The sequence below is a fragment of the Copidosoma floridanum genome, unplaced genomic scaffold (genome assembly GCF_036245765.1).
Source record: "Copidosoma floridanum isolate Cflo_tuat_1 unplaced genomic scaffold, Cflo_Japanese_pri ptg000021l, whole genome shotgun sequence".
NCBI lineage: Eukaryota > Metazoa > Arthropoda > Insecta > Hymenoptera > Encyrtidae > Copidosoma > Copidosoma floridanum.
This window is the reverse complement of record NW_028321898.1, coordinates 9,402,946-9,547,124: the sequence shown is the minus strand read 5'-3', so window position 1 is coordinate 9,547,124 and position 144,179 is coordinate 9,402,946. Positions and strand designations below refer to the sequence as shown.

Sequence of the window (144,179 nt, the reverse complement as noted above, 5' to 3'; positions counted from 1 at the left end):
TTTTCCTACGAAATGAGATGTTACAGTTATTAGTATACATAATATTTTCAAGCATATTAGAAAACCAAAAAAAATTATTGTTAAGACTTTAATGATGTTTAAATTATGAGAAGAAAGTATAACAAGTTTAATATTTACTTTTGAAAAATGCTCTAATTAACACATGCAATCAAATTTAGGCATCACAATTTGGACTTCTCGTATTCTACTTAGATTTAGAACGCTGCAAGTTCTTTTTACTATTTTTTTAACACGACAAGCTGTTACTACACTGACCGGTGAGTTTATAAATTTAGTCTTTCCAAAATAAAAACTGAGAGCCCGTAACGCTGAAGAATCTGAAGTAACATTGTGAGGTATTGGACTATTGACTCTGAAGGTAGTAAATTAAAATAAAACTATTTTATACGTGGGATAAATGCAGTAGCAAACTTTACTACTTATTAGGTATGATACAATATGAAGTTTTCAATGATTTTATGAGAGTCTCTCACGATTTTTTTTTTGTTGAAAGGCTGTAAAGCTATCCCACAGTGCCTTGCATTTTCATTTAATTTTTAGATCATGGATATTACAAAAAAAATGGTAATAATTATAAATTCATTATAAGTGTTTATCTATTTTGGGCCTAACGATATGCTGGATTTCGTAAAATGACCCTTGTATGATATTATTTATGTCATACTGTCAAAGAAATAGTGCAACATAATAGTGTAAAATATAAACTTAGTAGTTAATGTTATACATTGGCACCACAGTGAACTTAGTAAGCTCGCTAGCGTGGGGCAATCACGTAACTTAATGGTTTGTGCAATGGTATACAATCGTGGATGACTAAATTATTAAATTACAATATGAAATATAAGAAATTGTAAACGAAAAAGTTAGAAACTAAGTTTTTATGCTAAGAATAACTTCAAATACTAGAAATAAATTTCCACAGCCGTTTAATTGATGTACTACTCTATTACTTTTAGTTTTTTCTTTTATGGTTAATATGACTTAATCTCAAGGTTACAGTTTCAAAGGTGTTGGTCTATACTTGAAGATACCTTAGTCCATCTATAATTAACTTCATGTAACATTATTCGTAAGGAGCAATATAAATGTTATGCTTACTAATAGGATACTAGAATACGTAGGATGTAAAAAATATTGTTTGGAAAGAGTTTTTTATAAAGTAGTACTTTTTACCGAATGTTTTATTGGATTTATAGACATTTTTGATTAATAGATATTGATATGATTCTTTTATAACTATTTAGATATTATACAGATGGATACGGGACGTATTAGAAAGTAACGTTTAAAAACCTATTATTATCTTTTATATGACTTTGCTAATTAAAAAAAGGGTTTTAAAAATATAATCATGTGGTTTGTTAAGACTTTGAACGATTGCTTGCAAAAGTAAGTTATGTTTACAGGGTAAAACTGTCATGGTCTCTCACTTTGTAAGTATAGAAAATTAAGTTAAATTGATGTATGATATAACTCATGTAACTAAATTTAACTTTTGAAGAACTCTGTTCTTACCGCTAATAACTTTGTATGTTGTGTATACATTATTAACACTGTACTGAAAAAAATTAAGATCAATTTTTATCTTCTGTAGTGGATATTATTTATAAAGATGAATACTATCTATAAAACTTCTAAGCAGTGTTTAACGAGCTGCAACTAAATTTCTTGTTACTTAAAATCATAACTTCTTTATCATGATAAAAAAAAATTCATTATCAATGACAAAATTTTTTTTTTTTAGAACAAAGTTCTTTATGTTGCGTTACTCGGGGGGCCGGAATTTCAAAACCGACAGATTTTTTTTTTGGAAACGAAAGTGGTTTCACCCAAAGTCTCTGCCTTTCAAGTTTCCCCCCTTACCCCGTTCCCCCTACTGTTCTCCAGACACTTCCCCTCTCCCTACTGTATATGTATATCTGCCAACCGTGCCGTGTTACTCTTCTGCACACCTTTACCCACCATTCCCCCTCACACTCCCAAGCAATTAATTTTTTAACAAATTTTAATTTTATTGTCCCACAATAATTTTTATTTCACTTTGAATTTTTTCTTTTACAATTCAAAAAAAAAAAAAAAAAAAAAAAAAAAACATTTTCCACTATAGAGATTTGAACCCTCGACCTCCTGCACATGAGTCCAGTACCTTACCTACTCTGCTACGAGCGCTGCCGACTAGGGAAACTCGGTTTCTTGTACTTATCGTGCGATTCGTAACTGTAATATTCCATTTTTATTTGCATTCACTGATACTACATTTAATTCATGATAAATTGTAAATCTGTGTTTAAAAAAAAAAAAAAAAAAATTTAATTAGCATAAATATGGTTATGTAAATTAAACATAATAAGGTGCGTTATTACGCATTAAATATTTGTATTTTATGCATTTAATGCATAAAATACCGACCGATCTTTATTAAACCTGATGTTATTTTTGGCATTACAGTAATGCTTATAATTACTGTTAGAAATAAATTAGTTAATAAATAAATAATTAAAATAAACATATACAATAGGGTTGCACAACGTATCAATGGTTCTTAAGATTTTTAATTTAATTAACTAATTATGTTACAATGTCACATAATTATATAAATTAAAAAAAAAAAAAAAAGGGAGTGAAAAAAAAAAATTAAATATGAAAATAAGAAAGAAATTTAATAAAGGAAAAAAAAGAAAATGAAAAAAAATGTAATAAAATAAATTATGAAAAAAAAAAAAACAAGAAATAAAAAAAAAATAAAACAAGAAATCAAGAAAAAAAAAATGAACAAATAAAAAAAAAAACAACAAACCAGAGGGGATAAATGGGTCATGGGACCCACGGTAAGAACGAAGTTCTTTAAACATGAGATGAGTATAGACACAATTTTCCAGGTAACAAGGGGGTCGCCAGACCCACAGGAAGAATGAAGCTCTGTAAACGTTAGTACTGCATTCATGTTGTTTACTTAAACAAACACTTAAAAAACGAATAAAAAAAAAAAAAAAAAAGTATTTTACTACTCACGATGGTTGAACTTCGTGAGAAAGTCGTGCATAAATACAGTACTCACGAAGTTAAACCATCGTGAGTAGTAAAATACTTTTTTTTTTTTTTTTTTATTCGTTTTTTAAGTGTTTGTTTTAGTAAACAACATGAATGCAGTACTAACGTTTACAGAGCTTCATTCTTCCTGTGAATCTGGCGACCCCCTTGTTACCTGAGAAATTGTGTCTATAATCATCTCATGTTTAAAGAACTTCGTTCTTACCGTGGGTCCCATGACCCATTTATCCCCCCTGGTTTGTTGTTTAATTATTAATACATTGTTTTAAAAAAAACATGATAGGTCATATCATATGGTCGATTAAAAGCAGGAGATTAAACACACATAGTAAAGGTGCTAAGAAAGGTCGTGTCGAAGGGGAGGAAGGGGGGCACTAAAGAGATTATGGCGGGGTCAAGGAAAATTATAACGGCTGTATATAAATAAGTGAACTTATTATTTGGTCTGTGTTATAAACCTTATTATCTACTGTTATGATCTGTGGATCCTTATTACGACCGTAAATGTTAAAAATAAAAGTTCTTACAATGTTTAATTAGATTTATTACCCTATGTTATTAAATGATAAATTTTATTTATAGGTCTATGTACAACTATGTTATCGTCATAAAGTGCTCGGGGAGGCTCTTCTTGTAACAGTTTTTTAAGAGATCGACGTGGTTTGACGAGACGTCAGACATTGAAAAATAAAGAATGATGCTTTTTTTCACCAAGTCTATTTGTACTAATTTCATCACCAATAATATTCAAATAAGACGTCCAATGACAGTTAGTAAGTAATTCAAAAGAACGTTCAATAGTGGTACTATCATATTTTGTATTTATTAAAAAACAAAACAACGTTTCAGCCGTTTGGACAATGTTTCGGCTTCCATCAGGTACAAAAATCTATTGGTGACAAAAATTCTTTACTATACGAATTTTGGTAAAATACAATAAACGCAAATAAATTTAAGTGTATAACATACCTCTTACTCTTACGAAAGAAATGTATAATCGTAATGTAGTCAGAGTCTCAAGTTCAGTTGCTTTCATACCCTGCACATATACATATGACATAATGCACGCAAGTAATTCAATCAAATGAGAATCGCAAGCAGTTCCTTGTGAGATGCACATAAAGTTCATGTTTTCCTCATACTATAAATGAAAGGGGGTTCTCAAATCATGTATATCAAGTTAGTCCCCTTTTCTAATTGACTTAACGAGAGACTTATAACAACTTTTTAAATTCTCTGTATTTTGATGTCTATTTATGTTATTATTAAAGTAATAGTTATTTAACATTTCAGAAAAAGGCGCTTTTTGTAATTTTGTTCAATGTCTAAGATTTTTACTTTATTAAAATTGAAGTTATGAGTAAATTCAATGCTACGTTGTGGTAGTACAAATGTATCTTTTTGTTTCTCTATATCTCTTTTGTGTTCTGCCATTCTTCATTTTACAGCTCTCGATGTTTGACCGACATAACAGCAGTTGCAATTAATACATAGTATGTGATAAGCGACAATATTTTTATTGAGTGGCTTAGTTACATCTTTTCCAAGAGAAAAGACTGAATTCAATATATTGTTTAAACTGTATTCTAGACCAATGTGAAGCTTATTGTAATAACATTTAATAGGACTGTGCAAGTTAGGAGTATACGGTAATGATAAGATGAGCTTCTAATTATTATAATTTTTATTGCGGTTGTCAATCACATTCATGATTTTGAAGTTATTTTTTCTTTTATTTAAAAATTTATAAGGATAGTTATCAGTTAGTAAATATTTATTGATAAATTTTAAATTATCATTGTGGAATCGCGTGTCTGCTAATTCAATGGAAAAGTCTACTAGTACGTAAATAATACCTATTTTATGTTGTATTGGATAGTGGGAGAGAAAATTCAAGTATCAGCCTGAGTGTGTGGATTTTTACTACCAATTAGTTAATACTATGTTATTTTGTTGGATGATAATTTTCAAATCTAAAAAACTAATGCTGTTTTTATTTCATGTCCGAACAGTAAATTGTAACTCAGGACAATGGCTATTTTAAATTTTTTTTATATAGTTGATATATTTAGTAGGTCCACATATGAAAATAACATCCACATAGAGACAAAATATGTCAAGGAAGCAACCCTAAAAAACACTTGGTCATCGATTATTATGAAACATTGATCAAACGAATGTCGATACCAATACAAAAGATGCTTTCAAAGGATAATGTTAAATTCTCATTTCTATTATTTGTATGAATGTTTTAATATTTTATTTACTTTTAATTAAAAAATTAATTACTCGGACACTTTTTAATAAAATTTTAAGAAAATCTTATCTGAGTTACTTAAAGTCATAAAATTTTTAAATGAATTAAGCAAAATTAAAGAATCTATGTAATTACACATTTATTTATAATTAAATAAACAATTGAACTTTCTACAATAATCTTATGCTTTGATTTTTTTGATTTTGGGCTTAAAATGTTCCTTCGACCTTTAGCTAAATATGTACATGGGTAATTCTGACGTAACTTGCTGAGATCGACTTAAAAATTAATTAAAAAGAAGTTGGTTAAAAAACATTTTTTTCATGGTATTTTTACTGTGCACGATATCAGTAACAAACATCTGAAGGGATGGAACTACAAGATTAACTTGACAAAAGTTATACGAAATTTAATAAGAGTCAGTTTTCATTGATTTTTGAATAATTGAATCTCTTTCTAACATGTGTAGCTAAGCTCCTTCAACAGTTTGAGTATTCTTACTGGGCTTCAGTAAGAGCTGTGGTCAAGACCTATCGATAAAAAAAAAATTTTGTTTGATACTGTGCCTCCATTTACTGTTTAATTAGAGCGTGAATGTCGCTAATAATGTGATTTTGGCTGAAATTTAGTATTTTTTATACAATTACTATAACTCTTTATTCAGTGGCATAAAATTTAAAAATTTTTGTAGTCATCATGACTACTACGTTAATTCTTTCATTTAAGCCCAGATTAAGCCACCTAATGGAGGGCGCTACTTGGCTACCAACGTTAAAAGTAGCACCACCGTTTTTGCATTTATGTAGCGAAAAGAGGATAGTTGGACGAAATCCCGAGATATATGTCTTGTTTTTTAGCCCAATGGTGATGGTAAAAAAGTTTGATTGAGATTGATTGCTCTAAAACGAAAAAAATCGGCACTTGGAGGTATGGTGCGGTTGGAATGGAAGAGTTTGGAATGGAATTTTCAAAGTTTATAGTGCTTGTACGACTCATACTTTATCTACTAGCCTTAAATGCAATAAAAACTGTGGTTTGTGTACTTACACACATTCATCGAGTGGTTGTTCCATGGGGGTTGGAATGGAATAAAATATTTGTACGCACGAAATACGCAAATAGAAGAGCTTGGCTATTCAAGACGTAATAACTTCTGGTACTACTGTCATAAGGATTTTCTAATTTTAGCCCTATACTTTGAAAAGTATTAATGGGTTAGCATTTCTAATCTCAAAAAGTTACTAGTTTCAACTGATTTTTGTTAAAACCGTTATTATGGTGCAAATATACGGACAAAATGTATGCAGTGAAAACTCACTCGACTTTGTCAATTTTGGAAGGGGCTAAGATACAAATCCTATCCCCAATAGCTGAAGTATATAATGTTTACACATTCAAGTGTCAGGTAGGCCTTATTTTTTACCAGTGAAAGTTTTTATACTTGAAATTGAGTTGTGGACATCGGTTGGAATGGAAAATTCGACTCTTGAAATGATCGATTATCTCAATGAAAAAATCAATATATCGGTATGAGATAATATGTCGAGTAAAGTTGACAAAATTTAACATAATTTATGGTTTTTAAAGTTTTGGATTTTATTATGGCATGCAAGTGCGTGTACCTGACACAATCTAAACAAATTGTGGCAGAATCACCTACATATGAAACAACTTAACTCCTTGATATTTTCTGTATATCACCATCAATTGTCTTCGATTTAAATTCACTCTACGCTTAAGCTTCTGAGCGATTCTACGAACACTGAGGAACATATTCACGTCTTTTTAGGTACACGTGTGATTGTAACTTTTTTATTTTCAGAATATATATTTTACAAACTATATTATCTAAATCTACAGGATAATAATTTCAAAACTCTCGCGTATTTTTGACAGTTTTAGCATTTGCAAAACTGAGGGCCAATTGACTTTCATTTAAATCATAATCTGACTGTAAATAAAAGCTGAAACTTATTTTTTTGAAAAAATTTTCAGGCCATCGTATAATATTCCCGCGTTCGTTATGTGTCTGTCATTGACACGTAGCAAGGTCGCTTGATAAGCATACCTTCTTACGCTTCTGCCCACACCATCACACCCACCTTTACCGTGTGACATTGCAAAAAAGTTCCATTCTACGTCGAGTCCAAAATTACTACGGTGACAAATCAGATTTATAAAGTTGTTTTTTTTGTTATATTGTGATCCTGCTCCGTCAGAAAAATAATATATTTTTTTAACATTTTCTGCTTCATACTCTTTTTTTAAGAATTGAACTGCCTTTGTATCAAGTAAATAAAGCGAACTAGTATCGTGTGTAATTTTTTCCGATATTAAAACATAATTAATATTCTGCACTTTCTCATCTTTACGAAAGTATATCACTCACGGATGCAAAGTTACTTGGTTGCTTGTGGAGTGGGGCGATTTTGTTGTATTTTGTACGTAGAACATATCGTTTCCAGCAAAATTTGAAGAAACTTTGAATTCACCATTGTCTACAAATTTTTTTTTTATTAAAATAAGCAACTTGTAAATTGGCTAAGAAATAATGCTTCAAAAGATGTGGCCTATCTGTTTTAAAAAATTTGAGAAAGTCGTTACTAATTACTAGTTGTTTGATTTTATCACATCTGAAATCAAAGTTACATCGTGATACATAAGAAATTCGACAAAGTTTCATCAAACATGAAGAAAATTAAGTGTTCTTTATTTGTCAGTACAAGCGCATTGGGTGTAAGAAATTTTCTGAATATTTTTATTATTTAATTGTCTTTCTATCCGATCAATAACTTGCATACCTGGGAAAAAGCGACAAGTCAATAAAAAACACACAGGCGTGGAAACTTCACATACTGAAGCTTTTATCAAGTCGTAACTCCTTTCAATAAAAAAAATGTCATGCTTTTTTATTTCTTTTATCCAAATAACTTGAGTCTAATGTTTTGATTTATTAAACAAACACAGACGTTGTGAGTACCACTTTGACTTTGACCATCTGCGATGCACTCGGGTGGTTTCAATTTTTAAAATCTTATGAATTCTATCTTAGCGACTGGAAATTTTTCTAGATATTGCTCACGAAGATCTTTCAGATTAAGTAATAACGATCTTTTTTGAACTTGAATTTTTTGGCCATCTTTGACAACGGAAACACAATCTTTCATGCCAGGCATGACGTGACTAATATCGTCTGAAAGATAAGAATTCACTGCACTCTTTCGTGTTGATTCTGAAAATTTTTTTCCTTTTTTCTCCGGAAATCCAGAATTTGTTGCCAGAGCCTTAGCTTAAAAGACTATATGACGTGAAACATTAAATTCTCCATGAATTTTTTTCATACTTTAATCAGCTGGCAGAGTGGTAAGCACTTTAATTTTTCCAGATCGAGTTTTTTCTTTTTAAAGAGCTTCCTTGATAGTATTTACGAAGGCCTGACTTGGATCTCCAAAAGCTGCAGTATTAGCAACACTTCCATCGATCAAATTATAAATTGCTGCCTTGTTACTCTATTTATTCTTTTTAGTAAGTTGATCGGAGGAACGTTTTTTTATCGGTGGTTCACTCAGATCGCTCAATATTTTGTTTATTTTCTTGATCTGTGTCAAGTTCTTTTGTTCATCCTCAACTTTAAATTTCAGATCAAAAATTTCATTATCAGGGTTAGAAGATGTATCAAAATCGCTTAAAATCTCATTGTCACAAATAGCCATACCAACGTTTTTAGATTCTTTTATTTTTACTTATTCTTTCAATATTAAATTCACTTTAATTTTACTAACCTTATACACTGATATTTACACGGTTTACGCGTATAAAAATTAATGAATTTCTAAAACTTAGCGTTTCGCTTCTTCTGTATTAATATTTAATTAGATATCACGTGATTGTGCTTAGCTTTTTTCAAATTATTACAGCACTCGTTAATACATCCCATCGTGCAAAACAAACTGTTATGAATAGCAGTTTACGTTAAACTAGTAAGTTTAAACACTAAAAACAATAACACTACTACGAGAGGTACTGCGCTGAATACAATACTTGACCTGCAGCGAGTGGTAAGTTGCATCTTGATGAGGGAGAAGGCTCAAATTTCTTCCTTTCTATGTTTGTAAGCAAATGAGTGTCGAGAAGTTAAATTTATATATCTATCTTACTAATATATAAAGCAAAGTCACTAAAACCATTGTAATTACTAACCACGAAAACTACTGAGACAATTTTGCTGAAATTTTGCATGCCAATTCTAAACAGTATAGTTCTTATCTTGAAAAAAATAATGAAAGTAGCAATAAATAAGCTTAAAGTTTTTCAAAAATATGCCAGCTCTTCACGTTAGTTCAGTAGTATCCGCTAGGTGACGTCAACATAAAATGGAAGCTACTGGCAAAAGAGTTAAATATATGTGGTTATAATAGGCAGGAGCGTCTCTGAATAATCTGCAGTCGATTGCTGGCAGTACATTAAGCCGCATCGAGTAAGCAACCCAGGTAAGTGACCCAGGTCAACTTACACCCTGAGCCGCCAGGGTGGACGAGTGATACCAATAAAAAAATTTATTAACCACTAACGTCTACAGCGGGAATACCAGAGGACGTGGCCACAGCACAACCTGCTCCAACTCTTTAGAGTTATGTAGCCGTTTCACCATCCAGCCTGGTTTGTCAGAGAATTTTTCACTCGAAATGTAAGCCAGGAAAGCAAGTTCTAAAAGGGTACGGGCAGCCGCAATGTCTTCTTTCTTCATGGCAGTCCCAACGGCATACCCACATAGAAAAGATATTCTCTATGCCCACTTTTCCCACTAACGATGAGCAGTTGGTTATCCGGGAAATGACACAAAGACAAGATATTCTTTGGTCAGTGGTGTACCTCCTTTCATCACGGTCTCTGTACATAGAGACTTCAAGGGTAAGAGTCAAGCTACGTAGAAAATTTCACCGTTGGCCTTTTTCAGGGTCATTTTAAGTATTTACGATCTCTACTTAACCATCAATCTCATCGGTTCTTTTAAGGGCCACCTAAGTTTAAACTACCCTGACAACAAATACACTTTCACTACCAATTCCGGAAGCGATTCGTCGACTAAAAGACGATGTTAACTAGAGACAGTCACTATTAAACCAAGTCAGTCACTCACTGGCAGAAACTTGAGCCAACAGAAGCCTCCAACGGGCAAGCATCACGAACCAATGTCTCCATCTTAGATTATCAAAACAACTGAGCCTGCAGAAAAAGGTGCTTTAGACACCAACGTCTGTGACGTTATACGAGGAGACGTTGGGAAAGAGCACTACAACTAGCTCCAATGCTTCGGACTTCTTCCGATCAGTCTGGAGATTCAACAGCAGGCCAGAGAAGGTCACTGTGAGGTATCCAGGCAGTCATAATTGCTGTAAGCTTCAGTCAAGAAAGAGTTTACTTACGAAGCTAACCAATCTTTTTTAGGGGCCATCGGACGTTGAACTATCTTGCCAACAGATATATTAGAACTTAACACAGTTAACAGAAAACAGTCTTTCGGGGTCACAAAAAATTTAAGCATGTCAAAAGCTGCAAGAGGGTGGATGAAAAGGAAAACTTCAAATGCATCTAATAAATGCAATTTTAAGCGTCAAGAAACTGACGCGGAAAATTTATCGAGATTGAAACAGCAGCGTCAAAGTCGACCAATAAAGAATCCATTATGAGAGATTAGCTTGTCATCGTATCCTCAGAGTTTTCTCTTGAATTTTTCAGATTTATAAATAAGTAGAAAATGTATTTGTTTTTTTGTGGCAATAAAAAATGTTGAGATTAAGCTCCAGGACGTTTTTGCGCTGGTAATAAAGTTGTGAGATAAGAAAAAAAACATTTTTTTGAATATACGTTTTTTGGGAGTTTTAAATCTTAGCAGCTTCAAAAAAATAGCCTTTTCCATAAATTATACCTGAGAAACTGCAAATCAACGGTCTCTTATAACCAAAAATTATATTATGGCATAAGTAATGCACGGTACTTTTCAGCATTATTATATTTTTAAAAATTTTCACAGCTTATTATTTGAACAAGTAAACTGCATGGATTCCGAACAAATATGTTTTTAATAAGAAGATTTTTGTTCTGAGAAGTGTTAAAAATAAATGTAAAATTTCTAACTAAAACTTTTAACATTACACGTAAACACACTACGGGGTTCCATTTAAAGAGTGTCTGGCGAAGCCAAGACGGGTAGCCACTAGTATAATTTATTGCTCTACGTCCGGCTTCTATAAAGACCTCTTATTATAAGAGGGGGTAGGGGAAAATTAGGCAATTATGCTGCGAGGAGGTTGCCTAAACCTTCCTCGAGGAGCAGTGCGTGGTGAAAAAGCACATGTGAAAAATCACAGAGGTACTTGCCTAAAAAAGTCGCACTGGCTGGAAATGGAACCACGGTCTCCCGCGTGCCAATCCACGACCTAGCTGACTGAGCCACTGCTCGCTCATAGTATGTGTGTGTGTGTGAGAGCGCGCGCGCGCGCGCGTGTGTGTGTGTACTGGTATGGATAACGCCCCCTCGCCAGCTCCGTGCATTAACCCCCCACTAACAGATGAAGCAGACAAAATAACGACATTACTCGTGTATTTATGAATGCAGGTTTATGATTAGTTCACAACAGCACGATACGTGACTCAAAAAGGAGTTATTAAAAAATATTATATCATAAATACTAATTTTCCAGTAGAACTTTTAAATAATATTAGAGAAGGTCTTTTACCACACGAATAAAAATTTAAAATTAATGCTATAGTAATAAAAATAAGAACTTAAAGTATAATTAATCGTCTCTGTAGAGGCACAAGATAGAAAATAACAAAGATATTTAAGTATAATACAAAAGCAGAAATAATAACGGGAAAAAAAATAGAAAGCAAAGTTTATATTCCTAAAAAAACATTGAATACTGATACCACATCATCATTACCTTTTGTCTTGTGTAGAAAACAGTTTCCCTTTGTATTAGAATATTCTATGTTTATTAACCAATCACAAGGACAGAGTTTTGATTCCTTAGGATTGTATATCAAAAAATCTTTATTCCCTTACGGACAATTTTACGTTGCTTTATTAAGACGTAAGAATCCAAAAAGAATTTTTATTAAAATTGAATCCAAGATTAAATAAAAAATTAAAAATGTTGTTTCGCAAGAAATTTTTTAGTAATTCAAAAATATGTAACTTTAAAGATTGTCACATTTAAACAGACTTATGTTAATTCATAAAAACCGTGAAAAAGAAATATGTGAAAAATGTGAAAAGGGTTTTAAAAGAACAGATGGGTTAAAACGACACATAAAATGTCACAACATTTAGCTAACAGAAAGAATTATTGTTTTAAAAGCTTAATTGTGTTTGTCTATTTAATTATACCTTCTTCTAAATTCTATCTTTTTGTAAATAAAGTCCTTAGGTAATCAAGAATTTTATATTTAGGTAAAGTATACATGGACCAGAAAGAAATTTAAAATGTAAAAGTTCAATTAAGTTAAACAAATAATGGTACTTCAGAGACATAGAGTAAGTAAGGGGGAGCGAATAGATAGAGGAAGACCTATGATCAGTGACTTGGAAAACTCTAAAAACGAGGTATGACTTGGGCACTAAATCACATGTGTTTTTTAACATTTATGATGGTAAAACATTCAATAAATAAGTATATTTTGGGGGGAGGTAGAGAGGGTGGTGGTTGGGGAAGGTGGAGGGGGCGCTAAGGGGGAGCCAGGGGGAGGTTTCTCAAATATAATTTAATTAAAAATAACGTTAAAACAAGCAAATAACTATGTGAATCAAGGGGGAGCTCTTGGGGAGCTGAGACTCACTTTCGTTAAAACAACTATATAATATAGGGAGATATAGAGCTAAAGGTCCAAGGAATATTTTGAGCCTAAATTCAGAAAAATTCCAGCATGATGACATTGTTGAAAATTAAATTGCTTATTTTATTTTTATACATAAAGGGATCATCAAATACATTTTTGAATTTTGTTTATTTCATTTAAAAATATTAACTTTCAAGTAACTTTCCTAAAGTTTTCATAACATTTTATTAAAAAGGGTGCAAGTAATTATTTTTTTTATTAAAAAATGATTAAAATATGAAAACATCCACATACACAAAAAACATTAAAATTTCGCAAAATCCTTTAGAAGTATCTTTAGTATTGGTATAGACATTTGTTTAATCAATGTTTCATAAAAATCGTCGACTAAGTGTTTTTTAGGGATGCTCACTTGACGTGTTGTGTCTCATATCATATACATACAGTGGAATATCAAAACATAACTTCTTTAAGCATGAAATGTCAAGCTAACGCATTACAAGATCACATAGCACTAAACTACATGGACTACCTATTGGAAAGCTGAAAACTTGTTTTTAAAATTCGTCGTCGAAATTAAATAAAGTCGAATTTGAATTTAAAGAACCTGTGCAAAATTAATTGAGAGAAACATTAATTCGACCACTCAAGGATTTCCAATAATGTTTTACTGCATTTATAATTGAGTTTTCACTAGTATTAGCGAATAAACTAACTGTATTAAGAGTAATAAGAGTGTAACCAGGTGAAAAAAAACATATTTTAATTTATTTTTTTTAATTATAACTATTTCTAATGTGTGATTTTGTCAGCGAAATAGTGCCAATCAAAAAATCAGAAAGAAATTTAGGAAAACTATAAGTGGGTAAATTAAATGTCGAGACAATGATAAGGATGGGAAAATATTTTTTGTGTATTTGTATTAGTCCGTAGCATTTAGATTAGCCTTCTTCATAAATATCTTCATCAAACTTATTTAATTCATTAAAAATACCGTATTGATCCCACTTACTTACAAAATTCTTAGTATTTCTAACTAATTGCTTCAAAGGATTAGTTTCTAGCTGTAAATAATATTCATTATTACTTAACAATTCTTCTACTTTATTAATGTAATGTAAAATTTTTTGTCAATGACAACAGTGACATTATCCTTGTTTGCTTTAGTAATTAAAATGTGTTCATTATTTTTAAGGCAGGTTCGTGTTTGCTTTTAATTGTCTTCGAGAATTTTATAATTTTAACAAAAACGAGCAGATACATTAGATCTATTGTTACTAATAATATTTAGTAATCATTTTCTCACTGTCTTATATTCTCCAGAATATTTAAGTGAATGTTCAACATTTTTATAAAGATAAAAATAATCACATTTACTAACATTACAAGTAAAATTAGGTTTATTGCCCAAGTATAATGTGATTGAGACACAATTCGGTAGCAGTGTGTTAGAAAGGTTACGTAGCCAGTTTTTTTCTATCTCACTTGTGCTTTCATTGTTAAAAAATTTAGAGCACCGACCTCGGCCAGGATCACTGACACTTGTAGCTGGAAGTGTATCGTATATATCTTAGTGTTTGGATTCTTCATGTGAGAAAAGGGCATCGAACTTTCTGTCTAACTTATAACGATACTCGCGAAAAATACTATTTAACTTTAGTTTGTAATAATTTATACATGAATTTATTATACAAGATTCACAGCCATTACTTAATATTTTATTCTTAATTAATTTAAATTAGTTTCTTCAAAAATCAGTTTTTGTGTAAGACTCCAAAATTTCATTATTTGAATTTAATTTATGCCATTTAGATATGGCTAATTTATGTTTTATGCTCGATTAAAAACTACAAAAGGTAATAAATTTTAGTTCACTGGTACTTTGTGTGATATGTCTCGGAAAAACGTCATAAGTCCTAGATTTAATTAAAATTTGCACTTCAATTCACTGCTCTTGAATTCTTTCTGAACTCAACTAAGCTTAAAAAAAACGAAACTTATATTATTACCAAAGCATGCCCGTACGGAGTTAAGCACCCTTGAAAGCAATTTAAACTTTCTACCGTTATGGATGGATAGTAGTTGTTGCAATCTGGTACTCTCCGTAACAGTGCAGTGTGGATGCAGATTTAAATTTTCTCGTTACTTATAGATTTTTGTATCTGATGAGGGCCGGGACATTGTCCAAACATCTAAAACGTCGTTTTGTTTTTTAATAAATACAAAATATAAGAGTTCCACCATTGGACATTGTTTTTAATTAATAATGATAGTTCAACTACTGAAGTTCATTATTAATCCCTTATGCTTTCTGACACTCATTTAGACTTGTTTAAGCCACCTTCACTATGAGGTATAACTATAACAATTAACTTGTTATTTTATCAAGTTAAATTTTTTTGTTTGATCTTTTAAGCTCCCACTTTTTTAGAATGTTTTTTTAAATATAAGAAAAAACTATTTTCTTATGTCATTTTACTTGACAGGTGCAGTACCTGTGAATCTTTTTTAGATATAAGAATAAAATACTAATCTAGCCTGCACTAAGTTAATAGCGATACCATTAATTTTATTAATTTTATTTCATTGAAGACTAAAAACTTATTACAATATCATTTTGTAAAAAATTTTTTAGAAAATTTTTAAATTAACAGTAAGAAGTCTTTGTGAAATGCTATTTTTTTATTGTCATAAGTCTATTGATTCAATTTTTAAGCGTAAATAAGAACATTACATAGTTACATTCAATCTCGCTAGTATAACTATTTTTCACGTAAAGACATAAGTCTTCTTCTACTTTCATCGAAATTTAAGGAATAGTTCATAAAAAATCAGCACTTCCTCTTTAACTTAAGATTTTTTAATAGTCATAAAAAACGCTAAGACTGAGGCAAATATTTTCTGCATAACATAAAATTGAACAAAGATGACTTTTTATTTTGCCGTCACTTATGGTCTAAAAATAGTTTTTTTAACTTTTTCTCTGCCTCAAATTTTCGAAGTATTTGAGAAAAATTGATACCATGTATCAAAGCATTTGAAAGAATAAAGATTTGGAAAAAATTGGTAGTGAGAAAGAATATTCAGGTGAAATAAAGAGAGTATTATATTGTTTGAGTCTTTTTTTTGGTCAAAGACATTGTTCACTGTAGTACTCCAATAACTAACTTTATAGTTCTTAAATATGTAACACATAAAGGTTTTGAAGTGGTTGATTCAGAAGGTAAATTACAGCCATATAAAAAAATTGACTTTTAAGCGTCAAGTCAGACCATGTTTTTTTTACGTTTTTTGGGTTGATGAATAAGAATCTAGAGTCCATTTAACCCTATTATGTCACAATTTTTTATAATGTCAAAAAACTGACGTTCTTACATAAAAAAGAATCGAATCTAAGGTTCTGATATCAGAGTAATTTTCTGTATGTTTTTAGGGTTGCTAAGAAAGAATACATCTATTTAACCCTGTGACTTGACCATTTTTTATAACCTGAAAAAAAAAACAATTTTCACACAAAAAACATTGACTTTTCCGCTTAGACATCAGAGCATGTTTTTACATATTTTACGGATTGGTAAAAAGAGTCCAAAGTTCATACAACCCTTTTACATTACCATTCTTTGTAACTTAAGAAAACTGATATTCTTAACATTTAAACAATATGACCTGATTATTCAAAATTCAAACCTTAACTTTAGTTTCTACATTTTATATACCTACCATGTCAATACATTATATCGTGATAACACTATAACTTTTTAATTTCTACTTGATAAGCCAATAGCTCAACAACACGATAATACTTTAACACGTAACCAAAATCAATAAATCACAGAAAATCCGTAGTGCTAAAAAGTGTTACAATGATATCAACTCTCAAGGTACATCCAAAAATCCCCACTACCTAACAATCTATTCACGTATAACTTAAGTTTGTAGTACAGTCAACATTAGCATTATCTCATGTACACCTTAAAGAGGTTGCAAGATTGGCTTTTATACGTCATGTAGCTCTTATAAGAGCTTGAAAAAAACTTTATTTGTAAAACTATATGTGTTAAGGACACTACAACTTAAATAAATTATTAAATTTTTTTTAGTACATTAGATCAGGTAAAAATCCAAATACTGACAACAGATAATTATAAAAAGCACACGATATAGCTAGAATGACTAGATTAATAGACTAGACTTGTAAAATGACTCTATTTGTACATTAGACGCATCAATCAATATTTTTTTCTGTACTATAACGAGTTCTTCTCTTTTCAAAAGATCTGTGCAATGGTTTTCGCTTTCTGCTAACTTTTGGCAAGTCTCACTTCAGGTTCCAACAAAAGTCTGCCATCATATTCTCATCCCACCATCCCTGATAACGAGATTCCATTACTTTAATGTCCTGGTGGAAGCATTCGCCCCATTCTTCACTGTAATGTCCAAGATTTTTGGAAAATTTCTCTAAATGGGCGTGTAAAAAAAGTATTTTTTAATTTATTAAACATCCAAGGTTTTTAAAATTCTCAACCGTTTGTGCAAAAAAATTGTTGTGAGACCTCTTTTAGGCTAAGCCAAGCCAGTTTATCTAGGTTACTCATTGTAGACATCAATTTGGCATTTCTAAACATGGTACGAATCTGTTGCCCATTGAATACTCCTTTTTTTAATTTTGCATCGGATACTTTTGAAAATTTTGAGACGAAATATTTAAAACATTTTCCGTTTTTATTGAAAGCGTTTATAAATTGGTTCATTAGACGAAGCCTTATGTGTAAAGGTGGAATAAGTATTTTAGATGAATCTACTAAAGCTTTATGTATAATATTACTAGAACTTGGTAATAGGAATGCCCATTTTTCGTATCACTATAGTATTGATTTCGGTCTCTGGTATCCCACATACACAAATAACAAGGATATTTAGTAAATCCTGACTGTTTTCAAAGTAACATAGTTATAACTCTCAGATCTCTGCAAATTAAGCATGAATGCTTGTTATACTGAATTTTTTTTAGAAGTATTTGTATATAATCATACTTCTCGTCCATTATAGTCAAATAAGCGATGGGAATAGGAGCACAAATATTAGTATTGTAGAGTAGTACAGCCTTGATACTTCTTTTTAAAGAGTCGATGAACAATCTCCAGCCTAGAGCACTATATAAATTTCGTTTTCTTTGTCTTATAAGACCTTGAACGTAAGTTTAACAAACTAAATAAATTTTGATCTCTTACAAAGAATTTATGGAACTCTGAGTCTCTGTTTCGATACAAATATTCTTTGGTTCGTGGTTCCAAAAACTTTTTTTTTTTTAAAAACGATGCTAAAAATTTGGATTCATCTTTTGACAGACTTAAGTCTCTCACAAGATTACTCTCTGATTCACTAGAACTATTTTCATTACTTAACGATTCACTAACATTAGGCTGCTCAATATTTTTAAATTATGCAGAATCTGATTTACCTTTATTGCATTCGGCTTAAACTGGAGCTATAACCGTACAAACACTCTAATAAATAAACGTGTGCTTATTCTTAGAATTCAGGCCTGAAATATTATTCAAGCAAAAATAACAATCCTTCCAATTGCGTCTTATTTTCCCAAAAGTTGGAAAAGAGAACTTTATATTCTTTCTGTCTTTTTCCGACTTCCAACGAAATAGCATCTTTCTACAAGAATTGCAAATCAGGTGCGAAACCCAGCTATTGTGTTAATCTATGTCCATTTTAAACATTTCCTTACATATCTCACAAAAACTTTCAGTAAATTGTCCCCCTAAGGATTGAACTTCAAACTTTGAACAAATGTAAAAGAAATTATCATGACTTGAATCACAGTTGTGTGACTATTGAATCTTACAAGGTCGAGTACTTGTAGCATTAGATTCTATAATAGCCAAGTCACCAACGAATATAGAACTGCGGTTGCTGGATGACGATCACTGTGGGCCAGCTTTTTCACCCTGACCAGCCACCAATGCTAAGGATCTGACCCTTTGCATCATAAAACACTTACATGTACTGCCATGACGGCATTAAAGCTGTAATCCAGGGACTCAGTCGGATAATGGCCTCACTCCGTTTTCCGTCATCACCACGAGGAGGTGCCATGAAGTCAGGCACACACAAATAGACTGTATTAAATAAACAAAACTCAGTCCAGTAGTACGAAATAACTAGAAGATATTTTCCTGGCAACGGTGTTATGGATTTATGGAGTTATGCAACATTTATGGTTCCATTACTAAGATTTTTATAAAATTATGGTTTATGTTAAGTTTTATATCAATGAGATCTTCAGTTGTTGTTTAACTTAGTTTAAGTGTAATCGGGATGTGAGAATATTATTGCCTGTGATTTACTTACTTAGTTAAAGTGTGATAAAGTAGTAGGTTATTTACTTATGATGTTACAGATATTCATGGTATTATCGCTTTAAAATCTTATAACGGTGTAAGTACTTTGAGTTGAGGAAGTCAAACTATGCGATGAAAGCTCAAATTATAAGCTCACTATGTTAAATTGCAAAGAATATCTGCTTTTTGCAGGTTGTAAAAAAAAATAATAAAGCGTGAGTTAAATAGACTTATCGATTTCTTTTAAGTTATGAGAAATGGCGATGCTAAACGGTTATATAGACTTTGGATTCTTTTTTACCGATCCAAAAAACATATGAAAAATATGCTCGGATGTCTAGGCCTAAAGGTCGACTTTCTTTGTGTGAAAAAATCGTTTTTTATTGAGGTTATAAGAAATGGTCAAATCATAGGGTTATATAGACTTAACACTCTTTTAGTGACCCCAAAAACATATAAATAACGTCTGATAAAAGGAAGAAAAATTCGATTTTTTTTTGTGTAAGAACATCAGTTTTTTGAGGTTATAAAAAACGGTGAGGTAATAGGGTTTAATGGCCTTCTGATTCTTATTTAGCAACTCAAAAAACATACAGACAACATAGTCTGACCTCTGGGCCTGAAAGTCAATTTCTTCTTGTGTAGCTGTAATTATACATATAATTACCTTGGTAGTTATTACTACGAGCTTTTTCTGTCAAACGTGACTCATGTTAATACTACCTTTATCACAACATTCCGAGAATAAATTTACTCAATGATTGGGTGCAAGTCAATAAAATACACGAGAAAATATATTTAGCTGGAGACGTTAGTGATAACAAAATCGAATAAATAAACGTACGAGACACAGAAATATGCAGTTAAATTTAAATTTTTTAAACAATGATCAAAACATTGTGCCATATTGTGAAGTTTAAGAAAAAATTTGGAAATTGACCAAAATTTTCTACAATTTTTTCAACCTCTAACATTTTTTATTCTGTTTATTATTAATATACTTTAAATAAATAATGTCAGAGAATAATAAGAATAAGAAGCATGACGTTTTTACCAAAAAAAAAAAAAAGAAAGAAAGAAAGAATTAAAATGTTGTTATCCAGAAATGCATGGATTTATAATCATTAAGCGCTTATTTATCTCAAAAGATCATTGTTAAAAAAATTAGCTAAGAGAAATATTTTTCTGACATATTGATTAGTTTTTCTTTTTAAAATAGTAAAAGAGCTGAAAATAATTTGAGAAACAAGTTTACTTATTGGTAGTTGTAAATATTGTGCTGTTAGCTTATAGAATATTTTGTATAATTATTTTTGTGCAAGTGTCATTTTTTAAAAATTTTTTTAGACATTAAACGTTCTTTTTCTACTATTTTTAATGTGGAGTAGTTATTTTCAAATTTACATTTTTTTGTAAATTAACCCCACTGCGATTAATTTTTTTAGCAAAAAAATTATTGAACAAAATAATTTTCTTTCAATCATCACAATTTTACTTTAAAAAATTTTTCGACAACAATATGACGTTGACTCGTAGCTTATAATTTTGAACCTTTGTTAGTATATCATAGAAATCTTATTACGTACAATTCAATTTATTTCTTCATAATTTTTTTATAAGGATTATAAGGTTTTACGTAAAAAATTTTTTTCCTGATCATCCAGGATCGTCCTTTTTCAGGCTTTGTCAATTTGACCGTATTCAACCTTAAAACGATATTTTTAGTTACTGTTTTATTAAATAAATAATGTATTGAAAACTTATTTACATGATCTTATTTCTTTAGTATGCTAACATTACTATAAGGCATTTTTTTAAGTTAACATATTTAGTAACTGATACAATTTATCTCTTTATTAGAGAATTTTATTCATACAAGACTAGTTTACGACTTTTGGCACTAGCTTCTCCATGGATATTATTAAACTGATAAATTTTCAGCTAAAAATTTGTCATCAGGTCTTACCTAAATTCTTATGTTATTTTTTATGTCAGTTTTTATGTTAGTTCTTACGTAAGTTCTCATATAAGTTCTTCTAACTGAACTTGTGTCAGAACTTGTACACGATCTTACATTTGCTTATTAACCGAGAACTTACATAAGGTCTAATGTAATTTTTTATGTAAGTTCTTGTAAGACTTCGTGTGTCAGTCGTTTAAACGTATTAATTTACTACCGAGATACATACATGGTGAATTTTAAAATTTTATCTGCATAAAAGCTGTTAGAATATCTAATATAAATTAGTAAATACAAAAAAAGCATCTCACTCTTACTGTTGTAATTAGCAAAATAATGCAAAAGTTGGTACTAAAGTAGTAAGAAAAAATAATATTCAGCTATGAGGTCAAAAACTTAAGGTTTAAAATAAGTAAACTGAGTTCATTGAGGAAGTTATTTACCATGTTATGAAAGCTTTGTAGGTTATGGCTGCATAATTTTGTAACGGAAAAAATATCAATCAATAAACTGTTTCTTACTTTATGTTGATACATTACAATTTAAAAAGACTAAAGTAATGTCAAATTTTATGAGTAATGTCAAAGTAAAATATGAGAGATCAGCAGTTTTAACCATTATTTGCTGCGTAATTATTGCACAATTAATGTGCTCATGTCAATCAAAATTAATATGATTGAACTCTGATTGGTCATTCAGATCCCCAACCTGATGCGTCCTCCTTAAGTGCAAGTATAAAAAAACTCCAAGCACATAATAATATTCGACTTTACTCGTTTATCAAGTGCTTCAAAATAACTATATATTATTGGAGTGTAAGTTCTGTGGTGTCTTTTAAGCGCATGTAAGGCTTAGTACGGAGATAAAGCTACATGGTAGAAGCTTGCATTTCAAACAAATGTAAGACTCAGATCGGTGACTAAGCTGTGCGAGGAAAACTCGAGAAAACCAGACGAATGTAGACTCGCCTAAAAAGTGAATCGAGGTGGAACAAGAAAAAAAGGACTGTTGACTTGGGTTCCAACGTTTCAAGCAGCAGCCTAATTATTGTCATCGCCACGAGTAGTGTCGTGTAGGATTAAGATTATCGTTGTGGTCATTTTTGTATCATCTTGCGACTGCGTGCACGCAAGTAGTGGCTTACCGACGATTATAAAAATAAGTAACGTTAAGAAAAACTATAAACTGTATCAATATGGTAAATGCAAATTTAAAACTCTATAATTCTTATTATTTGTGAGATCGCCTACCAACCCCTTTTCTAAATTTAATGAATCATTACATTCGACGTAACTTGGTTGTTGATTAAACTTACTTTTGAAGTTCAAAAATATTCCAATTACTAAATTATATGAACTATTTCATGATTTGGAATTCTTATTTATAGAAACATGATTCTTACTTCATTATTAAATTAAATATCGAGAAATAATTAAATAGACAACATATGATGAAGACCTTTACAAGGACGTAACATTAAAAGACAAATAAAATACAGTACTACCGTTTGACATAAGACTTAAACTCAAACAGTAAATTGCTCGGTGAAACCTAATACCACAACGCCCAGTCAACGATTTAAAAGAAAAGTATACTGTAAGTAAAAGCACATAAGGCCGTTGGGCTGACGGCTGGTTCCGGAAGAACAAAAATAAAATTTTTTTTTGTAGAACGAATCTACAAGTTTCACCTTTCACTTATAGAAGTGTGGACGTAACTCTGTTATTGCTGCATCTCTTTTATTCTATGCAAAAAAACTTTATTCCCAAATGAAATATCCTAAAAACTAGTACAAGGACATGACCTTTAAATACGTCTCATAGTATTTAAAAATTAAACTGTTAACATACTTCAAATTTAAAGTAAGATTGACTTACTAATAGCTATAAATTTCTAAACTCAATGAATTTACCAGAAAAATTGAGTCAAAAAGTGTTTAAAGACAATAAACAAATTTACGGGCAATGCTGTTCCAATTTTATTGTGTCGTGACAACGTTTTGACTACACTTTGGCAGTCCATTTCAAGTCTCTAAATTTAACAATATAAAATAAACTTTTTTATACTAATCACAACAGTTTTAGTAATTTGGACTCTCTCATGACAATCCCGGAGGCTCACAGTTTAACGATAAATATAGATGTATATATGCATATACATATAGTCAGAGATAGGGAAAAGGTGGACAGCGCTATGCACTAATGTTGTATATATGTGCATATGCTTGCATTTCTTTTTTCTTATGACGTGCAAAGCATGGGCTCGCATCAGCTGCAGCCGTTTTAACTATTTACACGCTGTATAGCTTGTTAATGTTTTCATTAAGTAGTTCATACGCATTAGTGTAATTATTAGCAATGTTAGTGATGATGGTCCTCAGTTCAGTATAGTTATGAAAATTTATTATTTTTTTTGTGAAATTTACTTTTCACTTCGGCAAATGGATATGTTATATTTTAAACACCACTACTATACATTTAAAGTGACAATAAATACACTAACGAAACAGTGACGTTGTTTTAAAATGTAACTAAATATTGAGCCTTGCGTATGTGTAAAACTTAATGGTGAAATGTATGTAGCAACTAGATATGATGTTTAGTTGAATCTTTGTACAAATCTTTCTTTTAAGTTACAGAAATAATAACTATATATAAAATTACTGAGGTTATTGTTTTTCCTTCAAAATTTATGTTATTTATTTAAAATAATTGTTTTCCATAATCTTAACATTGAAAAGATTATAATTTTTAGCCATGCATGTCACTGTGGACGTAGGTATCATAGTACGTAGAAACATCTAAAGATGTAATACACTACGAAAGCTACGTGTATCTTTGTACCAAGCTTCAACTCTCTTCGGAGATAATACACCAGATTAATCGAGTCACACCAGCAACAATGGCACTCTGTGATGACTACAAATTCTGACTCCATGAGTATCCAAAATAGAAAGACTGACTGCTCTCAATTTCCATCTTTTTCTATGTGAATTTTGCTGCCTCTGATATGAACAAGTAGTCTATCAATTATGTCTCTATGGTTTGACTTCACTTCTTTAACTTTAAATTTTTATATTGCTCTTCAGGACGTTAATCACACAAACTGGAGAAAATGAGAAGTGAGGGATGTACAAACATGCAACATCGCTGGAAATTGCTTGGCTCGTACGGATACACGTATTTAATGCATTTACGTTAACTTAGCTTTTTTATTAATATTCTATAAAAAATTTATTTATTCAAAAGTTTAATACGGCGATTATGTAGTAGTTTTTCATTACATGAAAAAAATCAGGATATTTCTACAGAGCTTCCCCCTGCCAATTTAATTAAACCTGATTTTTTTATGATTACATATTTCATTAGGACTTTTTTTAAAATTAATTATGTAACAAAAATAATAGTAAAACAATCTCTATTTTGTGTGGTATATTTTGATAGTATGACAAATAAACTCTTAAAGTTTTTACAACATCAATAAAAAAAACTAAAGTGTGAAGAATGTCACTAGTTAAAAAAGTAACAAAAAAAATAAATAATGAGAATATTATCAAGATATCTAATGCACAATTTTTTAATCATCCTTAAACTAAGGTGCTATTAGGTAGTGTAACACAGTACGACACAGAAACACATTTATATTTTCCTCGTATGTATCTACATACTAGTAAAGTTTTGCCCCCATGCTTACTTTGCATGCCAACCCCCGTAAATATATTATAACTTTGAGTTAAAAATTTTCTTAGAAATTTTTTTTCTTTTTTTGATATCATCGTAACTATTATTTAAATATCGTAATAGTTATTACAAATTACGCGTTATAAAAATCTTATGAAAACAGTATTTCAAACTATTTAATCTTCTTTTGTTGTAGAATACTTTATCACTCAATATGCACTTAGCTCTGCTGAAAATAATTTTTACCGTATTAATAATTATTTATGGTTTACCTTGGAATTGACTTTTTTTTTTTTAATTGCGTTTCTAAACTAAAACGAACTATAATCTCTCTATAAGTAGAAATTGCAACAAAATATTTATTAAAAATGCTTACATAAGAAAAGCTTTTTAACATGCTTAGTTTCCTATGTACGTGTACTTCATGCCATTTTACTGATTTATTTTCACGAAAGTTACTTGCTCTTTTTGAACATATTTAATATTTTTCTGAAGTATGTGAGAATGTGTAACGATATGAATGTATTTGTCTCTTTAACGTTTTTAGACATAGTTAACATTAAAATAATTTCACATTATTATGATTTTTAACGTAAGTGTTCAGTTTAAAGTGAACTTCTGCTTAGATGTACTGTACATTTTATTATGTTTCTAATTGCTATGCGGAGTTGCTGTAAATGTCTGTTACTTCTTCGCAAGCTTCTTAAAATTTAATATCTTATGTTTTATACGTTACTACTTAGATGAAGGCAATACTCTAGAGACTATGCTACATTTATACTTTTCTACGTCATAATATATTCAATAGTTGTTATCTGCAAAACGAAATACTCTCGAACATTTACATATAAGGATATAAATATACCATGCTTTGCCTAGCACTAGTCTGTCCAAGCAAGCGCCATGGCTGAGTTAAACGCTTCACTCAGTTCGCACCTGTACATAGTATACCAATTGATTGAAAATAAATGTTGCTGTTAATTTCCATTACAAGTCTCGCGTTAATCCTTTTCCCTGTATCCATCTTCGACGTGGTCTGGGCTTTAGCTCACGACGGTAACGGCCCTTCCACGAACATTCTTGGTAGCAGAGCATGGTTTCTTAGAACAAAAAGTCGAGGCAGTTTGAAATTGGAGGCGCGTGAATTTCTGTATTGCCAGAGGTAGTGCTGTGCAGGTGAGCGTTGATCAAGCTTAAGAGTCTTGAGTTTTCGTTAAGTGTTCTTCAGCTGAAAGTACAATCAGTTTACCCACGTCTAGGATTTGGCCAAGGCGGGCGGGTTTGTTTGTCACCTTGAATTTGTATACACACTACTGCACAGAGTTTAGCATGTCGCTAACGCTAGACCAATTAGGTATCCGCCAGCAAGAGTTGTTCGGTAGAGTATCTCGAGCGTACGAAAATCTACTCAAGCTTGGACAGAACAACATTACGCGACCAGCAATAAAAAATCGCCTCGATTAGTTACGCGCTAACTGAAATGAGTTCTTGCAGAATTACTTCCGGATTCTGGCACTGTGCATGGCTGATACAGTAGCGATTGATTACTTCAAGTCAGATTGCTATGGCCTTGCAGAAGAGGGTTACTTGAAATCAGCTTCAGGTATGTCTATAGAGCTACAAAAGCTACCTCCAGAGCCAGTGCCACAACCTTCTCCAATTGCTGTTCCTATAGTACCGAGAAGTTTGCCTGCCGTACCGGTGCCTACATTTTCGGGCAACTTCTGCTACTGGCTCGAATTCAGAGACTTGTTTTCAGCCATTGTGTTACGTGAGTCTCGCATAAGCAATGCTGAGAAATTGCAACAATTGAGAACTCACGTACAGGGAGGGCTGCTGAAATGTTGCTAACCGCGCAAGTAATCGATGTCAATTTTGAGGTCGCATGGAGGATACTTGAGGATCATTACACCAACACAAGACGCCTAATAGCAGGAATAACTCGTGATCCTCTCTCAGTGCCAGCTGTAACAGCGGAATCAGCGCACGACCTTAAGGCATTGCTCAGTGACACTGTGAATGTCTTAGCCACGATCAAGCAACTTAAACGACCCACAGCTCAATGGGACGACCTGGTGGTCGCTCTCACTGTCCGGAAGCTCGATCCTCGAACTTTTAGAAAGTGGGAATCTACACTTAGCAACACCACCGAGCCACCAACATTTGCTACGCTTAAGCTCTTTATTGAGCAACGTATCTCGATGCTCGAGATTGTCACATCTTCAACAGACAAGCATAGCCGCAAGAAGGACAAGGGAGCTAGCAGCTTGACCTTTACGCATACTACGATTACGGAAAAGTGCCGCTTATGCCAAGGTTAACACTTCATCCTGCGCTGCGTCAAATTCAAAGCTAAAGAACTGCAAGAACGCTAACAGGTTGTTGAAGCAAAGGGCCTTTGCTACAATTGCCTTGGGGCGCACAAGCATGATAACTGCAAATCGATTAAGCGTTGCCAAACTTGCAATGGCAAGCATCATTCAATGCTGCATAGTAATCTTTCAACTGCAACGCATCTCGCAACTTAAGCTTGGCCTGCAACCTTCGGTAAAGGTAATCGTTTATCATGCAACTAGAGTGCATCTTCAGGTAACACTACACTTTTACCTACTGGTCTAGTAAAAACGCGAGGTCCTGATGGACGTACGCACGTATTACGTGCTATGCTCGATAATTGCTTACAGCAATTTTTGGTTGCAAAGAGCTTGTTCAAAAAGCTTGAACTAACGTACCAAGTAATACCTCGCGAGATCACTGGTGTCAGCGGCTCCAAGGGTCCACAAGTGCACGGAAAAGCTCGACTTCCCATTACATCTATCATTAGCAAGAACTCAACGCTCACTTTCGACGCACTGATTCTCTCGCTGATCAGTAATTATAGACCTGGCGTATACAAGCTGTCAAGCGACTGGAGATACCTGCAAGGTTTAAATTTGGCTGACGACTTTCGGGAAAGCCCGTCGGAAATCCAAAAACTGCTGGGTGCCGACATATTTCCTCGAATATTACAAGAAGGTCTACGCATTGGGATACCAGGGATCCCTATTGCACAGTGTACCATTTTTGGCTGGACGCTGTTTGCTCTATTACATACTTAAATAGTAGTGCCATCATCAGAAGAATAACTGTTAGTGTTGTGAAAGTGTCTAACAAGCAAGTGTATTATTGTGACTCATACTATGTATTCCGATTTCACCTTGCTCAATCATAATAGGCGGGTGGCATGTTCAATTTTAAAGTGAACTTGTGCTTAAATGTACTGTACATTTTATTGCTATGCGAAATTGCTGTAATATTTAAATGTCTGTTACTTTTTCACGAGCTTCTTAGAATTTAATATCTTAAGTTTTATACGTTACTACTTGGATTAAAACAATACTCCAGAGACAGTGCCACATTTATACTTTTCTACGTTATAACATATTTAATAGTTGTTATCTGCAAAATGAAGTATTCTTGAACATTTACATATAAGCAAATAAATATACCGTGCTCTGCGTAGCACTAGTCAGTCTAAGCAAGCGCCGCGGCTGAGTTGAACGCTTCACTCAGTTCACACCTGTACATAGTATACCAATTGATTGAAAATAAATGTTGCTGTTAATTTCCATTACAAGTCTCGCGTTAATCCTTTTCCCTGTATCCATCTTCGACGTGGTCTAGGCTTTAGCTCTCGACGGTAACGGCCCTTCCACGAACAATGAGCTACATGATGTTTCATCGCTTTGATTTGTGGACCACATAATTTACTCTCAGATAAACTTACAGGTAACTTACAGATAAACATCCTAATGGATGTATCAGAAAATCATCTAAACCTTTTACAAATGTAACTTCGTTAGAGAACGATGGTTTCCTACGGTTTATTACAAATAATGATACATGACGTCACTAGGGCACAAAGTACAAACATAAGCCCCCGAATGGCGTGATTGTTGTATGTTAGAGCCTGAGTCACGTATATTGTTTTTCTTACCAAGAGCGCAAATGGTGCATTACCTAACTAGGGCACAAAGTACAAACATGATCGCTCAAAGGGCGCGCTTGTTGTAGGTTGGTGCCCGAGTCGCGTATAATGTTTTTCTTACTAAAAGCGCAAAGTGTAATTTTACGCCTGTGGGCACACCTTGCGCCTAGTTTATTATTTGGGCCTAAAGTACTTTTCTGCCCAAGGGCACAAAGTGATTGCAAGGGCGCAAAGTGTGACCCAAGGGCGCAAAGTGGCAGTTGCACTTTGGGCCTATGGTAAGAAATAGTAGTTTTTGTCAGATAGGTGCCATCATCTCCGGGACTATTTTGCAGCCCAAGGGATCTGCGAAGCTGGGCCTGACGGACGTAAGGTAGCCATGAAGCAATGGCGCTTATGTGGCGAATGCTATTTTTCCTACCGAGGGCGCACCAGCCTTTCAAAAACGCCCGAGGTAGGAAAATGTAATTTTGTGCCTGTTGGCACACTTCGTGCCCGATAAATCACTTTGGGCCCTAGGGCAGAAAAGTACCTCGGGCCTGAAGGATGCAAAAAACTTTATTGCCTGTGGGCCCAAAGTGATTCCAAGAGTGCAAAATGCGACCCAAGGGTGCAAAGTGTCAGTTGAACTTTTGGCCCATGGTAAGGGAAAGTGTTTTGGATGATTATCATTATTAATCTGAAAATAAAGCTTAAATTATGGTTGATAATTCAATGACTGTACGATATAACATATTTTTATTGATGTTGTATGAGTGCCACGGAATTGTTGAATATCGTGCATCAACTCAAAGCATACAATACTTATGTGACAACATTGATATAGGTGGTAATAGAGTGTCTTTTAAAACTCAAAGGGTACGTAATTCTGAAGACAAGGAATTCTATTGATGGTAGACATTTAATTTTAGTGAAAGCAGTATAGAAATCATAAGAGTTCTCAATTTGTGATACAAGTGACAAAATGGTCAATTTACCTGTACATCTTGAAAATAAGCGAAAATCAATATTTTAAGAAAAAAAATTTTAAAACGCTCTAAAAAAACATACGAACGTTCAACAGCTAAGTTTGAGTTGAATAAAATCAATAGTTTTGCAAAATCTTATCAAGCATGTAATAAAACCAGAAAAATGTATTTCAATAATGATCTAAAGATTTAAATAAAAAGAAAAATGTACGAAAAAACGCAATAGAAAGATTAAAAATAGTGTGCTAGCAATATAGCCAGAGATAGTCAAAGGGTTATGGGTACGAAACCCGTAAGAAATCGTCGAGACTCTTTTCTTGGCTTTTCTGATACGGTTAGTACCCCGGGTGCCAAAGAATCCCTTATCTAATTTTTAAAACATATAGTAAGTTTTTTTTGTGATGTCTGGACTTTCACGGGCTTCCTTTTAAAACGAAAGCCAACACTTGGTCAGCTTATCGGGTAAAGTCACTATCAGTTAAAAGTTACTATCGGTTATTAAAAAGTTTGTACAGTGAGTTCAATGGTTAATTGGAGAACATTCTTTTATCAACTTAATAATAGCTGGAGAATGCTAAAGACAATCGCAACACCCTGTAAATATTATGCAGTAAGATGAATGACCGATGTTTTGTATGGTACTACCGTTCAATTGCCAGCTGAAATTGTTTCATTAGTATCTTCTATCCTATACATGTAATTATCACATCTATTGTTGTCCATCAAACATGGAAAATAAATGCGTGCAATACTTACTAAATAAAAATACATAAATATAATTAGATTTGTTAAATTTAATATATACCATTTAATTTTAGTGGGTAGCTACAGAGGGGGGGGGCAGAAGGGGGACCACAAAATAATGAGGGGGCTTAAGGGTGGTGAGGGGGTTCTAGAAAAGGAGAATATTTAGTATCAGGTTGAAATAAGACAGATGAATTGTAATTCTTACATTATTTTAAGAGGGGAGGGCTTGAAAGATAATCCAAAGGTTTAGGGAGGGCCGCCAAGAGGGGTAAGGTGGATTAAGAACTAAATTTGGTCCTACAACCTCCAAATATAAGATATATGTATATATATCCTTAAAAAAAATTTGTATGGTTTGTATAATCCTTAACAAAAAGTTCTTTTATTGACAAATAGTTAATCTCATACTCATAGTTTATAATCAAATGTCTAGCTGCTATTGATGTACCGTAAGAAGGATTCATTTTTATTAGGCACTTTAGATTATCTGTGAGAAAAAATTTTTTTAAAGCGCTTATATATTTTGGTTTTCAGATATTTTTTAATTTCTTAGTACTTAATAAGTTTTCAAAGTGTAGTAGTTAAGTATAAATTAATATACCTTAAACAAAATTTTGTTTGCTTGTGACTATACTTTTCCGCATCGATAACTTGAAAGCCAGGCTCATCTACCACAACGTCCACTACAATTTCTTCAGAATGTAATTGACTTTGCTGTCTATCTTTTACATTGTACTCCAATTCTGAGCACCAATTTCCTCCACTGTCCCATTGCCTGTCCTCATTGACCTGATTATATCTAGATAAAACAATACAGTATAAAAAAACACCATTCGAGTAATTACGTGGCTAACGACTACTTTGTCTCAAAAAGAAGGCTTACAGTAAACAATATTTTTTTTACTTTCATGCATGTGAGTCTACTATTAAAAGTTATCTTACTTTTTTGAGATTTCATTACGAATATAATTGAATATCATATAAACTTAGAAGGTAAACGTTGTAAGTTGTAGATGACCGAAAAAAAAAGAAATTTTAGGTGCTTGTTTGACGTATACTTATGAATTGTATTGTCTTTACAACCAAGCTTTTTTACACGGCCCTTGTAAAACGTAACTGGTACGGAGTAGATACATGCTACATTGGTTTTTTTTTTCTAAATGTGCCAAAGAATCTGAGAATATTTTTTTCAGGTCGAAAAAGTAACTTTGACGAAATTGTTTACAAAAAAATTGTTAAAAAAATACTTGACCACATTTTTGGGTGGCAAGATGAACTTTCAGATACATAACTATATTTTGAACAAGAAAGCACAAAAAAATGGGTGCGAATAATTTTTCCCGGTTCATCACTGTTTGAGCGTGGTCTACATGGAGTTTTCTCTGGGTAAGCGTTGCATAGTGACAACTGCACCTAAGCATGAGCACCATTGGTGCAGAGAAAGCCAGCTAAGGTGACATAATGTGACTGTACAGTAATCAGTTCCATCAGAAAAACTCCTACTATGTTCGTAATCACAGTAAAACATCCCCACTCAAAGGTAGTGAGTAGGTGGCCCCAACGCCTAAATCTGTAGGCAATCGTGAAATTACGAAGAAAATTAAAAAATGACAACTAAAATTAAATGCTGGAAAACAAATTTAAAAAAAAACTTCCTTAGGAAAAAAAGTTTTTTTTTAGTTTGGTCTGCATATTATTTATCACAGTTATAACATTTTAGTAAATGTATGAAGAACTTACTTTCAAAGTTTTAAACCAAATTTTTCTGTGTTTTTAAATTACTTATTAATTTAAAAAAAGCTTACAATTTATTTCATTAGGACATTTTTTAACAGGGTTCTAGTAAAAAAAATTGTAAAATCAGTTATGATCTACTGTATTATTTAAAATCTCCTTATTCTAACGATATTCTTATTTTGCCCACCTCACCCTATAAAATGCAAGACTCTTTATCTCAAGTGTGACAGTCTTGACATGGAGTTTCGTAATATACTTTGTAAACCTTGTAGGTTACAAAACCTAATGAAAGAGTTACACCCTGAGGGAGTGATTACTATTTAAATGACAACTTTAGCTTGCAGACGGTACATCAAAAAATATCAGTGACCGTGAAAAATATAAAGATATTTTTTCAAAGAGAAACCAGCTTGTTTTAATGAGCAATTGTCTAAAAATAAGCTATTTTTGCTCGTCATGAAAGAGACCACCCTTTTATTAAGTAATTCAAGATTTTAATTGAAATATCCGTTAACTTATAACTATTATGAGTGCTTATATTGTTCAAACTTATTAAAAATAGATGAATAAAATATAGTTCATAATCTGATTAACATATTTTACGTAAGAAAGATGGCCAACTGTTTTAATTACAAGTTATTATGTGTAGAGTTGTTATTTTCTTTTGCTTATTCAATCAAAGTTATTTGTAAAAATATTGCATTTAAATAACTAGTTTTCTAAACAACCAAATAACAATATTAACAAATAGAGCTGTTTTATTTTCTTATATGCAACATCAAAAATTTAATATTCAATGTCACTCTTACTTTATTATTTACTTCTAAATAAGTAAGGACTGCAAGTGCTACGGCATCTTTCCCCCTGTTCGCACCGCAGCAACCATGCGACGGTATACTTCTAAGTTTCTGATCACTATTTTCATTCTGAAAACGTCATAAATAGTAATTTTAAGATTTCTATGAACTTTTTGGACACAGATATTTCAGACCTTCAAATTTAGCCACGTGTTTGATCTAGAGCTGTCTGTATATTTCAATATAGGTTGATTGTAATGCTCCCGAAACCAGTACTTAACCAAACATAAAGTTCCAAACCTTGAAACAACTATTACAAGTGCCTATTACAAGGTGATCTGGAATATTTACTGGCCACTTTATTAACAAACGTAGCATTGGTAGATCCGAGCTGCTCATGGATCACTTTACAAATCAATAAAACGAAAACATTTAAATAATCAGCTATCACCAGATAGCCCGTAGCGATTAATAGCCACTTACATTGCTTATATAACGTTGATTATAGTTTGTTAAAAGGTACAAAGAATTACACAAGTTCTACTCCCAAACTATTGGCTAACACTGCTCCCTCTACCCTGGTGCATACCTATTTATAAATAGAAGCGTTATACTTCAAAAGACAAAGAGACCCAAAAAAAGGTGTTAGCGTGCAACTGAGCTAGAATTATCTCTGGTCTGACTTGAAAAAATGTAATGCCCACTGGTGTTCCAACCTAATCTCCCATGTTAATCTTAAGGTAAAGTTTATCAGGCCACATGGGAAGTTAGCTCAGGGACCAGGACAGCCATTTTAGTCCAGAGGATCGAAAGATAGAGTGGCAGATGTGGGAGCTTCTGCTGATTGGCTCTGACATATTTAGGACCAACTCGCACACAATCCTCATCAACCAATCTCTGGCTCAGAATTTCACGACTGTGAGCTTTATACGTTAAGTGAGATACATCCATTTGTGTGAGCAATATACATAGATGTACAGTTTCTGTGTAGAGTCCTGAAAATAGCAGCCAATCTGACACACTGTCTCTTGGCCATGTGTACATTTGAGTTGTGACTGTCAGCTGTCTTGACTCTCAATCGGTGATTCCCGGACCGACCGTTTACAGATAGCTAACAGAGTGGCTGTATGCACGGAATCACGAGGGAGCACGTCTACTAACTCCTGCCTACAACTGCATAGTAGCTGTGATACTGGACAGAGGTACTAATACCTGATGAACGAGCAGTTTGGCTGCTCATTACCTAGACAACATTGATTTATAACTTTATTTATATTTATTTATATTATATGCTATATTTATGCCATAGCTACTATTATTGAACTTTTATACTATTGAAATAGTATATTATGTACCTAGGCCAGGAAGTGGGGCTATTACTGACCGCACTATATTACCGGCCTCGCCTTCGGCTCAGCCGATAATATAGCGCGGTCAGATGTAGCCCCACTCTTTGGCCGTGGTACGTACACTTTTTTTCCTTACACCTCCACCAAAAGTTCGTCACCACGGTTTTAGTTTTGTTAAAAATGATGGTTTAAAGATCCAGTCAAAGATTTAGTGCATTATGCATTATTGTTGATTGATAGGTCGCTCGAACAATACCACTTAAATGCACGTAGATGAGTGTACATGTGTATAGGTATATCTATATATATACGCTCACCGAGACTGTAGTATATTATATAGAATCAGATTGGGCCGAGGATTTGTGCAGGTTGGTCGTGCTGGCAAAACGAGAGAAAGAGAAATCCGTTTAAATTCGAATCATGGATCCTATAAAGATCATTTTAAAAATCCTAATGTTTATATCCGTAAGTGCAAAATAAATCAGGTTATCAATAACTATTATAATTGTGATAAGCATAATTCGATTAAATGAAAGATTTCATAGTTCATTTTTGTAATATGACATGTATATACTACATTTATATACTAAATAAATCATTAAAGTGAAAGTAACTGATCAAAAAACATTAATTTGGTAGTTTTAATTTTGTGTTGTGTACTCTGTTCATATAAAATTAGTAAATTTATATATACACGTAAATTGTGCAAAAAAAAAACAAATATATATATATATATATATCCAATAATTTATGTAAATAAATATCCAATGATTTTCTGTATTGTATAAACTATAAAGGTTATAACTCCATTAGCCGTATACATATATATGTATTGTATAACTACTGCTGCTTCTCGGTGCTGAATATATAACTATATATATCTGCGCACTTCGTTCTGCGTACATATGGCAGGACTGATATGAGGCTTTTTCTAGCTCAAAATCGGGTCAGATGGAACGAACTTTCGGTGGAGGTGTAAGGAAAAATACGTTTTTCTTTTTTTTTTTTTTTTCTTTTTCTTTCAGTGGCAATTCAGGTCAAAACTGGCTAAACAATAAAAATCAGGGAACTTAAGCTTCAGTAACATCCTTATAAAGTTAAAGACTACACTTGTTTTTTTAATATAAAAGTAGTGAATTACCTCTTAAAAACTGTGATACCAATTAAAAGAGAGAATAATTTGGTAAGATGACAAAGAATATCATTAATCTTATTAGATTATTACACTTATGTACCTTGACTACACCATAAAAACTAAAGAAATAACAATTTTTTTTTATACCTAAGACTTTCTTTTATCATATCTTGGTACATTACTGGTATTTAAAAAACCGATAAAACTATACAATGGGCGTTTCACATTATTTTAGGAAAAGGAGAAATTTTTTAATAGCATTTTTGTCATAACGTAAATTTAACTCATACTTTATAAATTTATATGAAATATACAAGTGTAAAATGAAGGTAAGAAAACAGATACCCCTGATAACTTCCTGAGGCAGAGATTCAGTAATGATCTGAACAAGTCCTGTGAGGCATGGCCAACTATAAAGTCTTTGTATTTTGCGAATGTATTTCTAATTTATTTTTTCCAGTCTTGTTCCTAATTTTATGTATAAAAATTTATCTTATGGCTACATTCTAACCTGAATTAAATTTTCTCTAATCAATAAAATTGTTGGACAATCAATGTCCAAGAAATCAGCATGACATTTTTTAAAGTTTTATTTGTTTAGATATATCTCACAGCATTTAAATTTGGATAATAACTTTCTTTTCAACACGCTTTTCTTAGCTTCACTTGTAACTAACTATGTATGTAAGAAAATCTTGGAATCTTAATTTGACCCACTTTCCAGTCTTTGATTCTGATGAAATTTCGCACATGCTCTGAGTTCTAATAAAAATATATGACTAGCATAATATGGGTATTAAATAAAAGGGCTTACTGAATGGGATACGAAAAAAATTATCACATGACCTAATCAAACAATCAATAAGGTTTGACAAGAGGAATACGAAGATTGGAGTATGAGTCTATGAAATCCCACCTAAGCCAAGGTAGGATACGCTCTGAGGGCTGAATGGTATGAGGGTGGTATAAAGTATCATGTCGCTAATGTCACCTTAGGGCAACGAGTGCAACCCTATTGTAATTAGCCTTGCCTCACTATATGGACCTCTGGGAGGGTCAACCGTCTATAAGACTAAAAAGTATAAAATAAAAATAATAATTCAAATACTTAAGAAACACTCTTTTAGCACGCACTAAAAATTACGAAATAATTCGGATATTTCGTTTGATGACTTAAGAGTTTCCCCTTTGCAAAATATTCATTAGATTGCATGTATACATAATTAAGTAATTACCTATGTAAAATGGTTATAAGTACGTAATCATCTTTATTGAATATTCACTGTGATTAATTATAAAAGAAATCGTGGTGCGTTCTGTCTAAAAATAGTAAAGATTTTATTAACGCTCCACGCTTTTTTTTACAGTGAATTATAGTAAATTTCTCATAAAGATGACTACCTACTTATAACCGTTTCACATAAGTAATTATTTATCGTTCATCACAAACTGAAAATGTTTAAGTATACATGCCATGTAACAAATATTTTGCAAAGGGAAAACTCTTAACTTATTAATCTTAATGTCCAAATTATTTTGTAATTTTTCGTGCGTGCTAAAAGTGTGTATTTAAGTTTTCTTATTTTGAATAAGAGGTTGTCTAAGAGCAGAAACCACATCAAATTTGGCATGATCAATGATTAAATAGAACGAAATGTACGAGCAAAATGAACAAAATTAATGAACAAAACAAACGATAGATGATAATTAAAGATGCTTATGTTAATGTATTTATATACAATCAAAAGCATATCTTGGTGTGAAAAAACTTTGTTGCTTTTTAATATGCTGATGAACCTAGAACTACACTTTTTTCAAGATAGTTCTTCAAGGCATTTTAAGCAACTTACGACAGAATTACCCGTCCATGTTTATGTAAATATGCATACAGTTTGGTTCTTCTGTATAAAAATTAACATTGTAGATCCATGTTATTTCAAATTAAATTTTAGATCGTTTTTAATTATGAATGAAATGTTCGCATTTGTTCAATTTTATCTTATTTGTAACTAAAATCTAAAACACCAAATAACTTTCAAATTTGTATTGATCATAAGTATATACAATACATATTCATGCATACTTTTCTATGTAACAAGTTATTAACAAGAAATTTTTTTTCCTACATTCTCTGTTTAAAAATTAGTCTTTCACTGTAACTGTATAAAAAATGTTGTTCAAATTCTTACAGTGAGAAAAAGCAACAAATAATCGACTATGTAAAAATACAGAACTTTTCATGCACAAGTATTCGAAATGATCTTTTCGTATTAACTGACATAAGAAATCGTATAATAAGCTGTAATTGTTTTTCACGTAATAAAAGAAGTTAAGATGCTGATGCGAGTAATTAAACATATCAAAATTTCCCATTCACCAGTACAAGATTACCGAAGCAACTCAAATTTTTAAGTCTAAAACTACAGATTTGTAGAAATTTGCTATACGTAGCAACTAAAAAAAAGTGTCATCTTGACCAGAACTTGAACCTAGAACCCTTTCTTGCCAGGAAAGCGCGTTATCAATTTCGCTATCGAGGTCTCAGTGACTTTTCTTCTCAATTGCTACATTTTATATTATTGGCAATCTTTCAGCCGATGCCTTGCTCATACGATATATGAGAATGTTAGAGATGATCTAATCTACCAATGGGTAAGTACTAATGCGAGTAATTGAATTTATAGACATTTCCTATCGATCAGTACGAGATTACCAAGGCAACTTGAATTTTTCAGTTTAAAACTACAAATTTGTAAAAAATTGTCATACGTAGCAACTTAATACGTATATAGCAAGGCATGAACTGAAAGATTGCAAATAATATAAAATGTGGCAATTTAAAAGGGGAGTCACCGAGATCAGACCTCGATAGCAAAATTGCTAACACGCTCTCCCAGCAAAAAAAATTCCAGGTTCAAATCCTAGCCAAGGTGGCACTCTCTTTTCTTTAGTTGCTACTTATGACAATTTTTTACAAATCTATAGTTTTAAACCGATAAATTCAAGTTGCCTATGCAATCTCGCACTGGTGGATGAGAAATGTCGATAAATTCAAATACTCGTTTTAATACTTACCCATCGATCAATTAGAGTATCTCTAATATTCTCTTACACCTTATAAGCAAGGCATGCAGTGAAAGATTGCCAATATTATAAAATGTAGCAATTAAGAAGAAAAGTCACTGAGACCTCGATAGCAAAATTGGTAACGCCCTTTCCCGGCAAGAAAGAGTTTCAGGTTCAAGACCTGGTCAAGGTGGCACTTTTTTTTTTTAGTTGCTACGTATGACAATTTTCTACAAATTTGTAGTTTCAAACTGAAAAACTCGAGTTGCCTTGGCAATCTCGTGCTGGTGTATGAAAAATGCCGATAAATTTAATTACTTACACGAATACTTACCCATCAATAAATTAGAGTATCTCTAATAATCTTATGTACCGATAAGATGTTATAATACTTCTAAAAATAAAATTCTGTAATATTCCTATGTATAAAGTTGTACATCAGATAATTACTTTATTTTTTTTTTTACAGTGATTATTTTTGATTTAGTATCATATTTAAATAATTTTGTTAAATTTTTTTAAATCTAATACTAACTTTATCCATTATTTACAAATTTCAGGATAATATTACGACTACTCCAACTTTGCAATTTCATTTATGAGGTGAAAGACGTTTATAAATAATTAAGAACAACGTCCAATGGTGGAACTGTCATATTTTAAATTTATTAAAAAACAAAACGACGTTTCGGCCGTTTGGAAAACGTCCCGGCCCTCATCAGGTACAAAAATCTATGAGTAACAAAATTCATTGCAATACAAATTTAAGTAAAACATAATAAACGCAAATTAAGTTACATGTATAACATACCTCTGACTCTTACGAAAGGGATGTAAAATCGTAATGTAGTCAGAGTTTCAAGCTAAGTTGCTTTTATACCCTGCACATATACAAACGACATAGTACACGCACGTAATACAATCGAAAAAAAATCGCAAGCAGTTCCTTGAGACGCACATAAACAGTTCATATTTTCCTAATACTATGAATGAAAGAGGTCCTCGAATCATGTATATAAAGTTAGTCACCTTTCTTAATTGACATAACAAGAGACCTATAACAATCTTTCAATTTTTCTGTATCTTGTTGTCTATTAATATTATTATTAAAGTAATGTATATTTAACATTTCGGAAAAAAGGCGCTTTTTGTAATTTTGTTCTATGTCTAAAATTTTAATATCATCAAAATTAAAATTATGTGTAAATTCAATGCTATGTTGTGATAGTACCGATGTATTTTTTTTTTCTCGATGTCTCTTTTGTGTTCTGTCATTCTTAACTTTACAGCTCTGGATGTTTGACCAACTAAACAGCAGTTGCAATTCGCACATGGTATGTGGTAAACAACATTTTTTTTATCGAGTGGCTCAGTTACATCTTTTCCAAGTGAAAAGATCGATTTTAATTTATTGTTTCAACTGTATATAAGACCAATGTGAAGCTTCTTACAATAATATTTAATATGACTATGCAAGTGGGGAATATACGGTATTGATAAGATTAATTTATAATTATTCTTATTTCTGTTGCTATTGTCGACCATATTCATGTTTTTCAAGGTATTTAATCTTTTATTTACAAATTTGTCAATAAATCTTTGAGGATAGTTGTTAGCTAATAAAAATTTATTAATCAATTTTAAATTATAATTATGAAATTGTGTGTCTGCTAATTTAATAGAAAAGTCTACTAGTGTGTAAATGATACCTATTTTATGTTGTATTGGATGGTGGGAAAGAAAATTCAAGTATCGGCTCGAGTGTGTGGGTTTTTGGTACCAATTAGTTAGTACTGTGTTATTTTTTTGAATAATAATCTCTAAATTTAAGAAACTGATGCTGTTGTTATTGTTACATGTCTCAACAGTGAATTGTAATTCAGGACAATAGGTATTAAAAATGTTTTTTGTGTAGTTGATATATTTAGTAGGCACGCATATGATGATATCATCCACATACCGTACGTACAATGGAACATCAAAACATAACTTATCTAAACATGAAATTTCGAGTAAACGCATTACGAGATCACACATTACTGGAGTACAGGGACTGGTTATTAGAGAGCAAAAAACTTGTTTGTAAAATTTTTTGTTAAATTAAAAAAAAGTTGAATTCAAAACCAATGACAATCCTGCGCAAAATTCATGTAAAGAAACATTGATCTTATTATTCAAGAATTTCAAAAAATGTTTTATTGCATTTGTGATTAAGGTTTTACTAGTATAATTAAATAAACTCACTACATCTAGACTAATAATAGTGTAACCAGGTGGAATGATAACTTCTTTTAATTTACTTTTATAATTCATAGCTATTTTTGATGTGTGATTTTAAACGACCTACTGGTGGAAGCTGTACGTCCATTTAATCTACATCTGCATCTGCACTACGCTACTATGGAGAACACCAGACTGCAACAACTACTAATCATCCTTACAAGTAGAAAGTTTGAATCTTTTTCAAGGGTGCTGGACTCCATAAGTACACGCTTTAGTAGAAATGTAAGTTTTATTTTTTATAAGCTTAGTTGTGTTCAGGAGGAATTAAAGAGCGGTGAGTTGAAGTACAAATTTTTCATTAAATGTAGGGCTGATGGCGTTTTCCCAAAACATGTTACACAAAGTACTAACAAGCTTAAATATATTACCGTCTTTAACTTCCGATCGAACATAAAACATAAATCAACCATATCTAAGTTACATAAATCAATTTTGAATAATAAAATTTCAGACTCTTACACAAAAACTAATTATTTAACAAGTAAAATTCAACTAATACAAAATAAGATTTAAAGTAATGGCTGTAAATCTGTTATAATAAATTTATTTATTAATTAAAACGAATTAAAGTTAAATAGTTTTTTTCGCGAATATCGTTGTAAGTTGGATAGAAAGTTTGATGCCCTTTTGTCACACGAAGAATCCGAGCGCAAAGGAGTATACGATACACTTCCAGCCACAAGTGTCAGTGACCCTGGCCTGGTTCGGTGCCCTAAAATTGTCAACAATAAAGGCACAAGTAAAATAAAAGAAAACGGGCTATGTAACCTTTCTAATACACCGCTGCCAGATTGTGTATCAAGCATATTAGAATTAGGCGATAAATTTAATTTTGTTTCTAATATTAAAAAATCCAATTATTTTCATCTTTTCAAGAATGTTGAACATTCACTTGAATATTCTGTAGAATTTGAGACTGTTAGAAAGGAACGTCTTAACATTATCAATAACAATAAACATAACGTATCTACTCGTTTTTCTTTAAATGATGGAGTTCTCCAAGACAATTTAAAGCGAACACGAGCTTTCCTTAAAAATAATGAACACATTTTAATTACTAAAGCAGACAAAGGAAATGCCACTGTTGTCATTAAAAAAGAAACTTACATTAATGAAGTAGAAGAATTGTTAAGTAATGATAAATATTATTTACAAACAGAAAAAAATCCTATATACCAATTAATAAAAGATACTAAGAATTTTGTAAGCAAGTAGAATAAATACGGTGTCTTTGATGAATTTGATGAATTAAGTAAATTTGATAAAGATATTCATAAAAAAAACTTATTTAAGGAGGCTTGGGCGATTTTGAATTAAATGTTGGCTAGGTCTGAAATTCAGAGATTATATAGATAAAGTTTGCTAGATTTTTTTATGAAAAAGAAATAGGTAGGTCAACACATTTATTTTCGAGAAAATCGCTTGTGAAAATTCGTCATTTTAACACGCAACCTTACGGAACCCGAAATTCAATAGACTACCGTACCGCAATAAAAAGCTGTGGGCCCACACATTATATTGGTACATGTACTTGAAAGTATAAAGAATTTATTATTTAAAAAAAAGAATAGGATCAACACGTTAAATTTTGAGAAAATAGCGAGGAAAACATCGAACATGAGAATTGTTTTGTTCAGATACTGTAAGTGCGCATGCGCTGTACATTCATAAACATACAAGCATGAAAATTTAAGTCAAACACAAGTAAGTATAGGTATATAATAGCAGATGAGAGCAAGAGAGTACAGTGTTGTCAGCTTTATCGTGGCAGGGCCGTCGTCTTTACACAAGGTACCTCGGGAAAACTAATAAATTTTTTAATATCGGTTTTCCCAATGACTTTTCCGCGCATTATTGCTATTTTGTTCACACATGTGTATAATCAAAATGATTATAAAAAAAATATTACAAAGAATCATTTGTATGACAAGTACCCCACAGGGGCCCTTCAATAGATACGACACCAAACGCCCAAGCCTCCTTAAATGCTATGGACTGATAAAAATACACAAAAAAGACTTTCCTATCCGTATCATTGTCTCAACATTGAATTCACCCACATATAGTTTTTCTAAAATCTTTCTGATTTTTTGATTAAAAATATTTCGCTGGCAAAATCACGCATAAAAAATAGCTGTGAATTAAAAAATAAATTAAAAAAAGTTATCATTCCACCTTGTTACACTCTTATTAGTCTCGATGTAGTTAGTTCATTCACTAATACAGGTGAAACCTTAATCACAAATGCAATAAAACATTTTTGGAAATCCTTGAATAATAAGATCAATGTTTCTTTAAATGAATTTTGCGCAGGAGTGTCATTGGTTTTGAATTTAACTTTTTTTCAATTGAACAAAAAATTTTAAAAACAAGTTTTCGGCTCTCAAATGGGCAGTCCCTGTAGTCCAGTAATGTGTGATCTTGTAATGCGTTTACTCGAAATTTCATGTTTAGATAAGTTATGTTTTGATGTTCCATTGTACGTACGGTATGTGAATGATATTCTCATATGGGTGCCTACTAAATATATCAACTATACCAAAAACATTTTTAATAGCTATTGTCCTAAATTACAATTCTCTGTTGAGACATGTAACAATAACAACAGCATCAGCTTCTTAAATTTGGAGATTATTATTCAAAAAAATAACACAGTACTAACTAATTGGTACCAAAAACCCACACACTCAGGCCGATACTTAAATTTTCTTTCCCACTATTTAATACAACATATAATAGGTATCATTCACACACTAGTAGACATTTCTGTTGAATGAGCAGACACATAATTTCATAATTATAATTCAAAATTGATTAATCAATTTTTTTTAGCTAACAACTATCATCAAAGATTTATTGACAAATTTGTAAATCAAAGATTAAATACCTTTAAAAACATGAGTATGGTCGACAATAGCAACAGAAATAAAAATAATTATAAATTAATCTTATCAATACTGTATATTTCCCACTTGCATAGTCGTATTAAATATTATTGTAAGAAGCTTCACATTGGTCTTATTTTCAGTTTAAACAATTAATTAAAATCGATCTTTTCTTTTGGAAAAGATGTAACTGAGCCACTCGATAAAAAAAATGTTGTTTACCACATACCATGTGTGAATTGCAACTGCTGTTATGTTGGTCAAACATCGAGAGCTGTAAAGTTAAGAATGACAGAACACAAAAGAGACATCGAGAAAAAAAAGAATACATCAGTACTATCACAACATAGCATTGAATTTACACATAATTTTAATTTTGATGATATTAAAATTTTAGACATAGAACAAAATTACAAAAAGCGTTTTTTTTTCAAAATGTTAAATATACATCACTTTAATAATAATATTAATAGACAACAAGATACAGAAAAATTGAAAGATTGTTATAGGTCTCTCGTTATGTTAATTAAGAAAGGTGACTTACTTTATATACATAATTCGAGGACCCCTTTCATTCATAGTATTAGGATAACATGAACTGTTTATGTGCGTCTCAAGGAACTGCTTGCGATTCTTATTCGATTGTATTACGTGCGTGTACTATGTCATTTGTATATGTGCAGGGTATAAAAGCAACTTAGCTTAAAACTCTGACTACATTACAATTTTACATCTATTTCGTAAGAGTCAGAGGTATGTTATACATGTAACTTAATTTGCGTTTATTATATTTTACTTAAATTAGTATTGCAAAGAATTTTGTTACTTATTGATTTTTGTACCTGATGAGAGCCGGGACGTTTTCTAATTGGCCGAAACGTCGTTTTTTTTTTAATAAATTTAAAATATAAAAGTACATCTGCATCTGCACTACGCTACTATGGAGAACACCAGACTGCAACAACTACTAACCATCCTTACGAGTAGAAAGTTCGAATCTCTTTCAAGGGTGCTGGACTCCATAAGTACACGCTTTAGTAGAAATGTAAGTTTTATTTTTTATAAGCTTAGTTGTGTTCAGAAGGAATTGAAGAGCGGTGAGTTGAAGTACAAATTTTTAATTAAATGTAGGGCTTATGGCGTTTTCCCAAAACATATTACACAAAGTACTAACAAGCTTAAATACATTACCTTCTTTAACTTCCAATTGAACATAAAACATAAATCAACCATATCTAAATTACATTAATCAATTTTGAATAATGAAATTTCAGACTCTTACACAAAAACTAATTATTTAACAAGTAAAATTTAACTAATACGGAATAAGATTTTAAGTAATGGCTGTGAATCTGTTATAATAAATTTACTTATTGATTATTACAAATTAAAGTTGAATAGTATTTTTCGCGAATATTGTTGTAAGTTGGATAGAAAGTTTGATGCCCTTTTGTCACACGAAGAATCCGAGCGCGAAGGGGTATACGATACACTTCCAGCTACAAGTGTCAGTGACCCTGGCCCGGTTCGGTGCTCTGAAATTGTCAACAATGAAGGCACAAGTAAAATAAAAGAAAACTGGCTATGTAACCTTTTTAATACACCGCTGCCAGATTGTGTATCAAGCATTTTAGAATTAGGCGATAAATTTAATTTTGTTTCTAATACTAAAAAATCTGATTATTTTAATTTTTTTAAGAATGTTGAACATTCACTTAAATATTCTGGAGAATTTGAGACTGATAGAAAGAAACTTTTTAACATTATTAATAACAAGAAACATAACGTATCTACTCGTTTTACTTTAAATGATGGAGTTCTTCAAGACAATTTAAAGCGAACACGAGCTTTCCTTAAAAATAATAAACATATTTTAATTACTAAAGCAGACAAAGGTAATGCCACTGTTGTCATTGAAAAAGAAACTTACATTAATAAAGTAGAAGAATTGTTGAGTGATGATAATTATTATTTACAAACAGAAAAAAATCCTTTATACCAATTAATAAAAGATACTAAGAATTTTGTAAGCAAGTGGCATAAATACGGTGTTTCTGATGAATTTGATAAATTAAGTAAATTTGATAAAGATATTCATTGTTGCTGAGGATTCTATCGTCTTGGGGTGCGCACGAAGTAAATAGTCGAGGAACTAGTATCAACGTCTTAATTATTGCAAAAAGGAGAGAAGAGCGCGTCGCGTGATGTTCGTATAATGTTGTTTATATTGTATGTGAGATTTCTAACGTAGGAGTAAAAAGGTGGAGAGAAAAAAAAACCTGTCCTTGTTCCTTCTTTACATAAATTCGCTAAATTGTTTTTTTTGTGTAAGCATTTATTGTTTTTGTTCACGCTCTTCTTCCTTTATAATATAGTGCAATATTAAAAAAATTCTCATTTATAAATTTCCTTGAGTGTAACAATCTTCAAGTTATTTCTACTAATTATTAACTAAATATTTAATCCCACTGTAGGTTATCCATGTTAAACTTGTAAAATATGGCATTACAGTATGTTATAATGTATCGTATAATATTTCTTATTTTGCTACTGTTGATCCGATCATTCTTTTAATGTTTTTGATTTGTGTTATTGTTACAGTTGGCTGTGATACGAGCCTGTTAGATATTTTCACATAATGCATTTTTGTTCGTAAGTATGGTAACTAAATTATAATAAACAAACGTAACCTAGATTTATGTATGTATACAAAATTTAATTAAAAAATTTTTTCCTTTTTTTTTGAGATATATATATATATATATATATATCCTCTTACGCACGAGGACGTTTCGTTTTTTCAGCTGCCGGAGGTGCACTTCTGACCGCTACGCGTACTTGGTTTTGCGATGCGACTGGTCTTTGTATGGTCTGTAGCATTATTGGTTGCGCTATCACTGCACCCGCCGCTGCGCCTTCGCTTCCGGAACGGTTTCTTCTACATGTAAGCATTCTAGCCAAATTCAGTATTAAGGGGCCCCTCCATTGTAGGAACCCGAACGACCCAGCTGTTGTGCCTAAAGCTATTCCTGCAGCCATCCACGCGTACCCTTCCCAGTTGGAAAATTTTCCTTCCGTTTGACCTACTTCACGTACCCTTTGACCTATGTCCTCTAGTTTAGTACCGATCGTTAATTTATCTTCGGGACCGTGTTCTAGGCTACTGAGCTCCTGCAGTCCGTCTCTTTCTATTACTAATTTTATTAGGTTTAGCAATTCGTCTCCTTTTGTTCCTTTCATCTCTTGTATAATCTTTTTAAAGATCAGAGTTGGGCCCTCCAGATTAACGACGTGACTCTTCTCTTCCTCCTGACCCGGTTCAAGTCTGGTTCCTGACACTTGGGCAGTACAGTCCTTTGCCAAGTCTATTACTCCAGCGTGGGACACCTTTATCGTCCCATGTTTGGTGTGCTTGCATTGAACATGTACCTTTTCTTCCCTTATAGTGCTGAACGCGTGATGATTTTTTGCGTGGAGTCGAGTCCAGTACGCCCTCTTTAATTTTGCTAAGACGATCGGACACTCCTCCGGGTTGTCTATTGTTTCTCCTAGGATAAGTCGTATCTCGCATGGGTGATCTTTCTCCACTTCTTGCGTCGGTTGTATTTGTGCGCATATGTTTATCTAGCCTAATTTTTTACATTGGTCGACCGCTTGTCGGGATATCGGAGCGAACCTTTTTTCACTCATGCTACTTACTATATATTCGTACGTCGGTTGTAGGTATGCCACCATATTTGTTATGTTGAACCCCTCTTGCTCTAAGAGTAGCGGTGTTATTCTAAGCAGGTCTTATTCTTCCTGCGTTACCAACGTATTTCAATGTGATATATTACTTTTCTATTGAGTGCTACCGTCGCTATTTCTGCTATTTTCCCTATTCTTTCCTCTGTCATTGTGCCCTTTTCTCCCGGAACCCTGAGATCTGGCCTGAACTGACTTACTAGTATTTCTGCCTCCGATATCATTTTTAAGGCTGCTTCCGGTAGATGTGATATTCCTCGACTTGCCAAATAAATTATATCCGTCGCTGTTTCAAATTTCGCTGCTAGTTTATCGGCCAGCTGCTCGAATTCTTGAATTATCTCTGGCATTCTATCATATCCGCTTACCCAATCTGTAAATATTTTAAGCCCTTCTTCTCTAACATCTCCTGCTTTATCCTCATAATTTTTTATTATTTGCATTGTTTGTTCGTGATCACCGAACGCAGAGACTCTTATTTGTTCTTTGAGATATTTCGTTATATCGGTCATACTTGTTAAATTCAATTCCGTCAACTCCCGTATCTTGTCCTTGTTAGATTCCGATATCTGCCCCTGGAGTACCTGTACTGTCTCTACTTGGCTGCAAACTTCCTGCCCTACTACTGCCCTGTACGCTGTTTCGACACCTTGCAGCGCTTTTATGGTCTTGTAAGTAGCCATTCTTACGCGATTTCTGCAGGCATCTTCTTTGCTTATTGTTACTCTGCATTTCCATTCCACTTGATTGCTTGCTCTCGCAAATGCATCCGTTTCTCTGATTCTTTGATCCCAATCTACATACCATATTATTTTCCAAGTAGACGCAACTGATTGGGCCTGCCCCAGATTTTCCACTAATATCCCCGGATTCTTCTCGAATAGCTCTACTTCTCCCGGTTGCTTTCCTATCGGAGTGAATTCCCCCCTAAAACATAAAATAGATACTTTTTTTTGATACCTACATTTCCTTTTTTGTAAATTAATTTCCAGATTATTTGAGAGAAAAGGAGAAAAGGAGTAGAACAAAGAAAAAAAAATTCCTCGGAATGTCACTATTTTACGGCTCCTGATTACCCCTTCTAAATCCTAATATTTCGTACCAGCAATGTTAATCCCCGAAACAATGATTCTTAAGGACGGATAAGATCGAACTTTTGCAAGTCAAGTCAGAAATGTGGCTCTACTTGTACATGTTTTTTTTTTATTTCCTTATTCTCTACATTTAACTTATATTTAAGGTGTGCTTGATCGAGGTGTACGTATGTGTATATATATTACAACCTATCCCTATGCGACAAAATTATTGTATTCTGTCTGTCTATCGGCACGTTCGGCACTGTAAGTCATTTACAACAGGAAGACGCATGTGGTACTACAGATCGGCAATTGTCATACATGCTGCCCCTGCAAGTTTCCCTCGTTTATTATTTCCATGCTAATTTTTCCCTTTTCTATTTTATCGAGAGGAGCGGGTAATAAGGATTTTTGAATAGTTTGGCTATATTTCGTCAGTGATTACTTTGACTTTGTAGTGTCAACTTCGCTACTTGATTTCCAGTGACTTTTGCCCTTTTCTCTTGTGTGTCTCAATACGTGTTGGATTTGGCGTTATTTTCTCTACTTTCCTTATTACCTTGTTATTCTTGTACTACCCCGCAAAAATGGCGTTTTCTTCTGTGAATCCGGTTGATTTTGTGCGCCGGCTGCGTGATTTCGCAAACCTACCGTACGATAACACTCGTGTTACTGGGTTTGCGGCGGTCAATGGTAGTGTCTGTTTCATCCTCGAAGGTTCTGTGATGGAAGATCTTCTAAGGTGCTGCAGCTGCTCGCATGTGAGTATTATCCCTTTTTTTTTTTTTTTTTTTTTTTGTAGCAAGTTTTCCTGTACCTAGATCCATATGTATACATATCCATTTAATTTGCTTTCTCTTACAGTCCATCTTGTTGTTTATTTGCCGGCGAGTGCCTTCCGTCGGCCGTACCCGTGGGGCTCAAGTCGTGGTGCTTGAGGGGCCTACAGTTCTGGCCCCTATCACTTGTCCGAGTCACGGTGCGGTACGTATTACGTTATTTTCTTAACATTTGACATTGCTTTTGAGTCCTTAGTTAAAAATTTTCCTCTCTTTTTTTTTTTTTTTTTTTTTTTTTTTTTTTCAGCTGGGAACGAGATTGAACATGAACCCTCACGGGTTCTTCTCTCTTCCCCTCCCTCTTTGCGTGCCGGACTGGCCCACAGGCGCCGTGCCTTTGCCTGTGCAAAGGTATAAGTACCGGGGTGGCGTCGCATGCTGCGATATCTACTGCCCTTCCGGACGATCGTTCACTGTCCTGTTCCAGGACTGTCGCTGGACTGCTTTTTTTCCGTCGACGGGTTCCGTACTGTGAACCCACTGCAACGTTTCGGAGCCCGGAGCCTCGTATGTTGTAGCCGTCGGTTGTACGTGCCACGGTACGTTCATCGTGGTGGTGGTTGAGATATCAACCTCCGACCAAGACGGTTTTCCGCTGGAGGGGCGGCCGGTTATACGTGTAAGGCCTCTCTTATTCGTTATACTTGTAAGAAAACTTTTATGATTGTATTAATTTTCCTTTTTCCTTTTGCAGGTCGAACGGGGGAATAACGGACTGTTTACCATCACAACGCATAATCCACCTGCGGTTTGCACAAGCTGTAATTGTACTTCCAGCAATCAGCCCACACCGCCTAATCTGAATGTATCCTCGCTGGTGGATGGGTTCCGGGAATTGGCTGTTGATCGTCTCCCTCGGGGACGAGGACGGGGACGCAGGAGGGAGCGTACTTAAGGCGTGACCCACGAAAGACAGAGAAGGAGAAAAAAAAATTTTTTTTTTTTTAAATTACCCCAATAGTGAAAATAATTCTCGTATTCACACATGTAAAAATAAAACAAAATTGTAGTAAAATAAACAACTTGCGAGTATTGTTTTACCTTTCTGCATGTTCCCGCGTCTTCCTGTATACATATATAAATTTATATAATTTTTAAGCGTGAATGTTAATAACGATTTTTTTTTTTTTTTTTTTTTTTGCCACTGCAAAAATTTGTGCTAATCGTAAAATTGTGATTGTGGCCATTCTTGGAACCAAATTTTTTCTGGTGGCCAAGTATTGGTACATTTACCTTAATATCTAAAAAAACAATTTTCCTTTTTTTTTTATTTATTTATAATTATATGAAATAGCGCCACATTCCATTCTTATGTTTGCTTAGGCAATTAAAAAAAATAGTAGTCAATATTCTCTTGTTCTCTATTTTTCATTGTATCTTCGCGGTGCGTCCGGGGGCCGCGAAAATTTAAGCGAAGCTAGTGGTTTACTTTTGTACTCTCGCATTTTTTTTCTGTATTCGCATTTTCTAACGGGGCTTTCACTACGCAAGCTTTTTTTTATTTTATCCACGTGGGATATTCTCACCTCGTCTTTCCTCTAAAAGTTGACATTCTTTTTTACATAATCGATGCCAGTTATTTCGTAAGGGCCCTCATATTGGGCGTCGAATTTCCCTTTCGACGGCTCTTTTAACACATAAACCATGTCTCCCTCGAGGTAGTATCTCGTATTCAATTTGCGGTCGTAGTAATATTTTGAGCGGTATTTTGCTTGCACTTGATTCATTGCGGCGATGGTTCTCATCTCCGTCAGTGTCGTTACCAGCTCATTAAAATATTCGTTCGACGTCTGGCCGTTAAATGATGTCTTAAAGCTAGTAGGTGTTCTCGCTCTTTGCCCGAAAACAAGCTTATGTGGTGAGTACCCTGGACTCTCATGGTCCGTAGTATTGTATGAGTGCATGCACAATGGTAAGTGCTCGTTCCACTGATCTTCTTTCTCCACGTAGGCTTTTATATATTCGGTGAGCGTATGATGCATTCGTTCGATGGCCCCATTTGTTTGAGGGTGAAATGCCGTACTACCCATTTTGTCTATTTTAAATAATTTTGCTAGTTCATCCATGATTTTATTCATGAAATGGGTGCCTCGGTCAGACAGTAGATGTTCCGAAGGTCCGAAATATGCTATAAATTTATCGGTTATTGCCCTCACGGTCTCCTCAGCTGTTGCTCTCTTCACTGGTACAAGAACAATAATTTTTGTTAGCCAGTCTTGCATAGACAAAATATGTGTGTAGGTATTCGTCGATGGCTTACTGATTGGCCCGTAGTAGTCTATTGAAATTTTTTCAAAAGGTCTACTCGGTGTGTCCGTAATGAGCAACGCTTGTTTTGTTTTTACCCTTACAAGTTTTTTTGTCTGACATGAAGGGCATCCCAAAATGACTTGCCTTATGTCTGGGCGCATGTTTCTCCAATAGTAGTCCTTCGCGATCCTACTATATGTCTTGTTCATACCTCTGTGCCCGCCTATGGATGCTTCGTGGTACTCTTTAATTATTTTCAATCTTTGACTCGTCGGTGGAATTATCAATGTATTGGTGTAGAGCACCGCCGCTAATCTAGTGTCTTTGAATATTTCCTCGAAAATATCGGCAAAGTACCCCCATTGGGTAAGGTTAAGAATCGCTAGATCCCTGACAATTCCAATTGTTTTAATATTGTTTGCAATTATTACGTCTCTAAGGGCCTTAACACACTTCTTAATATTCGATTTGAGCGCTGCTTCCTCAAAATGCTCCGTTACGTAGATGTATATCACCGTTACCTTTCTCTCTCTCGTACTTTTAGCTCCACCTACGACTTTCTCCTCGTTGTTCATGCGCGTCGGATTTATGTACCCTCTTTCATGTAAAGCATCTATTGCTTCCGTATTGGGTACCGCTTCCGTTATCGTCATAAACGCCAGGTTTTCGAGATACCTAAAGGGATGGTTTTCAATTTTGCTTAGTTTTTGGCACAGGGGTGGGTCTTCCCCTTCTTTTGGTGCCCATGGCGGTCTTTCATTTGGCAGGCGTGTTCTGCACACCGTGTATTTTTCCATCGATGGAGAGTGTGTGACTGTGTTAGTTTCATTCTCGCTTTCTGTTTCACATAATGCGCTATTCCATTCATTAACCTGCCCTACCTCTCCTTCCATCGTATTTTCAGAGCTTTCGTCATCGCTGTTAGTGGGATGGTTGTCTTCTTCCCCTTCCTCTACAAGCATATTCGAGTTCGTCTCTCCATCGGTGTGGTTTTGCTCTGTTTCTGATTGACTTTCTTTATCCCTTTTCCACTCACGTTGGTTTGTTTCTCCATCTCTTTCTGGCTCACTCGCGTGTTCTTCCCGACTTTCACAACTACTACCGTCATTGTTATGTTAATCATTTTTCGACTCGGTAATAGAATTTTGTACTAGGGGCACGTAATGGGCATTCTCGCTGTTACCTTTCAGATGCAAGTGGCCGACCCCTTCTTTTTCCGTTGCAATATAGTGCGCATAAATATAATTTTCCCGATTTAACTTGAGGTGTACACACACGTTTTTCTTGAATTCTTGCGAAAATATGTATATACACTCCCCAGTTCCATATTCTGTACGCAACATTAGTGTATTTTCTGTTTCTTCTGGCTTTCTACACTTTTGTAGGTATTCTGAATTTTTTAATACCATTCTCAGCTCGTGGGTCGAGAGATTAAGATTAAATAAAAAAATTAGGCTATAAAATAGGCAATTTCCCGGCAGGTCGTACGGTAGTCCTGGCACTTTGAAAAGTATTTTATGAGGTTGAATGCATTCATTCGTTTCCCTTCGTGTATTATCGTTAAGATATGCCAGCCACTTATCTGTCGGCGCCGTTGTGTCTGACGGTAAGTTGGGTTCCTTTACTGTTCGATCCCCTGGTTCTTCAAACTGGACTCGCTTATCACTTTTACGTGACATTGGATCTGTTTTTTCCCTTTCCTCTGGTGGCGCTTTTTCCCCAAGTATTTTTTCATTGGGCTCCCATTCGTCGATCCTCATTCCCGGCCTTCCTTCTACATCTCGCCTTCTTACGTCAATCATAACTTGTGCCCGCAGTTCGTCTGATCTTCCCTCTAACAAATCGTGTATATCCGGTTCCTTGTCTGCTTCTGTTGTTGGAGCGAAATTCGTTTCCGCGCTCACTGAGAGCTCTGCTGACCTATGTCTTACTTCTTCCGTGTTTTGTGCCGTTGTACTATTTGACGTTTGTGGCGTATCACAATTAGCTATTATTATTTCCTTCGAAGGGCTCATTATTGTCGGCGTAATCGAAAAATTCGGATTTTGTCTGTTTAATGTGTCCATTTGTCTCTTGCGCAATTTTCGTTTTCTCTCCTCGAATAGTACTGCTGCTGGTGTACTCGTTGTTTTTACTCCCCTTCAAAACCCCAGTTCTTTCATAATATACCCTAATTTACCATCCGTCATTCCTTGGGAAATAGGATCATCCCCTGCCGTAGCGATTGGTCTCGTCGTTTTTTCAATTTCATCATCTGATGCATCCGAACCTGTGCCTTCTATTTCCATATCGAGCTTATTTTCATTCTGTCCCTCATATAATTGTTTTTTTTCTCCCTTTTATTACATTCATAAGTACCATCAGTGAGCGGCTCATTTGCTGTATGCTCGTACTGTGGTGTCTCTTCTTCACTCTCTTCTTCCCTCGATCTTTCTCGTGCTTGATCGGCTCTCTCCGACGCTTCAACACCTCTGCCTTCAAAACCACCTTTCCCAAATGTTACGATGCTTCTATCTACCTCGTTTGCTTCCGTTAACTTTCTGTTGCCTTTCACTTTCCTCGCCTCTTCGGCCGCCAAGCTTGCTTGTATCAGCTGCCAGCCCCAATCATCGAGTCCCGTACTGTGATTTTCTGATTCGCTATTCATTATTACTGGTGTTCCGCAATTTGCAACAATAACGTCTTTTGACGGAATCTCGTTGCGTTCCGTATCTGTTTCTGTTTTTAAATTGCTAACTATAATATTCTTTCTTGGGCGACCTCTTTTTCTCACTGTTTTCTTTATTTTCCTGCTTAATTTTTCGTTTATTCCTACTTTTTCCTCGGATTCAGAATCTCCCTCACCATCAGCTTGACCATCTATTTTCGTTTCATACTTATTTTCTTTCCGTTCATCCAAATTTTGTTTTTTTCTCTGTACTTTCTTATCTGAATCCTCTGAATCAGAGTAAATAATTTTCCCCTTTTTAGTATTTCCCTGAATACGCTGTTTACGGATCGCTCGTATTTTAAAAATGCGCGCTGGAGGCCCATCGCTATCGGCTAGTCTTTCTTTCTCCTGTTCGTCCACCAGCTGGTACAGTTCTTGGCGTGGCCGCTCAGTGATTATTTCTCCCTCTCCTATTACTGGATTTCGAGAGAGTGCGTCGGGTGCTTTGTTCGAAATGCCTGGCCGATACACTACGTCAAATTCGTAGCCTCGTAGCTCCGTTTTTAGCCTATTAAAGCTTATGTCGGGCTTCTTTGACGTGTGGTAATGTTTTAATGGCTCATGATCCGTGACCACTGTAATTTTGCGCCCAAATAAGTACGGCCGAAACTGTTCTTTTGCAAACACTATAGCCAACAGTTCCTTATCATACGTTGGGTAGCGTAATTCGCTCCCTCGAAGGCATCGTGAAGCATATTCACACGGTCTATATTTCCCCAATTTGCCTTGGCTTAATATTGCTCCTATTGCGTAGTCTGATGCATCTGTTGTGACTATAAAAGGCTTATCTAGATTAGGTGCAATAAGTACCGGCTCACTACATAATGCGTCAACTAATGTTTTGAAAGCTTGCTCCTGCTGCTCTTCCCATTTGAACTCTGTTCCTTTTCTCAAGAGTTTGGAGAGTGGCTGAGCAATTTTCGCATAATTCTGGATAAATCGTCTATAATATTCGACAAATCCAAGAAATTGTTTGATTTTCTTTGCATTCGTAGGCCTCGGATATTTTTTCGCTGCTTTAATTTTTTTTGGATCTGTTTTTATTTGTCCGTTTCCTACTACGTGTCCCAGTACTTTCGCTTCGCGTTTCAAAAATTGGCACTTTTTCGGCTCAATTGTCAAGTTTTCTTCCGAAAGCCGCTTTAAAAGTCTAATGAAACGCCTCTCGTGCTCTTCGAGGTTCGAAGCAAACACCATGATATTATCCAAATACACTTCGATTTTATGACCTTGTAGACCCGCCAATGCGAGTGACATTGCTCTCAAAAATGTATTCGGCGAGTCCGTACACCCCATTGGCATTCTCTTATACTGATAATGACCGTCTGGCCCAGAAAATGCTGTTTTGTGTGCGTTATCCTCATGAATTTCTATTTGGAAAAATCCCTGTTTTTGATCGACTACTGTAATATATCGAGCTGACGCTAAATGCTCGAGTATATCACTTTGGAATGGTAAGGGATGGCAACTTCCTACAGTTATTTCATTGAGCTGCCTAAAATCAGTTACCACGCGCCAACGTTTCTCCCCGTCCGGCCCCGCATGCTTGGGTACAATCCACATGTTAGAATTGTATGGTGATTTCGAAGGCTCGACGATTCCTTGCTCGAGCAATTTCTCTATCTCTTTTTTCATCTGTTCCCTTAGCGCTGGTGGGTACCTATAGCGCTTCGCCGTCACGGGCTTGTCCGTCGTAGTTATGATGCGGTGTTTCAATATATGAGTTGCTTCCAGTGGTTCTTTATCCAGACCAAATACAAACGGATTATACTCTATGAGTTTCCGGACGTGTGATTTTTCTTCCTCGTTGCAACTTGAAACATCAATAAACTGCATTATTTTATCGATTCTCGCTATTTTTCCTTTATCCGACAACCTACTAAAAATGTCAGTGTCCTTGAAATCACTATTGGACCCGCCACTTGTATAATTATTTGTAACGCCATATTGGACTTTGTTCATTTATCTCCTTTCTTGGCCATCTGCCTCAAAAAGTCTTATAATTGCCTCATTAACGCTCCGACCGTCGTCCCCTTCGACGCTAAATGGATCGGCCTCTCGCATCACTTCGCATTCTAATAACTCTATTTCCGGTACAGGTATGCTTATTGTTTCATTTAGTGTGTTTACACACTCAGCATGAACTTTTTCACTATTATTTGTGGCTATAAAATTTCCGAATAAAACTTCTTCTCTCATTCTTTGCAAAGGAGCCCACCCTACTTTTATTTTTTCGCTATTTACCCCGACACAGGCATATATAACTTGCCTTGACCTAGCAAGAATCTCGAGCATCTCTGGCTCGATTAAATTTATTTTCATTCCTCCTAATTTAAAAATATTTTCTGCCGCGCTTATGCGACCTTGATGTAACTTAAAAATGTCCCATCCAATAATACCTTTCCCATCTATTGGGAAGTCGCGTGGGACCACATGCAACCTACACATAAGGCCTTTCAGTGGTATTTCAACTACACCTGAAGTGCTACGCTCTTCGTGCGTAACACCTACAATTCTTACTCGGTTCCTCACGTCAAAGAATGCATTTGGAAGAATACTGTCTTCCTTTATAATAGAAATTTCAGCTCCTGTGTCCGCATAGAATTTTGCTTCCCCCCCTCTTAGTTGAGTGCTTGTCATAAATACCGAAGGGGGTGTCCTACCTGCTAGAAATATATTTATTTTTGCTTCACGCTGAGGCTCGCTTCCGTTATTGTTTTGTCCTACTTCTATTTGAGGGCTGTTTTGAGGCAAATTATCTCTCCTTGTCGTCATATCAACTCTTACACTCGCAGCTAGCGACTCTCTTACCTCTACGTTGGCCGTTTTTCTGCTGTCGAGTGTTTTTGTTATCTTCCTATCTACTGGGGGATGCCCGACGCTTGGGGAGCGCATCGAGCATCCTGGGAGTTTCAATTTTCCGCGCGCGACCCGTCTGTTCTCGTATTTTTCTCATGATTGTATTGATTATTTTAGTTTCCTCTTTGATTGTGAAGGTTGTAATTGTTGTCCCTGGGTCCATAGTTATTATAATTATTTTCCCGTCGCTGATTATAATTGTTATAATTGTCATTGTTGGGCGCGTAATTGTTATAATTGTTTTCTCGTTGCTGATTATAATTGTTATAATTGCTATGACCGGGCGCGTAATTATTATAATTATTTTCTCGTCACTGATTATGATTGTTATAATTGTTATTACCGGGCGCGTAATTATTATAATTATTTTCTCGTCGCTGATTATGATTATTATAATTATTATTGGGTGCATAATTATTTCCCCTATTTCGACCATTAAAATTCCTGTTCTCTTCGAATGGCCTATTATTGTTCCTGTTATTATTCGCCGGAGGGCGACTATTGTTGCCATTGAAGTTTCTATTATTATTGTTATAACTATTATAATTGGATGTGTAGCTATTATGTTTGTTATGATAATTTCTGGGGTCAGGGTCACTATACTGCACATTAGGTGCCTAATCATTGTACGCAGGTCTTCCTTCATTTTTGTCCCTTATCTCTGTTAGTCTCTTGGGTGGTTCTGTTTCGTGCCTATCGGGGTCTTTTATTCTTCCGTTTTTCGCGTCCCTCCATAGCTTTTGGCACCCGCTCGTAGAGTGCAGACAGTGCTCCTGACAATATGAGCACCACTTAACATCTTTGATGCCGTCCCATTCGTCCGTATCGCTCTTTCCCTCCGGCGCATCGCTGATTACCATGCCTATCCTTGGATTCCTCTTACCAAAACAACTCTCCCGTGTTGCATATGTGCTAAAATCATTAGGTGCCATTTGACGTAAACTTGACTCGTTATCTACATCTACAGCCGCTTCAATGGCCTCCTCCAGTGTTGCAGGTTTTACCCCGGCCACGTTCCAATTGTATGGCGCTTTCAACCCATATATAAACTGTTTCGCTGACTCTCTATCCGCAGATTGTTTTAGGGCATTTTTCTGAATCTGGGACAGCTGTGGGTTGGCGTCATGGGTCATCATTATTCTATTATACAACCGCTGCGCCCGGCTGCAGTACTGAACAACTGACTCGCTATTCAGTTGAGTCAGTGACTTGAGTTGGGCTAGCTGTGTATCTATGCCTCCCATGCTCCTGAATCGCCGTGACAGCGCAAGTAAAAATGCGTCTACGGTATAAAACAGTGATAACCGGGTGCAAAATTGATCTGCCGCCTTCCCTCTAAGTTTACCGCCTAACGTACCAATAAATTTTTTTTCATATTGCGGTGGAACTGCTAGATTTGCTGTCCTCACCATCTGTTCAAAAAGCGGAAAGTTCATTGGATCCCCGTTGAATATAGGGATGCCACTCGCCGCGCTGTTGACATGGGACAGTGCATTATAGTGCATGCTGACAGGGTGCGTGTTTTCCACTCGCTGTTGACTCATGATAGGGTTTATATAAGTCGGATTTGGCTGCGCTTGATGTTGCTGCTCTCGCAAAATGTATTTCCCGTGCATGTTATTATCTTGAAACGGCCAGTCAGATGACGGTGCTATCGGTTGGCCTCTCACCCTTTCATTTATTGGGCCCGTGAGTTCGTAGCTGGGTCCAGCGTCCTGCATCCTTGCGCCCAAAAAATTTGAGATTCCCGTTTGCTGCCCCCCATACATTCTTATTTCTTCCAACGTCCTTACGGTAAGTTCCAATTGTTTTTATGGCCAAATACTAATTCCCTACAATTTTGTGTAAGTGCTTCCTCCGAAAACTGAGTCACACATTGCTGTGCTGTTTGCTGCGCCGCTTGTTTTTCTCCTCGTCTGAACGCATGTTGAAGCGTATCCTGTGTATCTTTGCTGTCGAACCTATCTTTCGAGTACGAGTTTACGTCCCTTGAAATTTCGCTCATATCATTTCCGGCTGTATAATCTGCATTCTTTAAGGGTGACGTATTCGCAGCGTCGTTTCTTACGGTGTTTGAATATTCTGCACCCGCCCCCATTATGCATGACGTTGTTTGTGAAACTTTCTCCCTAATCACTACAGGTCTCATTTTTTTCAAAAACTTCAACATTAGCTTACGCTGTTTCTTACCCATTTTTTCCCATTGCATTTGAGTTTCGGGGCTGTGCTCTAAAAATACGGTCAGTATTTCTGACTCTGACTCATTTTCCGGATACGAGGGAATTTCGTCCTCCCTAACACTCACTACATTACTGTGTGCTTCATCGAAGTTTTCCATCGTAGATTCTTTAGTATTCTTTTTTTTGAAATTTTTTATTTCCTGTCTGTATGAGAGCGCTTACACACTTATAAGTAAATTTCTGTACGATTCTTTGCGTTCCTATCTCACAATGACAAAACCGCTTTACTTTAACATTTACCGTGTGTCTAATTTATTATTTACTTATTTATTATTTCCTTACTTTCAATCTGACCAATTTATTTTTACTGTCCGAAATTTTCCTGACTCACGAAAAATTACCTTAATGACGCACCGCCAATACTGTGAGGAGGATACCAAACGCAAAACCGATATAGCAAAAAAAAAAAAATTTATAACGCACTAAAAAATTTTAACAGGACCCCTTGGATAGTTAAATATATTTATTTATTTATGAATCTTAAGTACTTACCATATGCTCCCGGCTAGAATAATGGCGACCAAGATCTTTATCATCCTTGTTTGCTTGATTTCTATCGTAGTCCCGGGTATCCTCCGCCTTGGTCCTTGATTGAAGCTGCTTTATTTTTCGTACTTCAGCAACTCCTCGCTCTGCTAATTTCTCTCGTAGCAGTTCCTAGTTCACTTCGTGGCACGACACTATGTGTGTTTCTTAAAAATCGCGAGAGTCGATACTTTATCGTCGACAAAAACTTTAAAAAAAAATTTTATTTTTATTTAATCGCAATGACCATCCCACTTCTGACACCAAAACTGTTGCGTAGGATTCTATGGTCTTGGGGTGCGCACGAAGTAAAAAGTCGAGAAACTAGTATCAACGTCTCTATTAATGCAAAAACGAAAGAAGAGCAAGTCGCGTGTGTACGACCTTCGTCCTTGACGGTTCCAGCCAGAGAGAGCACTCCTTTCAGCATCCTATCTGCTTATAGCTTTGCTTCCTCCCACTACAATCATCTGTAGTAGGCCCCAAAAAGAGGGGGCGCACGTACGTGTAGCTTTAATATCGTACGTGACATCATAAAAAAGACTTATCTAAATGCTATAGACTGATAAAAAAACACAAAAAAGACTTTCCTATCCGTATCATTGTCTCAACATTGAATTCACCCACACATAGTTCTTCTAAATTTCTTTCTAATTTTTTGATTAAAAATATTCCGCTGACAAAATCACACATAAAAAATAGCTATGAATTAAAAAATAAATTAGAAGAAGATATTATTCTACCTGGTTACACTCTTATTAGTCTAGATGTAGTTAGTTTATTCACTAATACTAGTGAAACCTTAATCACAAATGCAATAAAACATTTTTGGAAATTCTTGAATAATAAGATCAATGTTTCTATAAATAAATTTTGCGCAGGAGTGTTATTGGTTTTTGATTTAACTTTTTTTCAATTTAACAAAAAATTTTACAAACAAGTTTTTGGCTCTCCAATGAGCAGTCCCTGTAGTCCAGTAATGTGTGATCTCGTAATGCGTTTACTCGAAATTTCATGTTTAGATAAGTTATGTTTTGATGTTCCATTGTACGTACGGTATGTGGATGATATCCTCATATGCGTGCCTACTAAATATATCAACTATCCCAAAAACATTTTTAATAGCTATTGTCCTGAATTAAAATTCACTGTTCAGACATGTAACAATAACAACAGCATCAGTTTCTTCGATTTGGAGATTATTATTTAAAAAAATAACACAGTACTAACTAATTGGTACCAAAAACCAACACACTCAGGCTGATACTTGAATTTTCTTTCCCACCATCCAATACAACATAAAATAGGTATCATTTACACACTAGTAGACTTTTCTATTAAATTAGCAGACATACAATTTCATAATTATAATTTAAAATTGATAATTAAATTTTTATGAGCTAACAACTATCCTCAAAGATTTATTGACAAATTTGTGAATAAAAGATTAATTCCCTTGAAGAACATGAATATGGTCGGCAATAGCAACAGAAATTGAAATAATTATAAATTAATCTTATCAATACCGTATATTCCCCACTTGCATAGTCATATTAAATATTGTTGTAAGAAGCTTCACATTGGTCTTATATACAGTTTAAACAATAAATTTAAATCGATCTTTTCACTTGGAAAAGATGTAACTAAGCCACTCGATAAAAAAAATGTTGTTTACCACATACCATGTGCGAATTGCATTTGCTGTTATGTTGGTCAAACATCGAGAGCTGTAAAGTTAAGAATGTTAGAACACAAAAGAGACAACGAGAAAAAAAAGAATACATCGGTACTATCACAACATAACATTGAATTTACACATAATTTTAATTTTGATGATATTAAAATTTTAGACATAGAACAAAATTACAAAAAGCGCCTTTTTTCCGAAATGTTAAGTATACATTACTTTAATAATAATATTAATAGACAACAAGATACAGAAAAATTGACAGATTGTTATAGGTCTCTCGTTATGTCAATAAAGAAAGGTGACTAACTTTATATACATGATCTGAGGACCTCTTTCATTCATAGTATTAGGAAGACATGAACTGTTTATGTGCGTCTCAAGGAACTGCTTGCGATTCTTATTCGATTGTATTACGTGCGTGTACTATGTCATTTGTATATGTGCAGGGTATAAAAGCAACTTAGCTTGAAACTCTGACTACATTACGATTTTACATCCCTTTCGTAAGAGTCAGAGGTATGTTATACATGTAACTTAATTTGCGTTTATTATATTTTACTTAAATTTGTATTGCAAAGAATTTTGTTACTCATAGATTTTTGTACCTGATGAGGGCCGGGACGTTTTTCAAACGGCCGAAACGTCGTTTTGGTTTTTCATAAATTCAAAATATGACAGTACCACCATTGGACGTTGTTTTTAATTATTTACCAACTGTCATTGGACGTTTTATTTGAACGTTTATAAATATTATACAATAGTGCCGTTGCTTATATAAATGTTACCATTACATATTTTACCAATTCAATATGTTGCTTTATCTACTTCCAAACAACTGATGATTTCTTCTTTTATACAATTAAAAATGGTATCATTTAAGAAATATGCCTTATTACTGTGTGTTGTTAAAATTGCAGTTTTAAAATGAGAATCCTACTTTTCACCAAATATCATAAATTATCTATCGTGTGTTAACTAATTTTTCTAAATAGTAAAATATTTCGCATTTTCATTTCCTACTTTCCATGGTAATATTAAGAATTTTGCATTGTTTCAACGTGAATTATTACTCAATTCATGTGATTTAAATGATTGACATAGAAGTGAGGATTTTGATAATTTCGATATTATTTTGATCGTGATCTTTTTTCATAGACAAGAATAATTAATTAAAAATGCCTCTCTAGAAAATAACTTCTTTGTTTCTAATAGGCTTAGTATTATTGTTATGTCTCGTTATGTATCATTAACTTGTACTAAAGTCTTGTTTTGATTATCAAAGGTTTAACTCATATAATTTTATATAGGCTTGCATGCCTAGACTGGTAGGCAGGATGCTTAGCCAGTTATTTCCACGTATTTATAATTTTAAAATTTATTCTAATGCACCAAAGATCAAGGACTTAAAATAAATGACAGGAAACGTGTACTTTGCATGCACTAAAGGGATATGCACTTTAACGAATCCGTAAATCCTAATTCTTAAATGAGTAATCAAGTATTTGTAGGATAAAGAGGTAAAAGACCATTTTTTGGAAGGGTAAAAGCGCAAGCATAGAACCCTTTTTGTTAAAAACAAGAACAATAAATAAAATTTCACCTTAATAAGCACGTGGACGCAAGCGTGGTCATTTAATAGTCTTTATACACATTTACACTTTCACACACGTACAGACCAATATGTTTTTAAAAACCGCCGTGAGCGAGAGCATAACAGCCAAGGAACAGTGGATTAGTTTCAAGTCTTTACGGATTCGGTATTGAAATGATTCTTACATGAGTTTGAAAACACGTTGCAGTTTTAAGTCGTTACAGACTCTTAAATCAAAAGTCTTGAGAAGTGTTGGTTTAGCTGGTAAAGATTAACACATCACGGTCAGAACTCCACACGCTGAAAGATTTTGTAATTGAATGAATCAAGGCTGAGGTCTCTCTTAAACGCGAAGTATAGAAGTATATGCGAGTGAGTAAATTGGACGTATTCAGTTTTTATTTGGGTCCGAATATAAAACGCTAAGAGAAATAGACATACATACGTACACATTTAAATCTCTATATGCATATTAGTGTATTTTACAAGTCATCAGCTTTTGCGATACTACAATTTAATTGATCAATTAGTTAACAGACATTTTTCAACATTGTCAACTCAAGAATAAACTTTTATGATTGTGTGATTCTAATAGTAATTCAAGAGTTTTTTGACTTGTTATAATACTAAGGAGTAATATCAAGGCAATTCCTGTTTATGTTACAGGCAAAACTTATTTTTAGATAAAATAAAGCAATCAGTTAAAACTTTTTACAAAAATGTCCCACCTGTAGCACCTAGACCGTCTAAAAAAATAATTTTCTGATTATTGTCAAACATTTTATTGATCATCTATTTTTGTTCACTGTTTAACAGAGAATACAACCAATCGAATGTTTTAATGCTTTTCGTTATAATACTTGTATCGATGTTTGATTTTTTTTTACAATTATTTACATGTATAGGTACGTTAAAAGCATGAACTTACTTATTCTCTGGTTCTAGAATCTTGTTTAACTAAACAAGTGCATCATTTTCTTTATTATTTAGAACAGTTACTGCTTCTTAAGAAATATTATGGTTTTAAAAATGGTGCTTTTTTTAACCCATACTAACAAATATTTGTTAAAAATAGTTCAACAAAATTATTTCACTTGTTTTTAAGTCTCTTAAGCTAAAAAAAACCTTTTTTACTAAATATTGGTAAGCAAAATGCTCGTAGTCTTTCTAAAAAATAATATTGAATTTATCTTCAATTAGTAACATTTTATCTCATTGTCATCCTTTACACTTTTTTATATTATTCTGTTGATAAGATCGTTACATTTTTTTTCACAAAACAATCAACTTGATACAATATAAACCAAACTGTTTAAAAGTTTTTCAGTTATTTATGGATTTTTCTAACTTTATAAATTCGTCAATTATTTCTTTTCTGTCTTCAAAATAAAACGGTAGATCAATAACTTTATGACTTCTACCACTTATTGAGTGTACAACACTCGAAGTAATTAATACATTTCAATCGACGAACGTCAACTACTCTAAAAAATGCAATCATTTCCTGAACTGTTAAGCCTGTCAAACCTAACTAGATCCGTGAATAAACTACACATGCAATTCACTGCTGAACCATTAAACTAACCCAAGGTAACCAAATTTACTTTGTAGAAGAACTTCGACTAAACAACGAAAAATATACAAGCCTAAAAAAAGGGAGATAGGTAGAAGATAGAGTAGAGTGGGACAGGAATGATTGGGGGATTCTTAGACGAAGGAGAAAAAAGGAAGGTTACGAAGGGGGAAGTGAAAGGATTGGAGGAGGTGAAAGGCTATATCTCTTAAAATAACTATACATTGGAAAAAGATATAAAATAGTGTTTGTTTGTGTGCTTAAAGAAAGTGACTTACGCAAAGTTAAAGTGTTTCTAAGATATATATTACTAACATAGTGGAATTAAGCAGACGGCCACATTCCTTTTTTTTCGGTCTTATAATGCCTCTCCTCAATACACAATGTTTACATAAGCCACCATTGCATAAGCACACTCACACACACACACACGAGCGTATGTACTAGTAAGTCTCTACCGCCTTCACGCTGTGTGGTAAATCCCCTAATACTCTAAATGAAACAAAAACTCTTTTTATTTAATTAATCTCATATAAAATTGGACTCTAAGATTTTTTAAACAATGAATCCAAATGAGTAATGTTGAGGAAATGTCTAACAAGAAAAAATTTTTCATCATATCTTACCTGACCTATCGCGTTACACCGCACTATCAAAGCACATATGCAAAGAAAAAAAAATTTTTTGACTTTCATCTTTATTCAACGAGTAATTTTCCAAAAAAAAAACTCTTTCTTTGAACATTGATCAGCGATGTTCTGTATATCAGCTAAGTACCCCATCTTTTTCACTACGAGCAATTCCTACTAAAGATAAACTTTTTTTTCATTGTTTTAGTATGATTTGTTACTTATCACAAATTCCGATTTTTATTTACTGTTTATTAATTTATTAAATTTGACCATATATTGTACGAATTAGAACATTATTTATTTTATTAACGATTGCTGTTATATAACTAAATAGTTCTTTTTAAAACTTAGAAATGTATGTTCTTTGTGTTACTTGATCCTTTAAAGTATGAGTGTTATAAACTAATTCAAGAAATCACAAAAAAATGAGGGTACTTTTCCTAAACCTAGCTTTCTCTTTGATTTAACGTTGTTTTAACCAAACAAAGAGTCACAATTACCCTAGCACGTAGAGATTCTGTAAAATCCAACCAAAAAAAATTAAGTTTTTCTACAGAATTCTGTAAATATGTGCAATTCATGGCCCCTTCACCCAAAGACTTTTGGCAGATAAGCTTCAATACACAAGCCAAGAATACAAAAAACGCTTTCTGAACCATTGAAGCTCACATAAACTCCAACCTCCAAGAATCCAGTAACTTAAGCTTGTTCACGAAATTTTAGAAATTTTTGCCCTTATTGGTACTATAACCAAAGATCACAAACAGAGAAGCTTAAAACATCATGTAACAGCCATATTATTACTTTCTCATACACCAAAGTTAAATAACATAAACCTAATCCCCAAAAAATTAAATAACGTAAGTTTTTCGACGAAATTCCGTAAATTTAAGCAACCGATGGCCCCTATAACCAAAATTTTTTAGCAGACTAGCCTTAATACAGAAGGCAACCACACAAATTAGTTATTGAACCATCAAAGCTTGGACAACCTAACTTCAATCCCCTAAGACTCAAGTAACTTAAGCTTTTTTATTTAACTCTGTAAGCTTATGCATCCGTTGGTACTATAACCTAAGATTTTTAACAAAGTATCTTTTAACATAAGCTAACAAACATAAGATCATTTACTGATTCTTCAAAGCTTCTGGTAAAAACGAGATAAATTAAGTTTACTTATTATCAAGTGACGAAATACCTAGAATAGAGACAAAAAATCTTACTATCTTTCCAAATATAGATCAACCAGAGTTGTTGCTGATTTATTCTAATTATTATGCAGTCCGTACTATATTGGAAACGACTACTTGTACTCTACAAGGAATTTAGTTTTATTAAGATATGGCTGTTGGGTGCATAAATTTATAGAATTTCGTAAAAAGGCACACGGGTTTGGGTATTAAAGATTTGTGGTTAAGTTATTTAAGCTTCGGTAGCTTAAACAGTAACCCTCAGGTCGTTGGCTAATTTTAATAGACACTTTGTTAAAGATTTTTAGTTGTAGGACTAATAAATGCATGAGCTCATACAATTTTGTAAAAAAGCTTAAGTGACTAGATTTTTTGAGGGTTTAGGTGAGGTTACTTCAGCTTGAGTGTATCAGAAAGTAATCCTAAAATATCTTTGGTTTTGATTATCATGAGATGCATAAGTTTATAGAGTTACGTAGAAAAACTTACGTTATTATTATGGGGGGATTGAGGTTAAGTTATTTATGCCTTAGTACATCAAAAAGTAATGCTATAATTGTAAGCTTAAGTTTAAAGCTACTTTATTAAAGGTCCTAAGTTATAGAGCCAATGAATGCATACATTTATAGAATTTTGGAAAAAAACTCAAGTGACTGGATTTTTGGGATTTGAGGTTAAGTTGTGCGAGACTATATGAATCAGAAAGTAATTTGTGTCTTATGTGCTTGTGTATTGAGCCTGGTTTGCTAAGAATCTTCTGTTAAATGGGTCATGGGTTATTGAATTAATAGAAATTTGTCGAAAAACTTACGTCATTACATTTTTGAGAGATTAAGGTTGAGTTATTGTAGCTGTCGTATATCAGTAAGTGAACCTTTTGGTTATTATCTTATATTAAAAGCTACTCTGTTTGTGTTCTTTCATAAGAGTTCTAATTAGAGCATTAGTTTTCAAAATTTCATAAAAAAGTTTAAGTTTCTAAGTGCTTACATGTTTGAGGTTAAGTTGTGCAAGTTTTGGTGGTTCAGAGAGTTATTCATGTGTTTGTAGCTTTTGCTTAAGGTTTGTTTGCTGATAATATTTTGTTATAGGGGAAATAGTTTGCATTAACTTTCAGAATTTTGTCAAAAAACTTAAGTCATTACATTTTTGGGAAAATTAAAATTAGGTATCTTGGCTTTGGTTATCAGAAAGTCATTTCATGATTACTACTATATGTTTACAGCTTCTATGCTTGCAATGTTTAGTTATAGTACAAATAATGGCGAAAGTTTTTAAAATTTCGTGTATAAAGCTTAAGTTTTTGTATTTTTGGAGGTTTCAGATTAGGTTATGTGAGTTTTAATGGTCTTAAAAGCATATTTTGTGTTGTTTACGTAAGTAGTCAGGCTGTTTTGCAAAAAATATATAGTTAAACGGGCCATTGGTTGCATAAATTTACAGAATTTTGTCGAAAAATTTATGTTATTTCATTTTTTTGTTAGATTTCACAAAATCCTAGTGTACTAGGTTAATTCTAATACCAGATTTGGTTTTAGCAAACTTAAAGACCACAAAAAAAGGTAGGCTCCTTGAAAGTGCCCTGTTTTTTTCCGTGGTCTTGCGTTATGTATAAACAATAATTGATGGTAAAACAAATTTTAGGTATTACTATCTTAATTTTAATACTATAAATCTATTAACAGTAGATTGTCGTGACAAAATTAGTACATTAAAATTTTTGTGAATAATCGTTCTATGACGTGCTTACAAAGCTATTTTATTACTATTTTATTGTGTTAAAAAAGTGTATGCCATACTAGATGTGTTATAAAAGTTCGAAAGTAATCTTTTTTAACAAAAATGTTTTGTTTAGGAATAAAAATACATCATTCCTTAAAGTATTATCACATAAAAAAATAAAAATTGAAAGGATAACTGATAAGTTAACGTAAAATGTCGAGTCTACATAGATTTATTAAAGTGTTCAACTAAATAATATTTATATTTTGTAATTGTTTTTTTAAACAATAGTTTTGGCTTATAAATCTTCTCTTTTAACTTGAATAAATGTATTATTCTTATTATTTCAACTTGGTAAAGCTGTAACAGATAACTGGCCACTAACGAATAATTTTCTTTTTAAGTACAAATCAATACTTTTAAATCTGATCTCAAGATTTATTAATAGCCGTAAAAATGCCGCAACTATTAAGCATTGCTAAATATATGAAATAAAATGTAGTGTAGAGGTGTTTCCAGTTTTCAAAGTTATTCTTAATATAAAAATCTTATTTCCATTTTTTTCCTGTGATAAATGTTTTCTCTATTTTGTATTATAGTGACTAATTGATTTCTAGCTAGGTGTCAGTACATTAATTGTATGATATACTTGAATAACTAATTGACATGACTGTTTTACTTATTTTAAGACTGAGTTCATAATGTGGGAAGATTTTACGGATACTAATTAAGACATCTACGGGAAAATCGATATCAATAGTACTGTCTGACTATCCTCCTTATACGTTATCTTTGCTGTGCCACATCTCAGTTCCTTCAGATTATTTAATTATTATTAACGATAACGATTATTAACGATAGTGTTGTATGAAAAACGCAGTAGTTTTTATGTAGTATAGTATCATTATAAAAGCGCGCGTCAATTGGGTTATACGCAAAAATGCAAGATTAAGTTAAAAAGAGTAAGTCAAGGGCTGATTAGATGTCTATTTCGCTTGAACATCTGACCAGAACAGATGTGACCAGCGCATATCAGCTACAACTACTCCTCACTCTATAGTCAACGACTAAGTACGATCTGCAGTGACGAGAAATCAACCAGCAAGTCAACCATCTTCGAGTCCAGAATAACCAGGTAATAAATTGAGTGATTGTGAATTTAAACGCAAGCACCGGGTGAGCACGTAGGGTTGAGAGGAATCAGGGCAAAGAGAACCGGGACCTGTATCCTTTATTATAGAGTAGCGGGTTCGAGAAAAATGTGTTAATCATGCGTATGCGTGTATAAGCGTATTTGAAGAGAAGATATCGGATTATCGGTCAGTCGTGCATGTGTGTATTAAAAAAAAAGATGTGTAAGTCGTTCTTGGACAAGTAAGTGTTCATTCAGGAGTGTATTTAAGGGGAAGGTGCTGGTGGTGTGTGCGCGTTTGAGAAAATGTCGGTTGGATGTGCGCACGCGCTTGCGTGTGTGTACGAGGTGTGATCAAAAAGTAAGGTGACTTTTCATTTTTGAAAAAAAATGTTCATTTATTTATCCAAAACTATGTTATCCCCTTCAAAATAATCCCCCTTATATATAATGCACTTCTGCCAACGCTTATTCCAGTCGTCAAAACACTTCTGAAATGCTATTTTGGGTATTGCTTTGAGCTCCTCCAGCAAAGTAGCCTTAATCTCCTCAATCGTGGCAAATCTTCGTCCTTTCATGAGCTTTTTTAATTTTGGAAAGAGGAAAAAGTTGCTGGGGGCCAAGTCTAGTGAATATGGTGGCTGAGGCATAATGAAAGTACTGTTTTTTTGGCCAAAAAACTACTAACTAATAACGACTTGTGCACAGGTGCATTATCATGGTGTTCGTGGATACACGTCTCATACCCAAAACATCCGTCAAAATTGATTGGCATGAGTCAAACGATTTGTCAAGATCATCAGCTATTTTTCTAATCGTGATTTGACAATCTTTTAGCACCATTTCTTTCACTTTCTAAACATTTTCGTCGGTGTTTGACGTGCTGGGTTGCCCAGAGCGAGGTTCATTGTCAACATTTTCTCAGCCCTCTTGGAATTACTTTTACTACTTATAAACATTTTTTCTGCTCATAGTTGACTCACCGTAGGCCACTGTCAACATTTCAAGAGTTTTTGAGCACTTAATACCATTTTTTACACAAAAATTAATACAAACTCTTTGCTCCATTATTTTCAACAAAAAAAAATCGCCAAGTACGCAAACACGAGTCTAACCTTTAAGTCGCTCACATAAAAAAAACACATGCTATAGTCAAAAGTATTAACAAATGATCGTGATTAGTATACCAACATAATAAAAAAAAAATTTCTAACTTAGAGCGTAAAAAATGCGCACAATTCCAAAAGTCACCTTACTTTTCGATCACACCTCGTATGTGTGTGTAAATGCACTGGTAGTGGTATCAGTCAGCCAGTGGCATTCTTGGAATTAATGGCAAACGGCAGTATATTATTTGTTAGTAATTTGTGTGTCTGTATGTGTGTGGGTATATTTCGACGGCTCTTACGAAAAACAACGGAACTCAGATTTTCCCGTTTAAAATAACATTGGAATTTCTGAGTTCCGTTGTTTTTTGTGAGAGCCGTCGATTTTATGCATACGAGAGTATATTCAAGAAGAAGGCGTTGCAGTACCACCGGCTACTTGGTCTAAGGCAGGAGGCCCGATCAAATAGTTGTTGTGTGAGCGTCTAAGAGCATGTTAGATGACAAGTGAGGAGGCGTTAGTCAGTTGGTACATTAATCAAGTGTGTGTGTTCAAGAAGAAGGTGTTAGTAGTACGTAAGTCAGTCAGTCAGTCAGTACTTGTGCATCCACGTGTTGGCCGAATACCGGTCAATTCTTTGATATGCTCTCTCTCTCTCTCTCTGTGTGGGTGTGTGTGTGTGAGTGTATGTGTCTGTTAAAGCAGCATTAGTTGTGTGTGGGCGTCAATGCTAGTGGTTAGAGTGTCAGTCAGTGTGCGTCCACGTGTTAAGGGTGCAGGGGCCAATCACTTCAATCAGTAAGTTGCTTATGTATGTCAGAAGACATTACCCCTGTTTACATAGCATATAAAGCCAAAACTGGTCATTATATTCTTAAAACTAATCATTTTTTGGCATTTATATTCTTTATGTAATGTAAGGTTCATTTGCTTACAGACTACACTTTCTTCTACTGCTCATAACTTCTGATAACTCTGTCAACGAAATTATGGAAGAGACGTTCATTAAAGTCGTGACTGCGAGGTAAGTTTTGTTCCGTTAATTAATTAAAAAATAGATGTATAAAAGTTTACGCTTTGCGAAATAACTAATGGACCATGTGAGCTCTACCACGGCTTATTTTTCTCAAATATTATAATTTGTACTTTTTCTGGAGTGACTGTAACTTTTCCTTCAAACGAAAAAACTGTTAAGATTTTTTGAATTTTCTTTTACAAATTTAAGCACAGATATTCTCTGTTAATCATATCCATCCTCTTTTGCATATTAAAAATATTAATTTCAAGATCTTAGTTGATTGGCTAGCGTAACTTATACATACACATGTGTGTGTTTAGTAAGCTACTTAAAGAGTCCTGCTCAACCAACCAAATTCGTTATTTATTTTAATATTCATCATTGTATACTAGGTTTCATTACATGTTTTAAATTATAACATTTTAGACTTACTACAAACTACACGGCAAATTCTTAAATAAAAACTATAATATAGTAACGAATATCTAAGTTACTGTAGAATATAACATATTCTATGAAGTGAATGTTTTTTTGTATATTAAATGAGAAATCATTATTATTACTAGATGCACAATTTTTTTATTATTGATTATTTGATTTGCAGTTTTCTTATAACCAAATTTCAAGTAAACTTAGAACTCTAACGAATCTTACAACATTAACTTAATTTACAACCTTACCATACTTACGACCTCCAAAAACCGTATTACCTAAACAAAACTTACAAGTTTTATCAAATTATCAACCGCAAAAAACTTACAAGTAAATTACAATTGTTGTTTTCATTGAAACCATGTCAACGTTGCGAAGATACAGTTTTCAAAGAGTCAATGAAGTTGCCGCTATATTTTCTACAACTGCTAATGGAGAGATTCCAGAGCCCTATGTAACTGTAAGGAATAAGAACATGGAAAAATAAGAATTTGTTAGTTCTATGGACGCTAACATAGAACCATGGATGTATCCTTTATTTTACTCATATGGTACACAAGAATGGCACAAAAACTCGAATGGCCTATACTAGATACCAAATAGCTATCAGATCAGACAAACTAAATCCTTTCATAATCGGTCGTAGATAACACAAAAAATGGGTAGTGGATCATTATGTTAAAATAGAAAAGGACAAAATTCAACATTTTAAATATCATCAAAAAGAGCTGATACGTACAAAGGTTAACATGATTATATACAAACTTCTGCTCATGGTGTATCTGCGAACGTTGGCAAGACTATTATCCTTCCTTCATCGTTCAATGGATCCCCACGTCATATGCAATAATGTTACCAAGATGCTATGGCAATCGTTAAGAAAAAAGATAAGCCAGATAATTTTCTTATAATGACATGTAGTACTAATTCGTGTAAAATTTAGGAAAATATATTACTCGGCTAACGAGTTTTAGACAGACCAAATATTGTAGGGGGAGTGTTTCGTTTAAAAAAAAAATCGTTTACTTGATTTTGTTATTAAAAAAAATTATTTTGGAAAAATTACAGCTTATGTATATGTTATTGAATTTCAAAAACAAGGCTTACCTGACATGCATTTGTTAAATATATTAGATCGTAATTACAAAACTACTAGATCCGATATCGTTGATAAATTCATATCAGCTGAAATTCCTTATCAAATAATTAATCCTTGATTACATGAAATTATGATGAAAAATATGATACACGCACCGTGTGGTGATTGGTGTACGGTAAACGATAAGTGTACTAAACATTTTCTTAAATTATTTCGTAATGAAACAACTCTAGATGAAAATGGATATCCTCATTACCGTAGAAAGATATAGGCGTAACTCACGAACGTCCTGGAAATTATTAAGTTAATAGTACATGGTTGTTCCTTATTTTCCTGACCTGTTAGAAATTTTTAACTGTCACGGTTATGTAAGAGTTGTTTCTAGCATATTGGCAATTAAATATTCATATAAGCATCTTTCCAAAGGTCATGATGCAGCTACTATCATAGTAAGAGAAACAGATAAAAGTAACACAGTTAATCATGATAAAATTCATAACTTTATTGAAAGTCATTATGTTGGCCCAGTAAAGGTCTGCTATCGTATACTAAGTAAACCATTGCGAGACAAAAGTTATTCAATTATCGGATTGTTAATACATTTACCTAATGAACAGTGTATTATAATTTCAGAAAATGCCAAAGACGCAATCGTTATGAATAACTTGAACAGTTCGAGTAATATGTTACATGACTACTTCAAGTTAAATGAAAACTGTTAAGAAGCAAGGCAGTATTTTTACTCAGGAATCCCAATTCATTTTACGCACAAGAAAGTAAAAAGCAGCGATGCAACTACATCTTCTTGGAACCTGAGACAAAAACATTTTAATTGTATTGGTTGTATGTACTCCGTGGGTCCAACTCAAACAGAATTATTATATTAAAGGTTAATATTACTACATGTGAGAGAAGCCAATAGTTATACTGACGTCAAAACAGCAAATAATATTCAGCATTCATCTTTTGTAGCAACTTGTTAAGCACTGGGACTGATCGAAGATGATGAAGAATGAATAAAAGCTATACAAAAAGCAACACTATGGATGATGCCTAAGAGACTTGGTCTTTTATTTGTTCAGATGTTCATACATTGTTTACCTATTTATACCAAGAAATTGTGGAAAAAATACAAACATGCAATGTCTGAAGATTTTTTCAAACTAATGATCCTGTAATAAGTTACCAAATGACTTATTCTAACATAAATAATTTACCAAATATTGAGGGTCGAAGCTTACTTGATTTTTCTACTATTGAACAATCTGTTATTAATACAGTAAATAACAATTGTCATGTATCAATAGTGCATGAATTAAAAGTAAGTGAACGTTATTATAACCAATTAAATACTAAACACCAAAAATATAGTTGACGTCGTACTTAAAGCTTCCTAAGATGAGAATTACAATGACCCTTTTTGTTTTTATTTAGACGGATAAGGAGAATCTAGAAGGACTTATGTATACACTGCTATATACAATTCATTACTCTCAAAGAATATTAAAGTGTGTTAAGTGGCATTGTCCCCAAGATATACATTAAAAATAGTAGAGAGGACATTAATACATATTATGAATAATGGTTTGCGTTTTGGAGGAAAAATTTTGTTATAAGTTGGAGATTTCAGGCAACTTTTTCCTATGAAAAATCATAGATTTCAGACCGAAGTTTTAAATGTATCTATCAAGTATAATTCATTATCGCATAATTCTTTAAAATCTCAATAAAAAAAGAATATGAGGGTCTTACCACAAGTAATTGAATTTTTTAGATTCTTATAAGATGTTGAATATGGTACTTTGAACGACCATAATGAAAATATTCTACTTCCTCTTCGTTGTAAACTACCAATTAATAGTTGTATTGTTCAAAACGTTTTTGGGAAGCTTATACAAGCCAATAACTTAGAAGACATGAGTAAATGTGCTATTTTATCAGCTGAAAATGTGGATGTTGATGATAAAAATAACCAAGTAACTACTTTATAAAGTATATCAACAGAACACGTCTGTACACGAATTGATAGTAGTGAGAACTGTAGTAATGTGAACTTACTGATCTTCTTTTACCATACAACCTTAATACTTTAAATCCGCCAAGTCTGCTTCCCTATAAATTACGTCTAAGGAGAAATTGCACTATTATGTTAATTAGAAATATAAGTATAGATGAAGGCTTATGCAATGGCATACGATCACAAGTTATTGATTTTTCCAATTATTCATTAAAGTGTAAGATCTTAACACGTGATAAATGTAACGATATTATATTTTTGAATTGTATCTGTATCTATTGTGAAAATGTGTACCTATTCACTTGCAAAAGAAGACAATTTCTAGTTAAATTAGTGTTTGCAATGCCTAAAAATTAGTCACAAGGGCAAACGTCTCAGAAAATTAGTATCGATCTTAGAAAAGACATTTTTAACCCCGGACAATTTTACCTAGCCATATCTAGTGTAAGATCGTGGGACTCATTATTAATATTTCTTGCGTGTCAAAGAGTAAGCCCGTTTGTAAAAAACTACGTATATAAAAAACTGTTTAAAACAAAGTCTTTATCTCAATAAATATACTTTACTCACATAAAAATCAACGTATAAAAAACTTAAGTCAAAGCTTTGACAACTCTAAAATTATTTGATAGCTATTTCATGCTTTAGAAAACAGAAAAATATGGATATTCTAATTGTCTATTGTTACAGTTGCTTCGGAAGAAATTATCAGTGATGCAAATAAATTGATATTACCAGCTATATTAGTTTTTGACTGAGATAGTGAAAATATAAACATTACATCTTCTATTCAAAATTAGATTATTAATACCATGTTTGATTATAGTACTTTTATTAATTGAAATTTCATATGGTTATAAAAAAAACCTTTTAAGAAATAATTTTGACGAATAATTTGAATAAATAATTATGTAGACGTTACTTATTATCACTTTTAACAGATTTTATATTGATATTTAATTGCTTTTAGAACGGATAAGACTGATTTTTTTTATCCGTACCTTACTCCTTATTAATTTTTTTATCATTGCTACACTATTTTTTACCATTTACAAATAATTTTATAAATTAAAAAGTAACTAATTTTATTTTTAATATTCATACTTAGACAAGTGTCATAGAGAGCCAAAACGGGTCAGATAGTATCTATTTGAACCCATCCAAGCAAAAAAGAGGTTAATAAAACATTTTTAGTTTCTACGGATTCAAGTAAAATTCAGAACATGTTCTATGCCTTTACTTAGCAACAGTCTAATATGAGCTAGATGCTTTATTTTTTGATCTTTGTGAAAGTATGAGATTCAATAACATTATTTTGTACATAGGTAAGAATTCTTTTTTCATTTCTCATAAAGTTAAATTCATCAAATTGAATACTTAAAAGTCGTTAATAATACCCTTTGTTTGATAAAACAAATTAATTTTTCATATTGTTTTATTTCTATACTGTTTTTAAAAAACTTTACACAGTTTGGAAAAATCCTCAAGAGCTTACTTAATATTGAATCAGAGCTACATTTAAATTAGAAATAATATTACGGCGTGCGTAGCACGCTAATTTAGTTTCTCGTTATGTTTTAAATTTTGCATTAAAAGATCAAATTTAATGTTTGTCTCAATTTTGGGGTACAAACTGCTGCAATTGGTAACTATTAAAAAAACAAGGATAATAGTTGTTAAGAAACTGGATAGCAGAACAGTAACCTTAAAACAAAACATACGAAACTAATCTCCATATGCTTGAAGTTAGCATTAGTAGATCGAGAACGGAGGTTAAATCTGCAGGGGAATAATTTAAAAGGTTAGCAAATTTAATTTAAGTTCAAAGCATGCCCTAGGGGGTACAGCTTGCATTAGAATGTGTTTGGATACAATTATCTTATCGGAGGAAGCAAATTCCAAGTAAAAATAAATAACGAAATTTTTTTTCTAAAAAAAAAGTATTTATTTTTAAAACGGTTAAACCTATGAAAATTCAAGTAGCACCACCAGAAAGTGCATTCAATTTTGCCAAAGAGGTACTAGTCTTAACAACATAGGACTAGTAGATAAAAAATTAAAGGCGGGGTAAATTATAAATGGTCACTTAATATGAATGTGTATCTTGTCATGCTGTACATAGTGCTATATTGATATTTTAGCGTTATCATTACAATATTTTATGTGATTTTTATAAGTACTATTTAGAAAAATATAAATGTGACTTCTTATTCATCATACCGTACCACACCGTTAAAAAAAAATCTTCTGATACGTAAACATAATCTTCTTTTCGCCCCTCGGACACGATGTTTTGCGCCCTAGGGCACACTTTCTGCCCACCAATTACTTTTCGCCCATAGGCAGAAAAAATTATTTGGGCCCTGTCAAACTCAAAACTCACACCCACCCTAGGGTGGAGAGTAATTGGTGGGCCAAAAGTGAGCCCACAGGCCCTTGCCGCCCTCGATACAAAAAATGTCCTTCTTACCTTAGACACAAACATACAAACGTGCCTTTCAAGCACGCCAGTTGTACTTTTCGCCCAAGGTAAGAAATCAACTTCTTCTTACCCAAAAGGACTAAATTAATGACTCCATCATTATTGTACCTTCTTAAGTAAGAAAAAAAAAAAAAAAGAAAGAAAAACAATAAAACACCATAATGTGTTGACTTGTAATAAGAAATATTTTTAGTTAAAAGTTTTAAATTTATTTCTGGCACTTCATAGAACAAAAGTTTTCTCTTAAAAAAAATATTTGTTTGGGATCCATAAATTTAATTTGAATAAGTAAAAAGCTGTGAAACGTAAAGATATATAATTATGTTGAAAAGTACCGTGCATTCTTATGCAATTAAATAATCGTTGGCTCTAAAAGGCCGTAAGTTAACAGTTTGTTCCATATAATCTACATAAAAGACTATTTTTTAAAGCTGTAAAGATTTAAAACTTACAAAAAATGTAAAATTTAAAGAAAATTTTCTCTCTTACCTCACAACTCTATTACCATAGCAACTAAGTCCTGGAGCCTAATTTCTACATTTCTTATGGTCGCAAAAACGCAAACACATATTCCTTTTTGTACCTTAATAAAAGTACCTTTTTTTTGCAGAGCTTAGTCGTTTTGGTGATCTAAGGTAGGAAGATTGGTTCATGATGCTTGTCCGTTAGAAACTGTCCCGTTTGCTAAAGTTTATTTTTTCTTCATAGCTGTAAGGGTCTTCCAGCGCAGATCTTTAAAGGATCGGTGATTCTTGGATAAATGCTTAGAGTCAAGAGCGTAATATAGGGTCGTTGGTCACCAGGATTCCTAGCGTTGCGATGAAAAACTCCACTCGTGAAGTCTGCCAATGGATGACTGACTTGGTTCAATAGTGGCTGGCTTCACATAGTCCTTAAATGAACAAATCGTTTCCAAAAGTGGTAGTAAAAATGTATTTGCTGGTTACGTAGTTAAAACTTAGCTGGCCCTTAAAAGAACCAATGAGTTTTATAGTTGAGTAGTGAACGTAAGTACTTATAATAGCTCTACAAAGAGCCAGTAGTACAACTTTCAGCTATTCCTTATTGTTATCCTTGAATATAAAGAGCGAACATTAGGTAGCTTGGCTCCTACCCTTAGAGTCTCTGCGTACGCAAGTCATGCTGGAGAGAGGTACACCACTGGTCTAAGAGTATCTTGCCTTCGGATCGCTGCTTGGATAACTAACCGCTCACCGTTAGTTGGGCAAGTGGGCCTGAAGAATATCTTCTGTGTGGGTATGTCATTGGAACGAACAACTTAAAAGGAGGCCGTTGTGGCTGCCCATACTTTTTACGACTGTCTTCCCTGGCTTACATTTTAAGATCCTCTGATGGCACCAGGCTGGATAGTTGAACGACCTCAAAACTCTGAAGTGTTGGAGCAGGTTGTGCTCTAGCTAGACACATATCTTGGTATTCCGTTGGAGACGTTGACGTTTCGAATGCCTAATTTTCCGTAGCACTTGATTATTTTGGCGATCTAGGGTACAACTGATTTATTTTCCTTGCTTATAAAAGAATAGTGTCATCGGTAACGGGAATGCCCAGTTGCGTGGCTAACACCTTTGTTCTTGGTGTACTATCGATGAACGACTGTGGGAAACAGTGATTAAAAAATAATGATAACCATTGGAAATTCTAAATATTCATTTTGGACAACGAGACGAATACAAAACCAAACAAATAAAAGTACTGAAGTATATAAATATATATTTATGTATATATGAGTGTGTGTGTGTGTGTGTGTGCATGCGTACGTATTTGTTTAAATACAACTTACTCAAAAGAACAGTACAAGCCATCAGTCTCATAAACAGAGTCAGAATATCTTCAGCATATATGCTGATGGCAAAAAATCTACAACAATCATAAAGCGTACGTTACCAGAATTACTTAGCAATCCTGCTACTGAATCACCACACAGTATCATCAGTGTTTAATGAGAGTATGTGTCCAGTGGAAAAAAAATCAAATATCTGGGTAACATTTAAGAATAAGAAGAAAAAGGAACTAACAAATTTTTAGCAAAAAACACCCACTAATCACCTTTACATTTTCCTTTCCAGAATACACACAGCCCTAAATCACAAAAAGAAACAAATATTCAGGACTAGCTATAAAAGCATTCTTAACTCATATCGAGTGAAAAAAATTTGTCTTGAATATGGTTGAATTGCGTAGGCAACAAACACATTCTTTATAGTTGACTAATGTAACTAATGAAAAAAAAGAAAAGAAGAATAGTGTTACATGAAATGACAAAACTTGTAAAAGCATTTTGTGTAGAAGAAAAGTTGGCTACAGAAAAGTAAAAATAGAGTATAAGGCAAGCAAAACTATGCGGAAAAGGAGGGTAAAACATAACTACATAATGAGAGAGATATATTCACATTATAAGTAATCAACTGATAATTTTTACCCTGGTACGAGGAGTGCAACGATTCATTGTATTAACTCTACATTTCTTCTTTTTCTTGATGACAATGTTTCGTATCCAAATATTTTTTTAAATAGAGAAGATTGGGGCCTTTACTCATTTGTTACAGAACTATTTTCGGTCACAAGCGAAGGAACGGTAATCGTACAGACAACGAGATGTCACTGGACAATAGTTTGGCATTAAAACCTGTAATAATATGACAAGAAGAAAATAAGAGAGATCTGTGTGGCATACAGATACACAGGCTGTTACCACTACGCACTAATTATACAACTAAAAAGTTCCTTGCGATTCAACAGAAGTTGATCACTCATGGGTTATAAATAAAAAATGGATAAGAAAAACAAAACTCGAGAGGCAACAAGAATAACACAACAATGTTACAAAAATATATCCACAATAACAAGTTGAGTAAGCAGTAGCCTCAGGTATCTATCAAAAAGTAAATAATAATATTTCATTACATTCAGTTAAATTTTAATCAGCGCATCTTCGATAACAGTCATCAAATACGTATCAGCTGTCATTACTCGTACTATTATTTCCACAGTTCAATAAATGTGCAGAAACCAAGCGAGATAAAAAATATGTTGCTACTAAAATCCTGTCAAAATTGTATTCTCATCACTGAAATGTGCTCAAAGCACAAGGTATTTAAAAATGTATAAAACTTATAAGAAGCAAGCAAAATAGTAAATTCTTGAACCTCAAAATCCCAAATTAAAATTATTCCATCATGAGTGGTATTTACATGACTGTACTGTAGTAGTAGTACTTAAATGAGAAGAAAATTTGTTTTTATAATCCATAGCCAAACGCCCACACACACTCACACACATCCACACACATATGGGTGATTCTACCGTACCTTGCTTAAATCGTGTCCAGTACTCATACTCGAAAGCCATAATGAAATCCAAGACTTTTAAAACGTTAAATTGTAATAAATGCTGTTAAATTAACTTGACATATTGTCTAATACCGATATATTGATCCATTTATTGAGATAATCGATCATTTAGAGTCAAATTTTTCATTCCGACCCATGTCTGCAACTCAATTTTACTCATAAGAACTTTTACCAATAAAAAATAAGGCTTATCTGCCACTTGGGTGTGTAAACATTACATACTTAAGCTATGAGTGATAGGATTTGAGCCTAAGCCCCACTAAAAACTGACAAAGACGAGTTAGTTTTCATTGTATACATTTTGTCCGCATATTTGCACCAAAATAACGGTTTTAACAAAAATCAGTTGAAACTAGTAAATTTTTGGGATTACAAATTTAATGCTAAGCCATAAATACTTTTCAAAGTAAAGGACTAAAATTAACAAATCCTTACGACAGTAGTACCAGACGTTGTTACCTCTCGAATAGCCAAACTCTTCTGTTTGCGTATTTCGTACGTATAAACATTTTATTCCATTCCGACCCCCCATGGAACAACGGCTCAGTGTATATGTGTAGGTACACAAACTCAAGTTTTTATTGCATTTAAGGCTAGTAAATAAAGTATAAGTGGAAAAGTCATTACAATACGTCTATGAGTCATACGAGTACTACAAAGAAGAATTAATTAACTCCAAGGGCTTACTGTTCAGTCTTATATTCAGTTGACAACATTTCGACTGCACTTACGGCAGTTTTTTTTCAAGTCTAAATTATGTAGAGCAACGTTCACTTAATATAAAATAATATCTATATCTGCTCTAATATAACCGACTGGCTTTTAAGCTTGAAAAGGACCTTAAGTGCAGTCGAAACGTTGTCAACTGAATAAAAGAGTGAACAGTAAGCCCTTGGAGTTTATTAATTTTTCGTATCATTTTCACTGTTCTTGGAGTCCTCTTATTGAGTACTATAAACTTTGAAAATTCCATTCCGAACTTTTCCATTCCAACAGTACCTCATCTCAAAGTGCCAATTTTTTTCGTTTTAGAGCAATCAATCCCAGCCAAACTTTTTTTCATCACTGTTAGGCTAAAAGACAAAACACGTGTCTCGGAGTTTCGTCTAATTGGCTTCTGTTCGCTCCATAAATGCAAAAACGGTGGTGCTACTTGCAACGTTGGTAGCCAAGTGGTGCACTCTATTAGGTGGCTTTATCTGGGCTTAAAAGAAAGCAAAAACATAGTCATAATGATTAAAACACAAATCTTCGAATTTTATGCCACCAAATAAAAAGTTATAGTGATTTTATAAAAAATACTGAATTTTAGGCAAAATCAAATTCATTAGCAGTATTAACGCTTTAATTAAAACAGCTGTAACTTTCGAATGAACGCAAAAAATCGAACAAAACTTTCTTTTAATTGATGGATCTTGATCCTAGTTTTTATATTAGCCCAGTAAAAACACTCGAACTGTTGAAGGAGCAAAAACTGACTTTTATAAAATTTAGTATAACTTTTGACTAGTTAACCTTGTTGTTTCATCGCTTTAGATATTTATTACCAATGTTATGAACAATAACAATACCATGAAAAAAATTTTTTCTTAAAAACTTCCTTGTGAACAGTTTTTTAAGTTAATCTCAGCAAGTTACGACAGAATTACCTATATGTATATATAAAACAAGAAAAGTAGAACATAAATATTTGTGTAATATAAGGGGCTAATAAGATTTCGAAACTCAAAATTGTATGGGGGAAGCGCTCTTATATAATGAAACGTGTAAACACATAAGATCCAGTGAAAATAAATCAGTAAAAGAAATGGGGAAATGACGCTTCAAACCATGCTTTTTATCCAACTAGCAATAATATACAACACAAACATCATAACACGAACACTACATTATAGTCAACATTTGTATGACTTGTGTCAAGAAGGAAATTGGCGCTAAGATTTTTGGTGGCATGGTCTCGATCGTGTTAGGTACAATAGTATACAGCTATGCATCCGTGCGTCCCTTTTGGCCTGGGTCCTTGACGGTAGGGGAATAAAGAAGAGAAGCTATAGTGAAGCAAAGGGCTGTTATTTAGGAAGATTAGCCAGAGACAAGAAAGCGAGAAGAACAATCCCACAGGACCAAAAGACACGTGCTGCTCTTTTTACTGATACGAAGTTTAATGAAAATAAGTTAACCACAAACTGCTCCTTTATTTGCTTACGAATCAAGATACCCATGTAACAAATATAATTTTTTTCTCAATTAATTACAAAATAGAAAGATTTTTTCTTAATAATTAAATACGTTTTCTTTAATTAAAGGTATATGAGTGCGTAGAGAAAGATTATGTAAAAGTTATAAAACGCGCAAAATTTCTCATAAAACCATAAAAAAAGAGTTGCTGTTGCAGTATTTTCGTGAAAATTTATTTGCGATCAAATAATACCTTAGAAGAGGCTAATGCTGTACTGCAACTGATTAAAAAAGTATATTTATAATTTCATTTAATTTAAAAGATCGATGAATATGGCTGACATTGCATCTGTTAAGCCCCTGAATAGTACAGTAAAGCATTTTTTAGTAGTACCTTGTTATTTGAAAATTTATCATCCAACTATACACAAAATTATTCGCTACGTGCACAATTTTGAAGCAGTGCCACCGAGGGAAAAACGAGAACTATTGGTCGGGCACAGCAGAAGGCAATATTCGCGATATGTTCTTGATACCTATATATAAGAACACAGCACCTCGATAGATACACGAAAGGTTCTGTGTTTATTATACCACGAATTAATACAATGTCTCAAGTGGTACAATCCTACGTGAATTACTGAAGACAAAGTTTGTACTACAAGCACTATAAGCGCTTGAGTATTACTTCAACACAAGTCCGTGTACTGTGTGATACGTAATACGTTTTATTAGTTTGCAATGTGTCAGCACAAACCTCCTCTGACCAATCAGAGAGCTCCATTAGCCCTATACCAGCGTGTTCACACAGTATGTACGCACGTTCATACGATACGCTTAGTGGATCAGGCCCCAGCTAAAAACTCTAAGAAATACACTGTATACGATATATTTCATTGCGTTTGTAAAATAAACATGCATGAGTAAAATATGTACATACTACTCATAATTTTATTAAAAATTTAAACCTTAAAATGGTTGCCGATGTATAAACACATAACTTTCTGATGATAGTAATGCTTAGTAGTCTGCTAGCAGAAGACAAATATATCATTTAGTTTCACATATTAGCACAGGTATATTGCTGTAATCGCTCTTTCAGCTTGTGCACGTAGCGAATATTATAGTCAACTTCTACATTGTAAGCAGCTGACGATACCACACAATGTTAATGTTATAGTTATGTTCGTGACAAATATATTTTATAAAAAGTTCAAAAAAAGTGGCGAGGCTAAAACAAAAAATCAAAGTATTCAACTAAGTCAAATAATAAATTGACAGTAACAGTTTTATTTAATTTTTAAAGTGGCTAAGATAGAGCTAAAAGAGTGTCAATAGGCAGTTATTACATAACGTCAAACAAAAATTGTTCTACCTAATTTAATGGAGTGTGAGGGGGGAAATATGTTGCCATTTGAATATCAAAGATTTAGTTCGTTTATAACCTTTAGAGTTTTTTTTTACTATGCTCTTTTTAAATTATAAAATTTGCTAATACAAATAATTTCTCTAGTAGTTAGAGTTTTTTTCAATATAGACCAAATAGTCCAAACAGTTGTAAGCTTTAACTTTATAATTAATTCTCTAAAATAAACAACCGGATTGTTTTTTTCTGAATTTGACAAAGAGCATCCATGATCAGTTCTCCACTTCACATAAGTATAATAAACTAGTACATACCCATTAGCTAATTTTATTTGGCAGGGTTTAAGTTTGTATAATGGATTCAGCCTCTGTGTCAAAATTTCGAAAACTTTCTTCTTCACATTCAGATTCATTGGATAAACACAATAATTCCATGGTTACTTTAGTTGATAAATTAGTAATAAATCATTTGATAAGCCACACTTGACTCACACAAAAACCGACAATATGTAAGCAAAAGCAGGGTATGGACAACTCTAAAAACTGAATGTACTATAGCCCAATAACTAGCATAACAAAACACAACAGCTGTATTGTCGATCAGCATCATCTGGCGTCTGGTGGGCGAGGCACTGACGAAATATGTGTGCACTTATATGTGTATCTGTGTATAAATATACTGTTTTATAGTATGATGCCTGCAACCATCAGGCATCATACAAAAAAGTGACTCAGAGAGAGAGAAAGAGAGAGAGAGAGAGAGAGACAGATGATTAGTCAAAGCTTCAAGAAATACCGACAAAGGCGCTGAAGCCAGGATGGAAATATAATATAGCCGCACTTATCACTATAAGCTGCATTTTAGTTTATGCGTAGATACACATACATACGAGTGCACACATATTTTGTCGGTGCCTCGCTCGCCGGACGCTGGACGATGCTGATCGCCGATGCAGCTGTTGTGTTTTGTTTTGTTGGTTATTGGGGCTGTAGCACCTTCAGTTTTTAGAGTTGTCCGTATCCTGCTTTTGCTTACATATTGTCGGTTTTTGTGTGAGTCAAGTGTGGTTTATCAAATAATTTATTACTAATCCATCAACTAAAGTTACCATGGAATTATTGTGTTTATCCAATGAATCTGAATGTGAAGAAGACAATTTTCGAAATTTTGACTTTGAAATTTAGTTAAACTGAAGCGCTGCCAAAAAAAATCAGCTGATAGATATGCACTAGTCTATGATACTTATGTGAAGTGGAAAACTGATCACGGATGCTCTTTGTCAAGTTCAGAAGAAAACAATTTGGTAGTTTATTTAAAAGAATTAATTATAAAGTTGAAGCTGACAACTGTTTGGACTATTTAGTATATGTTGAAAACAACTCTAAATGCCAGAGAAAACAATTGTATCAGCAAATTCCATAATTTAAAAAGCATAGTAAAAAAAGACTCTAAAGGTTATAGACCAATTAAATCTTTGATATTTAAATGGCAACATTCTTTGATATTTAAATGGCAACAACATATCATAGGATTCATCTATTATGCAACAAACTTTATATACTTGGCTTCAAAAGTAAGTGTTGACATTTTTTCTTATTCAGTTAAATATTATTTGGCATACTCATATTTATTAAAATTTTCAGGTTCTTCTCATATTTGGTATTCGTGGAGCTATGCGTTGTGATGAACTTAGTAAACTAAGCGTCCAAGATATTAAATATTGGGTAGTAATAGATATCTTGAATTAATTAATGCTGCAAAAAATGATGAACCTCACGAGTTTATGATGGGAGATCTATTTTATGCAACAGTTAAGCAGTACGTTTCATTGAAACCAAGTTATCACTTTACTGATAGATTTCTTATTTAATTTTTAAAAGGAAGATGTACCCATCAAGTTATTGGTAGAAATAAAATTAGTGAGACGCCAAAAATTATAGCTTTATACTTAAATTTCAAGGATCCACAGTAATACACTAGGCATAGTTTTCGTGGAACTCTCACAATTCTTTTAGCTACATCAGGCGCAAATGAATCCATGATCATGCAATTAGTAGGTTGTAAATCGTCTTAAGCAGCACAAAGTGATTTATTTATTTATATTTCGTGGTGTAATTTGTTTTAGATTTTAATAATAAATTATTCACTTATTTGTAGGTTACGTTAAAAAAATTGAAAAAAATTGACAGCGAATTTTTACAAACATAACTTATCAGGCTACATATGATGCTTACGTCCAAGCAGGACCATTAACTGGTCAAGACTACTTGAATACAGTTAGTTATCAAAAACGAATACGAATAATAATTTTGAAGCAATCGGAGCTAGCTCAAACGATTTTTCTGACGACTTTTAAGTTTATAAAGAAGATCTGCTTGCCATTAAGAAATTGAATCAAGAAGTACTTGAATCATCGACGCCTCCTTTTACAACTGAAAAAAAAAACTAATTTCACTCAGTAGATATTTAAAAGCTGTAGCTAAGTATTTTCCAACAAAGCCACTAGTTAAAGTTGCTTTTTAAAAGTTAGAGAATGAGGATGAACTAGGTTATAAGAAGAGTAAAATTACAGGAGAATAAACTACTTTAAGTAGACAAGCTATCCAACCAAAATCCAACCAATATTACATGTTATGGTCGATTCAAAGCGTCTTATTATGGTTCAGAAACAGAGGCATATCTTTCAAAGGATTAAATATTTTTGATTCTGTTAACACTTAAATCAGAGCTTATTTAAGCTATTTTGATAGTATTTCAATCACATTATAATTTAAACTTTGATGTTTTACTGAAGTCAAAGTGACGTTTGTTGGCGTTAATCGAATTTCTCCGTATTTCTACATAAATATATAAAAAAGCGGACAACAAGTTCATCACCCCCTATGTCACTACTCTTCACGTGTTAAAAAATTTGCTCTCATTTCTGTGTATCTTTAAATAAAACAAAGTTGTGTTCATGTGCGTGTTTTTTTTCTATCTTACATACATTCTGAACATCTCGTATCATTATTGTTTGAATAATTTTTTTAGAGCATAAATAAGAATTTTTGTTACACAGATTCAAGCTAAAAATATAATACACACAAACAAATGAGTATTAAACTTTTGTTTCTTAAAATTATACTGTTAACTCCGTGCATTTGAAACAAATAAGAAAAATACAATGATACGTGCTAGTACAATCTGAGTTTGCGATACTAAATGATCTTAAAATTAAGACTTTTGGTGTGTAGAAGTTAAGATATTTAGGATTTGTCAAGGTAGAGCGCCAGGTGCGCTTCCACCATTTTTTATTACATTTATTTCAATATCTTACTAATATATAAAGCAAGATCGCTAAAACCGTTGTAATTGCTAACCACGAAAACTACTGAGCCGATTTTGATGAAATTTTGCACACTGATTCATGATACTTCTTAGATGGTTTTAGTATAGTTTTTATCCTAAAAAATTTAATAACAATAGCAATAAATGAGCTCAAAGTTTCGCAAAAATACGCCAGCTTTTCACTTTAGTTCAGTAAAATCCGCTAGGTGGCGTCGACATAAAATCGAAGCTACCTGCAATATAATTAAATAAGTGTGGTTATAATAGGCCGGAGCGTCTTAATAGTGATGAAGTCGAGCTTTGGCAGTTCAACGAGCTGTATAGAGAATGCTGATGATAGTCTTGCAGCTGGGTATCCCGGTTACGGACGACACTCTTCTCTAAGGGGGAAGGGACCTAGGTGTCTATTCACCTTGAATCTCGATGAGTGCGATAAAAAAAAAAAATTAATTCAAACCGATGCCGTCTTTGCCACAATACCAGGAGACATATCTAGCCAGAGCACAATCTGCACCAACTTTTCAGAGTTGTGTGGCAGTTCCACCATCCCATCTTGTGCAGTTAGAGAATTTGTGGTTACAAATGTAAGCAAGGGAAAACAGCTCTGAAGGGCACGGGCAGCCACAACGGCTATCTTCTTGGTCGTCGCATCCCCAACGCGCTTACCCACATGTTCCCGTCTAACGATGAGCGGTCAGTTATCCAGGGAACGACCAGAGACGAGATATTCTTTGGTCAGCGGCGTACCTCCCTCCATCACAGTCTCCGTACATATCGAGACTCCCAGGGTAAGAATCAAGCAACCCGTAGCCAGCTCTTCATCATCAGGAATAATAACAAAGAATAGCCTGGAAGTTTCACCACTAGCACTTTTTAGGGTCATTATAAGTATTGACGTTCCCTCCTTAATCATCAATTTCATCGGTTCTTTTTAGGATCCACCTAAATGTAAACTACCTTGCCAACAAATACATTTTTATTACCATTTCCGAAAGCAATTCTTCGACTAAAAGACTATGTTAACTAAAGACGGGCACTATTAAACCAAGTCAGTCATTCACTAGCAGACGTCACCTGCAGAGTTGTTCTTCGCAAGGCTGGAAAACCTGGTGACCAACGACCCTATACTACCCTTTCGACTTTAAGAATTCAACCAAGAATCACTGATCCTCTCCAAGGTCTACGCTGGGCAAACCTATAACAGCTATGAAGGAAAAAAAACTTGAACCAACGGGACAGCCTCCACTGGACAAGTATCACTAACCAATCTTCCCATCTAAGATCACCAAAACAACTGAATCTGCAAATGAAAAAGGTGCTTTAGACACCAACGTCTTCGAGGTTATACCGGGAGACGTTGGAAAAGAGCACTACAACTAGCCCCAAAGCTTCGGACTTTGTAATTTTTCTCCCAATCAGTCAAGGTCTTCAACACCAAGCCAGAGAAGATCACCCTGAGGTATCCAGGCAGCCACAATTGCTGTTAACTGCAGTCAAGAAAGAGTGAACTTAAGAAGCTCACCGGTCTTTTTAAGGGCCATCGGACGTTAAACTACCTTGCCAACAAATACATTAGAACTTAACAAAGTTGACAGAAAATAGCCATTAGGGGTCACAAAAGTCGCAAGAGGGTGAATTGAAAGAAAAACTTCAAATGTATCTAATAAATACAATTTTATTTAGGCGTCAAGAACCTACGCAGAAAATTTATCGAGATTGAAACAGCAGCGTCAAAATTGACAAATAAAGAATCCATTACGTGAGGGATCAGCTTTTTATTGTACCCTCACAGCAATCTCTGAAATCTTTAAAGATCCTACTTCAGATTTTTAAATAAGTAGAAAGTGTATTAGTGTTTTTGTGGCAATAAAAATGTAGGGTTCAAGGTCCAGGACTTTGTTGCTCTGGTAGTAAGGTTGTGAGATATGTGAAAAATATTTTTTTTCAATATAAATTTTTTGGGGGTTTAAAATCTTAACAGCTTTAAAAAATAGCCCTTTTCGCGAAGTACACGAGAGAAACTGTAAATTAACGGCTTCTTATGCCCACCGATTATTTTATGGCATAAAAAACGCACGGTACTTTTCAGCATTATTATTTTTTTTAATTTTTACACCTTATTATTTGACCAAATAAACTATATGGATTTCGAAAAAACATGTTTTTAATAAGAAGATGGTTGTTCTGAGATGTATCAGGAATTTGTGTAAAATTTCTAACTGGAAATGTTTCAAATTACATGTCAACACACTACAGTGTTTTATTTAGTAAGTCTCGGGCAAAGCCTGGACGGGGGGCTGCTAGTCTATTATACCCACATTCCAAAATGTATACTCAGTGTGTATAAAATCTAAAACTCTTAGAGGCTTAATTAATTGTTATTGGGTCACAAAATCAATTTTATGTTTGCAGTTTTATAAGTAGCTCATAGTACATTTCTAATTTAGAGCATAAAATTTTATAATATCCCTGTAAGTACACATAGCACTTGCTTCATGTGCTTTGGGTGAGAGAGCATCTTAATTCGAAGATGGACTATCGCGTGCAACTATGGAGCTGCAATATCACTTATATTCATAAACAAAAACAATGATACCGATAAACTTATACACCCTTAAGTTAGTATTCAAGCACTTAACATTTTGAGTGCTTAAAAATTAGTGTAAGAAATGCCTATACTTTCACGTCTTTGTGAGCTCGAAACGAAAACATGATTGATTGAAAATAATAATAATAGCGCAAAAATGCAATGCCACTGTTTTAATTGCTTTTTGATGAAAATAAATTAGAAAAAAAATGCATGATGTTTATTGTTTGAACAAGAAAAAGATTAACTCGCAAGATCCTTTTCTACAACACAACATGGTTTGCTGGGATTGCTAACCCAATCAGAAAGATCCTAGTGATAACCTTCTAGGAGTTGCACACCAGAAATCAAAAGAATCTATCTTCGAAGTATATCATGACTTTTTAAATTTATTTTATTTGGGAAAAGGCTGTTGAACTCTGATAGTAACAAGTTTTTTGTGCAAACTAAAGAATCAAAATTTAGCAGCTCTTTTTTTGATATGCCATCTTTAGGGGCCTCAGTTTTCTCTAGAAGTAAAATATAACGCACACATACGAAATCAAGTTTTTTGGGTAGATTGCACCTGGAACATGAAAAACTTTTTGAGTACGAAAAAACTGGACTTTAAAAATTAAAATAAATTATTGCTGTCAGTGCTAGTTTCTTAGTTTTCTCTAAAGCTGCCAATATAGTTTTCTCAATAGTTTATGTGTCAGAGTTGGGGTAAAGCTTATTAGTTGTATAAGATTTGACTCTGTGGGTTCAGTATAAAAACCAGCGTACAGAGAGCAGATGCTATCCAACTCATATACTCCCGTGCTTGTAACCGTTAAACAATTTACGACTAATAGAGTACGTTTGACGGCCTTGTGCCGCCACTAATCAGTGGTTGCCAAGTGCTTTTGCCCACTTGACACTACTTATTTTACTACGTTCGCGAAGAACATTCTGCACCAATTGCTTGTGCAATTGACACGCTTATATACATAACTCCCAAAAATTAAAGCTGAACCTTAGTTCTGTAAGTACTCACGTGGATCGATTTCTTTTGCTATTGATAAAAGTGTACTATACTTAACTAAGAATTATAATTTATATCATTTTTCTCTGTGAAAGATTGATCATATTTCTCTATTTTAAGTAAAAGTGTGAGTGTTACTTATTCGTCTTGACTAGCTTTTCAACTTCTACTTTTTTCCCACATCTTGCTTATCTGTCATTTCTGTATATACTTTACTTCTGAATAAATTCTAATGTTAACTAGAGGGGCGGCTAAATTGTCTTCTACTCATCTTCTCTTTTAACAGCGACCGCCCTTACACACCCAGTGCACCAGGGTGCTGGATGTCTTTATCTGTAGTAAATAACACTTAGATCATGCTTGTTGCTAAGCAGCCTGTTTTTTTTACTTGTTAATGTCTCACTCCTTTTATAATATACGAAAAAGCAGTGTTTCAGGCTCTGTGTGAGCTAGGAGCTGTCTTTGCTGTTGTTCTCCGCATTTTGGGCATAACCTACCTTCTTCAGTACCTTGGCTCAAGTAATATATTCATTAGCCATATTGGTACACACCCAGTATCAGAACGCCTTGTTCTTTGTATATACAGTTATAAACGCTGTACCTATCTTGCTCGTACTTGAACATTGCATGTTAGTCTTCGTACTTTGTGCTCACCCCATACGTTTAACGATCATCTGAGATAATAACGTGACTTAGAAGAAGACATACTTATTTAAAAATTGTTGCAGACCAGTAATATTGTCATGCTCTTGCTGACGTAAAGTGCCAACGTACCTGCGTGCTCACTCTGCTATGGATTGCCGTAACTCCTGCGTTGTATTAAGGTTTTTAAACACGATTTCTGTTGCTGAAAATGTAAAGGCTCTCTTATTCAACTTACTACCGTCGACCTGCCATTGTTGTTCATCATACCAGCTTGTCACTGTCATGCAGGCCCCTTTCTCAAATAATCATTATGTCATGCTTCTTATAGGCGTGTTATTATTTAGACTTAGTATTTATATTATTTCAGACGCCATGAAGCAGTGTGAAGCCATTCTGACTGTCGCTATAACTATATTGTTACTACTCTATTACTATGTTAGAGAAACAGTGTAATAAATCAGTAGGGCTACTATTATTTAAGTTATTCGTTATGATAGCTTAACTTATGCATTTAGTAAATTTATAGAGATATATTAAATAGCAAAGCTAACTTAACTAGTTTGATAATTACCTAGATTTGTGGCTTCATTTTAATCATGAATGAATTTTATAGGACTCAGCTAAACCTTTTATCAAAACTAAAAAATGCCTTCACTTATTTTATGCAGCCAAAAATGACTAAAGGTCAAGCTTTATCTAGAACACAATAAGTCAAGGTCTTATTGAAACAACTAAAAGAAATTGTCAGAAGAATGACAGCTTTTTTTAACAAGAAACCATGTACTGTGGCCATAATTATTTAAAGATTACCATTCTTGATAACGGACAGAAACAATATAATTCTGTTATCAAACATATTGTGTAGCTTCTTCTATCGTTATATATGTATCCCACAAATCACAAGTATCTGCATTTGATTTTTACACAAACAAAAACTGGCAAAAACGTTAGAAGTCTTACCAACCCTTCTACCTTGCAATGGTCAAACAATTTTATTTCAACTCTAGTTGATGGTCGATAGACTAGAATTTTATTCTAACAAAAATGTTTGCATATTTCAATACAAAATAAAAAAAAAAAAAACAATCTTTCAGTAGACATTATTATCACGACTGTGATTATACCGATTGTCGGAAAACTAGATTTATAGTCTTATTTTTACTATCTATTTAATCAAAAAAACAAAAAAAAATTTTTTAACGGTATTTACAGCCAAGAATAGATACGAGAAAAAATGTATACGTACTGAATTAAGTACAGTAGGACACGTACAAAGATGTGTAAAAGAGGTTTCAGACTAATTACAAAACTTTGCGCTTAATCTACTTAACAGAAGTGTCGAAGGTCACTTTTTTCTTATTACTATAGGTTTTAAGGATAGGGATAGGAGGAGTCGAAACTTGAACCTTCTGAGGGCTCTTAGTAAGCGCCGGAGTAACCAAGTTATCAGGGACAAAATGTGCTGGCTTTGAAAGCTCGGTCGACACAACCCGAGGGGTGCCCCTATAATTAATTTTGTAATCTTGATCTGAGATCCTCTCTAAAACCTTGTAAGGACAAGTGTAAGGTCTTTCCAGAGGTTTCCTGACAGCGGCTGTTCACAGAAAAACATGTGAACAGGTGTATAAATCTTTAAAAAAGAAAGCTTCAGGTTTATATCTGTGTGTGACGGGTACAAGTCTGAGTTTTTTCATATGCTCTCTGTAGTCCTCGATGAAGATCTAAGGATCAGCAGTGAAATCACTGAAAAGAAAAAATTCACCAGGTACCCTAATGTTTGTACCATAGAGAAAATCCGCAGGGGAAGCACCTGTGTCACTTCTTACTGCTGTACGCAGACCAAGAAGCATTGTAGGCAAAAGTTTGACCTAATCTGCATTATTGTGACACATCACGGCCACTTTAAAGCTACGATGCCACCGCTCAATCATTCCATTAGCAGCAGGATGATAGGCCACCGTTCTTATTCTCTGACAACCGAGAAAAGAAAAATAGGCTTGAAAGAGCTGTGATTCGAACTGTGATCCCTAGTCAGTGGTCAAAAATCTGGGTGCCCCAAAGCGAGCAACCCAGGATATCTGAAACGCTCGAAGAACTGATGCAGTGGATATGTCTTTGAGAGGCACTGCCTCCACGCACCTAGAGAATCTGTCAATCATTGTGAGAATGTAAGAGTAGCCTTGGGAAGTGTTAAGAGGGCCAACTAAGTCCATGTAGACATGGCGAAACCGATCATCTGGAGCGATGAATTGTAAAGAATCGTTTTTGACATGTCTGGAGATTTTAGATTGCTGGCAATCAAGACAACCTTTACACCAAGTGGCAATGTCTCTATGCATATTCGGCCACACGTACTTTTGTCTGATGAGCTGATCAGTGACTTTAGTACCTGGGTGAGATGGGGAGTGAGTTAAATCAAAGATTCTTCTACGAAGAGATTTAGGAATAAAAGGACGAATTATCTTACCGGTGAGATCGCAATAAAGACTAGTGTGGCTGTGACCCAATTCAATGGATTTTAGATTGAGAGAATGGGCAGGAGATTTCAGCAGCTCTGAGAGCTCAGAGTCCTGTTGTTGCTCCTTGGCCAATTCTGGGAGCTCTAACTCAAGAGGAAGACGAATGACTTCTATTCTAGAGAGTGCATCAGCCACCACATTTGACAAACCTGGCAAGTATTCAATGGCAGTAGTAAACTATGAAATAAAGCAGAGCTGTCTCCACTGGCGAGGAGAGGCCTTGTCAGACTTTTGAATAAACGCGTAGATTAGGGGCTTGTGGTCAGAAATGACCGTGAAATTACGACCTTCTAAGAAGTGCTTAAAATATTTAATAGCTTCATAAATCCCCGTGAGCTTACGATCGTACGCACTATAATTCCCTTAAGCTTGGCTAAATTTTCTGGAAAAAAATGCCAGGGGCTTCCAGTCTCCCTCAAAGAGTTGCTCAAGGGTAGCACCTATGGCAAAATCAGGAGCGTCGGTAACGAGACGTGTTTCTGCGTCAGGAGATGGATGGACCAGGAGGGTAGCCTTAGCCAAGTGACTCTTGGTGGTTTCAAAGGCTTGCTTGGCTTCTGGAGACCAGTCAATGACTCTCTGATCGTTTTTCTTCAAATCAGCCGTGTAATCAAAAAGAAGGGACTGTGCGAAGGCTGCCTGAGGAAGCCAACGACGATAAAAATTGACCAGCCCTAGAAATCTGCGAAGATCTGCAACTGTGACCGGCAAAGGAAAGTCGAGGATGGCATCTTCCTTCTCTGAGCAGGGCTGAAAACCCTTGGAAGAGACCAGACGACCAAGGAAAATAAGCTCAGTTTTACCGAACTCACATTTAGGAACATTCAGTCTGAGGCCGAACTGTTTTAATCTTCCAAAGATTGTGCGAAGGTGCTCTTCATGCTTTTTGATGGAGGAAGAGAAGATGAGCACGTCATCAAGGTAAACAAAAACGAAGTGGAAATCGCCTAAAGCCTGGAAAATGTATCTCTGAAAGGACTGAGATGCATTACGGAGCCCAAAAGGCATGAAAACATATTCGTACAGTCCGAACGAAGTGGTGACAGCTGTCTTAATCACGTCCGTTGGTGCAACTGGTATTTGATAATAAGCTTTAAATAAGTCTAACTTAGAGAAGATACTTTTTCCAGACATACGAAACGAATATTCAAGCATGTGAGGAATGGGAAATCTGTCGGGGACCGTTTGGGCGTTTAAACGGCGATAATCGCCACAAATGCGCCAAGTCCCATCCTTTTTTTTGACCATGTGTATAGGGCTAGCCCAGTGGCTCTTTAAGACTCTGCAAACACCTTGCTTGACCAGGGTCTTGAATTCAACCTGAGCTGCTTTAAACTTGACTGGGTCCAAGCGTCGTGGACGCTCGTGAACCGGAGGACCAGTCGTTTCAATGTAGTGAAAAATATCTTTTGCCAATATAGGTTCGGCAGGCTTGCTACCCGTAATCTCGAGAAAATCGGAGAGAATCTTTGACCAGAAAGAAGAAGACTGACTTTGGAGTAGGAGCAACTGGTAATTCCCCCAACAACAAAAGTGTTAGAGAACGGGTCTATAATTCTACGCCTGCGAACATCCACAATCAAGCCATAGGAGTGCAAGAGGTCAGCTCCTATGATAGGGTAGGGTACATCAGCAACTATAAAGTTCCAGGAAACTGGGCGCTTAAGTCTGAGGCTAAGAGTCAGCTTGATTTCACCATAGGTGTTGATAAAAGAATTGTTTGCTGCGTGGAGTTTAAAAGCAGACAGACCAGTGTCTGAGTCAGCCTTTGGGGCGACTGAAACGTCAGCACTAGTGTCAATAAGAAGAAAATTACCCGAGTTTATGTCCCGGATATGGAGGCGCTTAGAAGCAATTGATGAGTTACTCTCTCTCAAAGCCTCCACTTGAGGAGAGTGATTTAGTTTCCCGAGTCAGAAGGCTTGGTCCAAGAGCAGTTGCCCTTGCAGTAGTGTGCCTTATCTCCACATTTATTGTGGAGGGCACACAAACCATTAGAAGGTACTGAAGAATCACCGGAAGACTTGGCATCCTGCCCAGCCGTTCTACTTTTCGAACGACCACGAGATTTACGATTAGAGTTTTTCTCTAGCTTTTCAAGTCTTGAACTCATTTGAGTTAAGATTTCTTGAATTTTGCTAAGCGAAGAACTAACAGCATTGACACTGAAAGATGAAACCTCAGCACCAAGTGTTGAGATCTGGTTGAAAGATCCAGCTAAGTCCATGTATCTGTCTGCAGCCGCGGCCAACTCCGACAATGAATCAATATTGTGGATTCACAGTGCGGACCGACAAGGCTCGGTAAGCTGCTCAAGAAAAACAGATCTGAGGACTGCTTCCGAAGCACCCGACTGCAAGGACTTCATCCTGTCTAAAACTGTTAAAGGTTTCCCATCAAGAGAGACCTGGCCCCGCAGCAGGTGTCTGAGCCGTTGCTCAGGTGAGCCACCATACCTATTAATCACTTTCCCCTTAACCTGTTCATAAAGGTCAGCCGGGCGAGGATCTTCATTCAGGAGGTCCATGACACAAGCGACAGTGTCCATGTCGAATTTCTCTGCCACAAAGTCTGCCTTCGTAAAGAAAACTGTGATTTTGGCATTGCAAAAGGCAATTTCTGCCAAGGAAAACCATGCGAGAGGATTGGCACGATCAAAAGTAGAAAGCTTGGGAGACTTATATGCAGCTACCTGTAGAGTACCCTGAATTGCAGGCACCTGCTGCTGAACTTCAGCCAGCTGAGCCCTGAGATCTTCCATCTCAACCTTCATTTATTCCAATGATAAAGCCATGGTGACGAAAATCAGAGGAATATTTAGCCCTCAGAATGCCAGCGAGAAGAAAACACTGTAAAAGAATGCACACCGAAGGTCCAAGTTCTACTCTGGGAGTCTGAGGGATTCGCAAAAGCTCAACTACGCAACAGTTCCACATGTATAAAATTAGCGCCTGGTCTGTCCACGCAGGAGCAGAAAAAGTTGTAAAAATAAAAAAATGTTGACCTGTAAAAGCTAGATAAAGGACACCTGTGCGCTGTAAATAGGCTGGCCACAGGTTTTTGACCTAGCTGGAATCAGTGCTAATGTAACAAATAATTAAATGTACTCGCAGGTACCAATGTCAAAATTAATGAGCCACTGATTTGAAATGTAAGTAGTGTAGTGTGCTTGCGAGCTGTAAGGAGGCTACGGCAAACACAAAGATTACAATAAAAAGAAAATGTTAGTGCGACAAAAACAATGAGCAGTAAATAATATTACTCTAATGATTATACAGGTCACAAAGCACAAACCACTACTATCTAACTAAAGTAATTGGTTACAAAAATTAGCGGCTAAGGAAAGGGGTAAGAGGACACATGTCCCTTCATCACGTTTTAACCTACGTAAGCACTTAAACCGAGTCACCTAATGTCACTACAAAAGTTATTAATTTAAAACTTATTCACTTTTATATAAAATTTTATACTTGCTTGCACTGTCCACATACTATATCACTGTTGAAAGGGCGTGGAAGAGGATGCAGCAGGAACGGCGACGATGGCAGGGCGTGCAAAAGCACGCAGCAGGAACGGCGACGATGGTGAAGCGTGCAAAAGCACGCGGCAGCGACAGCGACGATGGCAAAGCGTGCAAAAGCACGCGGCAGCGACAGCGACGAAGAAGGCATGTTTAACACGCAGCACCCCGGAGAACAGGCGTATAGTGCGTATACCAACACGCAACAGTTCCAGGAAAAGCTGCACCGTCTCTCCTTGCTGTGCCGATGGTTGGAGACAAAGGGAGCTTCCAAGATGGCCACCGTCTGCCAGCAAAAATCTCACCTCTCAAACGTCGGGGTCACCAATATGGGATTATGTCCGTAATGCCGAGGTAGACTCTGGGATCAGGACGGGCTCCCATAAGCCCAGGAGTTTAGTCGAGAAGGAGAAATCAAGGAGCCAATTCGTAACTGCAACAATAGTGAATTTATTAACTGAGTGACTCGTGAGGCGACTGCCCTGACTCGCAGTCGTACAAAGAAGAAGGAAAACATAGTGAGCGGGTAGACCGCAACAATGAAGAAGCGCTGCAATCGCAAGCAAGCGCGGAAGACGGAGGCGGTACTGCAGAGCTCTGAGTCTCTACAAAAATTAGTAGAAACGTGTAGCTATAAAGTAATTGGTAGGAGGTAAGGGGCTGAGTATCAGAAACGTAAAATAAAGAAATAACTGTACAAAAAGGTTATTTTTTTCAGCCAAGATATTTTTGTCAAATCATTATTATTGTAAGCATAACATAATAAAAATTAATAATAATGATGATGATGACGATAATAAACATACTGATAAATATAATCGGAGTAGTAAAAATATAATTGTGAACGATAATAATAATAATAAAAATAATAAATACTTATATTCAAAACAATTAATTGATAAACTTAAGCGGCTATCAAGCTATACTTGAGATACACTTAAGTAACAATTGTGCAACGGCACATCAGCCGTATTTTGCCAGCATGTGAGCAGCTGTACTTGGAAAGTGGTACATTGACGGCAATTGGGTGATTCTTAAGCAGTACTTACGTAGCGGAACTTCGGCGATGCTTGGGTGGCACTTACACAGCGGCACTTAAGTGATACTTGAGCAGTAATTTAACAGCCCCTGGGCCGTACTTAAGCAGTATTTAAGACACGGCACTTGATTGGTTGTTTAGTGGTACACTAGCAGCACTTGGGCGTTATTTAAGCAGTGGTACTCAGGCGGTACTTACACAGCATTTAAGCAGTGGTACTTGGGCAGTACTTGAGTAGTACTTTGGTAGCACTTACACCATATTTCACGGCATTTAAGCAGCGGCATGTGGGTGGTACTTCAACCGCACTTGGGTGGTACTTAAGCAGCATTTACGCAGTAGCCCTTGAACGTCATTTCAGTGGCACTTAGGTGGTACTTTGGCGAAATTTAGGCAGTGGTACTTTGGCAGCACCTGGGCGATTCTTAAGTGGTTCTTTGGCAGCACTTGGGAGTATTTGGTGCCATTTGAACAGTCATACTTGGATAGTACGTAAACGGTACTTTAGTGTTTCTTGGGCGGTACTTGAGCAACATTAAATCTACAGCATCTGACGGATTCTTTAGTGACATTATGTAAGCACTTAGGCGGCATTAAAGCAGCAGTACTTGGCCAGTACTTAAGCGGTAGTTCGTTAGCACTTAGGCCGTACTCGGGTGGCATAGAAGCAGTGGCACTTGTGTGGCACTTCGATGGCACTTTGGCACCACTTCGGTGCCACTCATGCAGTGGCACTTGTATGGCACTTAAGCAGTACTTCAGTGGCGCTTGCGCAGTAGTTTGGTGGAATTTAGATAGCGGTACTTTAGCAGCACCTGGGCAGTACTTTGTCAGAATTGAGCCAGTGGTTCTTAAGCAGCAACTAGGTGCTACTTAAACGATACTTCAGTGGCACTTATGCGGTAGTTGGCAGCATTTAAACAGCGGCACTTTGGGAGTACTTTAGTGGCACTTGGGCAGAATTTGGGCAGCATTACATCAGTGGTAGTTGGACAGTATTTAAGGGGTACTTTAACAGTACTTAATTCGTATTGGGCAGCATTCAATCAGTGGCACTAAGAGAGTATTTTAGTGGTACTTTGGCGGTACTTGAGCGGTACTTGGGCAGTACTGGTGGCAGTTTAAAAGTGGCACTTTGGTGGTACTTTGGTGGCACTTGGGCAGATCTAAGACAGCATTTCATCAGTGTTACTTGGACAGTATTTATGGGGTACTTCAGTGGTTCTTGGACAGTACTCAGGCAGCATTTAAGCAACGGCACTTGGGCAGTACTTGAGCAGTACTTCAGCGGCACTTGGGTAATCCTTTGGCAGATTGTAGGCAACGGTACCTTAGCAGCACTTTGGTAGGTAGTACTTAAACGGTACTTTGGTGGTACTGATGCGATTCTTAAACAGTGGCACTTTGGTGGTACTTTGGTGGCACTTGGGCAGAACTTGGGCAGCATTTAATCAGTGGCACTTGGACAGTATTTGAGTGGTACTTTAACAGTACTTAGGTTGTATTGGGCAGCAGTCAATCAGTGGCACCTAGGGAGTATTTTGGTGGTACTTTGGCGGCATTCTACAGTGGCACTTCGGCAGTACGTTGGTGGCACTGGAGCAGAACTTGGGCAGCATTTAATCAGTGGCACTTCAACAGTAATCGAGCGGTACTTCAACAGTACTTAAGTTGTATTGGGCAGCATTCAATCAGTGGCCTTTAAGGATTATTTTATCGGTACTTCGGTGGCAATTAGGTGGTACTTCCGAAGCAATGAAGTAGCAGCTCTTCGGTGAAACTTATGCAGTACATTAGCGAAAATTGGGCACTACTTGGGTGGAATTTAAGTAGTGGCTTTTTAGTGCCAGTTTGGTGATACTTTGATGGCACTTAGACAGCTTCTGGTACTTCAGTGAAAATTTGGCAGTACGTACGGAGAGCTTAATCAGTAGCACTTGGACAGTACTTAAGCGATACTTTAGCAATACTTGGGTTGTACTTTAAAGGCAACTGAGCTGTACTTGTGAGGCATTGAAGAAGTGGCACTTGGGTGGCACATAAGCCGTACTGGCCGAAATTTAAGCAGCGGAACTTGGGCAGTACTTTCGTGGTACTGGCACTTGGGTGGTGCTTGGGCATCACTTAAGCAGTGGCACATGGGTGGAATTTTGGTGGTTCTGTTACGGCAATGGAGCAGTACTTGAGCAGCATTTAATCAGTGCCCTTTGGGCAGTATTTCAGCGGTACTTTGGTAGTAATTAGGTGGTTCTTAAGAGGTATTGAAGTAGCAGCAATAGGCGGAAATTTTTCGGTACTTGGTGGCATTCAAACAGTGGCATATGGGCAGTATTTAAGCAGTATTTAGTAGCACTTGGGCAGTACTTGGGAAATATTTAAGCAGTGACGCTTGGGTGACACTTTAGTGGTACTTTGGCGGCATTTGAGTGGTACTTTATAGATAATTGGCAAATACTTGCGAGTCATTTAAGCAGCGGCACTTTGGCAACACTTTGGCAATACTTGGCTGCATTTAAGCTGCGGCATTTTTGTGGTACTCCGGTGGCACTTAAATAAAACTTGGGCAGCATTCAATCAGTGCCACTTGGGCAGTAGTAGAGCGGTACTTTAGTGGTAATTAGGTGGTCCTTAGAAGGCATTAAAGTAGCAGCACTTCAGTGTTACTTAAGCAGTACATTAGCAGAAATTAAGCAGTACTTTGGCAGCATTTCAGCAGTGGCACTTGGGCAGTAGTTTGGTGGTACTTTAGTGGCACTTGGACAGCTTTTTGGTTGTACGTTGGTGGCAATGTGGCAGAGCTTGGGCAGCATTTTAATAGTGGCACTCGGGTAGTACTGAAGTGGTACATTGGCAGCAATTAGGTAGTACTAATAAGGTTTTAAAGTAGTGGCACTGAGGCGGCACATTGGCAGTAGTTGGCGGCATTGACACAGCGGCACTTGGGCAGCATTTTGGCGGTACCTTGGTGCCATTTTGGTGGTGCTTGGTGGCATTTAAATGGAGGCATGTAGGCTGTACTTAGGCAGTACTTTATTGGCACTTGGGCGGTACTTGGGAGGCATTTGAGCGTTGGCACTTGGTATCTCAGCAATACTTTAGCAGCAATTAGGTGGTACTTAGGAGGCATTAAAGTAGTGGCACTTTAACGTTACTTTTTGGCACTAAGACAGCAGCACTTAGGCAGAATCTCAGCATTACTCTGGCAGCAATTATGTGGTGCATAAAGGGCAGCATTGAATTAGTGACACTTAAGCAATATTACAGCAGTACTTTAGCAGCAATTAGGCGATACTTGGGACGCATTTAAGCAGTGGCAATGGACGAAAATTTTTCGGTACTTGATGGCAGTTAAGCAGCTGCACTTAGGCAGCATTTTAGTGGTACTTTGGCGGTACTTGGGTGATGCTTGGTAGCATTTAAACACTGGCACTTAGGCAGTACTTAAGTAGTACTTCAGTGGTACTTGAGCGGTCCTTTAGAGGCAATTGGTCAGTACTTGCAAGGCATTTAAGCAGCAGCACTTGGGCAGCACTTTGGCAGTATTGGTGGCATTTTAACAGCCGCACCTTGGCAGTACTTAAGTGGTTCTTCATTGGCACTTGGGCAGAACTTGGGAGACATGTAGGCAGTGGCACTTGCATAGCACTTTAGCGACACTTGGCAGTACTTAAGCAGTTTTTCTGTGGTATTTGGGTGGTGCTTGGGAAGCACTTAAGTAGCGGTACTTGGGTGGCATTTCAGTGTTACGTCAGCGGCACTTGGGCAGTACTTAGATAGAATTAAGGTAGTGGTTATTCAGCAGCACTTGAGTGGTACTTTAGTGGCACTTATGTAGTATTTGGTGGCATTTAAAAAGTAGCACGTAGGTAGTTCTTTACGGCACTTGGGCAATACTTAAACAGCATTTTAGCAGCAGCCCTTGGGTGTCATTTTGGTGCCACTTAGGTAGTCTTTTTGCGCAATTTAGGCAGCGGTACTTTGGCAGCACTTGGGTGGTACTTAAGCGTTACTTTGGCAGCACTTAACCAGTATTCAGTTCCATTTAAGCAGTCACACTTAAGTGGTGCTTAAGCAGTAATAAAGTGTCACTTAGGCGGGACTTGTGCAGTATGTAGGCTGCGGCACTTAGAAATACTTAGAAATACGGACGGTTTTTTAGAAATACTATGTTCACACTGAGGCGGCATCGAAGAAAGGGTGATTGGGCAGTCCTCAAGCGGTACTTTGGCAGCACCTTGGTGGTACTGAAGCGGTACTTTCATGCTACTGGGCAGTACTTGGGTGGCATTTATTTAGTTGCACATGAACAGAGCTTGAGTGGTACTTAAGCAGCGTTTCAGCAGGGGCGCTTAAGTGGTACTTGAGCAGTTCTTAAGTGGCACTTGGACGGTGCTTTTGTACTTCCGTGGAAGTTATACAGTATTTGGAAGCATTCCAACAGTGGCACTTTGGTGATACTTTAGCAGCACTTGGGTGAAACTTGGGCAGCATCCAACTTGTAGGACTTGAACAGTACTTCAGTGGTTTTTCAGAGATGCTTTGGCAGTACTTAAGCAGCATTTTATTACCAGCACTTGGGTATTATTTACGTAGTACTTTGGTGGCAATTAGGCAGTACTTATGAGATATGGAAGTAGCGGCACTTGGGTGTTACTAGCGTTAGCACTTAAGCCAAAATGCTACATAAGTGCCTCTGCTTAAATGATGCCTAAGTACCGCCTTAGTTCTGCCACTGAAGTATCGCTAAAGTACCGCACGAGTACCACTCATAAAGTACCACCTTAGTGCCACCCAAGTACCGCTACAGTATCGACTCAGTGCCACCGAAGTGCTGGCAAAGTGCAGCTGTTTAATGCTGTTTAAATACTGCCCAAGTGCTACTTAAGTGCCGTTTAAGTACAGCCAAAGTACTGTTCAAGTACTGTCATGGTGCCACAGCTCAAATGCCACTAAGTACTGTTTAAATGCCAATATAACACCATCTTCGTGCCACCGAAGTACCACTCAAGTACCGCCAAAGGGTGACCGTATAAGAGGCACCAAATACTGTCCAACTGCTGCCAAAGTACCACTTAAGTACCACCCAGGTTCTGCCAAAGTACCGCTGACTCAATTCCTCCAAAGTACCACCAAAGTACCACTAAAATGCAGCTTAGCACCACTGTTTGAATGACACCTTAGTACCGCCTACGAAACTATAAAATATCACCTACGTACTGATGTTTTAATGCCACTAAATACTGCATAAATGCCGTCAAAGTACCACTCAAGTACCACCCAAGTACCAATGTTTACATGCCGCAAAAACTGTACAAGTGCCGCCGAAGTACTGCTCAAGTACCAACAAGGTGCTGCTAAAAAACCACTGCCTAAATTATGCTAAAGTCCGCGCAAGTACTGCTGAAGTACTACTCAAGTACTACTTAAGTGCCACTGATTAAATAGCACTTGAGTGCCACCAAAGTGCCATCAAAAAGCTGCTTAAGTGCCCCTGATCAAATGCCACCCTAATACCGCCCAAGTAACAAAAAAGTATGGCTTAAGTACCACAAAAGTTATGCTAAAGTACTACTGCCTCAATTTCACCTAAGAACCATCCAAGTGCCGTTAAAGTACCGCTTAAGTATCACCCTGGTGCTACCAATGTACCACTTAAGTACCACCCAAATGCAGCTGTTTAAATTCCGTTGAATACTGCCAAGTGCTGTCGATGTACCGGTTAAGTACCACCCAGGTACTGCTAAAGTACCGGTGCCTAAATTCTGCCAAACAACTACCTAAGTTCTGCTGAAGTACTGCTTAGGTGCTGCCCTAGTACCACTGCTTAAATAGTACCTAAGTGCTACCAAAGTGTCACTGAAGTGCCGCTCAAGTGCTCCAGACTAAATGCTGCCCAAATGCTGCCCAGGTGCCTACAAAGTACTGCTCAAGTATCACTAAACTGCAGCTTTTTAAATGTCACCTAAATAACGCCCAAGTGACGTTGAAATACTGCTTGTAAGTACCACCCAGGAGCTATTAAAGTACCACTTAAGTATCGCTCAAGTGCCACTGTATTAATGCTACATGAGTATTGCCCAAGTGCCGATGCGTAAGTACTGCTTAAAAACCACCCAAGTGCCGTCAATGTTCCGCCTTTCAAGTACAGCTGCTAACATGCCGCTCCAATGTGGCCGATGCACCGCTGCACAATCGTTACTTAAGTGCGTCTTAAGTACAGACTGATAGCCGCTAAAGTTTGTCAATTAATTATTTTTCATACAATTATTTCTTATTTTTATTATTATTTTAAATGTTTATAATTGTATCTTTACTTCTCTGATGATATTCATCATCATGTTTATTATTGTCATTATCATCGTTATTATTAATTTTATTTTGTGTGATGCTTATAATCATCATGATTTGACAAAAATATTTTGGCTTAACTAAATAACCTTTTTTTCACTTATTTCTCTTTTTTATGCTTCTGATCCTCAGCCCCTAAACTCCTTCCAATAACTTTATAACTACACATTTCTTCTAATTTCATCACATCTGAGCGCCATCTGTTGCCTGCTAGGTTAGCTTTTCAAACTTTAGTTCTGACCTCTAGGTTCGTTGCTATATTGCCGCGATCGATGACAACACACTTTAAAGCAGCATACACCATTAAAATTTTTGTTTGAAACACGCTGAAATTGAGCAATTTTATAAATCCATTGATCTAATGAACAATTACCAAAAAGTTATTCTGTAAACTGATTTTGATTGAGAGAAAGCTGCTCGACACGCCACACAGTGGGATGAAAAGCCCAAAAAATGCTCAACATCGTGCTTTCAATGGGTATTCACTTAAATCAAACGATTTTGAGCTTATTTTATTCGTAAGATGATATCCTACAATGATCCAAATCCCTCAGACGTGTAACGACTTTATATATATATGTTTTTTAGGTATTTATAGGAAAAATTTTGATAGTCAAAATACTCTGGATATATAAAACGTTGTTTAAGTAGAACAATTTGTACAAATATGGGTATACAGGGGTTTTTGGGTTTGCAGATCACGAATCTGATGTCAGAATGGCCAATTTCAACATGGTGGATCCAAGATGGCGGCAAAAATTATCAAAACCAAACCAATTTGTACTAAATTTGGTATTCAGGAGTTTTTTGGGTCGCTCATCACGAATTTGGGATCAAGTTAGCCAACTTGAAGATGGCGGATCCAAGATGGCGGCCAAAATCATCAAAAATCAACCGATTTGTACTCAACTTGGTATTCAGGGGTTTTTCGGTTCGCTGATCACGAATTCAGGGTCAAATTAGCAAAATTCAAGATGGTGGATTCATTATGGTGGCAAAAATTATCAAAAATCAACCAATTTGTGTCAAGTTTGGTTTACAAGGTGATTATGGATCGCTGATAACGAATCCGTGGTCCAATTAGCCAAGTTCGAAATGTTGGATGCAAGATGGCGACGAATATCATAAAAAATCAACTAATTTGTACAAATTGCCGTAAGATTTAATTTACTTCATTCCCAAAAGCCCAAAAACGGCTAAAATTTCTAACTTTGACGAATTCTCACTCCATCCACCTAATTTTGGGCTTATTTTGTACCTTAGACAATACGACTGCAAGGATTTAACTCTCAGGCTTAAAAAAATCTGTTTAGTACGTGCAAATGAGGTGTATGTACATATATATGTGGCGTCTCAGCCACAGCGACCAGTTTCGTGCTCAAGACGAAAGCAGGCCATCGTCCCAAGGAACATCTTTTCCTGCGCACGTGCGAGCCAACTCACACACCCACTGCCGGTGCCCTACAGCTGAGGGAGAAAAGTCGCGCGGCGCTATACATTCTTTCTTCTACTTAGAGCTCTCGACGTGAGCAGAGCGAAAAAGCCCTTTTGTACATAACTAAATAAAGTCTGTTGTATTCTTAGGATTAAACCTGTCACGTGTGCTTATTTCCCCTCGTGCTCCTTTTCTTGTGGAACAATAAATCCCACAAGTGGTGACCCCTCGAACTGTTTTATTTATCGTGAGTGCAAGTTCGCGATGAAAAGTTGAGCTGAGGCGAGAATAAACTCTTCGCGCACCGATATCTTTTAACGCTCTCCCGCTCGCCACGTGGGCAAGACGTCGTCGCCAAAAGGCTACGTCCCGCCGTCGAGAGGCCGGCGCTTGCCAGTGCCAACGTCTCGGGCAACAGGGCCAGTGAATAGGGCACGGCCCCGCCCTGGAACCGAACTACGACCATGCGAAAAGCCCAACGTCGTTACACGGGCCGCAACGTCACGTGCCCGCGTGAGTCCCTCTGTGCCCGCCTCGCCGCCATTACAAGAGTTGGGTGGCAGCCAACCACGCTCTCCATTAACAACGGAATATACGTGGCAGGACACGGAAGTGACAGTCAAGCAGACGTCTCCTGTCGATCCACTGCTGCTGGGGTTCCACCTGCAGCCCGTTCTTGCCAACGAGAGCACCGCCTTGCAAGGTTTTAACCTGCTGCCAGTCCCCCACTCCTGGCAAGCGCTAGCACACACCACTCCAACGCGCCCGGCTGACGCGCGCGAACCACGAGACGTGCTGCGAAGCAGGCTTTTCGCTGACCTCTACCCGGACGCGTACGCTGCCGTTGCCCTCGCTGCCGCGGCGGCCGACAGGTCAAGCGACTCTCCCGAGTCATCCCCGGACGTACACAGAGACGAAAAGCGCCACGCAGCAACCGTTGCCGTCGACCACGTTCCGGCTAACGACAACATTACACACAGCAACCCGCCCGCGCCCAGCCCAGTCCTTTCAGACTCCCGCGTCAACTCCAGCGCTGGACTCATGACCACTATGGAACTACTTCCGTTTTGGCCTAAATACCCTGCCACATGGTTCACGCAGGCCGAGCTCATCTTCGCGAACAACAACACCACCTCCGAAGATGTGAAGTACGCTCAGGTCATCAAAGCGTTGGGGCCAATCATCGTCGACGGGCTGTCGGACATTCTCGCAGCACCACCAGCAGAAAACAGGTACGAAGACCTTAAGAAACACGTCCTTGCGTGGTTCTCTGACTCCAAGGACCAACAGCTGCACAAGCTGTTTTCTGGACTGTCACTGGGCAACAAGAAGCCCTCACAGCTGTACCGCGAGATGAAAAGCCTCGCTGGCAACAGCCTCACAGACGACAGCTTGAGGGTCAAGTGGCTGGACCTGCTACCTGCAGAGGCGCAACCTTTCTTGCGCATCTTTAAATCCACGTCACTTGACGAACTACTACAGGCCGCAGATGAACTCGTCTGCAACTTTTCGTTCTTGCGAACAAATCACACCTTCGCAGGTGTCTCGCCTGTCTCTTTAGGATACGCCTCGCCTGTCCCGCCACACCAACTGCACAACGAGATACTGCTCCAGGAAATCGCCGCACTCAAGGCGATGATCACGCAGCTCTCTACAACCAACAAACAACTGCTCGAACTGCTCAAAAACAACAAGGGCAACGGAGGTGCCAGAGGCCGGGACAGGTCGCGCAGCGGAGGACGAAACCAGCCCTCAGGTGCTCACACCTGGTGCTACTTCCACAGGAAGTTCGGCGTCAACGCCTACTCCTGCAAGAAGCCCTGCACCTTCGTGGTACAAACCACCCAACCAACGGGAAACGCTTAGGGCTGCCTCCGACGCAGACGGCGAAGGTCACCCTTCCAACAGGGGAAACCCGTCTGCTTATCAGGGACAACCACCTCAAGGTCGACTTCCTACTTGACTCCGGATCCGTAGTGTCGATCCTGCCCCGGCCGCCAAATTTCAGCCAGGCCCAACGAGAGGCATTGACCCTGTATGCGGCCAACCACTCGCCCATACACACTTACGGCAGCTGGAAGATCAACCTCAACCTGGGCCTACGTCGAAACTTCCAATGGGAGTTTATCATCGCCGACGTTGCCCAGGCTATCATCGGAGCCGACTTCCTGGCAGAACACGGTCTGCTTCCAGATCTCAAACACAAGCGGCTCATCGACCCGCTCACAGGTTTGGCTGTCCAGGGCATCCTGTGCGACACCAACCTGCACTCGATTGCGACAATCGAACAACTGGGACCAGACGACCCTGACGTTGCCAGCCTCTACTCGTCCTTGCTGCACGAATTCGCCGACGTCTTCGCGTGCAGCAGCGCACCAGCGGTTAGCAACCGCCTCCCAGTCCAACATCGGATCATCACCTGCGGCCAACCAGTCTTCGAGCGCCCCCGACGCCTCATCGGTGAGCGACTAGCAGCGGCCAAAGCTGCTATCACCGAGCTCCAAGACCAAGGAGTCGTCAGGCCGTCCAGCAGCCAGTGGGCTAGCCCACTGCACCTCGTGCCCAAGGCCAACAACTCCTGGCGCGTCACCGGCGACTATCGCCGCCTCAACAGCATAACAGTACCAGACAGGTACCCCCTCCCGATCATCGAGGACATGCTACAAGAAAGCCAAGGACAGGTTTTTACGGTCATCGACCTACACAAAGCTTTTTACCAGGTGCCCATCGCCAGCGGACACATAAAGAAGACGGCCGTCACGACCCCCTTCGGCCTCTTCGAGTTCCTTGGCACGTCACTCGGCCTCAGAAACGCCGCGCAAACAATGCAGCGCACGATGGACCAGCTGCTGCGCAAGCTTCCCTTCGTTAAGGCCTACATCGAAGACATCCTCGTCGCGTCACAGACGCACGAGGAGCACCTTCAGCACCTCCGCCAGCTGTTCACCGTCTTGAAGCAGGCAGGCTTCAAGGTAAACCTGGCGAAATGCACTTTCGGCAAACCTCAGGTCATCTACTTGGGCTACCAGGTTTCGTCAGAAGGTTGCCGGCCACCAACAGCGAAGGTAGAAGCCATCAAAGTTTTTCCCAAGCCAACCACAGCGTCTGAACTTCGACGGTTCCTGGGAGTAATAAATTACTACCGCAGGTGTGTCCCCCACGCCGCAGAACTGCAGGCGCCTCTCAACGAGCTGCTCAAGGGCCTGCCCAAAAAAGCTAAGCTTAAATGGACCACACCAGCATCCCAGGCGTTCGACAAATGCAAGGCCAGCGTCATTGACGCCGCTTGCACAACATTCCTGGCCCCAGACGCCCCCTTGGCGCTCCGCACGGACGCCTCGAGCACAGCCATCGGCGTGGCTTTGGAGCAGCTTCAACCGGATGAGTCGTGGCGCCCTCTGAGATTCTTCTCACACAAGCTAGACCCCACGCAGGCCAGGTACAGCACGTACGACAGAGAGCTCCTAGCAATCTACGCCTTTGTCAAGCATTTCGAGAGGATACTAGAGGGCCGCCCATTCACCATCTTCACGGATCACCGGCCCATCACCTTCGCTGCCTTTCAACCAGCAACCAAGGCTTCACCTAGACAAGCGCGTTACCTTGAATATATTCTCAGGTTTAACTCACGCCTGGTCTACGCTAAAGGTGAAGACAATGTCATGGCTGATGCTCTCTCCCAGCCGCAAGACGACCCCGAGACACCACCCCCCGAAGCTTCAACACTAGCTGCGAAACCAATCGAAGTAGCGACCACCGACGTCGCCCCAACGACTCAGCTGCAGACACCAGTCGCCACCGTCGCAATGCCCTCGATCCTCAGCCCAGCCGTCATCGCCCAAGATCAGGCGCACGATGCAGAGCTCCTCGACCTGCTAGGCAACCCAACGAACAACCTGGTACTCCAACAACTCAACATTGAGGGCCACTACGTCTACGGAGACATCACGCAAGGCGTGGTGCGGCCGTACCTACCGCCTGGAACATGTCCACATTGACATCATCAAGATGCCTCTCGTCGCAGGCATGCAGTACTGCCTTACGATCATTGATCGGTTTACTCGCTGGCCACAAGCGATCCCGCTGTCCAACATCCAGGCACCCACCATCGCCAAAGCCTTTTTCGATCACTGGATCAGTTTCTTCGGAACCCCGCTCCTCATCACCTCAGACCGTGGCGCCCAATTTGAGTCGAGCCTCTTCAAGGAACTGGCCCAGATAATCGGCACAAAGCTGTGCCACACAACCTCGTATCACCCGCAGTCCAATGGCATGGTGGAGAGGTTCCACAGGACCCTCAAAGCAGCTCTGCGCTGCTGCCCGCAGTCTTGGCTAGACTGTCTCTTGACTGTGCTCCTGGGACTCCGCACAGCATACAAAGAGGACCTGCAAGCTTCCCCAGCGGAAATGCTCCTCGGATTCTCACCTAGAATCCCAGGGAAGTTCTTCACCACCGAGGCAGTCCAGGCCAACCAGTCTACGTTCGCGCGGAGCTTGCGACAACTCCTCAGAGCCATCAGACCAGTGCCTGCCTCGAATCACTCAGCCCAGCACCCGTTCTGCTTCAAAGATCTGTCTACCTGCTAGCATGTCTTCAAGCGTGTCGACAGAATCCGAAAGCCGCTGGAACCACCCTACACCGGCCCACGTCGCGTTATTCGCCGTATCGATGAGCGCAACTACGTCCTCGACACCAATGGCAAAGAAGAGGTGGTGTCCACGGACACGCTCAAGCCGGCATACATGGAACAAGCTGACTCCTTCCTCGAGCAGCCCACAGCGCCAAGCACACCTGCTCAGCCGTCACCGCAACCCCTGCCACCTGCACCCAACACCGCAGCTCAGCCGGAAGCGCCCAGCGCCGCTGATCAGCCCTCGCCGCAACCGACGTCCACCCCAACTGCCCAAGCCGCCCAGTCTTCAGCAACTCGCCATGTCTCGTTCCCGGCTCTTACGCCGGTCACTGGGGAGGGAGTGGATGTGGCGTCTCAGCCACAGCGACCAGTTTCGTGCTCAAGACGAAAGCAGGCCATCGTCCCAAGGAACATCTTTTCCTGCGCACGCGCGAGCCAACTCACACACCCACTGCCGGTGCCCTACAGCTGAGGGAGAAGAGTCGCGCGGCGCTATACGTTCTTTCTTTTACTTAGAGCTCTCGACGTGAGCAGAGCGAAAAAGCCCTTTTGTACATAACTAAATAAAGTCTGTTGTATTCTTATGATTAAACCTGTCGCGTGTGCTTATTCCCCCTCGTGCTCCTTTTCTTGTGGAACAATAAATCCCACATATATATACATAATTATGGTGAATTTGTAAAATTAACTGGCTTTCTATCAATAAAGACATAATGTAATTTTAGTACATTCATATCTTGGCTTTTTTCTGTTGAATTTTACTTATAAAGGTAATTCTTTTTTCTTGGCTCTCAAAAATCTGCAAAAACATTGTATTTCGGTATTTGGAGTATTCCTTTTTATTTATCGGACAGCAAAAAAATTTACTAAAATCTATAGTCCATGTAATTATAATAAAAACGTATCAGACTGAAGTACATATCTTATATTTCCTTTCGTTAAATCAATGGATAATTTTTGTTTAAAGTTGTTAATAAAGTTGTCATTGAATTAGATGTATCGTGCTTTCAATGTTAAAGGCTATAGAAACAACATCTAAAAGTTTTTTAAATTCTTCTGTCCCAAAAACAATTAAAACGTTTTAAAGAGATAGTAGGGGCGATCTGTAAGATACTAAACGAAGATTATTTATCGATTTAACGAAAGGAAATATAAGAAATGTACTTTAGTCTAATATTTTCTTATAATTAAATAGACTATAGATTTTAGTAAATTTTATTTGCTGTCCGATAAATAGAGAGAAATACTTCAAATATCAAAGTACAATGTTTTTTCAGGTTTTTAACATCCAAAAAAGATAGAATTACCTTTATAAGTAAAATTCAACAGAAAAAAGCCAAGATATGAATGTACTCAAATTACATTCTGTCTTTATCGATAGAAAGCCAGTTAATTTTCTAAATTCACCATAATTATGTATATATATGTACATACAAATTGGTCTACTTAAACAACGTTTTATACAAAATCGTTTGATTTAAGTGAATACCGATTGGAAGCACGAATTTTGAGCATTTTTTGGGCTTTTTAGCCTACTGTGCCGCGCCAGTTCCTACTTCTCAAATACTTCTGAATATCCCTGTATAACAGGTATATGCAGCCGTCAGGAGCATCTACTTGAGTAGGGGCATAAATGTTATTTTAAAAACCTTGCGTAAAATATAATTTTTTTACTCACACTTTATGACACACGTTTATTTATGTTTGTATGCAATGATATGTGCGGTCAAGTGCCAGTATGGCACATTTTATATTGCTAACAATAAGCTTATCAAAAATTACAAAACCACAGAGATCTGTGTCACTTTGATGCGGCACCATCTTGAAGAAGCACTATAACGTTCAATCCACTATTTCTAAGCCTCTCATAAGAATTATTGACACTCTATTTCCTAATATGATATTTTCTTTCATCAATTTTTATTGTCAGATTCACGTTCTTAAAATGCTGTTTCATTGTTATTGAAATCTCAAGGGAGTCTAGAAATTTTGATAATTTTCATACCTCTTGATAACAAAATAAAAGCAATTTCTTACTGACCTCTCACAATTTTAGTGAGACCCTTAAGGATTTCACTGGCCACTACTATTTTTAAAAAATTCTCAGGTCCCCCACTGACCTACACAACTTTTTGAAAAATCCATCCATAGGCCCTCTACTAACCTCCTACAGAATCAGATAATATTTTTCCTAATTGTAATAAGGTCTTAGTTTTTAAAAACCTTTTAATGCCTTACATAATAGGTGAAAACTTTAGTAAAAAATCTGTTACGTTTCTCCGTTACCTTAATAAATTGATCACGTACAATTCACACAAAAAAAAAGATTATCAAATTTTCACACAACCTATAGGGTATTACTAATATAAAATTATGAATTTGTTTCAGAAGTGTCTGTATTTCATAAATAATGCAAAGCTCTGTCAATTATTTCCAATGCTCTTTTTTGGTATCATTCACGCCTCATCCTAAATTAATAAATATACTTTTTAAAATTTTTTTCCCTCTGATTTGGATGCAAAAAATAAACTGTCAACAATATTTAAATCTAATGGTAAACGAAAAGCTCTGTGACTGGTCATTTCTTTAAACTATTGAACAAAAAAAATAAAGCAACATATTAAGGTTTTGAATACGAATGTTTTTTCTGTACCACCAAGAACATGAATAAAGAGAAATCTATTTTTTTCCTCATGTATTGTTTTAAAAATCAAAGTTCATCTCAATTTAATTAACTATAGATGTATTTACACATTTTTGTCCAAAATTCATTTTTCTTTAGATTTTTATTTTCCTCTTATAATATATTTATAAAAATCAGTTAACTGAACGACTTACAAGATTCATCTCTCAATTTAAAAATTAAATTTTTTTTTTTAAAGAACGCGATTATAACAATTATCAATAAGATCTTTACTAAAAGAATGTTTATACTCTTTTTAAATTTTGTCACCTTGTATATTCTTCGAAATTCTAAGCCAAGCTAAAATATTTAGAATAAGCAAGGTAAGATAATAGTACTAGCTTCTTTAAATGTATCATCAGTTTGTAAATTATAATTAATTGATTATGATGCCCGAATATCAAATCAAAGATTTAATTTTTTGTCCTTTTAATTTTTCGGGGGGAGGGGTGAGGCACGAAGTGCGCAGGGGAGTAAAGACCCACTAGTATATACATATATGTTTATGTCGAAGTCAAAATAACATCTTTGGAGCAAATCCGTGCACATTTTGTTCTAGGATTTGGCTCAAGCTTTTACGTATGTCATTTTATCTCAAATAATAAGATAAAAGCCAGAATTTTAGCCCTGTAGAAACCCAGAAACCCAAGATATGGCCCTTTAAAGCTGGAAAATTGTCCTTATTTAGCTGTTTTTTTGCCTTCTTAAAAACGCTCCTAAAAATCAAGCTATGAAGCTTTACATCTTGTTTGAGTAAATTCTTTTTTACTTTGGTTAGAGCTTTAAAAACCGGCTTATATGATAGGGTTTCTTTCAAAGGGGTGTCCTTACGGTATGAAACAATACGACGTGTTTTTTGAAATTTTAGCCTACGTTTAGAAGCTCATAACTTTGGCCCCCTAAAAATTTTTTTAGAATATCAAAATCATCTTTTCAATTTTTTCAAGATGCACAAAACTTACACATGTTAACGTTAAAAAATTTAAATTAGGCTGAGTTACGAACGATTGAAGATGTCGATTTTTTGAAAAATCGTGTTTTTTTCGATTTCAAACCTTACTAACTTCTATCTACATTTTTTTTACCTAAGAATTGACAGAGATATTCTTAAAGCATGAAAAAGAAAAGTCTTATTGGTCTGGTCAAGTATATTTAACTTTAACTTTGACTTGTACGATGATAAAGTTGTATAAATTTTTTACGCTACATTGAATGTCTTATTCGACGCTTTTTGATCATTTTGTTATATTTTAATGCACCTAAAGAACTGTTAAGGCAACATTGTTAAAGTAGGGATTAAGATCTACAATTTGCTTCTTTCTTTATTCTCCAGGTAGTCATAGACCAAAGTTATCGCTGTTTTTATATCAAGTTTTAGTTGAAATCTTTGTCAATTGTTGAAAATCATGGTTGTTAGTAAATGAATTAAATGTATATAAAATTTATAAATAAATACAATTCTCTTCTTTATTAATAAACTATAATAATTTCACTGTACAAGAGTGACTATCGTTTGAAAAAATTTTGCAGTCTATGGTAGCACAATAAATTGGTTGAAATAAATAACATTTTCTTGTATGTTTCAAAATTTATACGGAATCAAATCTTTTTAACAGTTTTTTCCTCAAGTCAAAACTTTTTTTCCAAAACGTAGAAAAATCTAAATTGTCGTCAATTATTTATTAATGCAGAATGAACGAATCATTATGACGAGGTGAGGAAGTTTCGTCAAATTATTTATGATCATGAGCATAATACGGAAAAGTAAACTGTTTGACTTATTTTAACTAGGGTATATTAGCGTAATAATATTTTTTTCATCATTTTAATATTTGCGATAAAAAAGGTTAAATAATAAGTTTAATCCCTTGGCAAGCAGCCAATAGTAACTTAGAGTTAAAGCAGTAATCGTTTGATACAGTATTTATTATAAGAACTATCATCAGATAGTTGTGGTTTTTTGGCATTTACTGACAGCTAACATAGCTGTTAGTAACCTCAGTTAAAATAAGTCAAAAAACTTATTTTTACACATCATGGAAGTGATCATAAAAAATTTGACGAAACTTCCTTACGTTGTCATAATGTTTGTTTATTCTGTATTATTGAATAACTGGCGACAATTTTAATTTTTACGTTTTGAAAAAAGTTTTGGCTGGAGAAAAAAACTTTCACAACGATTTAATTTTGTAAAAAGTTTGAAACATACAAGAAAATTCCATTTTTTCGACCAATCGATTCTGCTACCATATAATGCCAATTTTCAAACAATAAAGACTCTTGTATAATGAAATTTTAAGAATTAATAGTTAAACAGTAAAATTATAATTTTTTTCAAACTTAATTCACATTCTATGAATGACCTTATTACTTTATTTAATAACAACGATGATTTTAAATAATTTACGAAGATGTCAATTGATCTTTGATATAAAAACAGCCGTAATTTTATTCTAAGACTACCTACAGAATGAAACACAGAAGCGAATTGTAGGTTTTGACCTCTGCTTAAACAATATAATTATTTTAAAAACTCCTTACGTTCATTAAAATACAACAAAAATAAACAAAAAGCGTTGAATACTTCACTATTGTCAAAGCCAAAATTAAATGTAAATAGACTTGATTGAACCAATAAGACTTTTTTTGTATGTTTAAAAGATATCTCTGTCAATTTCCAGGTAAAAAAATTATAAAAAGAAGTTATTAAGGTTTAAAAATCGTAGAAAACACGGTGTCTCGAGAAATTGACATCTTCCATCGTCCATAATTTAGCTTAACCTTAAATTTTTAACTTTACTAGGTGTGTATTTTTTGCATCTTGAAAAGATGAATATAATGCTTTTGACGGATTTAAAGAATTTCGAAAGGGCCCGAAGTTATAAGCTTCTAAATATAGGCTAATACAGTAAAAACCCGTACCGTTTGGGACCATAAGGGAACTCCTTTGGAAGAAACTCTAGAATATAAACCTAGTTTTAAAGCTCCATCCAAGACAGAAAAATTTACTCAAACCAGATGTTAAGCTTCTGAGCTAGATTTTTGGCAGCATTTTGAAGGAAAGCAAAAAAAAAAAGCATACTGAAATTTGAGCCAAATCTGAGAGCCCACTGCGTACGGATTTGGTCCAAAGATGTTATTTTGACTCATACTTCTTATATATATATATATATATATATATATATATATATATATATATATATATATAAAGAGAGAGAGAGAGAGAGAGAGAGAGAAAGAAAGAGACCCTGACTTAAAATTTCATAATTACACATATTTTTATAATACCAACACAAAAATCAACGTGTCTGTCTATTTGCTACATTTATAGGTAGAGTAAAAAAATACATAAAAATATGTGGAACTGGATAAGTACAACAAAGGAGCATCGACTAAGATAGTATTTAATAAATCTTAAATGAAAAGAAGTAAGGTTTAGGCTCCTTATAAGAGGGGGCAAGCAGGCATAAAAATAAATTTCTGGGAGGCAAGGGGGGCTGAGAAGGAGAAAAAGCAATTTTATTAAGCCAGTCTTGCATTGAAACAAAATTATTTTTGCCTTGTTTTGAAGGTGACTGAAGGGGTGAGGGAAATGTATGAGGGGGTCTAATAGGGTTACATTATGACAACGAAGAGATCAATCAAAACCGTAATGTGTTTTTACCCCTTTGAAATAGAAACAATTGTTTTTTATTTTGATGGGGACTGAGGGGTTGGTCAAATGTATATACATACGTGTGTGAGGGAGAGCCAAGAAGAAGGGGTGTGGATAGCATCATCAAAATTACTATACAACGTAGTAATATATACATGTATGTATGTTGTATGTTAATACGTACGTACTTTTCTACCGTTTTGTTCCAGATCCAAGGCATGTCTAAAGAAGATTTCACTTTAAAAACATGTATGTCTGACGCCTTAACAGACAAATTTTTTTGAAATATAATAAGAACACGTCATTTATGTTAGAACTAAGCAATAATGGTCAGGTAGTATCGAAAACAAAAATAAAGAGCTTTATTTTACTATACATAGAAGCTTGATCGTCAGAAAATTACCACTTACTGATAATTTTGCGTCTGGTTGGCATATGAAAAAAATGTTTATCTAAATTATGTAACTATACTTTTTGAAGTGATAAATCAGAAATCTCCAGTTGAATTTAAAAAATTTAAAATGGCAGATATAAAATAGCAACCTAAGAAAGTTTTATCGTGTTTTTTAACGATGGATGAAAAAAAAAGTGGAGACTGCTTACAGAAACTTTTTTATCTAACTTTAAAAGTTTAAAGTGGCATAGTCAAAAGGGCAGCTGTCAACATAAAAAAATATTCGAACTTTTTTCTTATAGGGAGAGCTTTCGAGATGACTTATTCGAAAGTAGTTACCAATTCTAACATTAAATAAAGAACATACCAATACTACCGTAAATTCTATTTGAATTATTATATAAATAATAAAATTCTTCTAAGAAATTAAGTTAAAAGAAAATGTTTATAATATAACGCAAAAAATACAAATAAACATATATTAAAATTAGAAAGGATCCATAAAATATTAGATGTAACATACAAAATTTAAGTGTTAATTCTATACAGAGTAACAACCATAACTATAGTTATAACCAATAACCCCGTACGTTCACTTCCCTCTAAACCTTTTTGCAATTTTAAACCGAAGACCTGACGAACTTCACCTCAACATATTAGAGATAGTCGTACTACTAGTGGCTAATTTCCCTTTACCTTATAGTATCTGCGATATTTGAGCGTATCCAAGGCATGTTACACTTAACCTCAGAAACTCTGTGATACCTTAGCAATCTAAAGGTGTATTGCATTTTACCTCAAGGAATCTGTAGAACCTCAGCGTATCCAAGGAGTATTACCCTCTACTTAAGGTTATCTGCGATGATTAAAAAATTGAAAAGCATATTGTACTTCACCTTAGGAAATGTCCATAAAAAAGTAAAAAAAGTTAAAAAAACGATATTTCACTGAACTGTTCTTTCAGCAATCTGCATGACAAAACCAAAGGCATATAGCACTCTATCTGAGGGGATTTGCAATGACAAACAATAAGGATTAAAGGATATTGCAAATCGTATGTTATTTTTATTAACGATAAATATTAAAATACAGGAAGTAATACATAAGCATTACAGTTAATAATAATCGTAAGTTCACGTATGTAGTTTGAGTTTGGTGTCCTGATTCACTTGTAACAAGTGGATCAATTTCACGCTATAAGTATGCCATAAGAACGTATAATTAATTATGCAAGTAATGTACCTGAAAGTATAAAATATCCAATTGAACTTTTTTGATGCCAAAGGCTTTTTAATAAATATAACAAACAATAACATTACAGCTGAACATAATCGTGACATGAAATTAAAAAATTTTTTTATTCCAATCAAGTAATTTAGTTACTGTTTATGATTGATTTCAGAATCGGTACCTTTTTCTAGTAGGGGCAACGTCAAATTACCAAAAAAATTTTGTACGAGTATAAAATCACGAAACTAATTATTTAGAGTAAATATGATTTTTATAGTGCTTTGATGGCTTATTGGTTATCATACTAGCCTCCTAGCCAGAGATACTCAAGGAGTCATGGGTTCGAATTTTGCCAAAAATTATCAAGATACTTTTCTCGGGCCCTTTTGATAGAATATGTACCCAGGACAACAAAATACCAATAATACAATTTATAAAACAAATAGTCAATTTTTCTTGTGATGTCTGGACCTCCAGGGGCTTCCTTTTCAAAGAAACGCCAACACCTGGCTAGCTCATCAGAAAAAAGTCACAGTTGGTTATAAAAATTTCAGTACAGTAACTTAGATGGTTTATTTGAAAAAAGTTTTTTGTTAAACTTTATGATAGCTGGGGTGTGCTTGAGACAATTGCGGCACCATATAAATGGTCACCGTAATATAGATGACCAAGTAGTCTGAGGGGAACTTTGCAAGGGGCCCATACGAAAGCCTTGAATACTGTGTGGTTAGGATAGAAAATTTAAAGCAAAAATATCTCGGACGTGGCCATATCTTAAACATGTCCTTGAAATAAAAATACAAAAATACCAAACACATAGTATTTATCCGATGGGTCTCGATGATAAGGGTAGAAAGCTTCCAATTAAGATTTAATATAGCGACATAATTATCCATGATAAAAATATATAGCATGATTCTCGCAGTTAAAAGAATAATCATAACGTGTTGAGTGTTCTTATAGGACTTGAGAATCGTGTAAGCAGTCTTATATTAAAATTTGTTTTAACATTTCATGAAAAAATAATTTGAAATTTGTTGGAATGCTGACTTCTTATGATAAGTAAGTTATTAAGTAAATTTTAGAATTTTTACGCAATCTGTTGAATAATTTGACTTGTATAGGATTTTGATAGTATTTTTCTACAGATAAAAAACTGAGATAATGATTTTTTAAGTACCATAAGTAGTTTCTGTGGTTGATATCCACAAAAATGACTCAAAAATTACGGCAATATTTTTAACCTACTGCATCGGACTAATATTTTACCTTTGATTAAGTATTTTAACGTTAAATATGTGAAAAATGCTTAACTGTCTTGCCATTGAATTTATTCACCTGAACCCATAGATTTTGGGTAAAAATTTCCTCAACTTTAAAAAAATTTGTTTTTTTACGATTTTCGATCGCATCTTCCTCAATCGCTAATGCATGTGACTTGTGTGTGCAGAAATTTTCCCATTCCAGTTTCAACGTATTTTTATCTTCTAAATCTACATTTTTTGGTCCAAACTTCGAACAAAGTCACATTAATTGTTATAAACAATATTAGAAAAATTGATTTTCTGACGAACCAAAATTTTTTCAAGATTGTTTGGCTTATTTAACGCCAAAAAGGTCTCCTGTAATTTCTTGCAAAATGTACGGTGAACGAAGGAAAATTTGTAAAATTCAAAGAAAATGTTTCAGGTGCAAAATAAATTGAAATATATTTAATGAGTAATACGAAATCAGCAAACAACATTTAATTGTGGTCGGGAAAAAATAATTCTGCTCATAACTATATGCAATAAATAAAAATTATGTAACGCAATATTTAGAATTATTCGTATGATAACTGGGTAAGGAAAAATTATGTTTGTTGCGTTTAAAAGGTCTAGAACAATTTCTCGAAAAAAAAAGCATTATCAAGTACTTCGGAACAACTTTTTTTTTATTTTACAAAAAATGTTATTTTATCAGCGAGGCATTTCTATCTTTTTTCTCTTTTGTCCGACATTTGTTTTTTTTGTACAAAAACACTGTAAACACCGCTGCTAAGTAACGCTGAAGGTATCGCACACACACACACACACACACACACACACATATGGGGATAATTTTCTCAACTGCCCCAGCGCCACCGCAGACAGGCTGCGTGAGCACAAAAGACGACTTCTTTATCTCGTTGTTTGGGCCTGAGGAAGATGTTTTAAAAATCACAAGAGCAATAATCCCTTTGCACTTTCTTCTCAGCATTTTTAAGGTACTATCAGTTTTATAGATTTTCACTTTATAACGTATAAAAATGCAAACGTTGGTAAAAATGCGTTAAATTTTATGATGTACAATTCTTAGAGTTTTTTTGATCATCTAGATCGAAAGATGAGACAATTTTACTTAATAATAATCAATAAAAAAAAGGAGTTTTTTGATATTTTTATGTATTAGACCGGTAAATGTATAGGTGCAAGTCACCGCGTGACTCAGGCAGCTGCTACGCACCCACCGCCGCTTCTTACGCTGCCACATACCGCAGGATACTTTTATTTAGTTCATTTTTGACGGTATGAATAAAAGGAAATTCAAAGTGATCAGTGATCCGTTGGGGGCGAAATGTAAGAAAATAAATAAATACAAGTAAAGTGTATTTAAATTTTCTGCGTTGATTTATTGATGCGCAACGTTTCGCTGACGATATGCGTCAGCCTCAATAAGCGCTGGTTTGTTGTTGTAATTTATTGTCAGTCGACAGCACGACAGGTGACGAGTAAGTCAACCAAACTTACGAATTCTCGCGTACCTGCGGTAACAATTTACAAAGAAATTTATTGTATTTTTGTGTTTGAGCCTCCCAGATCACTCATTGTGTGTTTTTAATTTTAATTTTGTAGCCTGATGAGGCTGACGCATATTGTCAGCGAAACGTTGCGCATCAATAAATCAACGCAGAAAATTTAAATACACTTTACTTGTATTTATTAATTTTCTAACATTTCGCCCCCAACGGATCACTGATTACTTTGAATTTCCAAATTCACCGGAGGGCACTGATAAATACTAGCAAACCATTAACATGAGTCTTGGATCAGAGGAAGACTCGGACACCATCCCACACTTCTACCAAAACATCACGGGGAGATTTGGGGCTCATACCTCCAATGCTTTAAAACGCTGTAAGGACCTGCACATACAACTATCAACCAGTATGGCACAACGAAGATTTTTACTCAAATGCAGGTACGCGAGGGTACTTCCTAACTACATAAAAGACCTCTACAATAAGTGTTCAAGTGTCAATTTCCGTTGCAAACCGATACATGCCGATTTCAACAAAAGTACCGTACATTTCTGTCAGAAACTTCTGAAGTTCGAAATTAGCGACATCAACACACATATTAGATTTTTGCAAAACTCAATTTCCCGTTTAAAAGATCACATCGCGTCATTAAAATTAGACTACAATATTCGTGAACGACATTATAAATTTGTCAACATCAAACAAAACACCATCTACAGAAGATCTAATCATACGTTACATAAAAAATTTAAAAAAATCTTACCGGAAACAAACACCACAACCAGTAATAATGATTTAATACACAATTTAACGAATATAGCCATTCCTAAAGATGTCGCCGAAATTGCATCTCTTGGACCGAATTTGAATCTCCCATCATCTTTTCGTGAACGCGATTTTTTATGTATTATAAAAAACCTAGAAGTTGGTCTCTCACACCTCGATACGAACGATCGAGTAAAGACCGAAATCCGTGACAAATTATCTCAATATTTAGTTAATGCTTGTAAACAAAAGCCAGCTATTTCTAGAAAGGACCGCAAATATGCAAAAAATTTAAAATCAACAAAAAATTTTTTAAACAAAAATCCCGATATATTTTTCACCTCTGCTGACAAAGGCAACGTTACGGTTTGTCTCAAAAAAAGTGACTATACGGAAAGAATGCATAATTTACTGTCTGATAAATTGACGTATAAAATTATTTCAAAAAACCCATTAAACTCTCTACAAAAGAAAACCTCTAACATTTTAAAGAATCTCAACTCTAACGGCTTTCTTTCTAGAACATACCATCCCAACGCTTTGTCGCTCACAGATACAACTCTAGCTAAATGTTATGGCTTGCCGAAAACTCACAAGGTCGATGCCCCTTTACGTCCTATCGTCTCTCTTATCAATAGCCCTACATATTTTCTAGCAAAAGTAATTTACGACGAACTCAAGAAGTCAGTCAACGTTCCAATATCACACATTAATAATAGCTTTGAATTGAAAAACAAACTAAAAAATATAAAACCCACTACTAATTATAAACTAATGTCTTTAGATGTCAGCTCCCTATTTACTAATATTCCTCTAGAGTTGGTACTACGGAGCATCGATCGACGTATTGTGACCATAATGAATAAATGTCGAATCCCGGTTGATGAAATTCGACAATGTACAGAATTTTTGTTCAATAATACTTTTTTTACTTTTGACAACATTTTTTATCAACAAATTTTTGGCACGCCAATGGGTTCTCCTATTTCACCTTTGTTTGCTGACCTTGTAATGGACGACCTGGAAAATGATTGTCTCTCCATCTTAAAAAATAACTATAATATTATTCCATCTTTTTATTTTCGTTACGTGGATGATGTATTACTTTTTATTAATGTTGACCATATTGACCAAATCTTAAATATTTTTAATTCATATCATCCCAAACTGCAATTTACATATGAAATGGAGATTGACAAGAAACTCAACTTTTTAGACTTGACGATAATAAGAAATTCTAATTATTTTAATTTTGACTGGTTTAAAAAACCTACTTCTTTCGGACGAATCTTAAATTATTTTTCTGGTCATCCAGTTAGCTATAAGAGAAATATTGTATTTAATTTGGTTGATAGGGCGATCTTACTTGCCAGTACACGTTTTCACGGTGTGAATATTGCTAGGGTGAAAAACCTGTTGATAAAAAACAATTACCCTTTTAACTTTATTAATAAAAACATAAAGGTCAGATTAAAAAGACACAAATATAGTAATCATAACAGAAGCACTACAAACACCTACCCTCTCTGCAAAATTGGCATACCATATATTGACAATAATTTTGAAAAAATTTCAACCATGTTAAAACCCTACAATATTCACACTTACCCTCTTATTAACAATAAACTGTAGCATATCGTCCGCTTAGGAAAAGATACAACGAATAAACATAAACAGACAAATGTAGTATATAAGTTTTATTGTAAAAATTGTCCTGCGTCATATGTGGGTGAAACAAAGCGAGCGGCGGAGGTCCGCATCAGTGAACATATGAAAAGTAAAAACTTCGATTCCGTTGTTTGTGCACACCAAATCAATTTTGACCATGAATTCGATTGGGATAACTTTAAAATCCTTGACAAAGAATCCAATTATTAAAAAAGAATTATTTCCGAAATGCTTTATATAAAACTCGACAAACACAACATCAATAGAAAGGAGGATGTGCTTTCCTTTAATAGAGCATACCTTTATTTACTACGAAAGTTTAAATGTCCCGATCGAGTTCATCGCCCTTTACCGTCTACCTTTGCGGCTTCGCCTATATAAGCGCTGGCTTGTTGTTGTAATTTATTGTCAGTTGACAGCATGACAGGTGACGAGTAAGTCAACCAAACTTACGAATTCTCGCGTACCTGCGGTAACAATTTACAAAAAAATTTATTGTATTTTTGTGTTTGAGCCTTCCAGATCACTCATTGTGTGTTTTTAATTTTAATTTTGTAGCCTGATGAGGCTGACGCATATTGTCAGTGAAACGTTGCGCATCAATAAATCAACGCAGAAAATTTAAATACACTTTACTTGTATTTATTTATTTTCTTACATTTCGCCCCCAACGGATCACTGATCACTTTGAATTTCCTAATTCACCGGAGGGCACTGATATATACTAGCAAACCGGTATGAATAAAAGTTAATATATGAAGATAGAAATTTTATAACTAGTAGATTTATAAGTAACGACGTAATCTTTGATTTGTAAGAATCAAAAAGTAATGAGTTTACATTAATAAAAATAAAATTTGACTTTTTTTTCTGTACTTTTCAGCATATTCACTTCATTTTTTTCCTCTTCTAATCGACAGTAGTCATTTCCAAAGCCATATAATGCCCTCTAAACTTTGGTAATATATAAAATTTCTTATTTGAAAAAGTATTTTTTAGCATTTTATTGTCACTAGTTGGTATACAATTGTGATAATGCAAAGTCCCTGGAATCCTTTTTGCATTTGAAATTCGATGTTTTAATGTTTTGGCAGTTTCTTTGTAGTCAGTTTTACTTCTTAAAAGAACTACTGCTGACGTGTAATATCTTTCAGCCCAATAAAATAAATCTTCTGCAGTCTAAATATGGCTTTCTACCAAGAGATGCAAGCTTGATCGTCGAGCACCACGCTTCAGATTTGCTCCTATTCCATCACATGCTTCTTTTCCATGGGCTGTGGCGTGAAAACGCCCTTCTGATAAAATGTTAAAATCATTCTTATGTTTTGAAAGAAGATAGAAATTCGTTTGATTTTTGAAGTATTGAGCTGCGCCATTACTCACGCAGTAAATTTTTATTTGATTTAAGTGTTTTTTTAAATAATCAACTATAATCTTTTGATAGACGTGAACAGCTATCGTCTCATGAGATGGATTATCTGATATGATTGCCAAGTATTAATGAATTCTCAATGAATTTAAACTTATTGTGCATCAGTCAGTTTGAGTCCATGTTGAATAACTTACCTCAAAAATATCTTAAGCTTCTAAGCTCTCCAGCAACATTGTCCTACGTCCTCTAAGATTCGGACAATCTTAACAGTTTTCTAAAAAACAATTTTCAGAAGGATCGCGACGTACAATTAGATTCAGACACTCTCCATAAGTTTCAAGAGGTGATACTGTGTGTGTTTGTGAACTCTTCTAATTTTATTGTGTCCAACATGAGTTTGACGTTCTCATAGAGAATGCACACACAAACATTGTGAGTACCGCTACTGTCTGCTAAAGTACAGTGCGGTGGTCTTAGTTAAACAAACTTTGTAAAGCTCACTTCGATATATTTATTTTCTTCTTAAAATAAAATAAATAACCCATTCAAGTTGCAAAGTAGAAGTCTTTTTTGAATGCTTATTCGATCACCGTTATCTTACTTCAATGGAATACAATATTTTCCACCTGGCATTAGACGACTTACGTTATCTTGTTGGCAAAAATTTTTGTACGATTTTTACTATCTGCTGAAAATATCTTACCTTTTTTTCTATCAGGTAACGATAAGATTCCATATTTTGCAACTAAATCCAAGGCTTTTTTATCTTGTTTTTCAATGTATCCAAGTTCTTCCATCAGATTCTGTCAATTACAGAATTTTGGGGTGAGTGATAGCAGCGTAATTCTGTCCTTCTGATCATTCAACAATGCATACTTTTCTTTGATTTGCTCTACACTAGAATACCTGCTTTAAAATATTTATCGTTGTGGCGTTTTCCCTCATTTCTAAGTTTGGAAGCCAAAATTTTTCACTGTAGGCATATCATAGCCTTATCTTAAACGAATGACAAGTTTTCTTGAAACGATTGCGGAAATTTCACTATACTTTTGTTAAGGTGATGATTCTCTTTATTCAAGGTATTACAGCAGACAACCATCTTGAATATCGATTGTCAAAAGTGAAATATATAACAATCAAATAACTGGCATTCGAGAATCCATTGCCATAGCTCTGTTTCAGATCACTATAATAACTATAAATATCCTGATAATTATAATCAAAGACTATCAACAAAAAACAAAGACTAAACTTTTGTTGATCAGTATTTAAGTTAGGCGTAGTTGTTTCTACTTGAAATAAATAAAAGTAATGCCTCACGGTGTGTGGTGGCGTTTTTCTAAAAATTCTAAAAATTGTGCATAATAAAATTTAATGCATTTTTACCAACATTTGCATTTTTATAGGTTATAAAAGGAGAATTTGTGAAAACTAATAGCACTATCAGGAAGCTCAAGAGAAAGTGTATACGGATTGATTCTCTTGTGATTTTTAAAACATTTTTCTCAGGCCCAAACGACGAGATGAAAAAGTCGTCTTTTGCTTTCACGCAGCCTGTCTGCCGTGGCGATGGCAGTGGGGCAGTTAAGAAAATTCTCTCCATATGTGTGTGAGACTGTGTGTACGATTTCTTCAAACTTTATAAATTTTTCTTCCTTCACCGTACATTTTGCAAAAAAACTACAGAAGACCTTTTCGGTGTTAAATAAGCCAAATAATCTTGAAAAAATTTTGGCTCGTCAGGAAATCAATTTTTCTGATGTTGCTTATGACAATTAACGTGACTATTATCGAACTTAGGACCAAAAAATGTAGATTAAGTAGATTAAAATACGCTGAAACTGGAATGAGAAAATTTCTGCACAAACAAGTTGCATGCAGTAGCAGTTGAGTAAGACGCGATCGAAAATCGTGAAAAAACACATTTTTTCAAAGTTGAGGAATTTTTACCCAAAATCTAAAGGGTTTAAACATCTTAATTGCTTTTTTATTAAAAATGTGACAAAGAATGGGATTTGATTTTTTTTTCAATGAATAAGCTATTTTTTTTGTTAATATAAATTGTTTATAACAAAAAACGGGCAATTTGTGAGACTTTGGACGAAAGAAATACAGGAGAAAGAAATACATTTAAATAGCCTTACAGAAGTTGAGGACATATTCGGGGTTACGAAGTGGACCTGGCCACCTAATTTGTTTCACAGTTTTGCCTTTGTAAATAAAAACAAAATAGAGAAGGGTGGGAGGAGCGAAAATATATGCAGCAACGCTGAAAATTATTTTTCTTATGTGTATAGGCTTTCATATACGCTGTTACGCATACTTTACCAATCCTTTTTTGTGTTATTATGAAAAAAGAAGGTTATAGATTTACTCTAAAATAAAACAGGTTTATGTCAAAGTTATCTTTTATTCAAACAGAAAGTGAGGAGCTTGTACAGATCTTATCAATGCAATTTTAAGTGATTTTTTCATAAGATTACATGTTAAATTTCTAATTTTTCAAACTAAATATGTTAAATGGTACAGTTGAATGATCTGCAGTTTTTTGGGGTATTTCTTATGGTATTTTAAGTATACTGTTAATGCTTTAATAATATATGTCAAAAAAACGTAAGTGTAATGAATGCTCTGGAGGGACATTCACTGTCACGTTCTACTATGCTATAGAAGAAAACGGTACGACAGGATGGTTTATCTTGATTTTTTTAGATACAATTATATTTTGGATATTAAATACGGACTAGTTATAAATGTGTGAGCGTACGTTATGAATGTGAGCGTGACGTTACAGATGTAATCAGCGTAGGCAATAGAAAGTTGTTTTAAAACCATCGAAAGATTTGATGAAAGTGCACAGACTTGTACTGGCCAGCCTCCATATTGCTTTGTATTGTATTGTGCTTTTGTACACATTGTTTATAATTATTAAGCTTGAAATAACCATATGAAAAATGAAATAACCATAAATGAAAAAGTTTCACTGGGAACAGCTGAAGTAAGGTGTAATATTAAATGCTTAGATCACTTAAGATTAAGATTCAATGATATGATGCTGAATATTATAATAACTTAGAGTTAATACACATGGATTAGCAAAAATAATAGATAGTTAATACCAGAATTGTTATATATATTTAAAAACAACATGTATACACTACTATGGTGGCAAGCAACAACATTAAATATTAACTACGGTAAACCTAGCAAAGCAACCTTGTTAACCTCTGAAGAATTATCTAATTTTTACCGTTCATGTTCGCAGGCTCATGATCTAGTAAGTCTGCCTTTTGTTTTATATTAACAACTTCATAAACATACAGCAATAGTCTAATTTGTAATCTATTTAAACTCTATCACTTTTTCAAATGTAAAAGAAAATGGAAAAGTTTTTCTTCAGGGATGTTGAGAGAGAATCTGTACTTCTGCCTCCAACACGGGGAGCAGAATTTTTTATTACCCAGGGTACCACGAGCCAATTTCCTCTCTAACGACTTGCAGCGATTTTACTGTTATTGTTACTACTATTATTATTATTATTATTATTATTATTATTATTATTATTATTATTATTAGTATTAGTATTATTATTATTACAATTGTTTTTGAAAAGGCCATCTTTACTGCTGTTTGAGTGTTAGTACTTATTGATATACCGTATTACACAGACTGGTTATTTACCTAAACAGTAAGTTGAAATGTTAAGCTATTTTTGCCTTTTTTTTCGATAGAAGTTTCATTGAAGAAAGGAAATTTTTTTATCATCAATAAATATAAGTTATATTTTATCTTAACATTAATACTATGTTATAATAAAATTCTGTCAAATTTGGATGTAAAACAGAAAGGAAGGACAGGAGTAAGGGAATCACCTCCCCTTCTCTTGATGCATGTAGGAGAGCAAGCTATATATAGGAAGAGCCAATTTCTGAGTGGCTGAACTAGAGCAGCTCGAACTAATTAGATTTTTGGCTTTTATCATGTTTTCAAGATTTTTCCCCGGTAAGTTTTTCTGCATCGTTTTCGAGCCAGCGCGTGACTGAGGTTTGCACCTCCATATAAAAAGCCCCGGGGGCCCCGAAAACACTCCCTTAATTTTCACTCCTCATACAGTAGACTGAATACTGAGAGTTCAAATTTGCTACTCCTCCCATTCTACTACGAGGTGAGGACATGGTCAAATTTAGTCCTCAAACGGTCGAGTGAGTGGCTAGAGTCCGCCTCTGCTACCATACGGTCCTCCACGAGCGGGGTTGAATTTCGTTTAACATTGCATTTTTAGCCCCGAATCGATGTTTTCACGTCGATGCGAAGCCGTCCCGATACAATGCACTTAAACGCCTCCGATCACATCTAAAACGACTAAACTCTGCGATCCAACACTCTCTCGAACGCCTTGGCTTAGCTCAGCTCTGCTCTGCCAAAGTAGACTCCTTACCTAGAGGAGGCCCCGCCATGGACTGTTCGTCGGGAGGCGGACAGTTCCTGAGGAAAATGACCAGGATGTGAATATTTCACACTCATACAAATAAATACACTAACACAAATTTAACCTTTAGACTACTCTTTACTTCATTTACAATAGATGAACACTTCTAAGGAATTGACGCTACCTCCTGCACTAACTTGCAATCCGCAGTACATACACATTTTTGCTCTCATACCCAGCATTCAAACACTTACCTGCACCTACACACACACGCACACATCCAAAGTTCCCGTACTCGACCTAGAGAATGGCTCGCTCTGAGGTTACAACAACCCTGTTCGATCACGAGAGCACTTGGCCATAACGAAACGCTTTGGATCACGAGCTACCTCATGTATCAACTCGATGACGAGAACACACACTACCCATCCTCTCTTGGTCCACAGGGTATCCTACTAGCGGCCTCACCAGCTGGTCTGCCGAGTCTCAGATGATGCTGTGAACGCGCATACTTATTGTCGCAGGAAGTCCTACCGTCGGCCTCACCCGCCAGTTTACCGAGTCTCAGACAACGCTGTGAACACTCACACCCACATACACACACTCTACGACGTCCTACCGCAACGGTCAGCTGGCCCCTTGCCAACTGCCAAGGCTTGAACAACACTTCGCTTTAAATACATACACATTCGTTACGTCCTACCACAGTAGACAGTCAACCTCTCGCCGACTGCCAAAACTAACACAACGCTTCGCTTTGAATACACACACGCATTACGTCCTACCGCAGTGAACAGTCGACCTCTTACTGACTGCCGAGACTCAGACAACGTCTCGCTTCGGATACCCACACACACGTCCTCTCTCATGCAGTACTACAGTTTCCCGTCATCTCCAATGCATCGACTCACCTATGATTCAAGCGATTACGCCCACCAAGCTCTCTTCCCTGACTCGAATGTCTTTCTCTCGAACAAAATACTTCTCACTCTCTCACTCTTTTAGTAACCTTGCCCCCCTCCCTCGTGTACACTTCTTAATCTTCTCCTCAACAACGAAGAAAGCCACAGTACCAGCAACCATACACACACCCGCTTTTTACCCTTATCCTTTGCACATCCTACTGATAATGTAACAAAGTGTTTGACACTTACATTCAACTGAATTAAAAATGTACTAAGGGTAAGCACAGTCATATTCATGTCATCTAGTTGTTTTAACCTCTTATGTATTTTAACACCTACGCTTTGTTAAGCAGTTTGTTGTCAACGTTGAGTTAAACCATTTCCTGACAACTTGAAACGCAACTAAAACAAGAATAATAGTTTTTTCCCAATGGAATATTAGCCCATACATAGTTACAAAGCTTACTTTATCTTTACAAGATTTTTTCAAAAAGCTAGAAAAAAAAAGTGATATAATAGTTAAATAAAGGAAATCTTATTTTTTTAAAGATTATTAGGTAATGTCAATAATCTGAGCATGAACACAAAAAATTGCTTACATTATTTTAACAAAATTAATTAATAATAAGTAACATATACCGTACCTTTTATGTTGATGGTCGAATTTCCCACCTCTGAAACACTTTGTCTCATTTAAATCTGTTTGCATTTCTATAATTAAATCTGCCTGTTCATTTATGTTATAATTACTACAATAACTGTTTTCATCATACATAGATATTTCCTTTTCAACAGAAGGTTTTCTCTGTACACCTACGAGAAGTAAATTTGAGTGGTAACAGTTAAAAATTAAAGTATACAAATATCAAAATAACGCTTTATTATACCTTTATAATCAGAGTCAAACTTTTCTGAAGTAACGGCATAATCTCTGCTATGTTCCGTATAATTAATAAAATTTTGAATATTGGTTTCATCTAGATTGTAAGGATCTTGATACCAGTTATCGTTGCTATTTAACACAAAATATCAATCTCAGTCAAGATTTTTACAAAAGTTATTAACTTTAGTGCTAATAATATTCAAAGGTAAAAATCATCATTTTATTACGAGTACTTAAGCGTAAGTTTCTTTTATATATCAGTAATGCGAAACTGTAAACTAGATACAGTAAATATTAACGTTGTGTGACAAAAAGTAGCCCATATTTTTCGTCCTTATTAATGAGAAAATTAAGAAGACAACATAATCGTGCCTGTATATTAGCTAGTGTATTAGCTGGCTAGTAATTTTCCAACAATTTTTTTTTTCATTTTTACGAATTCTTGTACGTTTCAGATATAAGTTAAATGATGAAACATTTGCTTTACCATCTTATACTAAATTTTTTTCTGTATTTTTTTGTAAAAAATTTTATACTCGTTATACTATTTACGGTTCATAAGAATACCAAAAGAATATTAGGGCTGTTTTTTATTAAACTTACGCACTTTCTAGTCATTTAACAATTAAAAAATTGACAAATGTTAAGTAATTTTTCTACGGAAAAAAAATATTAATGTAAGCAATTGTGTTGCTTGCTAATAGTTACAAATCAACAATCCTAACCTTTTACTTATATAACTATTTCCTTTGCCTATTTAACAATAATCTTATACTACCTTACTTTACTCTAGAAACCATTAGTGTATGCTTCCAATTTATAACTTTGGATGATTGTAATGTTATGTTACATGATAATATTTACCAAGCCTCAAATCCAACCTACTGACCACCACAGCTTGACTGCATAAACAGGTTGATATAGAACGATGGCATTTTCCAAGAACAGCGTGTATAGCGACTTTTTCTGAAGCAAACCCCGTTGAAATTATTTTCTCAAAGCAAATAAACTTTAAATAAAAGGCGATTAAAAAAACGTTTTAAACTACCCCTCAATGGAGTTAGAAGGCTATGGCATGCCTGCATAAACGCACGGTGTTGCCACATTTTCATTGAACTTGGTCGGTAAGTAGTAAGAACTGTATATATGGATATATCCATGCTCACGCCAAAACGTCTGCTTACTGCTGATAAAGTTCAGAGTATAATACTTGCTCATACATCAAGCGAAGACTACCACAAAATATGTATGTACGCTCTTGCTGTACGTAAGTATGATATGCACTACAAAAAGACAAAATACCATAATTAATTACAAAAGACTAGTGGGTTTTTGGTTGTTATGCAAAGTAATTATAACTAAATAATTAATGTAAACACATGTACTCTCATATATTATACGTCATACCTCTAAGCAGTATGATTAAAAGAAAGTCTCGTGAGTGGATAGAGATAGAAACCACACCCGTAGATTACCATTTCACCGTATTTTACATTTTGTTTTTGTTGATTAATGTAACGGGAGACAAGAAAAAAATTAGGTAAACAAGCACTTTTTGGGCACTTCCTAGGAAGTTGGCTAGAACGTAGCGGAAACTCTGATCATACTTTTTGATGACGTTGCGTAAGTTTCTCGAGCATTGGGTGGATACTTCGTAACTTGAAGATTTCATAGTGAACATTTGGTCGCGTATACTTACTTGGTGTTGCTGGTTGATAAGCACAAACTTTTTGGGCCCATAGTGTATATTTAACGGAATGTAGACCAATCCTTGGTGGTCGTTTAGCAGCTACTTCCTGGCACTTGGCTGGCACTTTCCAGGGACTTGGCAGGCTCTTGTTGGATTATTTCTCAGGTCCTTGGCCCACCAGGTACCCGGAAATTGCGTGACAAGTGCCCAGGAAGATCACACCAAGTACCTGAGAGATAACCCACTAAGTGCCCTTCAAGTACCTGGGTATGGCCTACGGAGTGCGCGGAAAGTATTCAAAAGTGCCCGAAAAGTACCTGCTACGTGACTGGGAAGTACCTGCCAAGTGCTCGCCAAGTACCCGGGAAGTACTCGCTAAGTGTCCACCAAGGACCTGTGTAAATTCTGTTAAATACACATCATGAGCCTGAGAATTTCCTGCTCATCCACTAGCTACGCCGAGGAAGTACATGCCACCAAATGTTAACTATGAATTCCTTAAGTTACGAAGTATCAACCCAATGCCCGAGAAGCTCACGCAACGTCATCAAGAAGTATTATGCGAGTTGCCGCTACGTTCTTGCCATGTGACTAGAAAGTGCCCGGGAAATGGTTGGTTTCCTAATTTTTTTTGCTCTCATAATTCACTAAAAAAACTTGTTTCTTTAAGCTTAGTTTTTATAATTTTTGTATCGTAGGTGTTTCATTTTTAAATTTAGTTTGTTTTTATTGCTTCCTTAATTTAATTTTGTTAAATAAATATGCTATAAGGTAGTAAATAAATAACATAATACTTGTGAACACTTTAATTATTGTATTTAACAATAGAAATTGAGATCAATTAAGATTACAAGATCTCCCCTCTTTATACTAGGAGAGACTCTACAAGAGCGTGCGTGCGTGGCAACGACCATGTTCTTTCTATCTTATCTGCATTACTGTACAAACTACAAAGCATACACACATCATCCTGTATTTACAGTGCTTACGCCGCATAACATATGTCACTACTTACGAATCTTGTATAAATTTACTTATATTCCAACGCACCTCCTTAAATTTATGTGACAATCTTAATTTTCATGTATCAAACTTCTTTACATCCCAAATGTTTCTAAATCTTTTGAACTTATTACTGCCTTAAGTTTTGGTAAAAAAATCTGCTGGTAAAAATATTTTCTCCTGAATCAACTTTTACAACATCAATTTCGTGTTACTCTTGTTTACATAGTGATAATAAGTTTCAATGGAATTTTGATTGTTTCGTAAGATTTCTTACTCCAACTATGCTTATCGCACCAAAGTTATCTTTATACATTTTAATTATATTGCAAACTTCAATTTTTACATCAAGCAATATATCTTTTATAACTTTTAATTTAATCACACACTCAGACAATGCTACAAACTCAGCTTCTGTTGATGATTTTGTAACAATATTCTGCTTTCTGGACTTCCAATCAATGGCATTTTCATACATTCTTACTACATAGCCTATCGTTGATTTTCTATCAATCATATCACCAGCCCAATCAGCATTGATAAAGCAACCAACAACATTATTATTACTATTACTACTATTGATTATTATTTATTACTTATTATTATTACTACTGTTTTGATAAACTAATTGTAAATCCTTTTTTGAAAATGAATATTTTAAAACTCTCAAAGCATTTTTATAAAGTGTTTCACAATAAGTATTTTGAAGTCTACTTAAATAATCTATACTGAAGTTAATGTCAGATCTTGTTCCTGTACTAACATACAGAAGGGCTTCAATTAAGTTTCTAAACTTAATATCATCACACAATGATTGCACTGCTTCTTATTTAAAATTTTGTTTTAAAGGAACTGCATACAATTTTCAATTTTTAATATCATACTTCCTTGCTAATGTTTCAGTATAGTTTTTCTGAACAAGGGTTATCTTTTCATTTTTAGAGTTATAGTAGATGCTAATACCTAAATAAGTTCCTTTTCTACCCAAATTTTTTATTTGTAACGTTTTACGCGATAATCTTTCAACAAAATTTAATTTTTCTTTATTTTTACAGCAAATTAATAAGTCATATACAAAAAGACTTCAATCTACATCATTCATTTGGTCACTTAAGATATATAAACAACAATCATTTTCACTTCTTTTAAAAATCGAATTTTTCAAATAAGTATCAAAACACTCCTACACGATATCTTACCAGATATCCTACACGAAATCTTACAGGATATCGTGTAAGACTTCTTGCACTATAGTCTACAAAATATCCTATACGATATTAAGCAAGATTTTCGGCAACTAAAAAATAAAAAAGTATAAGTTGTAACCCATGTAATTTTAAATTTTTCTGCTTTAAAACTGTTAGAAAAGCTAATGTAAGTAGAAAAACAAAAAGGCATCTCTTTGCTCCAGTTAGGGGATTTAAAACTGGTCCGGAGAACTCGTAGTCAAGTGACTTACCCATTCGGCCAGACTGGATTAGACACTTGGAAAAGAATTCACGTCCTTATGAGGGACATCTGAAGCTTATGTTTATTATTTGATCATTTCGGGAATAATATTTACCAACTTGGTTACGTAATTGATAATTGACTTTTTATAAATGTACATTTTATATTACTTCGTGTCTCTTAACACGCTTCTCAACAATAAATCTAGTAGTTGATTTTAGAACTGCTTTTCGTTCGCGGATTTCAGTTATACTCAACAAATACTTCTCATTTCAAGGAAAAATAAGTTGATTTTTCACAGTGTATTAAATTTATTGTAATTGTCTTAATAAAGTTGTAGATTACCTTTTTCTCTTTAGTAATTCAATCTGGGTATCAAATACCACCTGGAAAAACAATTTTTCATTGATTTATACAGTACTCAGATAAATTATATTAATTTTATCAAAGCCTGTCAAAATCATTTCGTAAGAACATAGAAACTTTATTAAATATGGTTCCATGTACAACTCAATTGAAGTAGTTTTATTTTTCATAAATTTAATCATAATAATTCTGTTTACATGGTTTAGAAAAATAAATATTAAAATTTGTAAAGAAAGATTATATTTATTTTGTAATACATCTTAAATAATATCGATTAAGTTTTCACAGCATAACAAAAAGTTTTCTAAATAATTATGAAAGTTTATTTAGTTTTACAGTTTTGCTGCTCTGCAAAAAGCAAAGAATTTACAGATTGAGTACTAAAGATTAAATTTGAATACGTTCAAATAATGTGTGTCGAACAAAAGTGTTACTTTCACTTATAATATATGATACTATTGATTATGAAAGTTAAATAATCAGCCTTAAATAATTAAAAAATATAAATAGTATACGGAACTTTTTATGCTAACGCTATAAGATCACAAGTCTAGCACCATCAGCTAAACCATTAGTTTTAGACCCAGATTTATCGGACTTCAAACACAGATATTGCCCTAATCTTTTTTTCTAATAAACTGAATTATTTAATTGTTAGTTTCTTAGTTTCTAATTCTTGAAATATTTTATACATCTATAATAGACTGAAAATTTTTTGTTTCATGTATGATGGATTAAATATTATTGAATATTATTTCTCGGCTTTTTCAAGGAAAACTAGTGAATGTGAGATAATTTGAAATAAAACAGGAATACCATTTTCTGCAAGAATCTAAAAATATATCTAATAAGAAATTTTAATTTTTATTCTTATTACAAGCAGTATTAACAACATTATTAGGGCAGAATAGTGATACACAAATTATCTTCAATAAATGTATTATACATAACACAACTTTTACCACTTGCGCTTCCTACTAATATTCACCGTTTCCATTAGTAAAATGAATTTTTATGATTATACATATAGGTATGTATAATTAAGCGCGCGGTGGCTCAGTTGGCTAGGTCATGAATTGGCACGTGGGAGACCGTGGTTCGATTCTCGGCCAGTGCGACTTTACGGGAAAGTACCTCTGTGATTTTTCACATGTGCTTTTTCACCACGCAATGCTCCTTGAGAAGGGTATAGGCGACCTTCTCGCAGCAAAATTGCCTAATTCCCCCTACCCTTCTCCCAGTAATGGGAGGCCTCCCATCCCTTTTTCCTTCCTTCTCCCAAGTGCTAAGTACCCATAGTAGTGCCCTTATCAAAGGAGCCAGACGTAGAGCACTATAATATAAAAAAAAAGGTATAGATAATGAGAATAGTCAAGAAGGTATCTATTATATTTTTAATAAAAACATTTTAAAAATTTGAGTCTGAGAACAAAAACACAGTAAATGATCGATGCTTCTTTAAAAATTATTATTGTCGCTGTTATGAGTCTTGTATCTTCATGAGCAGTACCTTTAAAATTGTTAAATATGTGTATGAATATGTATATATTTACTTTTTGCAGTGGTATTAAAATATCTCAATCTCATTACATTTCAACAAACTAAAGTAAGACAACTTACACCATTTTTAAGTGATATAAATGATTGAGAAGCATTACTTGTTGACGGTTTTTTTATTGTAAATATAAGTTTTGTATTTTTAAAAGTATAGAACTATATGAACTTTACATAAATATTTCTAAAACTTTTATGTTTTGCTATTTTAATTCAACATGCATTGATAAAAATGCAAAGTAAAGCCTACATGATTCTTCTTCACCATATTTTACGATTTCTTTCTCCAACAAAACGATAAAAAAAGATTCATCATTATTATTGAAATTATATAAAATACAATAAATTAAACAAAACTATATAGAATAACATTTAATACTGTTATTATGCCTGTGAGATGATGTTTTTTTACAGTCTCTAATTCTAGTTAAGAAAAAATATTCCTTATTTTTGTATTAATCTAATAGTTTTAAAAAAACGTTATTTTATGTATAAACTTATGTTGTAAGAATTCATGCAATTTATCTAAGTACTGTATAAATAAGTGAAGAATATCATCTTTCCTGCTGGTATTTGATACCTAGATTAATGTGTTGAAGAGAAAAAGGTTATTTACCACTTTGTTGTGATAATTCCAATAAATTTATAAGACCCTAGCGAAAATTTGCAATTGTAAAAAAATGAGAGAAAAAGTATACATATCTAATAATATTCCATGACTCGTAAATAAACGTAAAAAGATGTGAAAAATAAGTGTTCTTATAGAATTTAGACGTTTTTTACATTTTATTATGTTGTGTTACGTTTTCTCATATTTTTGTTACGTTTTAATATGATTTGCCACATACTATTACACTGATAACTTTTCAAAATAATGACACAACTTTTTTTCGTTAAAAGTAATTATTGTTTAAAAATGTAAGAAAATGTGTCTGAAAGTTGCTCATGATAACAAAATATGAGACGGAGTAATAAACTGACAAAAACTGTTAGCTGTTCTAAAACATTACACATAACGACATTTCCTTACGTTTTAATAGAGTTTATTACAGTTGCTTTTTCACGAGTTTCGAGTGCTTTTTTAGGATCATGATAGTAATCGTAACGAGTCATAAGGTAATATATTGAGTTTAAATTGACTGTAAGTAAATGTAACAAAACGTAACAAACTGTAACTGCGGTACAAAATCCAACCAAACCTTACATAACATTACAGAAAATGACGGTTTCCTAAGTTTTCTTACATTATTTTTTTCCGTTGGGGTACTTTTAAATATGAACTAATTTTCCCATGGAATAAAATGTATATGTGACGTAGAAGCAAAATCCAGGAACGAAAAGTAGTTGTAAAATCAATTACTAGATTTATTGTTGATGAACGTGTTAAGAGACACGAAACAATGTAAAATGTATATTTATAAAATAATTATTATTAGTTAGATAACCAAGGTGGTAAATATTATTCCCGAAATAATTAAATAATAAACATAAGTTTCAGATGTACCTTAAAAGGACGTAAATTCTTTTCCAAGTGACTAATCCACTCTGGCCAAGTGAGTAAGACACTTGACTACGAGTCCTCTGGACCAGGTTCGAATCTCCTAACTTGAGCAAAGAGATGATTTTTTGTCTTACTACTTAAATTAGGTTTTTTAACAGCTTTAAAGCAGAATAATTTATAATCACATGGGTTACAATTTAAACTTTTTATTTTTTAGTTGACGAAAATCTTGCTTAATATCATATAGAATATCGTGTAGACTATAGTGCAAGACGACTTACACGATATCCTATAAGATTTTGTGTAAGATACCTTGTAATATATCGTGTATGATATCTTGCACGATATCGCGCAGAAATTTACGGGATAGTGAATTAATAATATAACACTTGTAAGCACTCAAACTAATGTTTTGAATAACAAAAATAAAGATAAATAATGAGTACAAGATCTCCTTTTTTTATACTGAGAGAGACTCTACAAGAGCGTACGTGCGCCGCAGTGGCCATGTTCTTTCTATTTAATCTGCATTACTGTACAAACTACAAAGCACACACACATCATCCTGCACTCACAGTGCTTACACTGTATAAGAGATGTCACTACTTACACATCCTTGTAGGGACTAAAGCCCTATATATATATATATAAATATATATATATATATATATATAATGTGACGTGGCGTACTGGATGTACAGCCAATCAGGTCATGGAATCCACGTTACCGACAATGAATGGTGAGAGTCTCAGAGGTAGCTCTTTCCCTGATGCATGTGGCTTGCTGCAGCGGATGAAATTTCGGTATCAGGCCCGTATTCCGTAGCATTGAGAGTGACTATAGAGCTCAGTCTGACTCTCCTTCCGTCACCCTATACCAGTTCCTTGGTGATGTGTGCGTGCACTACTAACGGAATGAATATGCGAATGGCAGCTATCGGTGTGTTGGTGTTTCGGGAGCAGGAATGTAATAGAGGTGGCCTATATGTGGTGCTTTGTTGGCTGATAGTGTGTGCTAGGCCGCAAAGCATGCGGTGTGCCTGCACGGCGAGACAAGGACAGACACTTTTGAGCTCGTTGCGAGGCTAGCACTGGAGCAGCTCGGCACAGCAGCAGCAGACTCTCGCTTGCTGAATTGCCGTGACGTTGCACAGCCAAGACCTCAGTGCCACACACTCACACACGAGCCAGCCCTCACACGGTCATCCAGGTTTCTCAGTGCCCTTGACGCTTATAGCATCACCAGGAGCTTCGCTAAGTGCTTCATAGAAGTAGTAGCCTGGTAGGTACACGCATACTGTGTTGGTGTAGTGAATCGAGTGCGTAAGAGTAGTCGTCCCTCATTACCCTTCCCTTGTACTATATTATAGAGTTAGCCTGAATCCCCTTTCACGAGTACTAGGTAAACGACACCTATGTTGATAGCGTCGTGCTCCAGTGTCCAGTTAGTGAGTGTTCACGATTAAAAAAAAGTTATTCAATCACGATAGCTGCACTGCGCTACTCATCGCTGCACGCGGTGCTGCACAATACTGATGATACCCAGCCCCTCCCAAATCCCCTCTTATAAATCCCGGATAGAGTTATAAAACAAAACAAACACACGTTAGTCGTAATCCCTGGCTAACGTGTTACAAATGGCGCTTGACAAGAGGCACGACACCGTTCTCTCTGCACAAAGCGATTTAGTAAAGAGGAGCAGGACGACTACTTTTCTTGCACACCAGCGGCCATTGTTGAAAAACGCTGCTACTGTAGCACGTGTTTATTTTGTGTTTTCTTTTTCTTTTAAAAAATGTTACATACACACAATATACAATAAATACAATAATTATCATACATTAAATAATAAAAAAAGATATATGTTTATCTACATACGTATACACGTTTAATCACATATATCTCACATCAGATTACAAATATATATCTCAAACATTAATTTTATACAACCTTATTCGGCCATAACTTAACATCAGTTCATTTTTTAGTTTCATATTATACATTTTATTAATCACATCCATTTACGAACTTATAAATTATCTTTAAAATTGATTTCTTTTAACTATTGCATTGATATTATGAATTTTAGTTATGCAAATGTATGGATATAATTACACGTTAACTATTACCACTATTAAGGACAGCCCCTATCGCATACCCAGTATTTAGAAATAAGGAATAGGCTAAGAAGATATTGTGTCGATATAATAACAGCCTAAGAACTAGGTGGTCAAATTTAGAGGATCAACTATATCCAACAGGTAGGCTAGAATTGCGCCACCCACCCTTACCATAAATAGATGACAGAGATAGGCGTCGGGCGATGTTTTAATTGAATACGACTGACGAACAGGAGAAAAGAGAAACTTTGAATACATACAGGAGTACCTATAAAAATGTGGTAAGACAACAGGTTGAAAGGAATCTACAAGATCAATGATCGCTGCTGAGATTAACAGATAAACTGCGAGCGGAACAAGTTCCGGCACACAGCGCACTCAATCTAAATAGAACCCACAGTGCCAACCCATAGGACTTACTCACGGAGGATTCTCGAATCAGAAGGGCACAGATAGAACGTAAAAACCAGGAGTTGAGGAGTCAGTTGTTAGGAGAGGGGAGATTAAGGGGAAGTTACTTCACTGAAGGGGAGGTAAGAAAAAGGAGTCATGATGGCACAGGAAGATATAGAGACGTGATGTATTTGGAAGAAATGAAACGAGAGAATTAAATGAGAAGCGGATCACATCTGCAAGCCCAATTGACAATTTATCAATTACGGAGAACTTATCAGCAGTCCCTTCAGATGAACACGTTCCAAAATGATCCACACAGCGCTCCTCGAGAGAAACATGGTACGAGTCCAAGTCTATTGTTGCCGTCCATCTACCAAGAGCGTGCGGATGAACGAGGACAAGGTGTAGAAAACTACTCCTCGGAAGGGATGACCCAACCCCCTCCCGTACGTACTTATGACACCTTAAGGAGAAACTCTTCAGATTATGAAAGAAATCAACAGGTGTACAGACAGTCGAATTTGTATCAAATAGACAATAAACAACAAGTAAACAGGCAAGGAGGTAATACAAATTTTCAGCATGAGCTGCAGACTGTGGATATATTTCACACATGGGGGTTGGAGTTTCGAAACGCAAGTAGGGAAGATCCAGAAGGATTCATAACAAAACTGTGCGAGTGTACTTTGAGGTATCGATTGACAATAGAAGATGTCGTTAGAGCCTTGCCAGCGGTATAAGACGTTGAAGCAAACCTGGCTCCGTGGGGAGAGATTTTTGTGGATATCGATCTGGGAAATGGCAAATGCCTTCTGTTTACAATTTGGTATTGGGGAGTTGCAGGAATGACTGTTAAGAGAGATCGATAGGCACATGCAAGGACCAAATGAGGACGTGGCGGCATACCTGTCAAAAATCAGAACTCTCATGGACCAAGTAAATTCTCCACTCAGTATGGAGCAACAAGTCAACCGGGCATATAGAAACCTGCACCCGAGTTACCAAGGTCAAATAAATAGGGCTCACATACGGAATTTCACAGATTTTCTCGTGTTGGGAAAGGAGGTGGAGTAAATCAGGGGTCAGGACAAGGACTACCAACCTTCTCTCGGACCCGAAGAATCTCTATTCTCTTTTGCCACCTACCAACCTCACTGACAAGGATCCAACCAAAAAGTAGCGGTAGTGGAATCGTTAGTGGATACAAGTAGCGCACTAAGTGCAATTCAAAATGCGGGATCATCTACCATGAGTAGTAAAAACGATCAGCCAAACCAAGTTAACGCACAGGCAAACCCAGCGGCAGAGCGGAGTCTCAAAGAAAACACCTTCAGCAGGGA

General features: G+C 35.2%; 1 protein-coding gene across 1 annotated transcript; it reads right to left on the bottom strand.

Moving 5' to 3' along the window:
* Positions 1-31,514: 31,514 nt before the first annotated feature.
* LOC149374117 (uncharacterized) lies at positions 31,515-134,501 on the bottom strand. Its single transcript, XM_089594723.1, has 5 exons — positions 134,461-134,501; positions 132,766-132,890; positions 132,523-132,691; positions 31,576-31,645; positions 31,515-31,529 (listed from the first exon to the last, which is right to left on the bottom strand). The coding sequence occupies exons 1-5, from the start codon at positions 134,499-134,501 to the stop codon at positions 31,515-31,517; spliced, it is 420 nt and encodes a 139-aa protein (XP_089450849.1).
* Positions 134,502-144,179: the final 9,678 nt, after the last annotated feature.

Coding starts and splice junctions, on each gene's coding strand:
- LOC149374117 (XM_089594723.1), bottom strand. CDS start 134,501: ATGGGCCCAAAAAGTTTGTGCTTATCAACCAGCAACACCAA. Junction 132,692..132,765: donor GTTTGACTCTGATTATAAAG/GTATAATAAAGC, acceptor TACTTCTCGTAG/GTGTACAGAGAAAACCTTCT. Junction 31,646..132,522: donor TTCGACCATCAACATAAAAG/GTACGGTATATG, acceptor TGTTTTATCTAG/ATATAATCAGGTCAATGAGG.